This window comes from Strigops habroptila, chromosome 4, assembly GCF_004027225.2.
Source record: "Strigops habroptila isolate Jane chromosome 4, bStrHab1.2.pri, whole genome shotgun sequence".
NCBI lineage: Eukaryota > Metazoa > Chordata > Aves > Psittaciformes > Psittacidae > Strigops > Strigops habroptila.
Genome location: NC_046358.1, coordinates 24,955,620 through 25,087,336, shown reverse-complemented (window position 1 = coordinate 25,087,336; position 131,717 = coordinate 24,955,620). Strand labels below are relative to the sequence as shown.

General features: G+C 42.3%; 1 protein-coding gene across 4 annotated transcripts; it reads right to left on the bottom strand.

Annotated features, from left to right (window-relative positions):
• Window positions 1-33,973: 33,973 nt before the first annotated feature.
• Window positions 33,974-131,496, bottom strand: BCL11B (BAF chromatin remodeling complex subunit BCL11B). Of its 4 annotated transcripts, none has more exons than XM_030481890.1 (4): window positions 129,849-131,496; window positions 115,954-116,322; window positions 87,832-88,047; window positions 33,974-41,098 (listed from the first exon to the last, which is right to left on the bottom strand). In XM_030481890.1, the coding sequence occupies exons 1-4, from the start codon at window positions 129,904-129,906 to the stop codon at window positions 39,087-39,089; spliced, it is 2,655 nt and encodes an 884-aa protein (XP_030337750.1). In that variant the 5' UTR covers window positions 129,907-131,496; the 3' UTR covers window positions 33,974-39,086. The 4 variants fall into 4 exon arrangements, with proteins under 4 accessions (XP_030337750.1, XP_030337751.1, XP_030337752.1 ...); XM_030481891.1 differs by having other exon boundaries at window positions 115,954-116,319; window positions 129,849-131,495; XM_030481892.1 differs by lacking the exon at window positions 87,832-88,047 and having other exon boundaries at window positions 129,849-131,494.
• Between the last annotated feature and the right edge of the window lie 221 nt (window positions 131,497-131,717).

Sequence of the window (131,717 nt, the reverse complement as noted above, 5' to 3'; positions counted from 1 at the left end):
TTGTGAAGATTCCTACCATGATTATGACACATCCAGACTGATTCTGACAAGCACATTCAGAATCACTAAAAATTTGAGCTAAGTAGGACTGGAAAGGTCAGATAGAGAGACTCCCTTGCTAGGCACAATCAGAGAGCATAGATCAGATTCCTAATTAAGACTCTACTAACTATTTTGAAAAGATGGATATGCTTAACGACAAACTTCTCCTGAGTGTCCTTTTACACTCCACATTTCCTGCACCATCAGTGTTTTTGGACCCACACTTAGAGGTTAAGAACAGAGGGCTTTGGCTAGAACTCAGGAAAAAAAGAAGAGTTTATGACCTTTGGAAGAAAGGGCAGCAGACTCAGAAAAACTACAAGGATGTTGTGGGGTTATGCAGGCAGAAAATTAGAAAGGCGAAAGCCCAAATAGAACTTAATCTGGCTACTGCCATAGAAGACAATAAAAAGTGTTTCTACAAATACATTGGCACAAAAGGAGGGCTAAGGAGAATCTCCATCCTTTAATGGATGCAGGGGAAACATAATGACAAAGGATGAGGAAAAGGCCAAGGTACTTAATAGCTTCTTTGACTCAGTCTTTCATAGTAAGATGAGTTGTTCTCAGGGTACCCAGCCCCCTGAGCTGGAAGACAAGGATGGGGAGCAGAACAAAGCCCCATAATTCAAGAGAAACTGTCAGTGATCTGCTACACCACTTGGACACACACATATCTATGGAGTGGATGGGATCTACTCAAGGGTACTGAGAGAGCTAGCAGAAGCGCTCATAGAGCTGCTTTCCATCATTTATCAGCAGTCCTGTCTAACTGGGGAGGTCCCAGTTGACTGAAGGTTAGCAAATGTGTCACCCTTCTACAAGTAGGGCCAGGAGGAGGATTTGGAGAACTACAGGCCTGTCAGTCTGACCTCAGTGCTGGGGAAGGTTGTAGAGCAGATCATCTTGAGTGCCATCATGTGGCACGTACAGGACAACCAGGCAATCAGGCCCAGTCAGCATGGGTTTATGAAAGGCAGGTCCTGCTTGACTAACCCGATCTCCTTTTGTGACACAGTGACCCACTTAGTGGATGAGGGAAAGGCTGTGGTTATTGTCCACCTGCACTTTAGAGAAGCCTTTGACACTATTTCTCATAGAATTCTCCTGGAGAAACTGACTGCTCACGGCTTGGATGAGCAAGTAAGAAAGCTTCCTAAGTAAGAAGCAATAGTACAAGAGGAAATGGCCTCAAGTTGCACCAGGCGAGGTTTAGATTGGATATTAGAAAAAAAAAATTCTTCACTGAAAGGGTTGTTGAGCATTGAAATGGGCTGCCCAGGGAAGTGGTTGAGTCACCATCTATGGAGGTATTTAAAAACATGCAGATGTGGCACTTAGGGACATGGTTTAGCGATGCACTTGGCAGTGCTATGTTAATGGTTGGACTAAATGATCTTTTCCAAACTAAACAGTTCTACAATTCTATGATTTTCAAGGAAAACTCAGAATAGATTCATTTTAATAGAAGCCGTTTAATAATTTCCCAAATTTGCTTTCAGAATTTCAAAAACAGTGTCAAGGAATCCATCTAGTCATTCTGTACACTCCCAAGAGAAAGGATGATAGCTTTACTTACAGTTCAGACAACCCCGAGCAACTCTTCGTACTTAGCAAATAAAAACTGGTCTCGTATTCACAAATGTGCATATGCACCCAACAGGCAGACAGTTCTGCTCAGGAACAGAACTGAAATTATTATAACTCACCGCGTGATTTTCTTAAAGCTTTTTTTTGTGCTCGTTGCACCTTTTCACTGAGTAGATTTACTCTAGTCTTTAAACTGCGTTTTCCGCATTGAATATCCTCCTTGCATGCTCCTTTGCATGTTCCGTTGCTCAGCATTATCATTCATTAATGTTTCAGTTGCTTTCTTTTGTCTGCTGCCCTTCTCCTGTTAACATCAAGTTCCTTTGCTACTCAAATAAGTTATCCCACTCTTTTTATAATGCCCTGGTTTCAGCTTAAAAAAAAATAAAAGCAGGAGAATAAAAAATCTTCAAATGGCTTATTAGAATTCAGTATGACTGGCAAGTGTCATTGAAAGAAGAGATACTGCACCTCTAATAAATTTAATCCACGTCTGATTACAGAGGAAGAAAGCTCTTTTTTAATCTTACAGGGCTGGAATATTGCAATAACTGTTCCATCTGATTTTAAAAATAAGATTTGCGAAAGGTCAACATATCTCCTGGCCACATATGCAGCAACATTGAAATTTCCTTGGCCAGGGAATAAAAAGATTCTATCATTAAAAATAAAAGTGCAAGGACATCTTGCAAGCCCATAGGGTTTTTAGAAAGAGAAGGAGACATTTCGTTATCAACTAGCAATCATAAGATTTTTAAGCAATATCTCTAATCTGCTCCTCTTCCCCCACCCCCGCTCCCCACAACCCCCCTTTCCTTTTCACATCAAGGTCTTTTTATCTTCCAATTTTGCATCTAAAGATGAGGTGAATGCCATTAGCTCAATTCAACCTCAAGTGTAGTCAGATGTGCCTGTGATTTCTGAAAAGCACTGTCTAAGGTCACATTAAAATGTATAAGAGCTTTTCTATTCCTGAGAAGGGGGCTTATTATCCATCCATGGTGTAAGGAAGTAATGTCAGTGGCCATAGACTAGGGTGAAAACAAAAGAGATACCAGGGTTTCAGGCTTTTGTCAGGGAACCTCTCTGCCTCCCTTTTATTGCTGTCTGAAGCCCTACGGATAGAGTCACAGACTGTAAACTTGGGCAGTTCTGGGGGAGAGAAAAACAAGTTCAACAGGCTCAGACTCTCCTTCCCTGAACCCTCATCTTTAAACACTTAACTCTTTCCACAAAATGAAAACCCAAAAGCACCACTCTGCACCCACAGAGGGGTTTTGCTACACGTGCTTCCCACCTGGGAATGCCACCGTGGCGGTGGCCGCCGGAGCCCTGAGCCTGCTGGAAACAGCAGCACCCACTTTGATTTGAGAACAACAGTGTCCTCAGAAACAAAACCTGAGAAATGCTCTTGGGCTTAGAGTCAGGACAAGATCAGAGCTGCCAAATCTGGCAGCAACTTTGAGTGCCCTTTTTTTTTTTTTCAATCTTTAATTTAAAAAAGGCTGTCAAGAAAAGTTAATGAATGTTTACCTGGGCATGATGTCCGTGTTTTCCTGCAACTGAATTAAGGAGCTGTCACTCAGAGGTAATGCGAGTCATCAGTAAAAAATATTACAGTATCGACAGTTTCTGTTTTCCTTCTTTAAAAGAAAAATAAAATAAAATAACAGTCAAAAGGAAATTTCAGTCACAGGGGCTTTTAAAAAGTAGATATTCATGGCCTGTTTTAAAACACGTTTCAAATGTAGTTTTATATTTTAGACTCGATTCCCATCTCAGACCTTTGTGTGTGATGTTATAGCTTTAAGTACCTTGTAGTTATCCCTTCAGGGCCATGTGCATGGCTGACTTACAGCAGTCTGATGTCTTTAAGAGACTGCAGGCATGCTCTTTCTACTGTACAACTCTGCACTGAACTCCCATGACCTGGTACAGAAGATACACTCTCTTGGTGATCTACTGCTGAAGGTCCAGGTAGGCCTTTCCTGGAAAAACAAGGGATTATTTCCACAACTTCAACAGCAGTTTGCCCCAAGGAATGGGCAAACTAAAAGCATAAGACAGGTTTTTTTTCTTTTTTTCTTTTTTCAAACACCAGGTCTGATTCATCTCCTCTCCAAAGCACATTAAACGCAATCTAATTTATAAAGGGTGGGCCAAATGTATCCAGGGCATAATACTTCTGAATGTTACACTAGGAGTTAATCTGACCCATAATTTTCCAGCTTGGTAAATTTTCCCATTTTACAACAGTGATGCCATTTAAGTGACTCACTGTGATGAGATAATGTAGTGACTTAATTACCATTGTGAACAATGAAGTTACCGTGCTGTTCGTGTACCTCGAAATGGCATGCAAGCCAGTAAAGGTAATTCCTGGATTTAGTGTGTAGCAATGAGCTTACAAGAAGGAATAATAGATTGATATTTCTCTTTCTTTGTGAGTAGGATTGATAGCTTCTGCAATATTTTTTCATGGTACTGCTTATTTTCAATCTTTGCCTCTGAACTCATTAGCTTTTCCTATGCAAGCGACTGCCTGTGAAAATGAAGCTAAGGCATGTTTGCAAACTCCAGGCAGCAACACAGATCTGTAATGCAGTCTGCACAATCGCTGTGGCATGCAAAGACAATTGCTCGTGCAAAGGAAGCTTTGACATCTCTAAGACATTTTTTTGCCTAGTAGATAACATGAACTTGAGTAGAAATCATTCTGTTTCTAGATGCTGACAGTGCAGTTGACATATGCAGGTGATCCTAGTATAGGTTTCGTCTACCTATTCCAAGTACAAACAGCAACAAATATTCCCATCCTGGGCTTCTAGCCCACGCAAGGCAAAAACCCTCCTCAAGTTGCCCTGCTCAAGATGATATCCAAAGGCATGCCAGCTCTAAGAACAGCAGAGGCAAAGCATGCTCTTTGAATCCTTGTGGAAAGACAACAATGTCTTCTTGAGAAAAAAATTGCCATCAGTTGGACAACACTCATTCCTGGCCTCAGGTGTCAATAGATATAAAAAATTAAGCTCTTGGTTACATCACTCTATTTACCCTTTTGTCATTTATTTACACCAGTGTTGCCACTTTCTATCACCCCCATGGAGCAGCAGATGGCCCAGCTCTTCAGCCCTTACCCTGGCCTCACCATGTCCTGGCCATCACTTGACCTCAGTACAAAGCATACCTGGTGCCTCTCACAGGACTGAAAATGCTTTCTCTACAGACTCCCGCCAGCCTGGGATCAGGATGAGTTAAATACATAACTTCAAATACAGTCAAAGTTGCAGTAGGCTACTTGGTTTGTTTCCACACCCCACATGCCAAATACATCCTCTAAATTACTTCCTTATTTGTCATTTATGTACTTTTGAATTTTAATGAATAGTTCTCTCGTTCTTTGCCAAACTCTTATATTCATAGAAAGGTGGCATTTCACAAATATCAAAGAGTGCTGCTAAGTGAACCAACCTCAGAGAAACTCAGGAATCATCATTCAAATTCCCTGTTAAAACAGGAAAACAGCTAACTGACATTTGTCTGTTAAAATACAAATAATATTTCTACTTATTCCTTCAGTGATCTGCACAGCCACGGAACATCTCCTGGAGTGCTGGGGCTGCAATTTTGTTATGATGCCTTGAGCTCCATCTTCAAAATCTGCAACAGTATGAATCAGATTGGACTTTCAGTTTTCTACTGTTCTTTTTAATAGGAAGGCTCATCAAGAAATTGACCCCTCTTTTTTTGGCAGCCATTTGACAGTAGATCATCCTCCTTTTAGTAACCCACATCACCGTTTCCACAGTAATACCGCAGTATTTCCACAGTAATACTGCAGAGCACGGACATTAGCATACTGATAACTGCAGCAATGTGAAACATTTGTTTCATATTCATCTAGTTTTGTTCTATTCATTTATTTCTTTAGAAGGAAGGGTTTTTTCTGATAAGCAATCTCTGACTTAAGGAACAGCTATAATTTTGTTTAAGGAAGATGAAAGACCTCCTCAGAGATCAAGGGAGAGAAACAGGGAAGAAACAAAGCTGAAATCAACCCAGGTGATAATTTTTTTTTTTTTTTTTTTTTTTACAAAGCCTTCCAATACAATGCAGTGGTGAAAAAAAAGCTAAGACAGATATGAGATACCAATCACTATGTTCTCCCACAGTACAAAGAAAAAGATTTTAGAGTCAAAGAACATTTGGCTATCTTCTGTGATGAGAGATGGCTGCTTTGCTTAGATGGTCTCCACTAAAACAGAGAGAGTGACAACTTCTCAGGTATAAAATTGGCTTGTTATGTGGGCTTTAAAACAAGCTGAAAGAAGAAACTTTTATTTAATCCAAAGACTCAAATGTGTGCTTTTAAAACACAAAACAAGACAGAAGTTGAGGGTCTGAAATAGGAGATGAATAATAAAAGTACTAAAGTCATAAAGTGGCTTTATGTGAATGGAAATTCTGTACGGGAAACAAGCAAGAAGAACTAGAAATATCACTAAATAATGGAAAGTATGAGTGCAAGAGAAACCTTGTAAAATGATTCTCATAACCAGAATATCAGTACAGACAGGTTCAATTTATATAGAAGAGATACAACGGGAAGAGACAGAGGAGGGATGGTTTTGTATGTGAAAAACATCTCCAATGCCAGCAGACGACAATATGAAAATGGAGAATAGGGTAGTGAAATTCTTGGATAAAGACAAAAGGAATGAAAATCAAAGGGGAATCTACAGGAGGTAAACGCTATAGATCACCAAGACTGGAGGAAAGCAAGAATAATAATTCTTGGACCAAGTCTCAAGATACATGTAACCACAGGATACCCTCCCCATTGGAGAGTTTAATTTCCCAGATATTTACTGTGCAGCTAAAGTAAGATACAGGCTACATCAAAGAGACTTTTAAATTGTGTGGGAGACAGCTTCATAATCCTGACAGGAGAGATTCCAACCAGTGGAAAAGTCAACCTGGAAGTAATTCTTCCTCAGAGGCTTGAATTAATCATGTAGAAGCAACCCATAAAGAAACTTAGAATGAGTTAACTACTATCTTCTCGCCTGAGAGGAATGGATTCATGGCAAAGTATGCATTTTGAGAAGCCATATTTTGGGTAGGAATGTTAATTTAAACCTAATCCTCTTGCCTTCAAATCAGTGACAAAGCAACCATTGATTTTGTTCTTTGATGCTGGCTTTGTCTTCACCTTGAAGTCAATTCACATTGAGGTGGGAAGTCACAGCACACCTGCAATCCTGAACAAAGGGGAGGGATTCACCTATGAGATGTTAGAGAGACACTGTCTGGGACATCAAACCCAAGTGCCAAATCACACTGCCTAGTCAAGAGAGGGACATCTCCCCAGGGTGTTCCAACCCACCTAAAATCTGATTGCCCTCTGGATACGACTAGGCTTCTACGTGAAACACCTTAGGCACCTACAGTTAGGGAGAATTAATCTCCTGTTCGATCGTCACACAGATGCTGTTATGCTCCCACTAAGAATATCTTTATGTGAAGCAGTTTACTCTGACTGTATCCATATGGAGAGTGGATAGGAAATAGTTTCAGTGTGGCATACTGTATGCTACTTTTCCTAGCTAAAGCAGACTGACGGATGTATTAAAATTCATTTGTGAGAAAGCAAGCTGTGAAATCTCAAAGGACATAAGAAACAATTGTTTCTGGGGTCTACACATAGCTATCAACCATTGTTTGATCACAGGATGGTGGTCTGGATTATTTTTATACCATTTTTGCTTCTGAAGCTAGAAATTATGCTCTCAGGTACAAGGGCTGAGGCAGGACACTAGCATCTCTTGTGGAGCTCTTTCCATCTCTTTTCCTGAGACAGGTTGCTTCCCTGCCTTCTCCCCAGTAAATTCACATATACATTTTTGCTGCATTTAAATTAATCTTTAATCAATAAGAGTGAGCAGAATATGCATTGTACACTGCATTCCAGAGGAGATCCTTCTCAGGCCCCATGTAGTATCATTAATATTTTTCTATTTCTGCTAGGTATGTCTTACCTGGTACTTCATTTCCTTTTTAACAGCCACATCATTGCCAGTGGCTTAGGTACATATCTGTATTAGTCTGCAATGTCTGAGGTGCAGTCATTTGTTCTGTCTAACTGAGTCTTCTTTTTCCAGCAGAAATTCTTGTTATTGTTTTCTAAGTGAAGTACTTTGCACTTTGTACTACTAAATTTAAACCAATTTCTAGTACTAATATTCTCCAGACCATTTGTATTTCTTGTTCTCCTAGCTTTTGGAACTGGCTTTCTCCTAGCTGGTCACACAGTGATGATGGAAACTCTCATGGTTTCTTGCAGCATGAAATGTGGGGCTAGTGGCAAAGCCCAGAACACAGAGAAAAATCTTCAGACTGTGTAAATCAACAAAGCTCCTTTGATTCAGTTTTCACAAGGATGTGGCTCCAAATCTCTAGCATGTGTTCAAAAAATGTAGTCCAGTTAATGTGGAAGAAAATCCAAGTGCTATTGTTATTTTGAAGGCTTAAGACTATTATTCATGAAATGCACTGGGACAAGAGAAATCTCATAAAGAAAAAGCAAACCAAGAAAAAAACAAATATGTAACATTTAAAATTAACTTGAAGATTTTTATCTTAATATGGAAAATAATTTTTCTACTGTAGATTTGAGATGTTAATAAGTTTCCCCTTATGCAGACTAACTTGAAAAGAATACAAATGTCATAATCTGGATTAAAATCATTCCTACTCTATTTGAGATATACATCTCGTAATCAAGAATATCCAGGTCCCCCTTTCACAGGCACTGCTATATTCCCCAGGGGTTTTCCATGCTGAAGTTAACTTATAAAGGTAGAAAATTTAGATAGAGTAAGACTTGGAGCACCAACATGCAGGGCAGGAATCTATATATCTGAAAAAATGCATGAACTCATTTTAAAACTGATTTTGCTGGGTACACGCTGTCTTTTATGTGCTGTCTGTTGTCTATCCTGGGTTCTCAGAGCTCTCTGTGAGTTCAGAGTTGCAGCTCCTTACTGGATAATCACCAAGGCAGCTTGTGATAAGTATCATGCACAGTGATGGAAGCAGTTCAGAGTTTCTGAAGGTGAGGTAAATAGGTTTCCATTAATTGGAAAGAGCAGTCTTTAATTACTTTTCTAGCCTGGACTAGCCTATTCTAATATATATCATAATTCAGAATACAGTATACTAACTAACATCTACACAATTTTCATTACAAAGTGTGAAGAGCTAACTCTTTTGGAGCCAAAAGTAGTTATGCCATTGATTTTAACAAGGTCAAGAACTCACCACAGATAGATAAAGTTATTCCTAACTAGCATTCAGTGCTGTGTGAGCAAGAGCAAGTCACTTCTCCAGGCTCCTGTGGTCTCTCTCCCACAGGTTGTTTTTATACTCAAATCCATTAGCACAGCGACTGCCTCCCAGCTTTGTTTGGCTGGACCTAGGAGTGTGGGAAGAGCAGCACACAAAAGGTCTCAAGATGGTAAAAAGAAAAGCTAATAGAAATAACAAAATAAATCTAAAACAGTATGTCTTAAGCATTGGACACATAAGAACATAACACTCATCCTGGATCAGACAGCAATCTGCCGAACCTATGCACAGTGATGGATGCTTGGGGAAGCAGCAGAGGTAGAGCTCCAGGTTGGGCTTTGGCTTCAGTTTACCTGCCAATATTCCCTCAGTCAGTTTTAAAGACCCTGAAACATATGGTTTAACAAACATTTCTGCACTTCAATTAATATGTCTAATTATGTTTTTAACTCATTTTTACTTTTGAAGTCCATTATATCCTATTCCCAATTTTGATTATGCACTGCACAAAAAAAGGTGGTTTTGGTTTAACTCTAATAATTTCACTGGATTGTGAAAAACAAAGCCTAATCCTTCCCCAACCACATTCTCTGCAATATTAGTTATGTTACAGACTTCTGTCTTATCCCTTCAGAAGCTCTTTCCAAGCTAAAAGTTCTAGCTCTTTCCAATCCACAGTGTATGGAAGACATTGCCGCAGCTGGCAAAACACATCACATTTCTCTGTACCACTTTCAGGTTACCTTTGTCTCTTTTGAGATAGGATAACCATAATCGTATTCAGTGTTTAAGATACAGATATGTCATGAACATCCATAATAACATAATCATACTTTTGATTTTCCATCTATTCTTTACCTAATAGTTCCTAATGTTCCTTTTGACTTTCTTGGGCTGATCCTCTCAAACAACGCTCCAAAATTATTTGAACATCTTTGGGTACCTATACCATCATGTCCATAAGTATATAAACATGAACAGACAAGAATTTTAGGGAGGATTCCTCCCTCTATATAACTATTTTGCAGTTATTATCATTGGATTTTGTTTGCCATCTTAAAATAAATAAAAAAATAACAGTCACTCTGGATCATGTGGTACTTCAGTCTAAGCTACTAAATGAATATTAGTCAAAAGTTAATTTTGGCAGATGAAACCTTTAATAATTTTCCTTTATAATAATTGATCCTATTGTAACTGACTCAACTCCAAACTATTCAGTGGTCTGACAAGGTTTCCAAGTCTCACTGAAGTTCCTATTGAATATGAGAAGTAATATTGATGGCACAATAGATCATACTGATGCAATCTTATAGAAGCAGACAGCATACAAGAAGATACAGTTAATGCTCCATGTGGCAATTACAGAATTTAGCTGTAGCACTTCGGTCGAATACTTGTACCATCTCCTAATTAAATGATTCCACTTCACAGGACAGCCATATAGTCCTCTGATTGAGTAAATAAAGGATTGTATAAATTTCCATCACCTTAGCAAAGGTTTTTTTCCTTTTCTTCTTTTCCTTTTGGTCTTAGATGATTCCTCTGCTTCTACACCTATCATAAGGTAGGTAATATAAGAATGGAAAACAATTCTGAAGAAAAAGTAACATAAGATGGAATGCAACTCAGCATGCCTGTAGCACATATGTTTTCAAAAAAAAGGACCCAAAATAATCTTACTTAATTATATGCTAAATTTCTCCTGTTTCTGATTAAAGAAAGCTTCCATTATTTTCCAGAAAAGAAAATTATATATAATATATGTATATATATAATATCTAGGATAACTGAAGGAGAATATTCCTCCAGCGCTAAGCCAAGGAGGGAATCACTTGGTAAGTAACAGCAGGAGCCTGATGCCATCCCTCCACACTGCACAGGCTATCAGTCAAAGAGCACCACACAGCTGCAGTTTTACAGAAGGACTTTTGGAGTTCTGTGACAACACAAAAAAAGCCCTGTTTTCAGCTTGTACTCTCAAGACAGCAAGAGCTTTTCTGACATTTTCTGATACAAATAAATATTCTAAACCAACATATGAACACTTTTTTTTTTTTTTTTAAATACAGGTATGATAATATACACATAAAATATGTGGTTATGCTTTCATAGATATGAATAAGTACATAGGTATTCTATAGGTCCTATATAAGAACATAGGGAAATTATCTACTGTAATGTCAGGGACTAAAGAAGTTCTGCCCATGATGTTCTGTTGTTTAATAATTTTATATGGAACACATCAGATATATAGCTCATGGAAAAACATGAAGAGATCATAGTTCTTAGCTTATTTAGAAAATAGCAACATATATGTCATCCTAGTACTCTTAGACTGTTACTTTTGCACGAGAAAAGTGAGCCAAATTCAAGTCTTCTGGAACATCACTGAACTGGATGATGTCTGAACTGCCATAGCTTTTCCTATGCTTATGCATCACACAATATCACTGCTTACTGGCAATCTTACTGTAAAATATGCCTCATGTTCTATTTAGGATGCATCAGTAATTGCAACTTTTAGTGCATAGCCTGGGACTGGCTTTTGCAAATTTGTAAATTTACCTTGTAAATCTGGAGAACCCCAAAATTAGGTTGTCCTGCTCTGTTTACAGAGGAGAAATTACACATGTGGTTTACAAAGTATTTCCCCAGAAGGAGAGCACTGAACATCTGAGTAATGCATGAGATTTACAAACTAAAGCCTGCAAAAGTGGTTTTCCAAGAGTAGCAATGATTAACACAACCTGTCAGAGCTTTATTTATTAGTTGGGCTCTCTGTGCCAAATCCAACCACAGAGTTGGAGGCATGAGCGTGCGTGCACTCTTACACAGGTGTGCACACGCACCCACAACACACTTGTTGTTACAACATGCTGTTAAGATGTTTCCTTCCTTTTGTACAGAAAACATTATAGAAGATTAACCAGCTCCCCTTTTTCCTCCCAGCACACTGTGATTCTCCAAAGTCAGAATTCAGGTCATTCTGAAATTCAAACTGGAGGAGGTTTTCCTCATTCTGTGTAGATCAAAGGCAAACAAGAAAAAAAATTACGCCTCATATACAATGCAAGGGCCTCTTCATTTCTAAGTTATGCAGATGACCACTCCGCAAAAATAACAATCTCTAGGAACTTGGAAAAAGAAACTGTAGTCTCAGTTGCTTTGACCTAAATAAAGTGTCTGTGTAATTATCTTCAACGGGGCTTGCCAAAACATCATTTTATACTGTTCAAATGCATATTCTAAGAGGGGATGGAAATTTGAGGGACAGGATGGCAGGCAAAGTACATTTTATTTCTCGGAACAATTAGAAAGATTATAATAATACAGCAAATACTGTGCATCCTGCCACTATGTGCCATCTTCCATCCCAAAGGATCTCAAAGGGACTTGTCACTGATTCCATTTTTCTCGTTCCAAAAAATAACATGTCAACCTTTGACTATTTTGTTCCATACTGTACAATACATCCTTAAATTTCCTACTTCCATTTTCATTCTCATGACACTGCCAGTATGCATTTGTTTGTTGGTTTTTTTTTTTCTAGTGACTTGGGATTCCATACAGTCTTGATAAACAGGCTTCTTTGCTCAAATACAAGCCATTTTTTGCTCATAAATCATACCTTCCTTCTTCATTGCAGACATTTTGCAAACCTTTTGCTTGAATACTGGAGATGATTGGGCAATTTTAGTTATACAATAAGAAAACTAATAAAATTTTCTTTTGAAAGGATTTGCATGGAAACAAAATCTCTATTCAGTCAGTGAAAACTGAGGAAATAAGAAGGGAGAAATTTTTTTTTATGAATACATTTTTTAAAAAGATTGAACTTTTTATCTAAATGTCTATTAAACAAAAAACGCTATTTTAAATTGATCGTTCATTACACTGGAAAACATGATTTACAGGATGATGTAAGAGTTCAATAGCATAACATCTTTTTTCATGGTCAAAGTACAGACTAATTTGTGAGATACACACCCCAACAGCTGCCTGAAACAGAGGATATATTAAAAAATAGGAGAAAAACATTCAGCATTCCAAAACACTTTGCAGATTTTTAATAAAAACTTAAGTTCTATTTCCTCAAAATCTGGAAAAAATAAAAAAAAGAAATAAAAATCTCAGTCTTTCTCCTCATTATCTTAAGCTGACATTTCCTCATCCTGACAAATTAAATTCAAGAGTCTTTAGAACTCAACTGTTTGTAACTTCGAGAGGGATTTTTATAGACAGAAAATTATTCCCTGACTTGGAGGCTGGCCAGGGCACTGCAGAGAACAGCATCTTGAGAAAAAATGATCTGGTCAAAACAAGGGATATGCTCATGCTATACTGTTTAATATAAAACCGTCCTCCTGGAAACAGCCAAACTGTCAGACACTACCACAGTGACCATCCCAAACAAAGCAGTAAAGCATTTCATCACGAATGTTATCCCACACTGTGTAATTTCAGACAATAGACACTAGTTTGTTAGCAATGTTTGAACAATTTACTAGGACATGTGAAAGCTGGTCAAGTAGAGAAAGGAAAAAATTTCCAGCCTATTACAGGAAACCTCAATGAGAAAGAAAAATACAGAGATGATTGCTCCCACACAAGACCTTACCAGGTTGATATCTAGATGAATGCAGATAGTCCGTGTTTTGTCAGGGCTTTATTAGAGGCAACAATGAAAGGATAAGTAAGACAAAAATTGAGACTCAAAGTTCAAAACATAAAACAGGTGGTGAACTAGCGACATCTCAAAACTACCATCAGGAAACCCTGTTGGGATCAAATGTAATTTCAGGAGAAATAATGTATGTGTGAGGAAAATATGTGTCTTGATAAGATAAAGCTTCAGTCATCTCACAGAGCAGTGGTTGGGCATATTATACACAAATATCACAGATACACACTGTTACAAACTCAGGACATTAACATGAAGGTGGTACTGAGAGTCAGCAGGATGTGGAAAGGAACATAGCAGACAAGAAACCAGTAAACATCAGAACAGACTTTCAAAACACTCTGCTCACAGAAGAACCAAGTACAAGCCAGTCTTTTATCATCACAAGAATAAATTGCATTGGCACCAACATCAAGATGCCTGCAAGGTAAACACAAGACTTTGTACAATACTGTCATTAAAAAAGTAACTCTGAAACACAGAACAAAACACCTTAATTCTCTAAGCAAGTTGGAAGCTCTTAAAAACTACAAAAAAAAAGAACTTGGTGTGAAATATGTTAAGTTATACAATTGATGAGAAATTTAAGCATATAAAAAAGTTCTGCTAACCACATTTAATGTTGTTATTGTAAGTATAGTAAAAAGCACATTAGGAAAGGTGGCTTCCCAAGAAGGGATATTGGGTTTTGATAGGCTGCTTATGTGATACATTTACATATGATATCTTAAAAAACTCTGCTTTCAAGAAGTGCCTCATGAGACAGGACACTGTATGTGTAGGAAGGACCAAAACCTGAGCTATGCACTGCTTTGGCTCTCTCTCTTTTTGTGTTTGAACAAACACCAAGGACATCACTTTTAGTTCACTTTTCTAGCTTACCCAATAACCCTTAACACTCCCTGTCAGGGAAGTATAACTTCTAGGTGCTGCCTCTTCTCCTTTCTTCCCATGAGTGCAGTAAAGATGAAGCTACTAATGTCCTTCAAATGAAATGACAACAGCTGTAAAAGAGAAGGCATTGTCTGGGATTCTGAAGAGACATGTTACTTGTCACCTTTTGCATTACCTGTTAGTGCTGTGTTGACTTATTGCTTTTTTTCTCTTTTAAGTGGATTTCACATTTTCTCTAGCAGCTCCTTTGGCTTCTGCATGCTTTTGTTTTGTTGTTTATTTTGGTTTTATCTGCAGGAACAATGCATGCTGTTTTTCCCATCATGTTTTTGTACACTGTGACCCAAAATCTAACACTTCCATTTCTTATTATCTACAACAGAAAATTACATTATTTTGAATTAACTTTTCTGTTGAGACCAACCTCTGCCCAGCATAGGAATAATGACATAGCACGTCTATATGCTGTAATGTGGGTAGACATTAACACTGCTGGTGTGTTAAGCCGACCACACTCCACTCAGCCACAGTTAGCAAAGCGTTAAACCTGACGTAATAAACCCAGCTGATAATGAACCCAAATATGCTGACTGCAAGAAGGCAGACGCCTGTCCCACTGCTTATGGTGTCCCATTTTTTTGCAGCTAAGCAGAGTTATGTCCTCCTACATGTCAATTGAATGTGCAGCTCACACACCGTATCAAGGCATCCACCTCTGAGAGGAAGCCAAGCCAATGGATTCATTTCATGTATCTGCAGCCACTAAATATTTGCAATGTGCTAAAGCACACATTCAGATTGCAGCTTTCCCCTGCTAAGACTCATGTTTAAATAATTTTCAACTTCCTTTTTAATTATGTGCCTTAGAGCCTGCTTTCCAGATTGAATCTTTACATTACGCAGACTGGATCTATGCTAGAAGAACATGTCTCATTTCAGCAGGTATCTGGTTGGAGATGTCACCCAGAAAGCCAGCTGTCTTCTGCAGGGGAGGATGAAACATAAGCAAAAAAAAGTGAGGAGCTGAGGACCCCAGTACAAGCAAACACGGTGAACAGATTTGGATATGCACAGCATGTCTGCCCAGCAGCACATTGCCATGGGTGAGCAAAGCATCTGATTCTCAGCCCCAGGCAGCAAGGACAGCTTGCAACAGGGGGCAACTAGGGCCAGGCTTAGGCTTCTAAGGCCAGAATTTGTCGTGTCTCAACTCAGAGAGACAAGCAAGAAAGCTGCTGAAAATGTCCTGAACCGTTGGCCTTTCCCTTTAGAACAATGTAAATCATGTGAGAGGGATCAGCTGAGGAAGTAAAGGAGACAGGCAACTCCTACGCTAACCAATAATCCTGTCGGGCCTTCCCATTACGCATCTTCCCAAACCCCACCAACTGAGGCAACACTCAGAGGGACAAATCCATTAATTGTTTTCCTGTGAATATATCATAAACATCTCTTGCCCAGCGAACCACTCTCTCCTGTACACCCTGAAAAATCACAAACCCAGATTATCAGAACTTGTAAAAAGCATCACATTCAACAATCTCTACAATACTATAACGGCTGAAGATTGGATCTGATATGTCTGATGGTTACGGGCAGCAAATTCCCAAAACTCTTTATCATTTCAGCTCTCCCTGTGAGATTTAAGTGAGACTGTATTAAGTGGTGGCTGATGGTTGTCTGAAGTTTCATTTTCAAAAGGATTCTCTTTAAAGGTCCACTTCCAAAAAACAAGTAAGAAATTTGTTTTCCCCACTGAAAACTGCTCCTCATTTTGGGAAGTATTGGAATTGGTTATTATTAATCTTCCTGTGTGAAAATTATCTCCCACAGGCAAGTAGTCACAGCAGGTACCAGCAATATGCACCTACAGATTTCCAGTTGCTCAATGTGGGAGCAGAACTGAAGAATTTCTTCCTTCAGTCATAATTATTTTTTCCTTTTTGCCTATCTATAGTTTTCTCTGTAAGGAAAGTGATATTTGCTGTCATAGCTTCACCCTCACTATGCAAGTTAAAAACATGCCCTTTCTCCGTTACATGATTACAGGCAGACTTTCAACACTGATAGTCTATGAGCTACAGTCAAGGAACGTGCGCCAGCTGTTACAAAACAGTTTTCCTGGAAAATAGCCACCGGACCAGCAGTCAAACTAGGACATTCTACATACAAGGAAGAATAAAATAAAAAAAAAAATAAAATAAAAAAAAAAAGCACAGCAGTACAACACATGATTTTAATAAAGTCAGGAATGCCATGAAATGTCCAGAAGAAAACATGTCTATACTAACCACTAAATTTGATGATCCATGAACATTCACTGCAAGAAGAGTGCTATGGCACTGAAACACTCATCCCAGCATCTTCACTTTCCATCAAAATCTGTCGCAGAAGTTCAGGTGTCTTTCTGTCCTGTCAAAACTTGGATACTTGTTCATCTGAGTATCTGAGGACATCACACTATGTGATGTGTCTCACATCCATCACATGTTCTTTGTTCTCTCATCATCTCCCCATGGAGGAGGAGTACGTGGCGCCAGGCCTCTTGTTTTCCTAGTTGTGTTTTTTTTTTTTTCTGTTTTTGTCTGCACATGTTGCTGCATACTGGATAAAGCAAGGTCACAAAGCACGTCTCACACTTGGAGTGGAAAGCTGTGAGGCTTGTTATGGCCCTTAGCTTCTTAGGCTTTTGTTCTAATAGATGAAGAGCTTCCCTAAGGCTGTGTTTTGTTCACAGACAAGCTTTACCCAAGAGTGCTCTCTTGAGCCAGAAGAACAAAACTATCAGTGTCCACCACCAGAACACCATTTATGTAGCCTTCTACAAACTTCAGTGGATAAATATCAGGTGTCCCCCAGAGATTTCAAGTGAGGGGTTCTGGCCTGGGCCCATTTCAGATCAGAAATGACAAAGCCTAATGATCTACTATGAACCATGAAAACAAAAGAAAATATAGGTACTGTAGCTCTATTTAGCACCCCAAACAACCTCTGAAACAAATTTTCATACCATTTAACTTCAGGAGGAAGCTTTGGTGACTAAGACTGAACGCGCATGTGTTCAGAGGCTGGGGTTTCAGAGCTAGGAGCCTACTTGTCCTCCCAGATGCCCAGTCTCTTATGCCAGTTTCCTCTTGCCAGCATGAACACAAATTGCACCAACACTAACCACAGACCTACTCACAAATAAGAATGAACTGAAGGACTCAGCTCCCTCCAGACCATAACGTAATGTAAAATCCAGGAGGAGCTGTCGCAAGATGTGACAACACTGCATGGCCATGATTGCTGGCATGTATCATGAGAGGAAGGAGGATGTTTAGTCAGCTTGTCCAGGATGTATTGAGAGCTGTTGGCAGCCAGGAGGGCAGTTTTGGGCAGTCATCAGGGAAATTGCAGATGGATTAAACATTTTGGAGGGTCCGGGTATCTCAGTTGCAGGAGAACGAACAGCTGGGAGAGGAGGCGAACTTGTGAGCACTCTCATCATGTTTGGGAGGTGCTTCTCTGGGACAGTCTCCAGTTGACCATGTGCATTTTGATGGCAAAGCAAAGCCATCCTGGCATACAGAACTGATAGTGCAGAAGCCAAGGCGCACAAGAGAGCACTGCTACTTGTTTGGATTTAGCATTTTGGTTATAGAGACAGGGCGTGTTTTTAACTTATATGTTCAAAACACGTTAGTGAGGGTGAAGTTATGACAGCAAATTACCCAGAGGAACTGCTGTTCCTGATGAGGTTCACAGTGTGGGGCTGAAAACCTAAGTCAAAGAAGGAGGACAGTGTGTGTGTAAACACACATATTAGCTATCCTGGAGATTCAAAACAAAATTAATTGTACTAGAGGCAAGAAAGCTTACATGTAAGATAATGAATAAAATGTCAGGCCACCAAGAAAAAACAGAATCACAAGTTTAGCATATGCATATCAAGGTTTTTAATGTTATCAGAAGGGAATTTCTTTCAAGAAATGTAAAGTATTCTGATTTGGCTTGAACACAAGTATTCCCTTAGAAATGCTAATCAGTTAGGTGAAAATCTACAGAAGAATATTTCGAACAGATCTTTTGTCCTAGATAGGGGTGAAACAGGAACAATTTCATGATGAGGTATCTACTATGTTCATGATGAGGTATCTACTATGTTCCCCAAACAGAGCTCAGTATAGCATCAGTTCTAGCTCTACCCTCACCCATCAAAGGATCCCTCTCGTAATTTTTTTCACTAATATATTTTACTGTACATTGTAAGCATCATTTCAAGGCATCATATTCATATTGTGCTTCTACACATGCACAAATGAGTTTGTACAGGTATATACGAGTTAATTGCAACTTCACCAGTTATACATTGAAAACAAAACACTAACAATAAAACAAGAGACAGAAAATCAATATGGTGTCAGACAAATTAATTATCAATGGTATATGGAGTTAAAAATAATGGAATGAGATCATCCACTTAGTTATTTTCAATGGTCTGACTCTCTTCTGAGTTCAGAAAATCCTCCATAGGTCTGCAAAAGCAGAATAATTATCTGTTCAACCAAGCTCCTTTCCCCACCTGCTTCTGCAATGAAAAGTCAAACACACTTCACCAGCCTCATTCATAGATAGCCCTTTGCCTCAGATTATACCAGTTACCACCTTGCTGGGACCTCCTGGTGCTCTAATATCTTATTATCCCAATTGGGAAATGAGCACTTCCAACTTCCAAATCTTTCCTCCTTCTCTCACTTCCTGCTCAGGTGCCCAGCGCTGAAACCCACCTAACCACTCTGATCCTCACCTCCCACAAAGCCCTGCTCTTTCTCACTGCTTTCCTATTTCCCTGGCCTGGATTTCGTTCCCATGCATTCCTCATTCTCTCCTTGCTTCTTTTGTCTATCCCCTATTTTGCATCTTCCACATCACCCAGGCTTTCTGAACCTATTCTTCAAACTTGTTTGAAGGGCTTCCATAGCTCCATCCCACCTGCAGCTCCTATGATCTTCATGCCTTTAGGCCAGGTTTCCAACTCAAACGATACAGTTACAGAATGTCCCTTTCCCAAGACAAAAGCAAATGTCTTCAGGCCAAATCCTGAGCTGATATGCATCAGCTTGGCTCCCCTGATTTCAGAGGAAGGGTGCAGGCTCAGGGCAGCTGGTACACAGCTTCGCCCTAAGGGATGACTGCAACACATCACACTAAGAATTGAGAAGTTCTCATTACTCCAGTAATGGCTACAGTTAGTCCTGCCTAAAAGCCAAAGACGGAAGCTGGCATATTGTGTTTTTGTAGTTGTGGGTCATTCACAGTTCTGTCAGATACATAATAATCACAACAGACTTTGTTCGGCTGCTTTCAAAAACTTGGAATTGCTGTGGGGGAAAGGGGTGAAAAGCAACAAAAGGACTTAATTAAAGCGTATTCATTGAGGTCACCAAGTTATGACACATACATTTGGTTAAAAATATTACATTTTTGTTCATTGACACAAAAACTGGCACTTCAGATTTACAAGGCCAGTTTCTGTCTGCTAACTCTGCTGGTCTGTCTGGAGTCTCCCCTACTGTTAGCATGTGAAAACAGTGGCCTCCAATAACCTGTGTTTACATAGGACAAAATGTAATTTTTCGGGTCCCCCTCCCTCCTAGATTACCAGCCTTTAATTAATAGAGCTCAGGAATCAATAACTCAGACTTTCTGCATTATGAGATCCTTTCATCAACAAATTATGGCTTAGATCACAGCTCCAGGCACAGCCCCGAGACAGCAGTAGGTGATGGCAGTGAGTCAACCCAGGAGCAGCCCTGGGAGGCTGAGCAGCTCAGAGAGAGCTCTGGTAGCAGGCAGTCCCCCTCCTGCCCCTTCCTCTGAGCGGGAAGTACTATCTGCCACAAGCCTCTTCCAGCAGCAGCCTATAGCCCTCCCCATGACAGCTCAGCCATCCCTGGGAGCTACTGCCTACCTGCCCCTGGGAGAGGGAAGCAGATGCGGAGCTCCACCCGCACACCTGGGCACAGGCAGGTTCACAATAACCTTACTCCTCTGCACGGACACATAAATCTGCCCCAACAGGTTTCTCTCCCCAGCTGCAAAATGACTGAAATATTCTGCAGATGATAGGTCTCTGAGCAAGATAAATGAATTAACAGCCAAGGCCAAACCCTTAGCTGGGGAGACTTAGAGCCACACTGATTTGATACAATATGGAGATTTGCTCTCACACACACACCTCCCTATATTTCCCTGCAAACCAAAGCTGCTGTCCAGCAGAGTCTTCTTGCAGTAAACTCTGACTAGAGATTATTCTATTGCTTTGGCCGTCCTTCTTTTTCGCCCCCTTCTTTTTTTACACTTTTTAACCTTGTAGCTTTTAAATAAAAAATTCCAGTGCTTACATAACTTGTAGTGTGCTATCCTGAGTGATTCAAGCCAGCAAATCACAGAGTAGAACCCACCTGAATAATGGTGCTACAAAGGAAGAAATAGAAGACACTTAGCAGAAAGTTGCCAAGAGAGGCTGTGAGATGCTAGATAAAAGCCAGGGATGTATCTGAGGAAACAAGGCAACTGCAAGAGATAAGACGGCAGATATAGAGATTTAAGCTCAAGAAATAAAGCAGATTTTTTTAAATCAGGACAACAATAGAGACAAAGATGAGAGAGGAAAGCAGGAAGGACAATATTGAATTTATCAAGACAACACTGAACAAACAAAAAAACTTGAAAGTACAGTAGTAGGAAGAAAGCACAAGAGAGGGAAATATCATTTTATTGCAACGCTGGGAAAAAGACAGGACTCTGAAAGTGACATGGCACAAATCATTAAAAGGAGTGGAGTATTCTACAGAGACTTAGAGTCCTGCGTTTAGAGCAACTAGCCGAGAAAAGAGGTTTTGCCTTCAAAAAACACGCTCTGAAATCACAAAAGAATGAAATACGTGGCCTGACCAAAGCATACATTAGGTCAAGGCACTGGCAGGCAGTTGCCTTTGATAATCCATGGAACAGCCTGTCAGCTGTGTGCCCTTTCTGATGTCTGTTTGGTGTCCTGCATTAAAAGAACTGTTGGTTCCCCTTGCAGGAGATGTTTGTCTCTCTCACAACAAAACACCAGGACACTTGGCACAAATGATTCTCTGAGCAGAGGCACGGAGAGCTGACTGGTCATAGAAGAAAAATTTTTTTTTTGTATGTTATAGGCATACAAAAGCAGAAACAGAGATATTATGAATGAACAAATACGACAGCACCGTTGCAATCATATGACATGGCCCCAGCTGGAAAGGCCTTTGAAGATTGTTTCAAAAGTGAAGCGCATACACCATCCTATAATACCAGACATACAGATTTGACTGTCAGCCCCTGAATATGACTACAGCAGCAATGTGTGGGATCAGAAAAAACTTCTTTCTCCAACAGTGCCCAAATACAAGTGCATATGAAGTGTCTAAGACCAAGGCAACATGTACAATATTTCTCTAAATAGTCTTCCAGTCCCCAGCCTTTTGTGGCTCAGCAACTTTCTCGGCTAGAGATGTTTCTGTGTATTCAGGAATCCTCAGGTTTGTCTTCTGCAACCTTGCAGAGCCTCCCCTTTAAAGCATGCAAACCTTTAGAAACATACTGCAAGGAGTCCTGCAGCTTCCCTGCGCATGGGGTGAAAAACCATTTCTGATCTTCCCCAGCCAGCATCATTTCATTCATCCCTATCAACAATCACAATTTTACAGACCTCAGGTATCTCTTTCACAGTATGAAGAGGCATTTTCTTAATTGTCCTCTTCCCATATCTTGGATCTTCCCGGTGGACCTTTTCATCAGCACTGCCGATGGTCTTTGTAGTTCATCTGTGGACCAATGGAAGGCAGTTTCATACCAGGATTGATGGTGGGTTCTTCCCAGGGCAGAAGGGAGCACAGTGGAAAACATTGTTTCTTTAAGAAAAAGACAGCAGGGGAGAGCTGAGAGTACATTGAAATTAACTTACTTGGGTTCCACATGTGCAGATACGCAATGCAGGTGTAATATAGCATTTCTGTAATAGAAGTGGCCTGTACAACCAGAAGGTCAGAAAAGCCCTCCTCAACCCTTTTGATGCCAGATGGCTCCTAAGCAGCCCAGAAGAATTGGCAGAAGGTGCCAGATCTCCAACCAGCTCCTCTTCCCTACTTTTTTACCCCACTGATCCAGATTGCCCCTGCACCAGAAGCCAAAGACCATTAAGCATAGCAGTAGAACATTCCTTCCTCCTAGGATGAGCAAGAGGCCATTTCTGAGTACGTGGGCACCTTCATTCTACCCCTTACTCTAACACTGAGTTGTTCTCAGAGGAGGTGATACTGTACTGCCCTTATTTCAACCTCCATTAAACCATCCTTACAGCACCCCTTAATTTCAGTGAAATCAACCACAGATTAAGACGCTATTCAGTGCAGGAGTGACCGTACCCTCCATTTTTGCCTGTAAGAATCAAAACCTGGGAAACTATTTCACAGCTGATACCTGTTACCTCCCCCTCCCAGATATTTAAGAGGCCTTTCTGTTTATTTGTAGTATTCATTTATCCTAGCCTGAGGAATCAAGTGCTATCCCGCCCGGGAAGCGCAGCCAGTGAAGTAATGGACAAACACAGAGAAAAACAAGAGAAATCTAAGACAAAGCGATTGCAAATCCTTACATCTTCTTTAACATCACCTACCACCCTCTCCCACAAATGCCACGGTAATTGCTAATACTGCGGGTGTGGGCTCCAATTAGGCAATCTGCAGAGGGTAAATACTTTGGCCAGATCTTGGAGCTTCTGCTGATTTTTAGTAGCTACAGATGTGGCCTGGGATCTGCTGTTTACCCCCTACAAATGCGAGAAAGAGTATGTCTTATATGTCCTGTTAGCATTCAAGCAAACATCGTGTTTAGTATTAGAAGCCAGTATGCATGTGGTTGCTTAGGAATGAGAAACATGCCTTCGATATGCCCTCCGATATGCACCAGGTTGCTGAGGGATGTTTTTGTGCATTCTACTTGAGCAGTTACCAAGGTCTGGAGTCCATGGGAACATGACATTGTAATCTTGGTCATGTTTTATTTATGGGGAGTAGTGCAGCAGATAGGGTGTGTTAACAAACAAAGATGATTGCTTCAGGGGCACTCTCTTGTCCTGAGGTAATTAAGACAAAGTAGTTTCACTGGTTGGGGGATTCATGCTGCAGAAAACCTTTCCCTTGCTAAAATGATGTGCAGCAACTGGGCCAAAAAGGCTAACTCAGAAGCAACATAGGTAGTGTTTTATCTTTCGTTAAAGGTGCATCATTAAATGGCATTGGCATAAATTATACTTCTTAAAAATCCATATAACATTAACAACTACAGAGAAGAAAATGTCAGGTTCAGAGATGTGCAGATTTTCAGTTGGCGAAATATCTAAATAATTGCTGCTGTGGCCCAGCATCTCTTTCACAGCCTGAACTGAAGACAGTGACTGTCACTAAGGCCACCCTAACCACAAACCCTGAGAGATGCTGGCCTGACAAAACATGTAAACTTGGAGTCAGCCTCAGCTGTCAAAGAATCTCAGCATCGCAAGGGAAATCTATTCCACTGTCAAAGGTCTCAACTCAGACACTTACGGCTGCTCACCTTTGTTAGTTATTTGCAGACTGCATGGCTGTGATCACAGCCCAGCAGTACTTGCTCCAGAAGAACTCACAGAAATACACACAAGACACAGTGCAGGTTTTGCCAGGAAATACACAAAGGCCCATCGCCTCTTCTCACTTCTTTTGTCTCTCATCCCATCCCTTCCACTGCAGCAAGTCCAGTAGGAAAACACCCCCAGCTCCTTCTCACTCTCCATGGCAGGTCAGGCTCTGACCTCACAGGTGCATTGGTTGGCTGAGGTCATCCCCTTCCTCATCCCTTGTGGTACAGCACAATTGTGTTGTGCTCCCCATGAGAGCAGAGGATGGCCTTGCCCCTTGCAGTTTTTAGCTGGCCTATTGAAAACAATGGGAAATTTTTCACAGACATGAGCAAGCTCTGGGTGAAGCTTGTATGGAAAAACATATTTTCTTACACCTTCAGATGTTGCTTGCCATTACAACACATCTGCCAAAGGATGGATGTTCCTTTAGGACTGAAGAACAAGATCAAAACCAACCACAATTGGACTCAGGAGATCTGCACGAAACTTCTGGTTACTTGACAAAATTTTTTGCATGACCTTGAACAAATAATTTAACCTTTCTGTGTTTCAGGTCCCTATTCGTAAAGGTACTATAGTAACTTTTTCTCTTACCGTTTATATGTACTGCCCAAAGATATTCACTTTCTCAGAAAGCCAGAGGTAGCAAACTTCACCATTGCTGCTCTGAGACAGTTATAGGCATATGGGGTATTTCAGAGGCATCAACAATAAAGTACTTCATTTTCAGGATTGCACATCTTTCTCTAATAGGCTACATTTGCTGTGTAGGATGCTTACAGCAGTGCTGCTGTCTTCTGTCACCATTAACCCAGAAGAGTGGTCTGCTCAAATGAGACACAATTTGAAAGGAAAGAATAAATACACTTAATGAAACCTGACAGGTACCTTTCACACCTTTCCAGGGAAAGACATTAATTGCCCCCTTTGCTTTTAGCTGTCCTACGTTGATATTTTAAAATAGATCAATATAGTATAAAACCAGTATCTTGATTGCTTGAACTGTATGTTTAATTAGGCTAATTTGCATTTTTCTCTGAGTTAAATTACGGGCTAAATTCAGGTCTGGTGGAAGAAGGAGGAATTCTTTCAAAGGTTATGTTGCACTAGTTTACGCCAGGTCTGAATCTGGTCCACGGGTCTTTACTTATGCTTGATAAATCCTGGCTGAAGGCAAGTGTTGCCATTGAACTCCCTTGTTTAATAAACATTTTAAAAAATCTCTGCTCTTTTAAGATGCCAATCAATGGAACCATGACCACTGGTTTGTGAGGAAAGCTTTGCCAAAGAAAGGATTTGAGAGTTGTATAAGGTAAAATTCCTTGTGAAGGTGCAGTGGATATGTTTCTTCTTTCAGGTACCATGGAGGCATATGATGAAACCATGGAAGGGGAGAACATCTTTATAATGTGGTTTTCCCTACTTGGGAAGAGTTATCTCCCTGCTTCATTTTGATTCCTTCTTCTGCTCTTTATTGGATAAACAATTTGAATTATTTCAGTATTTCCTCATCAAACATACACTGTAGACTTCTGATCACTTCCTTTGCTCCTTTCAGGAAAATCCTCCAACTGGCTTACATTTTTCTTGAATAGTAAGAACTGAACCCACAACTGGATGTCCAAAGTCCTCACCAATGACGGCCAGAGTGGACAGAATGCATCATATAATTTGCAGGCTACTCTTTTGTTGATACATTCCATGGTATCTGCTTTACTTTGTAACAGCATTGTTGTCTCCCTGTCACTTGTGATCCTTCATGCCCTTTTCTTATGACCAACAGCTGTTTAGTGAACTTAGTGAGATATTAAAATCACTTTAAACACCACCAACAACCTTCAACACACTTCTGATCTCTTCCAACTTAGAATCACAGAATCATAGAATCACAGAATTATATAACAAATTTGGCTTGGTATATAATATAATAAGTGGTATCTCCAGCCCAGCATCTAAGGTTTTAATCATAGAATCACAGAATCATAGAATCGTAAGGGTTGGAAAGGACCTTAAGATCATCTAGTTCCAACCCCCCTGCCATGGGCAGGGACACCTTGCCCTAAACCACGTGGTCCAAGGCTCTGTCCAACCTGGCCTTGAACACCGCCAGGGATGGAGCATCCACAACGTCCCTGGGCAACCCATTCCAGTGCTTCACCACCCTCACTGTAAAGAACTTCTTCCTTACATCTAATCTAAACTTCCCCTGTTTAAGTTTGAACCCATTACCCCTTGTCCTACCACTACAATCCCTAAGGAAGAGTCCTTCCCCAGCATCCTTGTAGACCCCCTTCAGATACTGGAAGGCTGCTATGAGGTCTCCACTCAGCCTTCTCTTCTCCAGGCTGAACAGCCCCAACTCTCAGCCTGTCTTTATATGGGAGGTGCTCCAGCCCTCTTATCATCCTCGTGGCCCTCCTCTGGACTCGCTCCAACAGCTCCATGTCCTTTTTATGTTGAGGACACCAGAACTGTACGCAGTACTCCAAGTGAGGTCTCACGAGAGCAGAGTAGAGGGGCAGGATCACCTCCTTCGACCTGCTGGTCACGCTTCTTTTGATGCAGCCCAGGATACGGTTGGCTTTCTGGGCTGCAAGCGCACACTGCCGGCTCGTGTTAAGCTTCTCGTCAACCAACATCCCCAAGTCCTTCTCCGCAGGGCTGCTCTGAATCTCTTCTCCACTCAACCTGTAGCAGTGCCTGGGATTGCCCCGACCCAGGTGTAGGACCTTACACTTGGCTTGGTTAAACTTCATAAGGTTGACACTGGCCCAACTTACAAGCGTGTCAAGGTCCCTCTGGATGGCATCCCTTCCCTCCAGCGTATCAACCGAACCACACAGCTTGGTGTCGTCAGCAAACTTGCTGAGGGCGCACTCAATCCCACTGTCCATGTTGCCAACAAAGATGTTGAACAGGACCGGTCCCAACACCGGTCCCTGAGGGACACCACTCGTTACAGGTTTCCAACTGGACATCGGGCCATTGACCACAACTCTTTGCGTGCGGCCATCGAGCCAGTTTTTTATCCAACAAGTGGTCCATCTATCAAATTGATGTCTCTCCAATTTAGAGACAAGGATGTCGTGCGGGACAGTGTCGAACGCTTTGCACAAGTCCAGGTAGATGACGTCAACTGCTCTGCCCCTGTCCATCAGTTCTGTGGCTCCACCATAGAAGGCCACCAAATTGGTCAGGCAGGATTTCCCCTTAGTGAAGCCATGTTGGCTGTCACCAACCACCTCTTTGAAATGAAGTTTCACCTAATGAAACATTGCACAGAATTTCTCCTAGTACTGTTAGCTTAAAACCTGCTCCAACTTGAGAGTGGCTCCTCCAGGATAGCTTTGTTCCCCTCAGGCTATATGTCTCTCTCTTCCTGAACAGAAAAGGTACCCTGAAGAGAAAATCAGGAGCATGTAGGAATTCAAACAAATTGAAATATTGTGTGTGCCTGGTAGACACAGAGGCAAGCCAAACAACACTTTTCTTGTAGGTGTGTGGGTTGTCCTACTGCCCTTTGCACTCAAAGGATCTAAATTCATTTTTGCTTAAGCTTCCGTTTTTCTTAAGCAGCTATTGTGTGGGAGAACTGCAGAAGCAGATCACCAGTCGTCTGGGCCAAGAGTGTTTTGTAGGAACTAAGAAACTTCCCTTGAGGCACGATTACCTGCACAAATTAGTTCACATAACAATTTAGGGAGAATTCAGCGTCCAGTCTTGCCTGGCCAGGGGAAGATTGACCAAAACCTCATCTATGGGAAAACAGCATGGTGAAGAGAAACATACTGGTTTTACATTGAGGAATCACTCATCACCAGGATTAAAGTGGTAACATGAAATCATGTCTGAATAAGAGCTAACAAAAGAAACAGTCTCTGAGTATGGAAAATCATGTGAACTCTGTGGCCAGAGTTTCTGCATATCAAGACAAGTACATGCTTCTGGGAAAAATAACTTGAGAGATTACGTCAGACTGAAATGACAAAAAAGCTACTTAATTCTGCTGGCTGATCATTCACATACATCACAGAAGTTCCTACTGACATGCACAGTCTACTTAATTTACCAAGAGATAATGCTTCCTGCTACTCTTTTCGAGAACTGACTTACTGGGAAAGTCTCACTTAGTATCACAAAGCAATCAAGGTAACTTGGTTTAAAACACTTCTTGCTTTAAAAAAATATGAAAAACATATTAGTATTTTTGAAAAATAGATATTAAAACCATCTATCAAGCTGGGGTAGACAGCACAAATGTGAAAGTAACTCTCAGGTGATACGTAAATAAGCCTAGCTGCCTTGGCACAATGGAGCAAAGCTGATTCACACCAGGCAATGTCCCATTTTGGTTTGCTCCCCCACAAAGTAGAATTAGAAAATGCATTTCTTTAACTTGGTACTAAAAAAAAATAAAAAAAATAAAAAAATAAAATCTGCTTTCAGATCCACATCTGGGAAGAGAATCCATCTTCATAAACATATCTCCATCTCTATTGGTCAATTCCACTGTTCTGCATCTCTGCATCTGCTGTGCAGTATTGTGGGGTCATGGATGGACAAGACATTCTACAGCCATGGTCGAACATCCATTGAAGAACAAAATGTGCCAATTTAAATTGTACTGCTGAAGTCCTTTCTGCTGAGGGCTTTTCTTCTTTTCAGACTAGCTTGATCTGTCGGGGAGAACTGGTGAATCTACCTGACTTTGCACTAAAGTGGATGAGGAGCACCCATGCAATCTATCCCACAACTCTTTTATAGAAAAGATAAAACTATGGCAGAGGAGTAAACTGCAAATATTTCACATATCAAACTTCTAAACTAGCGCATACATAGAAACACTTTCATCAGTGAACATCTTTCATACAGAGACGTGAGTTTTGAATAAAAATGTGTTTTCCTCAACAAGCAAGTTCATGGCGTTAGTCACTGGTAGTTTGGGCATTTTAACTAGGTACAATTTCATACTACTACTTCAACAGCCTTTGCAATGAGCCACATCATTACAGATCTAAATTTGAACTTCCTGCAGGTAGGGAGGTTTCCACCAGGGTGTTCTCCAGAGACTTTCTCCATAGGACTACTGGAACACTTATGAGCTGTACTGATCTGGAAATTATTCTGCAGTCTTTCATATCTGGTAAAATGGTTAGATCACTGTCCTGGCCATGTGCAGTTTACCCTGAATTCGTGCTCTCTGTTGGGTACAGTGATGGGTTTCTAGACCTGAAATATGAGGAGTTAGGTCTCTCTTTTGTAAAGATAAGGTTAAGCCATAAACTGAGACAGGATGAGCCTGGCATTCCGGTTTCTCTATGTTAAAAAATGTTCAGACATTAAAAGTAATAATTTAAGCCATTGGAATATGAGCAGAATAATATCTATGACAGGAGACTTTTTTCTAAAATATTTTTAGCCTACTGCCTTATTTTCAAAAGTCATTTGGAAGTGTAAGGTTTTTTGTTAAAAATCAGTGCGTCTTAGAACTGAAGTTACCTCTAAACTGGGATTTAAACTACCATTTCACTTAGGTATTCTGAAATGTCTAACAGGCTTGATTCATCAGTGATCCTGCAACACATTCCTTTCATCTGAACATTATTACCATGTGAAACATGATTTTCTCCCTTGTTTATATCTCTTAACATCTCCTTCCCTCTCCTCTTCTAATTCTGAAATTGTATCATTTTGTTCTGTCAGTCATTTGGGGGTATTTTGCAGGAATGGTGCGTTTCTCAGTGAAGCTGCGTTATGTTACATCACTGCTAAGAATTCAAAGTATTCTGTGATAATTGCCCGGTTTCTGATTAGATTGCTGCAGTCACATCCTGAATAGAAATTACTATTGTTATCAATATCAATTTTCCCTATTTTTGCTGATGGTTCACATTGGGAATATATCATATGAAGACTTTACTCCTTTGGCTTCCTTCTTCACTGCAAAAATTCTTCTCACCAGCTCATCACAGGGCGTTAAATTACAAGAGTTCATTCTGGAGTGCTTCCATGTGCCCTTGGCTTTTGTCATTTATCTTAGTTTCACTCATCTTTCCTCATCTCACACCAGTGGGAAGACCCATGCACCATGACAAGTGAAGACTCACATCCCCCAAGCAGATAGTTATGTCCATCTTTTCATATGAGTTAATAAATACAGTGAGAAAAATAATTATAAACATACCTCCTAGTGGTAATTTGGCACTGTGGAAACTTCACATGCCCCACATTAGTCTGGCTAGTCACTGAACTTTGCTTTACGATCTACCGGTTTCTAGTAAAATCCAGCATCTTAGGGACTTTAATAGTGTCTACTAGAATGTTATATAGACATTGGCCACATGCAATGGCTACTCCAGTTGTGATTTCTAGAGGGGAAGCAAAGGGTCTTCATTTATCACTGTAATACCCATTTTAAATCAGCTTTGCTGAAGTAACTGGCAATCTGAAGGATATAGTGTAATTAGGGGAAATTCAAATGAAATCAATATTGTACTCTAGCTTTCTACAGGTACACTTGAAATTTGAGTCTAAGTACACAGAAATGCATACGTAGTTTTTGCACACTCGTGACTATAACTTGCTAGTCATTGAACATCCATTCTTTATGCTTAAAGTATTTCTAAAAAGCAACATGTATTTTTTGCATTGCTGTAAATTCTAACCAGTTTATAGGAATCATTAAAATGTGATTGTTTTCCTTCACATTTTCCATAGCTTTGATGTTCTCTGATGATACCTTTGACTTCTACCATAATCAGCACTGGCATTTGCCAACTCTACATGAAAATATGTAAGTGGTCTTCACTTGCACAGGAGGTATTTCACAGGTTGGCAGAATAAGAAATAAATAAAAAGATACACATCAAAGGAACCCTACATCTAATTTTTGTGCAGAAAAAGTAATCTGTAAATCAGTAAATTGTCTGTAGAATGCAATAGGCTCCTGGTTATTATGGGAAATAGAAGAATTAGAACATCTTTTGGAACTAGCCGCACACTCGAACTACAGTCCAACCAAGCCCCAAAGCATATGTCTGCTCTCAATAAACGTAGTACCATGTCATTATATCCTGTTATTAAACTCATGGGGAAATGGACAGTGACTAAACTGGATGAAGAATCTTTTCTTAACAACCAGATTTTTTTTCAATGGGGGGGGTAGGTATAAAATGAAATTTTATTCTGTTCTGCATAACGTCCTGTTGAGGAAAACTACTGGAAGAAATAATCTTGCATTGGTCGTGGATGGGCAAAAGGAGTGAATAGGTCTTTTCTATCTCTAAGACGTGATCCCAGAGAACAGTCTGTCATCTGTCAGACAGTGAAATGCATGTTGTCAATGAGTAGCTAAAGGTCAGTGTTTAACTGAGCAAGGAGAATAATTCAAAGCAAATCAACTATTAGGCAAATGTGGCCTCTTTTTTGCTTACAAGCTGTCTGCAAATAGATCACAATTTTCCCAAATATATTCATTATTCAGAATTATTTCCTGAATGATTTTGGTGTATAATTATTGGTCTGTTCACAAGCTTTTCATTTTGATTGCTCAGTTTTCAAGCTGTTTTAATTGGATGTACAGATCACATGGCATCTTTCTGTCCTTTGATAGGGTAAATGTAACTTTCTAATTCCACTTTCTGGTGGAAATATCCCATTTATGGAGTTAAAGTTCAATGGCCACTGCTATTCTGTTATGTTTTTATAATTTATTTAAATTTTTTGTATGTAAAACCATTAAGCCAGATTCAGTCCATTGAATACTTCTGTAAATCCAGAGAAAATCTGTTGAATTCAAAGAAGAACTATGGTGTAGAACCAGTGTGAGGAATAAGGCCCTTGAAAAATTAAATCACCTTTATAACACATTTCTTCATTATAATAATTACAATACTGACTTAAATACCTCTTCGTTCATACCAAAGTTTGAACTTCATTGGTTTCATTTGGATTTAGCAAAGATTTTTCTAAACCTTTTTCCTTTACTGATTATAATAGAGTTCTTGTTTTACAGAAGCGTGTGCAAAACAGGAGTATCCAACCAGAGGATGCTGCTAAGAAACTCATTTGTATTTAGTTGCTTGCAGCCTTGGTTATGTGATTTTCACATTTACTCTGTCAAAAGAGCCTAATGCTGCTTTTTCCCTCATGCCAACTTGTGTGAGTAATCAGGGCCCTGACAGACAAGCACTAGCAGATCCAATAGTGATGGGTTAAGGCATTACTACTTCCAGGAGGTCCATGATTCTCCTTGATGGGCAGATACCATCTACCCTAGCAAAGCAGTGGATGGAAAGGGCCCTTGTGTTTCCAAACCCTCCCGGCCACAGGCCAGGATGCACAGCAACAGCTACTGCTGCTAAATCTTCCAACACTGCATCAACATCTGGAAGGCCTGCAACGCCTTTAAAGCTGACAAAATGACACAGCAGTGTAAAGATCCACTAGAGAGAAGTCATGTTTATAGGGTGTCAAAAGCACCCCATTCAAAGGCAAACTGTACAAAATTTAGAAGTAAAATGTAACAGCCTTTATAGCTCACTGCAGAAGGCATTCAAAACAAACATAGCATTTTGGGAATTACAGCATGAACTATTGACCAATATAATTGTCAGCGTCAGGTTCTGATTTCATTTTCACCAGTTTTTCATGAGTGCAACTTTTCAAAGCCTGTAACTTTTATATCACTCTGAAGCCTTGATCCAGCAAAGCACTTACACATAGCTAAATTTAGATTGTAGATTCAGGGAGCCTGAGATCAGGAAGGGACCATCTGTAAGAGCTCTTCTGTAGCACAAACCACTTAGCTTCCCCTCCTGACTTCTGAGTTGAGCCAAATACTTTAAAGTCCAGCAGCAGTTCCTTTGAAACGAATTTCAATTACCCACCTGCTTTGAATCACAAGCCTGTTACATGGTTTGTTGGACCAGGGCCTCCAGGAAATCAGAATCTGGTCTCCAACACTCCAAATCTTTCCTGGTCTTCCCAATAATGGCTTCAATAACAATTCTCTCATTTAAGATTTCCATGCATTTGCTAACAGGTTGGCTTGATAAACAGCATCAGGACAGTGAACTGCCTGTAGCTGTCAGCTTTTATCCTCAAACTGCAAATTGTGCAAAATTCTGCCTTTAACTGTGCATGCCTTTGTCCCAGCTGAGGAGGAGGAGCAGATGTTTAGTTGCAGTAACCTTTTGGTGCTCCTCACATAATAATACACAGCCTGTGGCCCAAATTCAGCTCCCCATTAAATAGGTAAGTGTTCTTCCTATTTATGCTGGCATCCAAGAAGCAAAACACATTAACAAACTTAGGTGCACACAGCACAGAGTTAAGTTTATGGAGATGGAAAGAAACACAAGAGCAAAGCTCTTCTCACTGTCTTCAGAAAATTGCGCTAGTTGTCCCAAACGTAACATAATTTCATATGAGAAGTTTGACTGTCTCAAGCATTATTCTACTATTTTCTCTCAAGAGCCCTACTCAGGAAAGACTTTACACTATATGTAAGTCCAAGGGATGTAAGCAGGACTTGAGCATCTGCTTAGGATCACACAGGTGTTCATGTGTCCTCCCCAAACGAGAATTCTCTCCTGACTGACTCCCATGAGAACTGACAGAAAACACAGCATGATGTCTATCATCTGTACTGAAGCTTCAACTCCTCACTCCCCTATTCTCTCCCCTTCCCACCCCTCAATTTCAAAAAAACAGGAAAGACAAGATTTGGAGATCAAGTCAAATGTCCAATTTATTTTTATAACTTGAAACTGGAACAAACGTTGTTTTGAACGAGCGTACAAATGAAATGGTAGACACATGCTGAACTCAACATTGTGACAATAAGGGAAAAAAAGAGGCCAAAAATCTTGTACAGAGAATAAAAGGAACAATAAATATTTCACTAAGCCATATTGAAATGACCTCCAGCCATCTCAACATTTTATCCATAATAAAAAAAAAAGTGCTCTCGTTTTTTAAACAGAGCACAAATACCAAGCAATAATAAATAGTTCCAAACTTGTAGTAAAAGACAAAACCTCCAAGTAAACAACAAAAGCTCATACAATAAGTAATAGAAAAAGGTAATAAAAATATTTTGCCTTGCCGGTACAAATGCAAACAACTTAAATCAATGTTACTTTGCTTTGCAGTTCTAAAATACAAAGAGCACCATAAAAATGAGTTTGCCTGTGATAAACAAAACCTTGGACTGTCTTTTACATAGGATTGGGATGAAATGCTGATTTTTTGACTCTTTCCTTAAAAACTGGGTTTTTTCTTTCTAAAACCAGGTTCTTGGACCTGTCCTGTTGCCAATACAGTTGACTGGAGTTTTGCTCTGGACTTCAAAGGCAACAGGACTAGACACAACGGAAGTAAGAAATTCAACCTTAAAATACTAATAAAAACCCATTTAAATTATGAAAAGAACTATGGCAGCATTCTAGCTATTTATGTCTATGTTATATTGTGCTTATGGCCCAGTAAACTATAGTTCTTCTAAGCAAGAAGAAAAGGAGGGCCATTTTATTATCACTACAGTCTGCAGAAACACAACCCTTGTGCTTTTGGGTGACTTATTGTTAGTTTCAGTGATCTAAGTCACAAAAGTAGACAACTGCTGGTGTTAGCCATCCTGGATAATGAAAAACAACAGGGAGACTGGAGCTCCTAAGCAACTTACACTAAAATGAAAGATTAAATTCTTTCTTAAATCAACTAATTGTGGCCTGAAAATATGCAGTTAACTTTTGATCTTCATTACACTGATGCATGTCCAAGGGATTCTGCTGAGTTCTGTGACATGACTGGATTTATATGAATGTCAGAGATCTGAATTTTCACCAAAAAGTGAAAATGTTCCTTTAAGGGACCAAATTCCAGCCTCAGCTAAGCTGCAGTAATCCAGGACTAAGAGTGACAAATAATTCCTGATTTGTATCAGTTTAAGTGAGATCCAGAATTTGTCCAGAAGTCTTAAGGGTATGTTGTTCAAGCCAGGAAGACATATAACTATCTGTTAGGTAGCTGGACCAAATTCTCCCTGCTGTTACACCCATGCTTCTCCAATTGCTTTTACAGTTCTGCAAAGATCAAAGCAGCAGAAGAATTTCTAATGGCATGGCAATATTTTTTGTCATTGTTTTTGCTTTGTTTTACCATCACTTCCTGCAAGAGCAATGAGCATTTTCTCCTTCTCCCCTTCACTAGAGCGTCACTGCCTCTTCTGCCACCTGTCTTCCCCTCCACCCAAAAGGGAAGAGAGTGTGAGCGAGAGAGAGAAAGAACTGCAAAGGGAGAAATCAAAAGGCACAGGATTTCATCCCAGTCCCTCAAACATTCAGAAATTTATGGAATGTACAATAAGGAGTGAACAGCAGCAAAGCAGCTAATAACATGGACTGGCAAGACCTGTACATGGAGTAGGTCCTGTTCTGACAGGGAAGAGGAGGGCTGTGCCTGGACTAATTTTACTTCAACCCGGTTACAGCTGTACCAACAGTAGAGCATTTTACAATTTTCTGTCAAAGTGGATGCAACAGCTCTCACTTTTTGCTATAAAACGACTTTCTTCCAGAGGGCAGTGGCAGGGTGCAGGGAGCAGTGAGTGTGGGGTGGCCAGGAGAGGGAAGATGTGTTGGACACCTTCTTGTTTGGAAGGCAGGAAAAAATCTCCTCTCTCTCTCTCAAATCGGTGGGGAAGCTGTGGGATGTCACCCCAGACACCTGTACGGGAATGGAATTTCATTTCACACAAATAGGCAATAACCATCCAGCCTGATTCAACCATACCTGTAAAACCTTGATGCAAGGGGTCCAGGCAACTTTGAAGTTATTTAGAGCCCTGTGGGAACAGCACTTTTTTGTAGGCCATTTCTGACAAAAAAAATATATACAACTAAAATTACTCGTGAACAACAACAACAAAAAATTAAAAATAAAAAAGCACTTAATTATTTTGTTTTGTTTCTTTTACTCAAAGGTCGTCAAACAACCCCCTTTTTTTCCTGTACAATAAGGACTTCACATACAAATTTTTTTTTTTATTTTTGCAATATTTTATCCTGCCAAATTAAAAAAATATATTATGGCAGCCTGTTTGTTTGTTTTTATTTTTATTTCCAAATTCACTAACAAAAAGGTACATTAAATCCCTTTAAAAGGACAAGCGTACAGTTAAAAAATTACAAGCTTCAGTAAAAATACAGCAAGTGCCTACATCATATGAATCAACCAATATCAATATCCATTCCAGAAGGGGAAGAAAAGGGGGGAAGGGGAGAAAAAAAGAGAAAAATAGGTACAGGTCAGAAACGTGATTTTTTTTTCTGCAAAGCAATAACAATATTGAGCACTTTTTTCTACATACTTTTTCTACAGGGTGTAGCAATCACCTTTTAATCCCCAAATACAAGATTCTATACATTTTTTGAAATAAAAATTCAACACCCAAGGCAGAAAAAAATTTACTAAAACTCAAGACTTTACAGTTACAGTGACAAGAACAAATTTATAGACCCACCATTTAAATTTTACTGCAACATTTTCAAGGAAAAAAGAAATTTTTTTTTTCTTTCTGGTTTTGTAAAATGCCCAGGCATTCTCCATTATTACAAATACTGGTCCACTTTTACAGTAATCAAGAAATTTTAATATATATAATATATACTAAAACCCCGTCACCAAAAGAAAACAATATACACATGGCCATTATGGCATTTTTTTTTTTAATAACCTATTAAGCAAACTTTGAAAAAAAAAAAAGATTGCTCAAACACACATACACACAATTTCTTTTTTACCCTTGTATGTATTCAATACTGTAAACGTATTTTAAGACAGAGTGCACTAAATTTAACTTTAAAAAAAAATTAGCCGTTGTTCCTGAATTGTTTTTTCTCATTCAATGATAACTTGTAATTTGTGTCATTTGAGTTTTAATTCAGCAGTAACTCTTTTCCATTCCATTTCCTAAGCAGCGTTGTCCTGAAAAAAAAAAAAGGCTGAGAATAATTCAGCTAATGGATGTCCGAAGTTGTGCTGGGTATACATCTTCATTTGATTGGGTCTTATGGCATTTTCGTGTCCACTATCTTCAACCAGTAATTTTTTTTTTTTAAGTAAATGTGGCTCTTTTTTTCTAAAGAATGTACTTTTCTTGTTTTACCTTTTTTTTTTTTTTTAAAGTCTTTCCATTTCACGAAAACATTTTGCATTTGTCTCAAGAGACTCAAATAGGAAGATCAGTTTTCAAGGCACTCACGTCAAATTGAATGGCAGTAGAAAAACTGTCCAATAAATTATTTTTATTTATTTTTCTTTATAGTGCCAGTATTGTGAATGCCATGCTTAGCAACACTGACACTTAATCTCAGTTGTTCCCTTACAGTTTAACCCACCTTTGGGCCAAGTAGAAGAATATGATGTAATTTCTTGTTGAGAAGCCATTTTTCTCTTAACCACAAACAAAAGCTTTAAAGTGCGGGTCAACATAATTAAAATATCTAACCATAACTGTCCACTGTTGGCTAATATTAGTCATAAAAGGCTTTAAAAAATTTGGAATTTGAAAGTAGAGCAGGTGCATTTTTCTTTACTTTTTTCAGTTGCAATGCTTTTATCTGAATGCAATTCTATTCTGTTCCTAATTAAGTCAAGGGGAAAACTCTTATCAACTTCAGTAGGAGCTGAATCTTGCCAAGACAGGCAAATCAACTAGAATTTATTTTTCCCTTCCTTATAGTAACATCATTGCACATCATATAAGATAGCTCTAATATTTCTATACATAAACCAAATGCCTGTGAGTTGAGGCTTTTCATTGCAAAATTCACACTTTCCCATCCTTTAGTAATTAACTACAGCAAATCTGGTCTGAAGTAGATGTCCTGAACACAAATTTATGATTTTGTCATTTAAAAAGAAAAACAATGGCATTTGGCTCCTCTGAGGTTTGAAAATATTATGATACTCGGGATGTACTTTTACTGTCTCTAGGAAGAGTAGCAGGAAGGGAAGACGGAGGGAAAGAAACCCAAAAAGTGGCAAAATGGCACCATTATGTTGCCACAGCTTTTAAGAAACCATCTGATAGTAATGCACAATTAAGAATGTTTCTGGATTTTGTATCTAGCTGCCTTCTGCACCTATGTCTTATTCACTGCCACAACTTTAGTGATTAAATACATCTAGAAAAGGCCTCTATCACCAGCGACATTGTCAGTGCTGCATATTTGATCCAATTCCAAAAGAAAGTGCTAGTTTTAAGATTGTTATCCGCTGTACAATTTTGTATTCCCTAATCTTTAAGGTTATTTAAGAAGAGGAAAGAAAGAAAAAAAGTATTCTGTTCAAATGCTGGCTTCTTCACAAGAAATTACACATGCTTAGCTTAAATTTCAACAAAGCAGCGGCCCAAAAATTAGAATTTTAAAAGATATGTTTCTCCTCTACAATGCAAGTAATCTCAGGCTACGACTGGGTAAAATTAAAAAGGGATACCCAACAAAATTTTTAAAGAAATTTAAACAGAAAGAATAAAAAAAAGTACCTGCACATGCCAAAAAATTACAAAAACCCAATAAATACAGAAATTATTGCACAGTTAAAAGGCTCCACAATTTTTACTGCCTTAATCAACCCTCGGGTTTAATAGAACTTTGTAGACACAGGTTATATTTAAGTGCCAAAGTCTGGCACCTACCATAGTTATGCTAAGTTATGTTTATGGAGGCAAGTTAGGTCATCTTTTCTCAGTTGGCAATAGTTAAACTGTACAAATAAAATGTTACCTAGACCCCTGAAATTCAACCTAGCGGGGGGTGGGGGGGGCCCTTAGCTTCTTTCTGCCTGCTCAATTTTGACGTCATTTGTCAGCAAATGTTCTCCATGCCACTTTTTCATGTGTTTCTCCAGGGTGCTGTAAACACTGAAGGGCATCTGGCAAATGTCGCAGCGGTAGACCTCCTTCCCTATCTGGCCATGCGTTTTCATATGGCGCGTCAGCTTACTGCTCTGGGCACATGCATAGTTGCAGAGCTCGCATTTGTAAGGCCGCTCTCCAGTGTGGCTCCGACGGTGCACCGTCAAATTGCTGCAGTTCTTAAAGACCTTGCCACAGTACTCACATGTATCGCTCCTGCGCCCTTCCTTCGAACTGGGTCGCCCAGGGCCGGGACCACTGATGTGGGGGGTGCTGCCTCCGCTTGCCGTTCCGCTGCGCCCTGAGAGCCCCCCATCCAGCATGTCCCCTGGCGGGGTGGAGAAACGCAGGCTCCCATTCTCCGATGAGTGTTCGGAAGAGGTTGCGAAGGGGGATTGTCGGGAGTCTGTGAATCCAAGGAATGGATCCTTCATGAAGTGCCGCGATGCTGCATACCCTACCAGCCACTGGGAGTAAACGTTTTCGGAAGGTATTATTGTTGCTGGTGGCAAGTCCAAATCTTTCTCTACCTTTATTCTTTTAGAGGAATTGTTTAAACTAGGGCTCGTGATAGGCGTTGGCTTGCGGGGGAACAAGTTTGGGAAGGGTTCACCTGGGCCAAAGTTTCTTCCATTGACCGTCCCTTCCTCAGTGCGGTCTAGCTCTCCTACCACTGAGTCTTCGTCGGCTGGATCTCTCTGACAGAGGTCTCGAGGACACAAGTCTCGCTGGTCAGAAGACCTTTTCATGAAGCTACTCCTCTTCTGTTTTTCAGCTAGCATGTCGTTATATTGCTGGATGGCACCTAGACTTACATTCTCAATGACTTTTCCCAACACAAGGGATTTCTCGTCTGGCAGCGACTTGGAGCCATTTTCTCGGTTACGACTCAGCTCCGAGTCCATACTGAAGCTTGATTCTGGCCGGCTCTCATTTTCAAGCTCCTCTTCCTCTTCCTCCTCCTCTTCCTCTTCTTCATTGTCATGCCCCAGGGAAGGATCGCTCTCATTCCTGAAATCTGCCTCACTGGATTTCAGTCCCTCTCCAGTGAGCTCGCTTGTGCCTGGCTCAGGGGAACTAGTGGTGGACAGTCCATCGTCTGACCTGCCTGTCATGGAGCCAGCTTTATGCATATGCGTTTTCATGTGGCGTTTTAGCTTGCTGGCCTGGGAGCAAGCATGGTCACAGAGCTGACATTTGTAGGGCTTTTCTCCTGTGTGACTGCGCCGGTGCACAATAAGGTTACTCTGGAACTTGAATGTTTTCCCACAAAATTCACAAGACTTGCTCTTGGCCTGAGGCTGGGGAGGCGTAGTGCTGCTGGGGGGCATGGGGGGCAGTGGCGGGGTGCTCAAAAAAGGTGATTTAGGACTTGGTTGAAAAGGATTCAACAGGCGATGCATAGGGTTGGTGCGACTGGGTGAGACTGGCGGAGGGGTGGAACTGTTTCCTGCCAGTTCTCGAAGCCTTCTGGAGAAATCCATCGCTGGGGACTCAATTGCCATGGGGTTTAAACGCATAACTCTGTCAAAGGCACTGGGATGCTGGGCAACTAACCCCATTTCTTCGGCACTAAGGCGATGTGGATCCAGATGATGACGAGGTGGTGGGCTGAACAGCGGAGGCGTGTTTGGGAGCCGACCCTCACCAAAGCCAGGGTGTTCACGCAAGATGGGTCCTGTCATCCGCAAAAGATTGAAAGGGTTGTTGTCTCCAAGGAAATTCATCAGCGGGGACTGTGCAACAGTCTCCGGTCCCAGAGGAGGAGGGATGGTGATGCGTGGAGTAAGGGAACTGTTTGAAGGGCTTGTTTCCAGGTAGATGCGGAATCCATGTGTGTTCTGGGCATGCTGAAGCAAGAACCAAGCGCTATTAAAAGGCTGCTTGCATGTTGTGCAAATATAGCTTGAAGGCTCATCTTTACCTATAAAAGAAAAACAGAAAGAACACTCAAAAAATAATACAGCAGAGAACATTTAGATACAGTTGGCATGCACTTTATTTTGCTAACACATTTCCTCCTTGGCATTTCTGAAAGAAGGACTTAATTGCAATGTATTGACTGATATAAATTGTTGAACAGCACATTTACTCACCACACTTATTCACTTAACATGTATGACAAATATCACACGTACGCATTGGTGCTATATATGTTTATATCCTCTAACTTGCAAATAAAACCTTCCTTTATGACGCATAAGGATCCACATCCTTTCACATGTTTATTCCACAAAAAGGAATTTGTTTCAAGGGATTTATTACTACAGACAAAAACCAAGGAAAATGCAGTGTGGTACGTTTTACGAGGCACCTGCAAGGAGCTTCAGTGTCATTCTCACTCTGTCATTTTATATTTTTATATACCTCATGCAGCAGTCCCCTGAGATCTTGCTAAAATTGATTTATACATGCTTCAGTCATGCCAGCACTCCCATTTTTAAAATACTATGCAGGTATTTAGCTGCACAAGTTCTATTCAAGTCAACAGGAGGTTGGAAAACATACCCTTGCATAAACCACTTTGACATTCTTTTTGCCAAAACACCAAGAAGCCACTCAAATGAAATATCCGGTAATCAAAGCCAACAGCACAGTTGCAATTAACAGTAACAAACGTTGGGCCGTGCTTGAACTGGGTCCCAAGAATTTCTGAGCCTGAGCCTGCCCTCCAATGCAGAAACACTCATGGGAGCCAAAAACATTGTTCTGTTTGCCTTTCTAGCCTCTTTGAACGACTGCATAAAGGTGGAAAGCATTCCTTTAACCTTGATTCAGCTTCACATAAAGGACAGGTGTGGACAAGTCCACACTACAGTCGTAATTTTGCTAGCTAGAAAATTCCAGTCCTGAGCACAATATAAACTATGTGCTATCTTGAAAAAGCACTTTCCCCCCTCTCCTCCTTTTTTTTCAATGCCTCTGCTAGACTCTGATAAACTCATAAATATGTGTCAACTTGAAAAACATGATCAGGATTTGTTTTGTTGTTGTTTTTTAAATGAGGGGGAGGTTTCCTGAAAAACAACTACCCATTTTAGAATATCTAAAATTAATTTCTTGCTTGTTTGTTTGTTTATGAAAGCACCTATTTTGGCTAGCAATGGCCCCACTGCACCTAAAGGCACTAAACTTCCTGAAAGTTCAAAGCCTGAAACAAGCTTCCTGCCTGACCCATATATGCACAACAACCCAGATGAAGCCCTATCCCAGCCCCTTCACAGATCCAAAGCTGAACTGCATGACCCTTTTCTAGATGGGGGGGACTGCAATTCACAAAAGCCCGATGCTTGAGCTTGAGGATGAGTTTATAAGGTGAACAGAACCATATTATCAAAACTACCTTTGTAAAGAGGAATGACTCATAGCAGTCAAAAAAAGAAGAGAAAAAAAATTAAACTCAGGCACACCAGGCAAAGCAGGATTGCTGCTGACTGAATTACCCTCTTCTGGCAGTTGCAGGAACGGCTACTGCTAACAAAACCTACAAAACCTTAGACAAGGAGGCTAGAGGATTATCTGCCTACCTATCAGCCTGTCAGTCTATTTAATCTTATCACCCAATGTACATCCATAAAAGCGTAAAGAAAAAAGCATCTATCAGATTGAGACTTATTTACAAAGGTAGGTGATAAATGTGGTGCAGCTCCTCACACTCCTATTGATTTAGTAGGGCTATTGCTGCGGATAGCAGCTTCAGACCCTGATTTCAGAGAAGCTGCCTCTCTACATCCAAGACGTACACAACACACCGGGCGTTTCTGCCTCTCTGACATGGCCCCTGTGCCCCGACCCTGCACACTGCGTCGTACGGGACAGACCCAGTTGCTTTGATTAATCTCTAACAACTGCTATTGGAAAAAAACATAAGTTTGGGAACTGTACTCAGCTTGGAAAATGTGCCAGTAACTGCTATTGACATTAATGAAAGCCACATACAAACACGGAAAGGAACTGATACATTATCCCTTAAAAATCTACTCAGCACTGAGGCAGTTAGGGAGTTTTATGTCAGCTCTGCAGCCAAAGCAACAGTAAATGCTCCCATTATTACTTCAAATATTTAAATTTCTGTTTCTTACAGAAATATGATGAAAATGTCTAGACCTTTAACTTTTCTTGCACAGCAACATATGTAGTATAAAAAGTGACAGAAATCACTGAAGCAGACTAAAGTATATAACATACTCTGTCAAAAGCTTTTTTTAACAATATGTTTTACCTCAGCTCACCCTGGAATAGATTTTAATAAAGCCCCTTCCGAAGTGTGATATAATAGCAAATGAAGTGCAGCATCTTACAAGGTCATATATCTTCAAATTAAAGAGTGCTCTGCACCCTTCACCTTCATTTTATCCACTCTAATTAATCAATTTATTACCCACAGCTGTTCGATTCTTTCATTTTTAAAGTCACAGCATTCATTCTTTCTTCATTCTTTTTTGTTGTGGGTTTTTTTCTTTTAAAAAATTAAGTGTGTAAGTGTGTATGTGTGCGCATTCCCCTCGCTTAGCTCAAGAGCTGACAAGACGAAGAAAGCAGCTGTGTATTAGACAACGATGACAACAGCAACACGTCTACTTCAGCACATACGTAAGGAGAAAAATTCCTGAGCAGGCTGAGGATCAAGGCCAATCTAAAACTGAAATGGCTGATTAAAAAAATTACCCTCAAAATGGCAGCTGGCTGGATGCTTGCTACTACGTGTTACATGGAACTGAGATGTTTTGTTTTCTCCTCCAAAACTTCATCTCTGTGATATTCAAGTGAGGAAAGTAAATCCCCCTCCTTTTTAGTTTTCTTTTGAACAGAGCAAATTAGTGCTATTAGTGATCTAAGATTTACAAGCTGGCAGTCATAAAACAGTCGTCTTTTCCTTTTTGTTTTGTTTAGTTTTTATGCTCCTTAACACTCCTCTTCGAGAGACCCTGACCTGATGGCAAAATTGACTGCAGGCTACCTAGCTACCAATCTCTGATTGCTTCACGAGTGTTAGTGTGTGCATGCCTGTGTGTATCTACACTTTAACTTTCATAACCCTCAAAGACTCTCCCCAGACTCCCCATTAAAAAAAAAAAAAAAAAAAAAATAATTAAACAAGAAAAAATATAAAATCAAATGTTCATTTCCATATTATCACTTCATGGTATCTTGCCTAGAAGTTGCCCTGAGCAGTGTAGATGCTCACTTTTAAGAACAGAACAATGTCAAAAAGTCTTTGAAGATCCACTCCGAACATTTTTATATTCAAAAACTTGCTAAATATTTCAAACATGCCCAGAAACAGCCACGTATTGCTCAAGAATGATCCTTATATTTAATAATGCAGTGCACCTACACTATAAAACTCTTTGTTATAAGGCTACTTTTGATATATGGCTATCTTAATCCCTTGCCACCTGCACTGAAGTCTGGCTAAATACCCGCTTTATGACAACTAGCTATATAGGCTTTGCCATATGCAGTCTTTATCACTTCTGCATGTGCTTGACTTTGAGCATGTGAGTAATCAACATCAGTGAAACTTAAGCAGAAGCTGAAGTGCTGTGTTGGATAGTGATGAAATTATTAATGTGCTTAGAGTTAAGCACAAGCCAAGACTTCATTAATACTGTTCAATGAATTGCACATGGATTCAACCCTACACTCTGTAACTAGGCATGATTTTCAGGGCTGATGGCTCGAGTATAATTTTTATCTTTACATTAGTTGATAGATATGGTATATGTACTGAGATGAGACATCCAGGCCATGAGCCTTGAGCAGTCAATAGTAGCTTCAAGGTTGCTCTAAAGCCAAACAAATACTATCACTGGAGTTCAGGCATGAGACAGGTTCGCAGGCCTGGATCCTACTGAGATACAGGTGTATAGGTTCAGAAATATTGATTTGGAGGCTAGGAAGGAAGGTGAGATTAAAGAGTGAGAGGACTGGGATAAACCTTAAGGGTTGCCCTTGTCTGATTCCTGATCCAAAGGATGTCCGTATTTATGCATCTATTGATGATACTTCAAAGGCCCCCCTGATGGAGAGCCTACAACCTTCCTGAAGTCTACCTCATTCCTTTTCTCCTTTACCATCAGGAAGGTTTCCCAAATACCTAATCTAAATCTTTCTTCCTGCAATTTAAGATTATAATATTTTGTCCTACCTACACGTACATGAAAAACATAGGAAACTATTTAGTCTGCACCTCATGTACAGATATCATCCCAGCCCAGTGATTTGCAATTGAACCACCTCATGTCTTTTAGAACCCCCATTCTCCCAACTTGAATTGGAAATGCCAAGTGAGAGAGAATTCACTATGTGTCAGAGCAGTCTGTTGCTCAGAGCAGGTAATGGTTGACTATTTTCAGCATTAAAAAAACTTTTTGCTTTCCAACTTGAATTGCTGAATTCAACTGCTGACCATTAGATCTTTTTATGTTTTTACTTGGTAGATTAAAAATCTCTCTGGTATCATCTCCCTAAGCAGGTAATTATAAACTATGAACTTGTTGAACACTCTTGCCTTTTCTGAGTATTATGAAAAAAGATGGTCTTTTCCAGAAATATTAAAATGTGTTCCCTCCATTACTGCATGACAGATTATGATCTGTTCAAAATGTCAAGCCATAATGAGCTTTTTTCTCTTTCTCTCATGAACAGCACACAACAAAGCTAAATTCAGATCCTGCCTCCAAATTCTGCCCTTACAGAGGGCAGTGAGAAAAGAGAGGTCAGTTTGCCCAGCCCAGAACAAGAGTAGCCTGGGTCTGTGGGCATTCATCCCACTGCACCAGGCAGCCTGAATCCCCTGACTTATCTGTTGTCTGCAGTCTGACTTGTATCATTTAGCGATACACAAATCTTCCTTGCCCAGTGGGTACATGACTTTCTATATATCCTGAACACTGAGCGCCTTCGCCCTGGAGATAAATCTCCCTCAAAATATCCTCAGTTATTCTGGATACTATCAAACAATAATCAGTGTGAGATAAGAACTGTTTAGAATTCATTATTTTCTGCTGGGCTACAGTGACATCCAGTGCCTTATGAATCCTCCCCTCAGCATGCTTGAATAATTCCATTAGATGTAACAGAGAAAAAACTCCCCCTCTTTTTAATCACCCACCCATAACCCCTTGCCAGGACTGCAGTGAGGACCTGCAGTCAGGTTCACATAACCACTGCCATACCTCTAGCAGTACTTTCCAGATAACATTTCTGGTTCCCTTTACAAAGTTACAACAGCAGCAATAAAAATGTTAAAGAATTTTAATGCTGCTTTACTGCACCTTTAGAAGTTCAGGAAAAGTAGAAACTTGCAAGCTCTAAAGAAAGGACACCTTTTATTGTAGCACTCAGGAATGGACATGTATCAAGTTCCTACAATCTTTCCACCACCGCTACTCTCTTCTCCACCACTTCATTTTTAATGAACATTTAAATAATTACTCCTTGTTATTATGATGGTTACTCTAACAATACCAATAAAGGTAGTGTGGATGCTCCATAAAAAACACACCTTTAATTGAATTATTATTAAATTAAAATGCCATAATTGAGAACACTAGTTTAACAAGTCTCCTTATAAGACCAGCTAACATTAAAGAGAAGGGCATTAAATGCTGGAAAGATTTAGTGTTTCATAATGAAGAAAATATATGGTTATATGTGGTTTGACAGGTCACCTAGACAAGGGCCAAATACTTTCCAGGTGTCTGCAGCATGGATCTGCAGCGTGAACTATAATTGGTTCATACCCAATGCTTGATTGGGTACACAAAAATATCTCTAACATAGGTATTTCTGCTGAAAAGGTTTTATAAGCCATATTACCACTCTAAATTGTCCAAGTTAGCAAGAACATTTACTTACACATGTTTGTGACTGAATAAACATATGCTGAGCATACCCAATATCAAGAGTTTTACCCTCCCTGCACTCCCTGGGTTGTTTGGAAGTGCTCCTACCTCCATTTCAGAGGGACTGACAGTCTCAGTAAAAAAGACAAGCGTCAAGTACGGTTCAAGCCTGGGTGAGGATCACCGCTGCCAGTCCAATGCCAGTCACTAGCTTTAAACACCAGACTCAAGGGAACCATTTCTTTTTATACCTCTCTTCATTTTAATTTTGTTTTGATGGCAACATGAACTGAAGATGTAAAACAAGGCAGCTCCTCTCCCATCCCCACAACTAACACAGTGCATCCATCCCTAAACTGCCTTGTTTAAAGAAAGAGCTTAAGAGAGTCTTGCAGCACATCCTGCTGAGGGTGACGGGGACTATCACCAACAGTTTGTAAAGTTAGCATCAACTGGCAACTAAAGTTGGTGTTTTATGACTTAGCAGGACGCCTGCAGTCTCACAACCTAAGCACCTCCAATTCTCTGCTCAGATAAACAGCCACTCTCTCTTGTAAAGCTCAGCTAACCTGAAGTGCATCTCAGCGAAGGAGATGAAGGTTTAGGTGCAGGAGTCGAAGCATGAGAGGCCACTGAGCTTGTCATCATCTGGAAATAGGGAATCTCAGGATGAGGTCAGTGAAACGAAAGAATGGGACAAGGAAACAAAAATGAAATGTTTTTAAGAGGTGGATGGAAAAATAAGGGTGTCTGAAGAAAGGAAAAGTAACCAAGAAGTATTATTTCTCAGTAACAGACTCCTGTTTGTTTCCTCCCGTCCTAGGCCCTGTACTCTTTTTCTACCTTGCCTTGAATAGCCTATCTACTCCAGTGCCATCTTCAAACAGAAGAAAAATCACGACTTCATGCAATATTCTTCTCCCACACACTGCCTGCGTGTTTTACAGCTTTCCCCATCCTGTTTCTACCTTGACTAGTGAGAATGCAAGTTCTCTACAGAGATTATGCAAGCAGCTTTATGCCAAGAGAACCTACAAACCCCGCAAGACCCCCTCACTCCCAGAACTGATTTTAATTAGCAATGTGAATTTTCCTGAGAGCATTTTCTACCTGTTGAAAAAGATCTACAATAACACTGCTTAACACCAATATTAAAATATGTTTATATTACACTACTATTAGTCATGTACTATTAATTCTTTCTGTGCTAAAGCCAACTGCCAAACTCTGTCTTTGGTGGATTAAATGCTGCCCCACTCTTGGGAGCCTATTTTTTTTTTCTGAAGCCATTTGGGCTTTTCAGCAATGTTCCTTTTCTATTAGGCAGGACTGAAAATTATCTGTTTATCATTCCTGTAATAATTTTTTTTTTTTGTCAAATTAACTATTTTATCATGAGTCAAAAAACAGATTAATTGCCAATCACATAGTTGAGAAGTCAGACTACCATGCTGTGTGTCTAAAGTCAATCCTTTCACAATTCCAAGAACAAAGAACATGAATCTTTGAAAGACCTAGAGATATCAACCCGATACCTTAAAATCATACTCTTAGCCAAACTCTGATTTGAATTACTGTACTATGATTTCAAAGTAGCTCTGACGACCACCATTCCAGGCTTTGAATTTTTCTAGATAAGCTATACCAGGTTATCACAAACAGGGATCTTAACTAGGCTTATATGAATATACCAAGTAGTGGGTTTGGTTTTTTTTTCCAATTAAACTTTCCCCAGAAGCATTTTATATGTCCTCTCTGGCATTTATACTCAGAAAAAAAGGAGACTGCAGGCAGACTACAGCCATGCATAACACAAACAGATGCTTCCAGCTTCTTAATGGACACAGGCGACCTTTGGCTGAAGATGCAGCTTGTGTTCAATAGTCCCATTTTCTGTGAGACTTAATCATACCTCAGATCTGTACTGCCAGATTCACATAAATGAGCCAAATGCACAGCTCAGTTTAATTTCTAGTGCATTACAAAATGGCAATATTATATTTTTAGGTATAAAATGTCAATAGTCATTTTGGGCAACTTCCTTCTGGATGTCAAATTTCTCATTCCTTAAAAGAGCTTGTGGCTTACTGGAAGTTAATGTTCAGCCTACAGAAGTGTAAGAAGTGCTTTTATTTAGTGCAGAAAAAGCAAGAAAATTGCATACCGAAAATGGAACTCACGACACAAGGATTTTGACCCAGAAGTGCTATTGAAAAGGAAGATAAAAACCATGTTTGTCATCTCTGAACACCTTCTACTAATTGGTGTTAAATTCTAAAATACAAAGGCAATTTATAAAGCAGAGAAAGGGAGAAGTGCGAAAAGTAAGGAGCAAACAGGAAAATCAATATTAAAAGATCAATAGTGAATGAGTTAACTTTTAAATTAGCCCTTTGTGATACAACAGTTTCAATTGACTCCACCTTTAGCATCTAAACAGTTTTGTGTCTTTTAGTCAGTTTCTCTGAACCTAAGACACCAACTAGCAGATTGCAAGGATGCTTTACAAATGTGCTGTATAAAACAGTGAAAACATCAGTGAAAATGGGGAATGTAATATGGGGGGCTGAGGAGGAAAGGAGGAAGTACCCACTCATGAGATGAAAAGACCATAGGACTACCCATTGGTGGTGGTTTAATATATAGGATCCCATTTACAGCATTCATGAAAAATGCTTGTACTGCTCAAGGACACTTTTAGGCCTTTTCTTTGCATAAGGTATTCTAATGCATTTGAAATAATGTCAGTCTTTTCTACAACATATGAAATATGCCAGCAGCTTCCCTTTAAATCGCTTTCCTGTAAGTAGTTTTGTTTGAAAACTGGCAAGTGCTGGGATTTTTTTTTTCCCCACAGACTTTTCTAAGGTGACATTTTCTCATCTTACAAGCAAGAATTCTCAGTAATCTGAATAAGAACTTAAAGGAGGATACATAAAGGAAATTGTCCATGTCATATAATGGAAAAATAAAGAATAAATTAGGAAACAATAAAAAGAGCCAAAGGGTGAAAACAAATTTTCCTTCTTCTTTCCCCAGCAGTACTTCAGTCTGTTTTACTACAACTATTTCTTAAGGGTATTAGGTGCCTATTCATAGTTAGTAAATGAAATAGCATTTTTGTTTTAATTCATTGCTTCTTTAACAAATGCTAACTCCCATCTCTGCTTCTTTAAATCCACAAAATCTCCACGTTCAATCCTAAGAAGTATTATAAAGGCTGTAAATCTTGTTTTAATGGAATGTACATTTAGCTATGAGGAGATAATTGACGTTATGGAGGGCCTAGATGCTGAATTATATAGGTTATCTAATACAAAGGGGACTCATTACTGAAGCACTACAAACAAGTAGTAATATATGTATATTGTTCTGAGTGGCGTTATAGCAAAAGTGTTCGGGTCTGCAGGGATTTATAAAACACAAGAAAACAGCAGACATGCACTTGTAAATTTGTCTCATTTGTCTCTGAAGTTAAAGGTTATTCCCTTGATCTGAATTTGTAATAAAAACATGCTAGACTAAGGTTTGTAGAGAATGTTTGAATATGTAAATTGTGTATAATGATAGGCAATTATAGGGTAAAAACTGGACCTTATGAATGTTACAGAATTGCATGGAGCATCAAAGTATTTTCCTTCAGATGAAATATTTATCTTTTATGCATGTTATAAGCACTTTTTCAAAGGTATTCAGCAACCTATTTGAGTGGAGAGTTGACAAAAATCAAACCATTACAACTGACTAAGACTCTGGGCTTACGCACAGGAGAAGCCACAGCTTTTTACAGAATATACATAATAAATCTCTTGAACTAATGGTTCTGGAGATGGATCCTCAAGGACAAGTTCCACTGATTTTCACTCCCTTAGATGAAAGCTGGTCAGATGTTTCTGGATTTTATTTTTTTTTTTAAGAATATGTGAGGGTGGAAATATGGGGAGGAAGATTGTGGAGAGTAACTAGGTAAGAATGTGAATTTTCTTGGACTGATTCAATGAAGCCCTATTTCCTCTTCAGTTCGTTGGCTGCTGGTTTAGGGGAATAATATATATTATAAAAAAAAAAAAAAAAAAAGAACAGAAAAAGATGCTGCATCGAGATAGAAAGGAGTAAAGCCGGGAGATGATACTGTAGTTTATGCTACCGAAGATAAGGTTTTCTCCTTCTCTGAGCACGACAGTCTGTTCAGGTTAACCAACTGCAGTGTTAGAATAACTCCAGCCGACTTGTCACAGAGTACAAAAGTCATCAGCAACTGAATGTTCTTTTCTGCACCGCAATTAAGACGAATCAATACGACGTGCCACAAATGGTATTTTACTCTCAATAAGAACTTGGGCTGAGTTTATTCAGAATATTTTAGCGCTTCCCCAGGGGATTTTGGTCCGACGCAGATGGCAAATAAAGTACTCAGCCTAGGGCTAGAGCACATTATGCTAATTCTAATGTCAGATGTACTTTAATATACAGCTCTATTTAATCACCCCATTATTTCACATTTCCATATGAAAAACCTGCGGCACTTCTGCAGAGCTTTCACTCTGCGACAATGCCAGCTTCCTTCAACTAGCTCACTGCGAAACAGAAAAGAAGACTGGTCATTCTCGCCAGTCAAAATGTTACAGTTTCAAAGTTTCAGTATTCCTGAATTTAAAGTGGGTCTTCCAGTGCAATTAGCAAATCGCTCAGCTAGAATGCTGATATATACAAAATGCTAAGGAGGTGTGACTGAAAAAAACCAGAAATAACAGTCCTCCTTCTCTACCTCATCTGCTCACGCACACAGACATAAGCAGACAGATATCTCAACTCTGCTTGCAGAACGCGAATAATAAAAATAATGAAAATATTTTCATAGTGCAATTCAACCAATATTCTCAACACTTGTCACCAAAACACTGCTATTCCCACTGCACGGCTTCCGTTACTTAGAAGAACAGACATGGCTGGCACAGCTGCCAACCTACAGATGTCTCTAAATAAAACCTTCCTTGTGTATCAATAATTTTTGCCTGCAACAAACTACACCTCTAATTAGGTTTAGAAGCCACGCACCTTCAGCATGGGCCACTGTCCAAATTAACTGCAAATTTACCTCAATGCCTTATCTCTCGTGACCACAGAATTTGAACCTACGGTCTTGAAGATAAAATGATTCAAAACTGGACATACATTGAAATGAACGAAGGAAAAAACTTTGCTGTGGAGCTGTTTTTCAAGCCTTGTAGGCTCTTGACGTGCAGACATGGAGAGCAGAAGCAGTCCTTGGAGCACCTCTTCAGCATCCAAGCTTTCCCTGCAGAGTAATTCTGTGATGGACACTTAATTCAGCATTTGTGTACAGTCACCAGTGAAATGAGTTTCATGGTCTCAACAAAATCTTCCCCCTGCTTGGCGTAACTGAGGCTCCATGACAACTAGTACTGCACATCAGGGGGAGCCAGGTCAGGACCGGACTATACCGAGCTGTTATCAGAGGAAAGTACAAACCTTAAGTTGATCATTTTTTTAATCATTGCATTAAACCTACAACATACTTCACAAAAAAAAAGGTCTGTTTAGGAAAAGACCTACTTTTTCCTCCTCCAACTGCCCAATCTGCATCTTTTAAAAATTGTTCAGCAATGCATGCAGAGCCAGCACCTGGGGTCAGATCTCACCTGGTTTCACTGTGATGCATCAACATTTAAAGATACAGAACTGCACTGCTGTGTCTGGACAGGGCATATGCCACAACTTCCATGACCTAATTGAACACAGCAGATGATATCTCTCACATTCAAGGCAGAAATGCTTACATTATCAAGCTTTCTTTTATTTTTCTTTGCATACATATAGACATGTGTGTGTGTGTAGATATATGTATATATACATAATTTGCTCTAACAGTGGCTATGAATATAGCACTATGCACAAAGGAGGAAGGGGGCCGAGCACAGGGCAGAGGTCTGTCCTTCCCCAGGTGTTCCAACCAGACCTTCAAAAACACAATCTTATCTTGGGAGAAGCCTATACAACAGTTCCATCCCACTGGAAGTTTTGCTTGAATGGTAAATACAGCACAAGTGAATTTAGTAAATTAGGGCAACTTTAAGATTTGTTGAAAGTACAGAGTATCTCACCCTGAAAATGAGCAGTTAAAATGAAAAAAGAAGAGGAAATGAATGTTTAAATCCCAATACAAAGCCCACCAAAGTCAATATGAATCTTTCCACTGGTTTCAATGGGCTCTGGATGAGGATCTTCTTCCACATTGGGATTTGTTAGTCTCAAGACACTGCCTTCAATGTAGGCATAAATCTGGTTTGTGGTGGTGTAATTAAAAGAAGAAAACTCAGTTCACAGCAGCTACAAGCCTAAAGATGTAAACATTTTTGAAGAATAAATGGAGACATATCTAGTAAAGTATCGTTTCTATCTTTAGTTAAAAGAAAAACAGTTGAAATTGGAGAAATACATAAATTAATACATAAATTAAAATTAATCCTTTACAATCCAGATGCTTTCTCTAATGCTGATATTATGTTGCATTTTGGAAGTAAAAAAGGGTAATAATAATAATTCTCTGTAGATATATCCTATTTCTTTCTTTAGCTCACTTTAGATAAACTGACTGCATTCTTAAACTCCATTATTAATAATTCTTTAAAAAATTGTAGATGCGACTAGCAAAACCATTTTTTAAATAACATATTTATTCTTGGTAATAAACAAATTTGTGGAATTCCATTCAATTTCCATCATTATGGACATTTTTTGAATGCCAGAATATCTGCAGACACATCTTATACTAACGGGTTCCTACAGAACTCAAAAGTCTTGTAAAGGAAAATCCCAGACTGGGTGAACAAAGAAGAAAATGAGCAGACACTTTAAAAAGCTAAATATGGGGCGTGAGAGGAGAGGACAAGGGAAGGAGGAATGTATAAAATACTTCAGATGAAAAATAAAACCCATCAGTTACAGAAGTAGGGATCTTGGGGGTTGCTCTAGATTAAGCAGTTAAATTGCAATCTATGACTATGAAGTTGCAAAAGATGAATCTCCAATCATACTTCCTGAAGTGCAAAGATAAAAATACAATTTTTGCTCCTTAAATAGGTGGTGTTTTATGCCGCTATAACACTACAGAAAATAATGCCAGTGTTGGCTTAAAAGAAGATCCTAAAAACTTCCTATTTTATTTCTATACAATCCAGACTGATCACCTAAGAGAAGTGTAATTAAACAATGCTAAGCATCCCTTTGAGAATGTGCTGCTGAAAAATATTTTTAGAACAATCACTGTAGTAATTCTTCTTAGTTGTAGAAACACTCCAAATCAGAAAGTCAATTTTTCCTCTATTTGCAGAAGTGTGCTGGTTTTCACTGGAAAGGCGCCTGTGTTTTGTTTGGCTGCTGTTCATATACTGCCTTGGCAGGATTTCCTTGGATTGCTTACAGTGAACATTGCTCTTGCATACAGTAGCACTCCCATTTTAACCGTCCCAGCCACACGTTTTCTAATAACACACGGAGAGCTGCAAAATCCCTATAAGCACAGCTCTTTAAAGCAGCAACAGAAGGGGGTGGAGGCGGAGGACTGGAGCGGGGGGAGGTGGAAGGGAGGCTCTGCCCGTTCAAAATCCAGCGCTGCAAACAGAGGATAGTCCTTTTAAAAACAACCAATGTGAATTGTGTTTAAGGAACAGCTTTCCAGGGAAAGAAAAAAACATCTCGGAGAAAAGGGCCTGATTCAGCTGAATCACTGAATCTGATCTGCGCTGGCTGGGCTCTGAGCATCACTGAATTGGGTCCTAAGTACTGTTTATTTGCCTTTTTTTTCCTTGCCCTTCTGAGGGGCATGCAGATAACTTAATAATTCCTGGTATTACCTATTACCTTGCATGTTTGAGACCCAGCACCTGAACCTGTGTTCCTCATTCATCCGAATTCTGCCCATCAGAGGAGGTTGGGGTGCATGGGGAACACAGGGCTCCACTGTGGGAATCAAACGGGCAGGCGAGATGAAAGAGGATATCTATCTCGCTGAAATAGTCTCAGGAAACAAATGCAGCATTTCTACCTACGGCTGAGAGAAAGACAATAACAAAACCGTTATTCAGCTCCATGCCCTTTACAAATAGGACTGACTTGTTAGTGGACAGCTGCGGCTCAACCCCCCTCCACACCATTCCAACTTGCTGCCTTTGCCACCCTGCTTTTGGAGATCAACAGCAATTTGCATCTCCATGCATCTCATTTCTCGTTAAGTAAGTTGATTAATTTGGGTGAGGGAAGTTGACATTCAAAAAAACCCAGAAATTTCTACTGGCATTATTTCTGTCTTTCAAAATTTGCCAAACTCCCCCCAACTGGTCCAGCCCCCACTTCACACCTTTCTTTCTCCCTGTCCTTTTCTCCCCCCTTCCTGCTCCCTCTCCCCCTCTCCCTCTTTCTGCCTGTTGTTTACAAAGGTTTCATTATGTTTTCAACTAATCAGAAAGGCCTACTAATACACAATTAACATGTGACTATAAAAAAAATAGCTTCCAGAAGAAGGAAAAGTAATTAAGTAGAGAATGCTTTTCAGTAAGTGCTCACTTTAACCCATCATCAGAGAACAGAGTCTAGGTTAGTCCACAATGGATGGAACAGATGCCAAGGGCGAAATGTTAAAAGCAAATAAAAAAGGACATTATTTTCTTTGGGAATAAAAACTATCAATGCTACAAAAACGAACATCACACTGCAGTTGTTTTTATCTGACCTCCTCCTTTTTCCTCCACTTTTCTAAAGTGCCTTTTCTGTGTGTTTCATTAAAATAAATACAAAAATAAAGGTATTGTTTATTACATCTTTGCTTCCAAGACGACAGAAAAACAAGTGTCCTGCTTTTGGCTGGGGTAGAGTAAATTTTTTTCCTAGTAGCTGGTACAGTGCTGCATTTTGGATTTAGGATGAGAACAATGTTGCTAACACACTGATGTTTTAGTTGTTGCTGAGCAGTGCCTACACTAAGACACTAAGACAAGGACTTTTCATCTCTCATGCTGCCGCATCAGTGAGCAGGCTGGAGGTGCACAAGGAGTTGAGAGGAGACAGCCAGGACAGCTGACCCCAACTGACCCAAGGGATATTCCATACTGTATGACATCATGTTCAGCATATAAACTAGGGGGAAAGCTGGCCAAGGGGCTGTGGCTTGGGAACAGGCTGGGCATCAGTCATTTGGTGGTGAGCAATTGTTTTTCATTTGCATCATTTTTTTTCTTGGGGTTTTTCTTTCTCTCTCTTTTTGTTATTTTCATTTCCATTACAATTTTATTGCTATTCATTATTATTATATTTTATGTCCGTTATTAAACCGTTCTTACCTCACGAGTTTTCTTACTTTTACCCTTCAGATTCTCCCTCCCACCTCACTGGAGGGGGAGCAAGCTAGTGGCTGTGTGGTGCTTAGTTAAATCACGGCACCAAGTAATCAGCATCACCATTGAAATGGCACAACACTGTAGGTTATTAAAAAGATTTTAATATAAAATATACAAATACTAAGCTCGGAGAAAAGTCAGTAGAAATCCTGCCCAAGCAATGACAAGGGGTGTTGAACCCTCTGCAAGTTGTGCTGTGTTATCACAACATACAGGAACTACAGGAGATGATAGTTTTTAAGGTTGTAGTGTTTGCAGAACTTCAGTTATTAACTCTGGATCTATCTGCCGACACTGTCTTCAGCCTGAGAGTTGCCACACAGGTTGACAGCCTAAGGACACTATCATATATATAAGATATACCATATATATGTGAGTGTATTGGGGAGGATTAAATTAAAGTGTTATCTAAATAGATTCAGGATTGTTGGGGTTTTTTAATCCAGGGATTGTCAAAATATGTCCAAATGCTCCCTGTGTTCTTGATGCATTCAGACAACTCTCACAGCAAAAATGGTTCCCTTTGGAAAAATGTGTATTCCTCTAGATGTCTGTCCTTGGAGTAGAGCATTTGGGATATTCTTCATTTCTGTTCCCCTCCCTCAAATGAATTGTAAACCAAACAGACACTTAGTTGTGCGTTTTGAACCAAATCCTGCAAGGAGCTCAGTGTTTTCAGCAAGAAGCTAAACACCACTTCGGTCCCAGTGAGATCAAGGGGGAGCTGAGGGGTGTTGGGAGGATCAGGTCCTCCAGCGGACCACATGAAGTAACAGCTCCTTTTCCTTATACTCCACCCCCACCCTACCCCCCTATGAATTTATATTCCAAACTATGTATCACATACAGGGTATTTTTTACTATTCAAAATCCCATTAGTTTCATTGGCACTTTAGGTAATAAGATTTGCATGGTAAAAATTCCATTTCTATTAGATTGGGTCCATAGGACTCACCAGCCTGATATGATTGTCAGAGGAAAGGGAGTATGTGTGGGTTTGTTACAATATGAGGATTTGTCCACACAGAATTTGGCACAAGTTTAGTCAAAAGGACTCACTTTAACCAGTGCAAACCCCAGTGTGGCCTCTATTTCTGCCAGCTTAAAACTGGCTGTATCAGGAATTTTCTCACTGTAAATGTTTATAGGTATGCTAAAACATGTCAGCTAAACTGGGGTGGCAATCAGTTAAAATAATCTATACCCTGAAGTATTCTGGAATATCTGTCTGAAAGACCACTTTAGTTAAACTAATGGAAGAAGGTGTTCAGGCTAGACCCAAATGCTGCATTGGCTTCACACAGGAAGTCTGTAAGAGAAATGACAGCATCCTGGCCTGGAACCTTGAGGTGTCTTTCAGGATAGAGTGAAATCAGTGAGATTCTATCAGCCAGATACTACCGCTCCTGCTCATATAAGGACATAAAACCCTTGGGTCATGCCCACAGGCAGGATACCATTTTCAACCACGACCACCAGCAGAAGCTTAGGGAAAGATCATGTGAATCAAGGTAGAAAAAAGTTCACAGCTAGACCCTATCCAGATGTCCCAGCTCCTAACAATCAATGATTTAGAGTCTTTCAGTGCCAGAGGTTGATCCAGACTAGATTAGTGCTTTTATTAACTACCCACCAAATCTTTCTGACTTTGCCTAGTCCTTTTCTGAACCCATTTGTTACTTTGAGGCCCTGTGACATCCTGCAGCAATGAGTTTCACACCTCTGTTCAGTGTGAGAGAAAAATTGCATCAGCTTTATGACTGGTGCCTGACTCACATGGCATTTAACAGGGACACTTGCACTACCAAGCACAACCTGAGTGTGTCATGGCCGCAGACCCTTGCAAAATACTCCCTAGCAATACCGATGGCAAAATTACACTCTCTGCTTTTACACAATTCTTACTTTAGCAAATCCTTACCAATTCCACAGGAGACTGACTTCTAACTAACAGCAGATAGAAAATTTCAGGATTGGACACAAGACAGATATGGCAGCTTCTTCCCAAACCATCCTTCCTTTAGTTTGTTTGCTCTTTATTTCTGATTGACTGAAGAGTTTCTTGCTCTGTTTCTAGGTTTAACATCTAATCTAGGCTTAAATGCCTCAAACAAAGGAGATGTGTTCACCAAATGCCAGGAGATGGTTTTATAAGTACTATGCTGAAACCTGGCATTTTTCCATTTCTGAAGAACACTCTACAACCTGAAAACCAGTCATGGCCTGGAAGTTATTCCTAATGGTCATTTCACATGTAGTTTACCTATTTTTCATGATTATAGTTCTCATTCTGAATATGCACCTGGTGCAGAGCACCAAACCGATACTGAAGCCCCTTTGGCTTAATGGACTTTGTAACCTCATTCCTAATTTTATGGAAATAGGGCCTGGAGGAGGTGTCAGACTACAGAATCACCCCCAATGTTCTCTGTTACTTGAATCATACTCCCTCTACCTGCTCCTTATTTAACTTGCTCATATATTTTTAGTTCTTTCCATCTTTCTGTATGAAATGATCGTGCCAACATTTTAATCACTTCTATTTTTCTTCTCTGAATTACCTCCAATCTGACAACATCCTCCAATTAGCAGGGTGCACAGAATTATATGCAGTCTTGGGTCACTGTTCTGTGGAAAAAGAGTTTCCCATACAGCCTTGCTGTGGATCAGATTCTGACTTCAAGAACGCCCTGGGATGGTGAAGCTGAGGTATGAATTTGGCCCATGTGCATAACGAAGGCTGACCGAAGTGCACAAATTGAGAGGTAACAGTATTTTCCACAGCTCAGTGTCATTGTCCCTGGACCAGGCAGTGATCAAGAGCCTCCCTCCTCTATGACCCCTGAGACCAGAAGAAAGAGCTGGGTGACAGAGGGATTAATTGACAACCCTCAGTCTGGAATGCTTTGCCTTTATCAATCTCAGGCAGATGCTTAACTCTACAGAGAAGTAATTTTCTAACCAAAACATCATGGCACACCAAATTTACCAAAAAAAAAAAAAAAAATGCAACTGAGGGCTATGGGAAGGGCCCTGGACATGCACAGAGCAGACAGCAATCAAGCTGACTTATAGCCAGAGTTTGGCGGGAGGCTCCAGATGAGCATCCAGGAGTGTCTGACAGGAGACAGATAGTGAGGATGCCAAGGAATTGTTTGAGGGATTCCACTGGGTATAACAAGAAGTAATGGGATTTAATTGGGCCAGTGACAGTGTAGGCCGATTATCAGGAAAACATTTCCTAACTAGGAGGCTGGCAAATCCTTAAGAGAAGCCCCGAGCCGGAGGCGTCTCAGACAAGGAGGAGCACTTGAGAGTACACAACAAAAATAATGTCGCATTGCCAGAGTCAGGGCAGCATTATGAAACAGGCATTTTCTGCTTTCTAAATTTACAGTCATGATTCACAAAAATGGAATTGGGTTGCTCCAAGTACCCCATTTAGAAACACCGGACTCAGCGTGAGCTGCACACACCCCCTCCAACCTCAGGAAAGGCTGCGCTGTATGGGAGCCTCAGTGCTCTCTAGAAATGAGCATTATCAATATCAGTCACCAAGAGATCAGGTCAAAACTGTTAATATCTCATCAGTCACACAAACTGCATCTCTTTCCCAACAAACACCTACAGATTTATTATTAGAGTACTTCAGCTCTTTGCTTCAGCTCTTTTAAATCAAGCTGATTCACATACTTTAACATGCATTATACAATTAAAAATATAAGATGGTAAAAGTTTTTTCCTAACTCATTAGGAAATACATATGATACATATTTATAAATTACATATTATCATCTTTTTAGACCTAATGATGTCTCAGGAAAGATGACCTGTTAATCAGACTAATTGATTCCATTTCATATCTACGAGCACAAAGTATTTTTATGTAAGCTTGGTCATTTGGCTCTATCCGTAAAACATGTTCTTTGGGTTTTACTGGGAGAAGGGATGGGAGGGAAACAGGATTGAGCACTTGAGTCAATATTTATCCCTTTGTCAAGATGGATGAGGAATGGATAAATCTGGTGTATATGCTTTGTCTACTGAACTTGGCAACATGGACTCTGCTCAGCAGACCCATCAAAGTCAGCAAATATTCTCCCAATTAAATAACAGTGAATGCTAGGTACCAGAAAAACAGAAGAGTCCTAACTCCTTCAGTGAATAACATGAACTTTCACAATGACAAAATGAGCAGCCCCTCACACCCCCAAGAGGTGAGATATACACTCAAGGTCATCGAAGTGTTGGGAGAAATAATAAAATAATTTTTGAGGTATCGATTCAAAAATGCCTCCTTCTGAAGCCACTTTCTCCACGTAGGAAGATCCTCTACATTTAGTGGCCTTCAATTCTTTCAAGCCCCAATGTATGCACAATTGTTCTCAACTACATTCTCGTGTTTGAAAAAAGAAATTGGAGTAATGCATAAACCTTGCCTTCCTTAAGACTAAAATGGGACAGAGGCATGAAAGCTCCCCTAATTCTCTAGTCCTCAAAGCATGAAAAGGGACTTGCATCTTTTTATTCTTCAAATCAAAGAGGACTTAAATCAAAGTGGTCACTCCTGCGTCAGCCTACAGGCCTGACCTTCCTCAGAGATTCGGAGCGGTTTGGCACATCCCCTGCACAGTGTGGGGTGCTCTGGAAACATAAAGCACCAATTGGTGAAGGCTGGAGCTGCGTTTCGTAGATGTCACTGCCAGTTCTCTCTCCCTTGGGTACAGCAATGTGTTTGTGTCAGGTTTTGGAGCAGGAGGCTGACTGACCACAGACCAAGTTCCTCTGCACCTTGGCCATACACTGCCCCCCCCACCCCCAGCCGTCACCAGCTTTGCAAGGAGGAAAGGCTGTGGCACAATTTCAGCAGGACGGGACAGGGCTGAGAAGCAGCATAGGGACCATGAAAGGTAGCCAGAGGTACTGCCTGAGACAAAGGCACTGGGCTCTGATGAGGGAATCCAAGGGGCAGCAAGGGTAATATCTGAAAGCTGACCACAGAAAAGGACCGTGAAGCACCACTGAACATACAAGGAACTAGGGTCTGAATTCCTCCCTTCAATGTCACTCTGTGATACACTCACTCCATTCCTATCTTTTCTTTACTAACTATCCTTCCCACCTTTGCCAACTTCCCCTTTGTTTTACCTCCTGTCATCAAGCACTCTTCTGGTGGCTCCTGTTTAATTTTCCACTGCTGAAGTACCAGTCAGAAACTAAGCAGACCAAATTTTGCCCTACTGTAAATCTACCAGAGGTTTTACCAGAGATAAATGTAGCCCTGCAGACACAATAGGGTGCAACTATGTGGCATACAGAGACATCTGATTTTCATTACTATAAAGATACAGACAATGCAGTTATGTGGTGATTATTATATAACGCACACCTCTATAATAGACAAACAGGAGTCAGACTTGTGCACTTCAGTAATAAAAGGTTTATAAATGAGCCTCTTCTATTAATGTAAATACTCTTCTCTCTTTTATTAAGATCCATCTACTGTATGGTGCACTGAGCTAACAAGCAATCTTCAGTTGCCACCTCGCGTGTCTATATTGCGTAGTACAATTCCTCCCAGATAAATATCTCAAGAGAAGCGGGGAAACAATTAAAACTAGAAGGTAATAAATGATGAAGAAGCCTAGGAACAGCATGCTGGCCCTCTTCCCAGTCTTCATTCATGCATCAAAAAATCCCATAGCTCTGAGTCTTTGAGAGGGCAGCTGGGCAGTAAGGATGTCCACAGTAATATAGATGGGAATTAGATATGATCAAATGTGCTCACTGCATTTTCAACAGCACATGTAATCTTCTCCCCCCTTCCCTCCAGTTCCCCCACCTCTCACCCTGCTACCAGAATAGATGACAAATGATCCTGTAACCAAGCAACTGGGCAATTGAAGAGTTTCAAAGTTCCAGTACATGATAGTTAGCTATGATCATTTGGGTGATCAGGCTCTGACTGGAGACACCATCCCTGAGTTAAATACCTCTGCTCTCTTCAAACAGTTTTACCCTGGCAAGGGTTTGCAAGGGTTAGCGGAAGCAGAATTTTGTCCTCAGAGTTTAGCAGCTCTGTCCATTACTTCTGCTGCTCCCTGACACACACAAGAGGATGGCAACCACAGAGAAAATGAAGATGCATCTATCTGACAGTCACCTGCCTGGCAGCAACGGAGGCAGCCCAGTTACTACAGCCTTGGTGATACTCCATCAGCGATACCGCAATGAGATTTCATCCCCAGCTAGTGAGTGCTCATACAGAGTCCATCTGCAGGTACACTTAGCACAGTTTAATCCACCATCATTACTCTATTTCTTTGCATAATGCAATAATATTATCTCTAAGAATTAAGTCATTGAAAACATTTTATAATACCTAAATCTTTTTCATGGGTCTATTCTAACAGCAGTAGCCCTTTTCACTGGGGGATGGATTGTAAGATAATTGATTTTGATGCCACCAGGTGTGCCCTTGCTTTAGACTAAGGACACATAACTCACATGAAGGTCAATTATCCCATAGCACAGTCCCCAGTGGCAGAGTCTTATGGCTTAAAAAGATCCTATGTTAGAAAATGTATACCATTATCACAGGCTGGCATTTGTTTCCAAACACAAATGTAAGGGTAAAATTGCTTATTACCTACCCACATATACATACGGATGGATACATGTGTGTGTATAAAATATAAATTGAATATAAAAGGACTATCTTGAATGTATATCTATTTGTACGGGAATGTCTGTAACTCTCACCACTACAGTATCTTTGATGTAGATGTAGAAAAATGTACAGCAAGGACGTTCAGTTCTACCCATTTAACTAAACAAGGCAAATAACTGTCTTTAGAAGAAATGCAGCCCAGAATCTGCTAATTGTTTTTAAACTCTGAGCTGCATTAAGCCTTCTCAAATCCTCGAGTATCTTGGCAATACTGAGTCAGCGTTCACATATCATCCATAATTGTTAACTAGGCACCGCAGATGAAAACTATTACTAATAAACCTCAACTTGATTAGGTTGTCCCAAGAGTAAGTTTTCTGGCTGGTAACTGAATGGAGATGGTCACACATGCATTTGTACATCTGCATTTAGCAACAGGGGCCCAGAAGAATGTGGCAGTATTCTAAAGAAAACTAGTCATAGGTAACTAAACCCTCCACAAAAGACTTGGCAAGCCACCTTGAGATCACACTGCCAAACTCCAAAGTGGGGGTGAGTGGTTTCCAATCCCCAGCAAGCATTCAGGTTAGACTCTTTGGTGAGGTTGAGGTTACATCAGTATCAGGTAGAGAAAATTGGTGCAAACAGTGGTATCTTTACTCAGCTGTGATTCTAGGCTACACAGTAAAAGGTAGCTTGCAGGTAAGGGGATATGGCAGGAAAATCAGTCTACTGGAAAATACCACATTCCCTTTCTTCAGCCCAGCTCCTTAGGGCCTCTCCATCAGCACACTCTTCCAATCTCAGTTTTTAAGTTACGCTCAATTTCTGACCCCAGGTGAATGTTGAAAGTATTCACACCTTACCACTTACAACTCCATTTGTTTTTTTGTCACCTTAAACACACAGAATATAGCCTCAGCCATTTGAATACCAAGCCTCAAGTCAATGTCAGTTCTAGCAAGAGATTTGCCAGAAGACAGTGAAAGAAATTAGGAAAACTATCTTGGGAATGTGGATCACTGGGACACTTTAAAGCTAAATGAGACCTACGTTCCTTTTCAAAGTCAGGCTTAAAATCAGAGTTTCAAGTAAGAAAACAGACACTTCCATCACTGCAGCTTAGTGTAGGTTATTGGCTACTTTTAAGTAGAGAAAAGAATGACTAGCAAAGATCATCTCCAGTATGCAGAACTTCAAACATAGAACTATTAGCATCCTCTTCAACATGAATAATTACAATCAATAAATTCACCCTCTTCATCCATCTAGAATTACTGTGGCCATGAAAAGTGAAGACATGCTGGAGGGATCTGGGGAATAACCCTCCTCACTGCACCGCTCTCACTGAACTTACATCTCATTGTATTGGGCAGTAATTAACAAAACCAAAAAGACTAAAAAAGAAAATGTTTAAAACAAAAAAAAAAAAAAAGACAAGAAAAGACAAGAAAAGAAAGAAAAGACAAGAAAGAAAGAAAAGAAAAGAAAAGAAAAGAAAAAGAAAAGAAAAGAAAAGAAAAGAAAAGAAAGAAAGAAAAGAAAAGAAAAGAAAAGAAAAGAAAAGAAAAGAAAAGAAAAGAAAAGAAAAGAAAAGAAAAGAAAAGAAAAGAAAAGAAAAGAAAAACCCCTCCAGATCTTGCGAACTACGGGAGTGCAAGAGGCCAGGTCCCTGTAGAGTCTGGCTGGTTTAATAACACTAGTAAGAAAACAAGAGTGGTAAAAAGAACGATCAGAGTGTTCAAGAGCAGTGAACAGAATATCAATCACAGCACAACTGCCAAAACGCTGCCCGTTCTACCTCCTCGCTGAGACACTAACTCCCAACAATTTGCTGCAGCAAAGGAGCAGATTTAATGAAACAACATGGCTGGAAGGGTTGTGGTGGCAGGACGCCCAGCCACCGTGCTTCACAGCACCAGTGCAGCGCAGCACGTGGACTCCCACCTCCTCACAGGGTGCTGATCCTCTCCCTGTTCCCCAGCAAGATGGCAGTCCCAGAGCAGCTATGCAAGAGGCAGAGCCACAAATCCACCCACTCTCTCTCGCTCTCCACCCTTTCTCCTCTGGAGCAGACCCTGGGGAGGCAGCCCATGTGCTCCAGGGTTAGGCTGGCAGTGGAATGGAGGATGCTCTACTGCTCACACAGTGGTGTTGAGAGAGACCTCACTCTTGCCTTACAAAAACCATTCAGAAGCCTCCACGGATGCTGACTTTGCTCCCCAGAACAGCTTGCTGACGGTCGGGAAGACCTATTCCCAATCAAACTGCCCCTTGGCAGGAGCCAGGGTGAATGGACTCAAGCCCAGAGCGCCCAGCACAAGTCATGAAAATTTTAATACCTCAGCTTTTGTCCCAAAATATGCCCTCCTAAGTTTTAACACTAATGACCAGTATGTCTTACCTCTACTACTATGATTCCTGCTTGATTTACAAACTGCTGAGTCTCCCTCAGCATTCCCTACAGCCCCACACACTGCATGCAGAACACTGTGGGCCCATCAATTCAGCATGACACAAATTCTCACAGTGGAGTGATGCTTTGCACCGGGCTATTGTCCACAAGCCATTATTTGTCGAAAAACAAACAAAAGGAGAACACTGGAGATAGTTTTACATGATACTTTTCTGATTCCTGAAAATGTGAGATAATGAATAAAAATGTTCATTACAGAATTATTCACTTTTCTCCATGATTCACGTCCCAGTAATTACCGTGACCAGCCTAATAAAAACTGCTACAAAACGAAGGTCAACTAGCAGTTAGAAGTGTTCATTTTCATTTCAATGTATTCATCTCTGGCTCCTAATGGCCTCATTTTCTCCTATGCTCTTTAATAAATACCACTGAATTACAGGTTAAATAGCTAAATTAAATTATTGCAATTACAGCGTGTGGAGCACTGAAACTGGTTTACCTTTCCCAGTTCAATTAGAGGGGAAGTTTCAACAGCCTGAGACTCCTGATTGCTGTCAATATTCTGAATCACTAGGAATCTGCGCTAAAGGCCAGGTTATTTGGTTACAGACTGGGTAATTTCTACACCCCTCTTCCCTCCTGTATAGAGAGGAATGACTTGAGTGCTCTCAGCTAAAACAAAATGAGGTAATCAAAGTATTTTGGGGAAAAGCATCCACAACGCATAATTGATTCTTTTTGACTGAAGAGAAGGAAGCCTTGAAGTGGCTCAGGCTGAGGGAGAGTATAGGAAACGACAACCTTCTTCCTCTAAAGGAGAGGCAAGTACATTTTAATAAATATGAATGCTTAACCTGCCATCGGCCCACAATTATTTTACATGTACAAATTAAAGATGTTCTTCATTATTTAAAAATATTCCAGCATTTGTTGATGTTGCCCCTTCCACAGGCTTAATTATTTAACATCCCTTTATAAGGATGAATATCTTAATAATAAGGACTGTTGGAAGATAAATATTTAAAAAAAAAAAAAAAAAAAAAGAAAAGAAAAAAGGTTTGTTTCCAAAAGATCCCAGAGCATGCAGCGATATTTGTTGTGGAAGAGCTCCCCCTTACTTCTTCACTCTTATGTTTGCAAAAAGCACCAAAAAAAGCTATCAAGGATGGGGGATTCTTTCCTGCAATGATAACAGGACATGAAACACAGGCACACTCAGAGATACTCAGAATACAGTTAGAACGAGAGACTGAAATATTTTGACTGCTTATTGCTATTTCTAGCGCCCAGGGGAGAGGGAATCTGTGTCTTCCACCAAAATCCACATGTTCAGAGCCACTTGTTCTGTACTGTATTTAAACAGAGAAATTATACTGTCACTGTGAGAAAAGTGAGGTGGACCATGCAGCTAAATCACTCACAGGCTTGGATTATTCTTTCTTAGAACACCTATGGGAAGCAGGAAGAAAGGGATTTACTTTGTGCCAAATTGAGGAGCCACATTAAAACATCTCTACAGCCAAAGTAAAAACATATATACTCATTAAGTTAATTGGGAGCATACACAAAATCCTGTTCTTTTATTATCTCATCTTTAATATGTTTTGCCACTACAAGTATTTAATTCATGGTAATCAACTGGGTGTAAGCAAGAACAGAATACGGCCAACACACTGAAACAGAGTTGGGATTAATACGAATGTTCAAGAAGGGGACACTGATAGGAACACAATTGTGAATTAAAAAAAGTCCTTGCACGTGCCACATCAAGGCTGTGGAACATAAATATGATTTTGCCTACTAGATATGGGGTTGGGCTTTATTTGGATGTAGATCCTGCTGCAAATAGCCTGAACAAGCCACAATATTGCACTGGTGTTTGTTATAAGTAGCTTGAGTAGAACTGTAGCCCTATCATATTTTCTACGAATTATAAACCACACTTCTCATGAACTTGGTTAGAGAGACAGATTCTGCATATGAATTAGCAAGAGAAGATCAAATCTGCAACGAGGTAACCTTCAGTGTGGAGCAGATCCTGAATGTACTTTATAACAATGCAAAAATTAATTAGTGGCAGCACCTAGATCCCTGAAGGAAAGTGCTGTATAGCACTTTGAGTGACTCAGCAGAGAAAGACAGAAATGCAAACAGAGAGAAAGTATTACCAGGATCACTGTGAAGTCCTGAGTAAAGAGTACTAAAGGGCTCAGTGCATGTGTGAGTAGAGGAAGACGATGAGGAGATCGAAGGTGTGAATTTCTCAGACTCATCCTCTAAGCAAACTTGAAAGGTTTGATCCTCCACCCACCTTTCCTCAACCTGAGAGCAAGGTTCAGTTTACATGCAACCTTGTGAACTGAACCCAGTAGGGCTTGAACAGTTCTAGCCAAAACTGTACCAATGGAAATGAGTGTTTTGTGATAGCTGACAAATTAGGTTACATCTCTTCAACTGTGAAGTGCATCCATTCTACAATGTATGTTTCCACTCCTTTCCTCCCAGGTCTAAGAGGGCATCCATAACACCCCAAAGCTGAGTGACCTATGTCTGGACTTTCAGATCCTATTTGGATTCTAGCTGGGATAGGCGGTGCATGGAAGAGACAATTGGAAGGCTTTTCTTATGTCTATCACATTAAAACAGTTCTTGGAGGGTAACTGTACCAGCCAAGCAACATAGTTGATGTAGAAAGCCCATTCCTTTTCACAGGACACCCCAGATCTTATCTTACAGATTTGATGTACTTAAAACAAGTTTGAAGACCACGGACTAGAGCTGTTCAGAACAGTTGCCAAGATTCTTGACAGCCAAGATGACCTGTGTTAAGATCTGAGTTTCAGTGAAGTTTCATCAGAAAAAATATGCAAGAGAGTTGCCTAATGGTCAGGGACCTGCCCTGGTACTCATGAGACCCATATTCAACTGTTTTTGTCAGATTGCAAATGATCTGGGAGAAATATGCTGAAACAATATTGATACTGAACCAGAAGCCATAGGATTTGAACCAAAATATCATGCTTTTGCCTAAAAAAATAAAAACAAAATTACATTTCTTAGAAATCTTTAAGTTTAGGTTTCATTCCAGTAGGAAGAAAAACACAATTTGAAACTTTAATAATTGATGCAAAGTGAACATTTGTTATTCTTCTCAATTCTTAGGATGCAAACGCTCGTGAGAAACCTGACAGAAGCCACCATGAAGTTTCGGGGGGGTTGAACAGACCACGGTTTCATACCTAGATCATGTAGGGGGCGCGTTTCAGAACACCAGTGCTAGCACCTGAAAAAGTGGAGGATGTCGAATTTTTCTGGGCAATTTCAAGCTTTTATATGACTATGAAGTTCAAGTTTCCTCAGCTAGATGCCAAGTAGGAAGGAATAGTGAATTAGTAACAGACAATAAAAGGAAACATAAAATGTAGTTCTACAATTCCTTGAATTACAGAAACCAATCAAAGCTCAGACAACTTGGAAACACGAGGCAACACCAGCTTCTTTTTTACTCTTTTTGTTTGACTCTGTGAAACATACTTTGTACCCTCTAGGGTGAAACCTTTATTATACTCCCTAGGGAAGAAACACCAGCTTGCTGAAGTCACTTGTTCTCTCACGGCTGAATTGCCACTCCCTTCTCCGAGGTGAAGAGAGAGGGCAATATCACCATAATGCACTGTCAAGATCTCAACAATTTCAAAAGACTCCAAACCAGCCTCTCAGGGCTGGTGGCAAACTGCATTGCCTACTGCCTGAGGGAGGGTAGCGATAAAGTCTAGAAACCTCTCCAGGGCTGACAACTGTATCACCACAGTCAGATGCAATTATGGGCTAGAGCAGCTAGCAGAAAAGGGGATTGACAGTGACCAAGAGAGTGGAAAGGACTGGGAGAAAGCAGACCAAACATTAGTAATGCGAAGTCAATGCCTAGATTGCTAAATCTATGCATTACACAAAGGACCTCCTCTGGCAACCGCTACCCAAGATGACTAACGTTTGCTCATGCTGACTTCAATGAAAATTAAGTGCTTGAGAAACTGCTACCTAGGGTGAGGAAGGGTATGTCTACATGGTATGCGGCAGGCTGACAAAGGCTCACCCTGCCTGCACTCCAACCTGGCCAGGCGCAAGCCGGCACCAATGCAGAGGACATGTAGCTGTGGTTAGTACAACCCCAAACCCGAGCTAACAAGGCCTGCAGAGAGACAGTGCTGGAGCTCAACATTCTCACTCACGCAGCTGTACAGCTTCCGGTGCAGGGCTGGCTTGCATCCAGTTGGCTTGAAGCTTGGGCAGAACAAGCTCATGTCTGCTTGCAAAATACTGCGCACACCTACCTTCTTACAGCTCTGACTTCCGCCCAAGAGGTTGCAGAAATGAAGAAATCCCACATAAAGCAGCCATTCTGGATTCTTGGCTTCTTCAAAACCCAGAGACTCACATTGTAAAGCCAACCCTGTTTTGCTTTCCTAGGAGGATCCAGGAATCAAGTACTGAATCTCAACAAAATAAAATTAGTTTTATTTAAATCTTTTTTAAATTCCCTGATACCCATGATTTGATCAGAAATACTCCGTGCATAAGTTTTAGCCCTCCTAAGTAAGAATTTTAAGCGTACTTTTGTCATGTATTTCAATTCTGACTACCTTGGGCCAAAATACCCTTATCTTCTGCAAGATAATTCGATAACTGCTGACCTGGATTATGGGCCTAATCCAAACCCAGAGCAAATCACTTTCGACCATACATTCATTTTATTTCTGCTGTTCATGTAGCGACGTGACCAGACAAAGATTTCTAGAGGCTGGGAACTTACTAACCAAGTCTGTGCCCAAGCCCTGTGGGGTTTTTTCTGCCTGTAAAATGGTCATACTCACCTGTGAGGGCTGATTGGGAGAAACCACAAAGATGAACTATGCTGCACAATCTCAGGCAAGTTGCAGCATTTTTAAGGATTATCACTCCATTTGTAAACCACCAAAAGACTACACTTCAGAGATCAGAGGAGTCAAGAAACACTACACTCTCTGACCCCTACACAGATTAAATTCTTAGGAATCTACACATCAACACGATGGCCACTATTCATAAGTAACAAACCTGGACACTGTACCCTGGTGCTTTCAATCAAACCAGATCGCTACACCCATTACCAAAAATAATGACTAATAAAATGACTAAGAGGGATGGGTAACTGAAAAGCAGAGGCTGCAGGAATGACACAATACTGTGAAGCATTAATTCTGTCAGGGAGCCTGTTTGAGTCTTTTATATCCTTTTCTCTTTGGGAACACAGTGCCAACCCAGTCTGGTCACTTTATTACATAGGAAAGGGGAATTCCTCCTTGCAGCAGAACCTCATTGCTGCAAAGGAAAAAGTAAAGTCATCCAGGCGAGCAACAAAATGTTAAAGCAAGCCTGTGTATTAGAGCTTAAAGTGTAACTCAGAAAGGCAGCAAATGACAACCAAACCAGAATCTTCTCTTGTTACTTACATTACACACATGTAAGCAGACAGAGAAGCATGGCAGTGGCAAAAATGAGTGGACTGTGCCAAACTACCTCTTACTGCCCTTGCCAAAATGCCCTGTTGTCTCTTGAAATACAACTTAATGGCAGCCAGAGAGCAAGAAGCCTGATCTAATGCTCACTGAATCAATAGCAATTGATTTTTCAGATAACTCCCATGGACTTCATCTACGTCCTGCCCTGTAAGAGTTCATTTATTCCCTTGCTATTTCATCGTATTTCTTCCTAGAATGAATCTCCATGGGTTGAATTTCTCTGAACATACAAGTCTATTAGTCTATTCACAATAATTCTGTTTAGAGTCTTTCACTGCTTGCTTTATCCGCATACCTGCTTGCCTGAGATTAAGCCTCACAAGGCCTTACTACAGAGACACACTGGGTGGAAAGGGAGCTAGCCAAGTTCACGGGGGGACTGGGGGGAAGGGGTGTGGAAAGGAGGAGGCAGCAGCAAGGATCCCCAATTTACAATGGCTTCCCAGTTCAGCATTTGAGCTGCAAACCTATCCTTGCTCTAATGCCTCGAATTTTTTTCTTTATTGTTTGCTCACTCTTCAAATTAGAAGTGCTCAGGGCTCCTTGGGATGAAAGGTTCTAACTAAGTACTTATGGTTGTTGTTATTATCATTGAGATTATTCACAAATAGATGTGTCAAGGTAGATTCAGAACAAGTTCTGCTGAGGCTCATATATCTTCCAGGCATCTATCTGTACTGTTATACAGTATTAAGGTATGAACAGCGAAAACCACGTACCCAGTCAGCGCTGTGTTTAAGTGGCCTGCCAATTCCAGCTAATCACCAAGTTATTTACTTCCAGTTTATTAGGCCGAAACTGCCACTAGCTGTTGGCAGCCTCTAATATTTACACCTTACTTTCCTGGGGTCTCTTCAAGCACTGCTGTAATAAAAAAGCCATTTCTTCCAGGTTTAGATGCAAGAATTAACACACAGAGCACCACACAAGGCCAAGCCAAATTCTGATCTCAGTTACAAATGTGCAACCCCGTTGATTTCCAGTGGCTTAATTTGCAATGGTCTTGAGCTGCTGTACCTGAGAGCACAATTTAATCCACCGTTCACAGAGAGGAGTAACAGCAGTACCTCTTATACACTTGTGACTATTTTAAACACAGTAACAGCTGGACAAACATCACTCACCATCAGTGGCCTCAGCCTCCTTTCCATCACATCCAATAAATCCCAGGTTGAGCAATTCCTCAAAAAAAAGGCCTAAACAATTCTCATTTTATATGTTACTGGAGCTTTTTGTTATTTTACTATCTGAGCACCTCAGAAACTTTCAAGTTTATTCTGATAACACTCTCATCAGAGAATGAAGAGTTGGAATTCCTTACTGAATTGGCGGAAGGCTTTCCATGGAGAAATTATGGGACTTTTCCAAGATAATTTCAGGGTAATTTCAATGGAGGCTTGCATTTAGAGTTTCCAAACTGTAGGAAACAGGACATCCAATACAAGAACCTCCTTCTCTTATCAATACTTTTCACTATATAGCAATAAAAGCATAGAGCAAGTTTTCAAATCCACTGACTATTTTTCAACATGGATTTTCCTTTTTTAGCCATATACAGGGTCCTTACATTGATATCACTGGGGACTCCTGGACAGGAATGCTTTCATTTCTTCCACCTGTAAAGACAGCCTGTTGTTGGTTTCCTAAGGCTGCCTTTTGCAAGGAACGCTCCTTGTGCGGTGTTCTGCTTTGATTTTAGACACAATTAAAACTGACAGCCATGCCCTCAGTTGTGTAAGGCAAACAAAGTATCTGCTCGTGCAGAGCAAAGATGCTGAGCCCCTGATGTGCACTGGGTTATGTACCCCACATGAAGTTCCCAACCACTTTACACCTTCCCACTGCCAACACAAGGGAGTTCCACAATTTGCTCAGGGCCAGGCACACCTTTAGTCATAGGAAAACCTGCTAAGAAGCGGCCAGAGCAAACCAATATTGACTCATAGCACATATGTATTTGCTCTAGTGACCACTTCCAAAAACAATAAAAATACTGCAGACAAGCCCTGTCCTGCAAAAATTACACATTTGCAGCTCATTCAGCAGGCTGAGTTCATTGCAATGAGGAAAGCCATCATGTTTCAAAGGATAGCTTTCTTTACAGATTTGCTCAAGGATGTCTTCTCCTATCTAATGTAAGGATGCAGGAACAAGCAGTTGGGAGACTGCACCAAAAGCAACTCCAACACGTTTTGCTGACTGCACTGTAAGCTGTGCCCCATCTCTTGACTTCAGTCCTGGCTATCCTCCACAGAAATTAAGTTTACCATGTGCTACAGACTGACCAGTAATGATATCAGCCACATGAGTATCTCACCAGCTTAATTTAGGATAGTCCTACTTGCATTAATTACATTTCTTCTCTCTAAGAAAAGAAAGCAAGTAAAGGCAACTTCTCTAAGAAAAGAAGTAAAGGAAAACAAAAAGCAGGCTTCATTTTTTAATAACTTGAAAGTGTGACCTGCTAGGGAGTGAGCTACCATTTATTTTACTTTAGGCCCCTTTGAGATTTCCAGTCACTTTGTGAGGTATCAGTTGGGAACTATTGACATTATAGCAGAGTCAGGTAGATACAGGTCAGGAAAAGTCATCAGAAACAATCTAAAAGGCCAAGGTTTACCCCAGTAAAGAATAGTTAATTTAATTGAAAAAGTTTCACTGTTCAGTTCAGTACTGTGAAACAAAATCCAACAATTTTAAGAAATAATTATATCCAAATTAATGTTGTTATAGTTACATCCCAAATGGAAAAGCTAAATGTAAAACCAGTCTCTCCTCTGTCTCACCTGCCTGCTGTATGTAGAGTCCTATTCAGGTGCCAGAGGATGGAAGGTCCCACTGGAAGTATTCCTCTTTGCTGTAATTTTGACATGACTACAGTACAGAAGCTGACGCAGCCAGAGCTCTGGGATGCCAGTATCTATCCTTCTCCATGACTCCAAGTTCTTTCTCTGTCCCTTTTATCCTCCTCTGCTCTCTCTCTTTCCTTCTCCTCCTGCCATAAACACATCCCAAGTCAGCCTGATTTAAGGACAGCAAGAAAGATTTGTCCTGGCCTTTACATCTCCATCTGTCCATCTGTGAAATAGCGTTCTAGTCATAGACATTACCTGAATAGTGATTTAACAAAAAATAAAAATACAAAGACTATTTCACAGGAAAAAAAAAAAAAAAAAATCAAAGTGATTAAATCTGTTAAGCTAACTATTTTTTCTCTTTCATTCACAGTAATCCTGGTGAACATTTTAAAAGTACAGGGAAGATTTTTGAAGAGGCTTTAAAAAGCAAGCGCTCTCAGTTTTTTGGAAACACTGACAATCCTACTGCCATTATCAGAAATGCATGCCCTTGGCCAAAATTTCTCCTCTTCCACTCTGGCACGCACTGGCTGCTAACCTGCTGTTACACACTGTCCAGGGAGATGAACCACAAAGGCCAAGAGAGCACCACTTGTGAAAGGACTGTAAAGCATCATGCATTACCAAACTGGAGAGCCCATGCAGAAAGATACTGTTTGTACCTGCTGTTACCTAAAAATCTGTTGCACTTATTGTGTGCAGGTACATGTCAAAGTTGGCTGGATGCTACAAAATCTGATCTCGTGCCCAGGCAATTCAGCCTTTCACTTCTTTTACTGTCTGCTCTCCACAGACCTGCATGAACTCAGTCTAGCGAACTCTGAAAAGCAATTGGCCTGACTTGCCAGAAATGCTTGAGCACCTAGCCAGTCCACAGATAGAAAACAGAACAGTTATCAGCTGCTTCTTTTTTTTTCCTATGGGTTGAATTAACTGCAGAATCAGCACTGCACACGCAATAGCACTGGAAACTGAACTTACCTGCCTGTGGACAACATACCAATGCTACCCCCTGACTAAAAACTGAGAGACAATGTCCTGGTTGTAATCAATTCACAGTGCATCCTCCTGAACTGAAGTTTGTCAAGTACTTCTGACAACTTGAGGATAACACTGTCTTGAGTATAGATATTTCACAAGCAAAGAAAAAAACTATCTGGGATACATTATTTGTTAACTGTTCACTCAGCTCGTGATGGGTGTGTGACTCTGAACTGTATTTGGCATCTAACATCTCTCTTTTGATAGATAGCAATACCTCGGCAGCCTGCTCTCGGAGCCAGTGCAGACAAGGAATGGGCAGCACACGTTCATCAAACTAACATCTGCTTTCAGTTCTCATTTATAGATGTGGAATCCTTTCAACTGGACATTAATCATTCTCTACAGCAGCAATTAGATACTTGAGACAGATCAGAACAAATCATATTAGCCTTATTTATTAAACAAAAAAATCCTAAGGAGTAAATAAAAAAGACACCAGACCATCCTATGTGCAGCAACATAAAAAGAAAATTAAGATACTGACACACAGGAGTCTAAAAGCTTTCAGGTGCTATTTTCAAAGCCTCAACTGTAACCAAATAGCAGAGGGCTCTACTGCAGAATGTCTCATGGATTATTTTAGCAATAAGGTATAATTGAAAGGATTATCGTGAATGTAATGTTTCCCTTTCAAAAATTCCAGGAATGCAAAAATGACTCTCATCTGCACTGCGTGACTCATGTTTTTAATGTTGGAACTTCATTTTCACTCATGAGGAATTCAAGCTCAGGAAAATGTTACCACAGAAATCCTCATTCAATCAACAAAGGAAAATATCTGTCTCTTTTGTTGCAGTTAAACAAAGCTTAAGAATTGTATCTTTGGAGAGTCTGGCTTGGTTCAGCTTCAGGCAATGGACATCCTGCACACCAAGGAGAGACACTGCTCTCCTGGAGCGACCAAACAGATCCCCCTGAGGAGCTCACGTTCTCCAGACTAGCTTAAACCAAGCAGCTTCCTCTTGCTGGGTTTCTTCAACTTAAAATGGCAGACAGCTTTCAGCAAGCAAGGTGGGGCACTCTGCCACATTTGCCTGGAAATTAGTAGCAAAACATCTGTAGATGACCACAAGACAAATCTGGACTGGTCTAGGGGAAGGTGAGCAGCTACCCACCAAACACCTGATACTCTTTCATCAATTGCTTTTTCCAAAATTTGCTTTTATATTTTAATGATGAAACAATGTAATATGTTTGTTATAGAAAACTGGCAATGCCTGAGTGAAGAAGAGCTCTCATCATTTAGATTACATGTATCTGCAGCATTTCAGGGTGGTTTTGTAAGGAGAGCTAAATGTTAAGCAGATGAAAAGTTTCATGAAAGAATGCCATCTGAGAATGGCAAACAAAATGATCCTCGTCTGCCTGTGCCATAGATCACGAAGCCATCATCTGCTCCCATCCAGAAAGCCCCATCCCGCACTGGGCTGCCTTTGCTGCTGGAAAGTACCCAGGTGGGATGAGCAAGTCCAGAGGAAATGTGGTTCTGCTGCACGCCCTGCAAACTTGTGCAGCTTTATCACGTCTCCTTCTCAGCACCTATTTAGGGTGTCCATAGGTGGGATGGAGGCTTGCGTGGAAAGAGGGTAGACACTTTTTCCAGTGACTCCATCAGACCTCTCCTCCTCCTTCAATATCCACAGCCTCCCATGCTGATCCTTCCCTCTCACTTCTCCAGCTCTGCATACACCTGACTGTAATAACAGCAAAGATACCATCTGGGGTTAGCTCATTACATGTTTATTACTCCTTTGTTGATTTCTTCATAAATATAAACTGTTGTTACCTGTGCAAGCCTGTGCATCTAACCCAGTTCTGGTGAGCCTTAAAAGCCCCAAATTGAAAATAGCCTAAAGATGTGAAGAATCACAGCCGGCATTGCAGCCCAAAAGGCAGGCAGTTAGCCGAGGTGTAGAGAGAGAACCATTGCAACATGCAGCATGTAGGGATTGTTTTATATTTAAGATTTCCTGGCTTGGAGGTACTGTGTTAGCTAGTTAGATGTGGCTATAAATAGAAGCGCCTGCTGACATTAATCACTATAATTTGGCAATGTGGCTACCGATGTGAAATTACAAAAGGGACAGGTACCTTGCAAACCTAAGCTCAGTTTATCGTTAGCCAGATCGTTTATCAGCCAGGGAAAATAACCTTTCCTGCATGTTCTGTGATCTCATGCAAACAGGAATCTAAGCAAGAGAGGGAGGAAGGGGCCTTCGGTTATTTGATTTGATTTTTCATTTGGTTCAATGTAACTTTAAGAAATATTAATCTGCTCCTTCGTTTAATTTCATCTGTACCACTGGCCAAGAGAAATGTACTAATTTATAAGTTGAAGCAAGCCTTGAGATAATGTCACCCACCATTCATCCAAATTTGTCACTAGCATCCCATTAAAGCCGTAATTATTTTTTAATTAAAACTAAGGAAGCTGGCATGCGTGTGCCTACTTTATACATCTGTTATGGGTTAAAATAGCTTTTAAAAAATGTTTTTTTAGACCACAGTCTTTTGTGGCCATGGCCTATGCCAAAGAAAACGCAAACTTGCTTATTTTCTCCATGGGGCGCAACACTGCCTATGTGTGCCTGAACAGATTCGACTGGCCGTGAAAAGAATTCTAAATAAAACACAAACATGGAATTTGGCAACGCCACAGAAGCGAGCTTAAGACTAATTCCAGCATGCGGACGGCTCTCACACAGCAAGTCTGGCTCCACTATAAATGAAACCAGGCTCTGTAAAATCGCCAGTAAAGTTTGAGTTAGGATTTAAAGAGACAGCACTCTTATTGCAAGTTTAAGGGGGGAAAAACACACGCGCGCGCACACACATACCTCAGCTTATTAAGGAAATTCATGCTGGCCCAATAAGTTTGTCCGTTGCAAGCTGTGTTTACTTTCAGCAGTCATTTCCACTTAAAAAAATGTGAAGTTAAAGAAAAAAACAAAACAAAACACGCAAAACCCAGCAAATTCACTTTGGACTTGATTTTCAGGAAAAAATGCTGCAATTATTACTGCAGGGACCACTGGCAGTGACAGCAATGAATGAAGGACCTACTTGATGGCAAAATTTAAACGATATATTAAAAAAAGAAAGAAGTATGAATGTTTGGGGCAGAGCAAGGGAAGGGAAAGGTGCAGATGGGGAGAAGCTCCGTGGCTGGGGCTGCCACAGGCAGAGCAGCCTCTTCCCATCAGACAGCCTAACAAGCAGGATGGTGACTCACTGGGACTTGCTGAGAAGGAGCTATATGCAATCCAGTCCTGTGCTGCCATGCAGAGGGGCAAATCTAAGCCTGGGGCAAAGAAATCCCATGGGTAATACCTCCCCAGTAGTCCCAGCTGGCCCCAGAAAGCAAAGACATCTGTGAAGAAAGAGTGAGGAGAAAGTGAGAAACAGCATTCACTCATCTTTACCTATTAAGAAGAAAACAAATTTAAGAAATCTCAGCTTATAACCACAAAACATGGCCTGGCAAACTTAACAGGAAAGGACAAGGAGAAAATTATTTAAGGCACTGATGGTGCTGTCTCCCACACACTCTTCCTTACAGCTCTGGATGATACCAGGACACAGAATTAAAATTGTACCTCAAGCGCCCACCTCAAACCCTGACCACTGGGTTTTTAGTCAAAAAGGGAAGATTTGCTGGCTAGAGATCTCTAAATATGGGAACAGCTCAGACGTTTATGAGTGTGCTCAACTGCACTAATGAACATTGACAGTAGTGGTGGAGGCAGGAGCTAGCACCACTGCAGCTTTCACACCGCTCCTCGTGGAGAATGTGCAGAGAAAGTACGAAGGAAATTGGCAGGGAGTTTACAGGAATTTCACAGGATTATTTTATAAATATTCTATGTATCTATTGATAATGATTATGAAGTATTTGGCTTCAATAGTCTACAGAGCTTTTAAGGTGCTACCTAAAATTTACATTGGAGGTATGGTCAGTTTAAGGAGAAAACAGATAAGAATAGAGAAAGAATCTCTTTTATTATTATATTTTATAAGGTTTTGCAAAAAGGCAAAGTTGCTCACTAGTCTTGTCCTCACTGCAGGCAAAACCACAATGATCCTATTCCCAGTTTAATCAACAGTTCGCGCATTTTTGTAAAGGATTTGGATTAATCAATCCTTAAACACTCAGACCTAATTTTTGGACAGAGTTTGCATTATAAGCCTGTCTGTGCCATAATAAATGAACTTGCTCTCTCCCTGTTCAAACAGAGAGAAGGAAAAAATAACCCAAATATCTGTTAGAAGATGCAAACTAAAAAAAAGTTCCCCCGCAGGCAAAGGGTGCTGGTGCTATGCTGAGGTCTTGCAAGGTTCCATAAATTTTTGTTTTCCATCCTCATCACAATGGACCGTTTTAAATGGTATGTATGTATCTGATTCTTACTTAAATCTCTGTACATTCCTGAATTCCACAGATGATGTTCACAGCTGGCATAACAGTACAACACCACTGAAGCCGCAAAACACCTCGTAGAAAGATGCTCAGCTAAGCATCCCTAGGTGGTCCCTAACCCATCCCTCAGTGGACTGCTGGCATGGTACAGCACACTCTGGAAGCATCATGCTTGTCACGCAGCCATGGAGGAGATGTAAAGATCAGGTTTAGATCTGGGTCTCACATGAAGTAATCTAGGTCAATACAGGACATGCAAGGAGACAGTCTGACACACGGAAAGGACAGGCTGCTCCCCTCACATTGCCAGGGGACATACTGAAAATAATACATTTACAATTGGCTCCAAATAGCCAAGTGACATTTAAACAAGCATAAAAGCTGCAGGTATGTTGTGCAAACTGGCCTCTCTCTAACCAGAGATTCTTTATGTTAATAGCAAAGACAATAATTTAGAAAGCACTGTTTCATGGCGTTTCCAGCACCTGTGTCTCCCCACTGCCTTGCTTAGTGCCTGCATTAACCTCATTCCAGGAGTCCCAGGACCTCTGACACTTACAGCTGAATTCACAAAAAATGTAAGCCTTCACTACGTGGGATTTTTTCCTGCTTCCTTCCAAGTGCATTTTTACTGACTCATTGAACCCGGCTTCCCCAGCTTGTGCTATGGTAGGTTGTGTTAGCTGGAACAGGGACACATAGCAGTGGTTTGATTAAGACAAAACCAGGAGGGAAATAAAGATAGCAAAAGCACATACCATACTCTAGCCTACCAGATTTCTGTACACACTGTAAAAATGCTTGAGAAAAGCCTGTCCAAAAGAAAGCAAACAGCATAAAAGCGTATGTTGCTAACACTTGCTCAGCTGTTTGCTGCTCAGCAGAAAGAAGGACCAACATGCAGCACACAGGAGCCCAGTGGGGCACACGCAAGGTGCATCAGCATGGCTTCTTTGACTCAAATCCCTTTCTGAACATAAAGCATCCCATCTGAGCACAGAACTCTTCCTTTTATCTATTTTTATGAAGGACTCAGCAAAGAAAAAAGAACCCCAGTCCTCTGAATTAGGCAGCTCTGGAGGGACACGGTATTTTTTTGCAGCTCTCTGGCCTAAACCTGAGCCACCTCAGGAATATGTGATCCAATTCCTCTAGATAAAATAAAATAAAGCTATTTCATTACAAAATGTACAATGCCTCACTGTTGCCTCCACTTTTCCCGCTCTGGCTTGTGAACTAAGAGTGGTTCTCATCACAACTACCTACACCATACACCATGGCTTGCTCTACTTCCTTTGACGCTGAGCATTATATTTGTACGCAAGAGATTTATCTCTGTTCTCACAAGCTGAACAGCCCAATCCACTTCCTGGCTCAGACACAAACACATCCGCACATATCTGTTAGAAAGCAAGAAGAAAAGTGATGACAAAAAGCTACCGCTGAAGGGGCAGAAGAAAACATCCTGAATACGCCAGGTGAGGCTGTACAAGTGAACTGTTTAGCATATGCTATGTACAAATGAATGGCAATTTACTGAGAGAAAGAAAGAATAATTGCAAACATTTATGCCTCGTGCATGTGTATTAAAAAAAAAAATCGGCTCTTAGCTGGTGCGTTGCCCAACCAAAAGGCAAGGCACCTGACAAACACTACCCCTAATTTTGTCGCTTTGTAGGTGATTGCTTCCTTCCTTCTCTTCCTGCATTTGATTTCTTCTCTTTTTAGGAAGTGTTCACCAAGAGGCATTCAACTCCCTGAAAAGGGTGGGAAGGAGGTGTCAGCAGAGAGAGGCTGGTCCTATCCTACAAACCATCCCTGCTGGTTACTCTGCTGCACAAACATGAAAGGCATTCCTGCCTCTTTGCTGATTATGAACACGCACCATGCTACAACTTTAAGAACGGGTCTGCTCCTCCTTCGGACAACCAAGGTGTTTCTGGACAAAATGGCTGCCCAAAGCTACAGTAGTGCCTGTTGCACCCCATTAAGGCAGACTTTATTTATGCTGGTGTCTGCTGGAAAATACTGCACAAACACCAAAAGAAGACCCTGTGATTTGTTTGGGTCTTCTGTCAAAGCAGCAGGCACCTTAGTATCAGTGGTGCATTTTTGTAACCAAGCTACTCTCTCCTTTCCAAACTACTGATACTCCCAAATATCTAATAAATCAAGGGGGTAAAAAGAGAGGTTTTAGTAATGGCAAAAAGGCACAAGAAAGGAGTTCTGTAAAAAACAAAACCAAAACCAAAACCAAAAAAAAAAAAAAAAGAAAAACCTCAATGAGATAGAACAGAAATGTCCTTCCCTTGCTTTCCCATGACCTCCCCTTTTGCCTCATCTCCCACCTGATACCACCAAAGTCTATTTGTGCTTTAACAAAGATGGATCAGTTGCTGTATAGTCCCTATGTGCTTACCTATACTCTGAAGTCACCTATTCCTATCCCAGCCATCGCTCAGCAAACTCTAAAAGGAAATAAATTTGTTCATTCCAATAAGCAAATTATAAAATCACCTTCATCCATCTTGTTCCTATATTTTTAAATTTGATTGTGGTCAGAGAATTGCTGGCTGGGAATTACCCTTCCCCCACTCGCACATACACCCTTTAAAAATGCAAAATCTAGCCCTCTATTTCAATATTTCTGATGTCAGTGACCGGTGTCGGCTCTCCCCATACAGTAACTGCTTTAAAGCGCTGCATACAGCACTGCATTAAAAATTAATTACACATGCTATTTTATTGATAGTGCATAATGTAATGAGCACCAGCTGTGCTAAACATCCTAACTCCTTTTTAAGACAGCTATAAAAAAAGAAAGAAACTGCACTTCCAAATGCTTCTCCTGTCAGAGGAGAAAAACAGCAACATCTTGGATGGATTTGAAACAGGATTCTTTGATTTAGCTCTCCATTTGGAGCGTTTGAAGAGTTCAGGCTCTTGGGCTCAGCGTAGTGGTATGCGATTGAGTTAACTCTCTCAATGTTGAAGCCATTGTCTGTACTGCAGTCAACGTTGCCTTAAATCCTTTTGTCCCACGACTACCAGATTCAGTTCTACCCATTAATATTGCAATTAAGGACTTTTTTCCTGGGATGTCTGGAAATGGCAGGCATCCACTTTAAAGCACCTTTAAATACCACTATTGCTCCTGCTGGTTCTTAACTTGACATGATTAGGACTTACAAAATTATACTGATCGGGCATCTGTCTAGAACAAAGCCTCAGCCATGCTCAAATTGCCAATGCCACTGCCCCATGCAGCACCCTAATTTTAGTTGTCTCTTTGCTGTCTTAAGGTCTCTTCGCCGCCTCTTAACAAACACACCATTCAGTCAAAAAATCAGTTTGTGATTAGATCCATCTATTTTGAGTTTGGATATTATTTTAATATCTGGTGAGACAGAGAGCTGCATAGATAGACAGGTCACATATGATTTTAATACTTGGATAGATGGATGAACACATAGATTGATAGACAGATGAAAAGATGGATGCATATACTCAGACTGATGCATTACCATTTGTAGCATATACATCTCTCACACATCCCTGCACTCTGTAAGTACTGTCTACAAAGTCAATTCTACTGTAGCATGCATTAACTATTTCACTAAAATAAATAAATACATGTAACCATGACTAATAGGGCCATGTCTCCTGAATGTTAGCCAGTACTTTATGCAAACCTCTTCTTTATGCAGCAAGATGAAACGATACATTTACAAAGGGTCTCAGGGAAACTATAGGTCTCTGTCTGCCCTCAGACACATATACCCAGTTCCTCTCTATCCTCCCAAAAAAGCACCTAGTGCTGATCAGAAATCAAGTATTAGTGGACTCTTCTATTTTATTTTTTTTTTTGAGATTCCACTCAACAAAATATGAAAAGTAGAGTATCAGCCATCATCCTGGGACTTGATGAGTTGAAGGTTTTTGCTGGATGAGTTTGCATTCTCCACTCTGATTACTGTTTTGTTTTCCATTGATCCTCCTGTGTTAATAAAACCCAGTCTGGAGTGAACAAAGCTTGCTTCTTGTTCTAGCAAGAAATGTGCTGAGTGCATACCATACCATTAACATAAAAGTTTTTTAAATAATACTGCTTTCTAGACAGACTGTATTAATTGCATCAAGCTTTTTACAGCAGGGTGGTCTAACCTAGCTCTTCTTATTGCCTGACTCCAGTTTAAAACCAACACAAAATGAATACGGTGATATAACTGAAGGAGGGAAAAGTATTCTTTTTAAACCTATTATTTACTTACAGGTACTTCTTTTATCTTTGCTGTCACTTTAACATTTGTTGAGAAAACACCAGACTTGTTAAATGATGCTGTAAGTAGAGTTTCAGTAGCCAAGTAAATTGATATTAACTTTACAAGATGACTGTGTGATTTTCAAAATGTCCTTATGACTAATACAGTTGATTCCTTGAAATAACAGGAGCTTGTTCCTCTCTTCTGGGCTATGGCCCGATGCCTTCCTGTATTTTAGACCTTAAACTTCACAGCCCTGTCCATTAATCACTGCATTAATCAATGCCCACTTGCTGTTTTTATATATGCAACTAAGTATCGTAATTGCTTTCCACCTCTTTCCATCAACCTACATGTGGGAAGGAAGCAGTTTCACTGGTTAGCTGAATATATGTGTATTGGACAGATTTAATTATCTTCACAGAGGTATATAAAATCCTCACTCATGGGCCCAGGTCCAAAGATTTTGGATCAGGTATACATCTGAACGCAGGCATAGGTGATAAATTATTACCTGTGCCATTACAATCTCCTTTGTCCTATGCTGATTAGAATTCCATTTGGGGGACTTTTGCACTGTAGTATCTTCAGAGCAGGGACTTCTTTCTTTGGAGAGCATACTGTAAAGTGCCATGCACTTCTGCGTTGAGATTTTCAAAGCTCATTTCTCGTTAACTTTAATGGGAAATGGGCATCCAAATCTCTTAGGCAGCTTTGACAATTTAAGCCTTAATGTACAATATTAATAAATCAGCATCATAAAAAGAGCCTTATGAAGATGTATTGTGAAAAAATAGCCCCACAAAAAGCATTGCGATGTATGTGTGCATGCATAGGGGCATATACTTTTCTTTACATAATTACATCTCTCAACAATCATTTGCATGCGTCTGTTATGCAAAAAAACCTGTGTGTGTTTTACAGTTACTCTGAGCAGTTGCAATTCATTGAAACGAAATAAAAAGCAGGCTCAAAAAAGCACCCTAATCTGGCAAGGGGTAAAGCAGAATGAATGCTCTGCCCATTTATATTTTAGATCCAAGCTACACAACCCTGTGAATTTCATGAGTCTATTCCAACTTCTAATTAAATAGGCACTAAAAACATTTAAACAGGAGAACCCTATTCAACAGACAGAAGCCTATGAGACAAAAAAAAAATAAATAAATTAAGAGACTAAGAGAGATTGTTCCAGTGGTAGATTATTTTTTTTTTTAATCACATGGAAAAACATACACCTTTACTCGCAAATTCTCATCCTGTGGTGCCCTGAACAAAAAAGACTGAACAAAAATAGAGGGGACTAGGACCAGCACCAGCCAAGCAACACACTGGACACCCAAGTGGACTTCCCAGCATCATTTACTGTGATTGATAGAAACTACCACCAGCACGCTTTCTAAAAATCACAAACAGCTCTGGATGAAGCAGCACAACTTCCCCTGTGCATGACTGAATGCTACTCAGCATCCCAGACAATTGTTCTTATCTTGGTTGGAGATTTCCAAATGCAGTTTTCATACATGTGTACCTCAAATCCCACTGGCAGCCAGAAGTTTAGATTCTCCATGACAAAACTGCTGGGACTCTTGAGGGTCTGATTTGTGAGTGCCTAGCATTGATTTGGGAGTACCTGCAACTTCAAGCCTTCAGAGTCACAGCCTGCTTGAGAACTGCACGGAAAAACTCCAAGTCCTGACTTAAATGAATGCTGAAAAACAGGAAAGGTAAGAAATGATGAAGGAGGAGGAGAGGCAGGAACTGATGATGGCTTTTGTTCAAAGAAGGAAACAATTCCTCAGAAGCAAGAACAGGGCTGACAGAATAAAAGGCTAATCGAGTCACAGAGACAAGCAGATCTCTAAAGCTGGAGCAAGTGACTGTTGTAAATGTCTATATTAAAAAAGAGGGCACAATGCAGGGATCGTCACTAGATTATTAGTCAACACAAAGAACTCACTTTTCTTTCATTTCCACAAAACCTTCTGGGGACTAGAAAGATCCCATAACCCTTGCCACAGAGTTTAAACTATGTGCAGGCTCATATACAGTGAATACTACAGAAGCTAAGAAAGGGTTAAGTAGATATAATCTCCTTTTTCAAGGGAAGAAAATGTTTCTTTCAAGCAGACCTTGACCAACTACTGTCATAAACATGTAGGATGCTCTTTGATATAACCTATTCTCTAAGTGCCGCAGACTGCAGCAGTAATTACAGGAAGCCATGATAACAGGTCTCTCTCTCCACAGAGCTGGCATCACTCTCCCAGCAAACAGGCAATTCTGAAAACTCGCAGTGCACAAATCCACAGTGAGAACTCAAAGTACGCAAAGTACAAAAGCCTCGCCTTCCCACGTTCTTTAATAAGTTATTCCTTCCTTCCTTTTCTATTTTTAGTTGTACTTGCTTCCCTCCCCACAAGCTGCTGGCATCAGAAGCAACAGGGAACCAGGGCATCCAGTTCACTGTTACAACTACCTGCCTACTAAAAGCACCTGTGTGCATACTGCGCCAGTGAAGACAGAGAACAGCAAAATATGAGATCAGCTCCAGTTTGGATTACTGGTGACACAGAGGAAGGAATTGGGGAGGCAGAGGAACTATCTTTCTGATCCAGCACTCAGTTTTGGAAGAGCCCATCTCTACACTTGTCTCAGGTCAGTTGGTCAATCTGCTGAGGCTGATGAAGCAGAGCCTGATTAAAACACCATCCCCCTGCACTCGATATGGCAGCTTGGATTAGGAAATCTAACCAAATCTCATGGATGCACTGACTGCACCACACCACATAGCGCATTGTCGCAAGCCCACTCCTGCGCCCTGGCGCAAGTGGCTGGGTACAGGCTGAGCCTCTCCCAGGCGGCACAGGAGCCTTCCTCATACGCCTTGAGCTTCATCTGGGGTCGAAACAGGATCCTGCAGAGTGCTCTCAGCCTCCTCCTGCGAACATTTATCTTTCAGGACCAAGGGTTTCCAAGATGCAAATTTAAATTTCTTGCAAAACTTTTGTCTTGCTCTATTACAACGGGAGATGCACAAGGACATTATCATGAAATACAGCATACTGCAGCCATGTGGTACCACTGGCTGTGGAAGGAACAGCTGAGTGCAGCAAAGTTTTGCCAGCTTCAAGGGGACATGAGGAGCAATTTCCCAAAGGCTTAACTCCTGACAGTTGTTGCTGTCTCTCTAAATCCTCTGGTCCTCATGCATTATTTATCCAGCACCGTTCTGGGAACTCCCTATTAAAACTCCATGCATATTAGCATGAATGAGGGCTGCAGGGTTTGGCCCACCACAGTGAGACTCCATAAACACTTGTGGATTTTGCCACAGATATATTTTCCTTTAAGCCCTCCCCATTTTCACCTCTCCAGCCCGCAGTTCAGCACAGACACAATCTTGCAACTGAGCCATGCTCAGAAACACCCACTGATTTCAAAGAGATTGCTGGGTCTGAAATGATGGGGTCTGGCGACAATATGTCCGTGTCCTCTTTGGCTAGCTTGGTACACCCTCATTTCCACATCACTTTCCCCTCCTTGCGGTGACAAAAGTCAGGCATCCAAAAGGAATAAAGGAAAAGAAAAGCTGACAGGGGAGAGGCAAGGGATGCGTGGCAAGTTACCAAGAAGCATTTTCTCAAAGCAAGGGAGAAAATGGCATGGAGCACATGCATCCTGCGTGCACATGGATGCGGAGGAGAGCTTTTAATACAAATGGTTGGGGAGGGAGGAAGGAAAAAAAAAGGAGGAAAAAAAAAAACCCCAACCTCAGATGTTAAATGTTATCCAATTAAGCTTAAAATAAACAGCCCAGAGAGATGAAATCTTGATCCTGGGATATCACGTTCTGTGAGGAGTCTCAAACATTTGTTCACAATGTGACACAAACAGCCCGGCAGTGGCCACTGGTGACAGCTGAAGGTGGGCAGGCAGGAAGGGAGGGATGGGGAAATGGAAGGAGTCACACGCCCTTTCCCGCTCCCCATCCTCCACCAGGATAGAGGAGGAAGAAGGAAGGGAAGGGGGGTGGTTTAGGGCATTTTCTCTGCCTTCCCCACACGACCCAGCAAAGGCAGCTCTCCCACAGCAAAGATGACATCACTTGGCAGCACTACTGACCTTCAGATAGCAACAAAAAAAAATGTTTCTATTACCTGACAACTGACAATGACATCCAAATGTGCCTGACGTCTCAGTCTGAATCTCAGTCTGAGTCCCGCCAACTGAGACTGCACGTGCACCACAGCAGGGCAGGCTAAGGCAGGGCGGGAGGGAGGCCAGTGCGCGGAGAGGTGACGTGATCACGGATGTGTGAGGGTGGGAGGAGGCAGCTATGGGAGCCCCCGGCAGGTTTGCAGGCCTGGACGGCCCTGGAGAAAAAACAATAGAAAAAACTGTCAGTCGGATCTAAGTTTGAAGGGACAGAGGAGGCATCATCAGGGGAAACAGGCGAGGCGGGTGCTGGCTGCCTAACACATGACACACTTGGTCTGAACCCCTCTCTGGGTCCGGCTGAGGCTGACAGGCTCACACCAGGTGGAGGAAGAGCAAGAAGAGACCCAGGGCACCTGCAAACCACTGCTGGGGGCTGTGGGGAGCACAGAATGGGGCAAAGTGGTGGGGAAGGGGTGTGGCCGGCCATGGCATGGAGCAGAGCCAGAGACAGCGGACATCACTGTCGGCACTTGCTCAGGAACTGAATCAAAAGGGGGATTATTGTTTTATGGCTGTGTTAATGCATTGAGCCGACACAAAACCGGGCAGGCTTTCTGCCAAGCCGTTGTTGAAGCGGGCTCCACGCACCAGCCTGGACAAAATGTGGTGACTTCGAGCTCAAATGGCTTCAGCGAGGTGCCAGGAGCTGAGCTCCCAGAATGAAGCATTGGCAGCCACTGCGCGGCCTTCCCACTTGAGCCGCGGCCAGTTGTGCATTTTGCATGCCCTAACTACGCAGGCTGCTTCCCTACTGAGCCTGTGAAGAAGGGAGCAACCTCGTCCCTGGTAGCTAAAAGATGATATTGTAACCTCCAACCATATTATTTCTTTTTAACCCCTCTAGGAATCACCTGCCATTTACAAGCTGTACTTAAGAGTTTTCTCCCGCTCCTGGCATTAGTCCAGACTGAGCTCCACAGCTTTGAAAAACTAAGACATGAGTCTTAAATATCGATATATACCTGCACAAATACAGATACACATAAACAAATACACATACACACAGAACCAGGTAGGAGTCACAGTTTTGGCTGGCGCAACATAGCAGAGTTTAAAGGGAAGTCGAGCAAACAGCATCACTTTACATTCACCAAGAATCCCACCCCCTTCATTTAAAACTATGTCTGGCACTTAATTATTAAATAAAGGGTAGCTACTCATCAAGGGCAGTTTCTAAATGAAGATATGTGGTGGAGTGGTCACCATTAAAAAGCTGGCATTTGCCAACAGTTACCGCACAGTGGTAGATCAGAAACCACAGTTTCCCCCTGTACTTAGATCAGGAAATATGTGTGTTACTTGGGGGGTATCTTCTGACAAATGCTCTTTTTTTTTTTAATGGTGGCAATTCTGCCTGTGCATGCATGTGTGCCATGCACATACATGCAAACACCATAGCAGAAAGAAGAAATATCTATCTGCATTCCCTCCAACACTAAAAAATTTTTCTAAAGGAGCTTACACTGTGGCTGCAAGGAGAAATATTTATCCGTGTTCCCTCCAACCCTAAAAAAGCAACATTTTCCAAGGGAGCCTCTCCACCTCGAGAGTCCTGATTCAGAAACTAGGCCTGCATGTTGATCTGACAGCTACACGAGGCAAACGGGGATACTTCATCCTTGGCACAGCATCCAGTGCTCCAGTCTGCAAGGACTGCATTTGATTTCGTCGTTTATCTTAAATGGCTAAGAGACCACCAGTGCAAAACATTTGTGTGAAGCTTTTGCCAAAACCACAAGTGAAGAGTCTAAATTCCCTGTGTAAATACTTGAGCTTCAAGCATCAAGGATAAAATTTGTGCTCTTTTGTGAGGACTGGTTCTAAATAGAAGCCATCTATGTGGCTCATGGGATGAGGAAGGATTTTTTTTTATTTTGGGGGCTCAGTTGCTTGGCTTTCATAACTGTTTGATCTCCCTGGAAGTATTACACAAGAAGGTAATGATAACTGCTATTCAGATTGTACCGGCGTTGCATTTGGGGCAGGACTGTGCACTAGGCATCTCAAAACTGGTGTCAGACATAGATTTCTATGTGTCTATGAACCACTCTACTGCCACTGTAACATATCTGAATAACAAGGCAGGTTTTTTCATGGAACAAGCAAAAGGTAGCAATGATTCCCTCTAATGACTTAACACTTGTATCTTATATTCCTAATATTACAAAAACAACTAGGCTAGCACTGGCTTTGTTGGGCTACCTGGGTACTCACCCCTGCTGGGAAAGTTGTGAGCCTGAAATCAGGATTTAGAGTAGGACCACAGGGCAGATACATCTCAGGTTACACTCAGACATGCCTGTGGCCCCACGTCCTGCAGTTGTTTGGCCCCCTGCACATCATGGTGCCAGACTACAGGTTTTGAAGGAGATCATCACACAGAGGTACTATATGAAGCTCACCAAGTGCACCATCAACCACAACTGCATGGGGTTTTAACATGGAGGTGCATTGGTCCTAGCATACAACATTACCCTGAGAACAGCCTCTCTCTTCTCCAGTCCTGGTGGGTCCCACCTATCCACTGGCAATGAATTTGACACAACTGGCACAGCCCTGAGGCATCCAAGAAGATGCTAAGAGCTCACGAAATCGGTATAGGGAGCCCCTCCCTGCTCTTGTCCAATACATCTCCTCTAGTGTGTAATGGGAGCTAAACTTTCAAATAGGAGGGTTCTAACCATCTGGGCAAAGGAATCCTGTAAGAGCCTTCCAACAGAGGTATTGGGGGAAAGCCAGCAATCTGCTTTAACAAGGTACCTAACAAATTTATGGGAAGGAATATGTGAACCAGTTGCCGGTGAATGGATGGAACTGAACATGTTACTCAGAAGGTCTTTTTCTGTCCTTTGACGTATATATCAGGAAATCTAAAAGGTGCTAACCTAGTGTCAGAAAGGAAAGGGTTTGTAAGGAAGAAGAAGAATAGGCAAAGACTCTGGCAGATGCTCAGGGAGTCCCACCACCACTCCTGAGTCCAGCACTGAGAGACAAAGACCATGGAGCTGCCAGACCAGGAGGCTGAGTCTGCCCCTGCAAGTCAAATCAAGTGATTCCTCTTCATCTTTGCTGCCGCTTTAGGGTTTGCTTCTTTGTCACAAATCAGGACAGTCCTATAGAATGAGATCTAGTGGCAAATCATGAAGAGGGAAACTGTAACAACTGGCCTAAAGGAAAGGAACTCTGCGATTAGGTCCACGACATCTCTTCATAGCTATGGAAAGCATAACAGTGGTGCTCAGAAATGTTCAGCTTGTGTTCACTAGGAACATGCCCATGTTTTACCTCTCCAGCTCTTCTTCTGTGGGATTTTTCCCCATAAAGGCTCTATTTCAAGCTGAAAACAAAGACAGGGGCTCTACTGTTGATGGACAAACACAAAATGAACAAAGATTAAAAGATAAGCAGACATAAGCAGATAGACAGACGGCACCCTAAGGTGATGCTGAGTTTTCTGCTCATCCCATGCAGCAGCAGCTGAGGGAGAGGAGCCAATCTCTGGAATTCTACGGCCGATCAACCACATCATGTTGCACATAGGTTTCAAAAGGAAAACACTCCTGCGAGCCCCTGACTGCCACAAACAGCAAAGCCACAACTGGCACTAAGGGAAAGCAGACCACAAGAACCGCAGTGCAATCTTAGAGCAAATATCCAATCTGGATGGGCTGAGCAGGCATGAACAGGCACACACGTACAATTCTGTGTCACTTGGACATCGCCAACAAAGATGCGCGAGGCTCAATTTTCTTCTTGGGTCCGCACTGGGAAATCACTCACCTGCACTGCAGATCTGAATTACGTATTCTGCATTCATTCTGCAGGAATGCAAAGGGGAGTTTTGCACACAGCATGAGTGTGAAACATGCACAGGGACTGTCACCGTGCAAATGAAAGATCTGCATTGCTGATGGTAAAGGAGGATTTTCTCCTCATGATGTAAGCAGGCTCGGCATATACCCGGTGCCTGTACGTGGCAGTAGCTCACAGGTTATGATGTTGACTCCCAGGCACTACTAAGAGTAATTTTTTTGCTCTCTTCTATTTTTAAACTTGCAAAGAAGAAAATAAGGTAAATTGGACATGACCCCAGAAGATGGAAATGAACATAAGAGCCTAGATAATCATGACAAAAGCCACAATCAAGGCATAAAATGAATTCTTTTGTGTGTCTCTCCCTGAGCCTAGGCACGACTGGCCATATGATATGGTATATGTAAAACACCACGCTACTCTGGTACATCTGCAGAAAAGTCCCTGAGCAAAGCACAAAGATGAAGCTGCAAGCAGCATTCACAATGTCCCACCTCAGCATGGTTCAGACCAGGGGACCCAATCTTCATTTAAGAGATCTTGCTTTGTGTCTCATGTCACATGTAAATGCAGCCACACGTAGCTGTGTAGCTGGTGTGTCCCCTGGGGTGTTGTGTGCTTGCCTGGGTGGGTGCCTGGGTGTGTATCTGTGTACAGGAAGACAGGCAAGTGCACAGGCAGACGTGTAAGCCACTTAACAGGGCACGAACCAAGTTTTTCCGTGTGTCTCTCTGTGCCTGTCTGGTAATGGAAAATCAATCAATAGCTGGTTAGAGACTAAAGCTCAGCTCCATTATTAAAAAACTCTCTCAATAAAAAGAAAAACATCTGTTGAAACAGTGTACAGCTACAAATGCAGAGTGCACGCTGCAGCCTCATCCCTGCCCTGTGCCCGACATGTTCAGGGAGAGTACTGCAGATGTTTAGAGATGGGTTTTTATATATACCATTGCAGCAGCTTTGAACAGGCACATCCAAAACTGAAAGACAGATCTATTCACTAATCTTTCCAACAGATTTTTCTTTCAAGCTTTTCCTAAAACAAGATGTCTCATCTGTATTACACCCTCTCATATGGACTGCCCCTACCTGATATTATCATTTTACCATGCCTTTCTATACAGACACCAACAGGGTTGATGAAGCAGACGTGCACAAGCACACATGTGTACACACACACACAGAGAATAAAGAGACACAGATGCACAAACATTTCCAACAGCAACTAGCAGACTAATGCATGCATACCCTGCAAGTGGCAGACACACACAGCATCTCCCAGGAAAGGCAGAATAACTCAATGGTATAGGAAGACACGCTATTATACACACTCAGGCACAGAGTCCGGCACTCAGCCAGACACACCTGCCCACCAGCCTTTACCTCTTCCCCCAGCACACACAGAGCAGTTTTGGAGCAGTTCCCCTGCACCAACTTTGATGCCAACGCAAAACTTTGCTAGAGCTGGAAATGGAAAGGCCACACTGGGGAGGGAAGAAGGAGGGCAGGGAAAGGATTTCTTGTTATATTTTGCTCAGGGTTTTTACTTTTTCTTTTTTTTTTTTGGCAGACAAGGATTCCCTTTGAATTGATACATTTCTTTCTCCCAAGAATTTCGAATGATAATGCATAAATGAGTCATAGATCAAAACCAGCGACGTGGTGAGCAAGAAGGAGAAAGAGTGTGAGTGAGGGGCACTGGCACAGAAATTTGACAGTACCCCAACTCCCCCCCTTCCTCCCCCCATGCCAAGACATTAATTCTCACAAGTCGGAGAAAATTACTATGCATGAATGCAAAAAGCATGATCAGGAGTAATTAACATGGCTTCATATGCAAATTTTATTAATGCAGAAGTACAAAGTCATTATGCAAATGAAACTTACGTCAACTCTCTTGACAAATATTCATCTCTAAAGCTCAAGTTTCTCCCTTCTAATTTTTTTTTTATTATTTTTTTGGTGTAAAACCAAAAAAAAAAATTTAAAAAGTGACAAGGACTGTTTGACAAGTTTGCAAAGTTGTTTTTCAACCGGAGAAATTTATTCTTGCATTGTTGATATATTTTTTTTTTGTTGTTGTTGGCAGGTACACGACAGCTCATGGAGGAGAGCGGGAGGATGGGGGACGCGGGCTACCAGCAGCAGGCAGCCAATCAAAACGCCAGCGGCTGTAATGAGCGCGATTGATGACTGTTTGGCTTTACTGCAGGGTAATGAACTAGAATCCAGTCTGAGGAGGAAAAAAATATGAATATTCATGAAGCTGTGCTCCTGCCTTTGATGATTAAAGAAATTTTTAATATTCAAATAAGCGCTTGCCAAGTGATTAACAAAGAACAAGCACGCAGGAATATGGAAATGGAGCTGTGGAAGATTTGGGAGTCACAGTCTGTGCAGAAAAGACAGCACAAAATTTCATAAACAAGATAGGCAGATAACCCAATTCAAATCTGAGCAAATAAAGAGGGGGAAAAATCCCCTTCTTTTTCATCAGTTTGGATATTGTATCAGTCACTTTGTTTTAGAGTACGAAGGAGAATAAAAGCAACTGATGCAATGAGACAGGGAGGAAAATCCAAACCCTGAGAAATGCAACCCAGCAATTACAAAGTAAGAATTCTGGGTGAGAAACCGATAGGAAAATGATGGCTAACTGCACCGTCTGCTGTGGGCTATTGCTTTTCAAAAGCGAGAGCTTGCCTGATGCTGAGAGCCCACCAGCTACTGAGAGCTGCCAACTTGTTGTATACAACAGGCAGGAGTCAAAAGTCTCCTGAAATAACCGAGACCGGTCCTTGCTGTTAAATCCCCATCCTCAGCTAAAAGGTGCACTCTGGGGCTGGACTACTGCCCAGGAGAGGAGGAAGGGAGTGCAACAGCAAGAGGAAATCTTACTGCCAGAGGGGGGAAAAAATTAAACAAAACAAAAAAAAAAAAAAGGTGCAAAAGGGAGGTGCAAGCAGGTCTCAGCTGCCCACCCTGGTAATCGGTCGGTAAGCAATGTGTTTTCCATGTCTGAGCCAGAAAGGTCCTCCACTCCCCACAGATTTCTGAACAAGGATACAAAAATCCAGCCACGTTACAAAATGTCTGGTAAGTTCACACTCTCACAGTTTAATACCTTCACTAAGGATTCACACTGAAGCACATAATAACAATATTAGCTGCTAAAATGACTTTGCAGTTAAAATACATCCAATTAGCAGCCAGCAACATCCCTGGGTTTTGGGGGTTTTTTTCATCTTTTTGGGAAAAACAGTTAAATTCAGGGCTGCATTGTACCAGAATGAAATGTGGTTGAGCTCCTGTAACTCAAAAGCCAGAGTAAGGGTATCTTCAAACTCTTAGGGCACTGGAAAACCAACTCACCTTAGTTATTAGATCCTGGGGTTTCACAGGCCTGTTTGGCTGCTCTGCAGATCTTTAAAACCTCTGGTTAATTATTTCCTATTTTAAAATCTAAAGAAAGCATAGGCTAGGTACCATTTAATAATTAGCTAGTGTCTTCAGAATGTAACATTTCAACTTAAAAAAGGGGGGGGGGAGGGGGAAGAAAGAAGAATAACAGATGAGGGACAATGCTACAAAATGCACAAAATGGCCATGACCGGAACCTTCAGAGCTGCCGTGAAAACACATCATGGTGCTAATGAGATTTTTCTCCCTATATCTGCTCCATTTTTGGAGACAAAAATATCACTATTGATGCACCACAAGACAGAAAAGGTGGGGGGGGAGGGAGGAAGAAAGGAAGTAAGGAGGGAAGGAGGGAGGGAAGGAAGGAAGGAGGGGAGGAAAGAAAAAAGAAAGGAACTCCTAAAGGTAAGTAGAGATTAAGGTTAAACACCGCGCAGGGGTATTGCTGGGAGCCTTCCCTCTGAATAATGCCGAGACCTTTTGGAGGTGCCTGTTGTCTCTAGGTGTGGGTGGGTGAAGTGTGAGATTACATAACCCACACGTGGCTGCGCACAACCGTGCTGGTGAAGCCGCTTGACTGTGAAACTCAGGTCTCCATTTCCTGGGCTGCCCGTTGCTCGTGTCAGACCCCGGAACACCGTAAATGTTATCCTTTGTCTACGAGATTCCTTGGTTTTATTTTAATCAATGTATTTTCTCTTTTAATGACAGAAGAGCAACTACCAGCTCATACAGTTGGCTGCTTTGAAGCCTTTCTTAAATGGCAGTTGAGTTCTACCATATAAATGTGAACACTTAATATTTATGCCACATTTTCTTCCTTTCTTTGAAAGCACCCCATTTACATATTTCTGGAGAATAATGATACTTCAGCAGGGCAGGTGAACACACATTTCTGCATATAAAGTCAATGGGAAAAAGTATTAAGAGTCAATAGTGTAAAAATCAGCCCCTAAATTTAAGTGGCTTGAATTGAGCATGCAGCTGTGGTTGCCTGTCAGTAGTTAGATGCTGTAATAATAATAACAACAACAATAATAACAATAATAATAATAACAAGCCTTTCATTTTTCTAGTGCCTTCCACGCAAAGATCTGGAAGCACTTTACAAAGATAAATAAACTGAGCTTGGAACACCCCGTGTGGTTAATAAATATCCTAATATATCTAAATATCCTGTTTTGAGCATGCAAGTCTTTTACTGCATAAAAATCCACATTTTAGGTCATCCACGTATTTGCACATGGCATTTTGGAGGCTCAGACGTCAAGGGCTGGCTGTGGAGATTTTTACTTACCTAAGAGACCATGTGGATTCCCAGAAGTAGCTCACAGTATGCCTGCAAAATTGCATATGCAGTGCGAAAACCCATCTTTTAGGAAATGGAAGTTGATGCTGAACACGCTTGGGGGCCAGGGTGGGAGGCCTGCAGGGGTGTTGGTGTCCAGGTACCACACAGCAGCATCAACAGCATCCCTATGAGCCAGGTCCCCATGGGGGCTCGTGCAGGACCACCTGGCCCCCCTCCCACCTGACGCTCATCTCAACCTGCTCCTTGTCTATGCGTTGAACATGAAGCTAAGTGAAAACTGAAACATCTTGGTTCACCCTGATTAAGCACATGAGAATAAAGACTCTTGCCTACCCCAGGGCTGCATTCATCATTTCCTCCTGCTGTCCCCTCTGCCCACCCCACGAACACAAAGGTTTGCCCCAAGAGTACCATATCCCTCTGCTATGACAACAACCAGCTGGGAAAGCAGCAGAAAAAAGGGCAGGATTGGGCCTAAAAACATCATAAGGGATAAGCAAATACAGCATATAAACAGATGTGATAGGAAACCAGAGCATTTTCTCATCTCACAGACAGGTCTCTGGGCTGGGAAGGAGGTCGGGGTGCAAACCCCAGAGCATGGGCCACCCGGACTACAGTACAGGTTCTCCCAAGAGCAAAGCTTTCTCCTTCCCACTCTCTGCCCATCTGGTCTGTTCAGCCCCAAAATGCTTCCAAGCAGAGCCCAGCTCTTGCTGCAGGGGTGCACAGTGCCTAACACAATGGTGCCCTGATCTGAGCTGCAATGTCCAGAAGCTACCACAATAAACTAACAAGTAACAATAATCACCCTGATTTGTGGAGTTTGTTTTCCAAAAGGCATAAAGGGTTGACAATAAACAGTTCATCAATTTCCCCAAGTTTGTTCCCCAACTCTTGTGATTAAGTCCTGGGGAGTTTCAATGGCTGTAAAAATCCTTGCGGGGATTAAAATTTTTTGTCCTGATTATACAATGAATATTTCTATACACCAGTAAATATTCCTGATGTAATTGAAACATATAACCACCCCAATAGATGATCGCAGCAATTTAACAGGCCCTGGAATTAATAAAGGAACTCTGTGGATGGAAAGAGCTGTTTCCAAAGGGCACGATAATATGTACAGGCAGCTAGAGAGAGGAATACCACTACAAATAATCAGAGGGCTTGGCCACAAGAGCATGGTCAAGAGGCTAAACTAAAGGAAGTGAAGTGGCCAGAGAAGAGCCCCAGATGGGCAGGAGTCAGCAACACTGGTGGACTTCTCCTCTCCCTTGGCCATTCAGGACTGCACTGCACACAAGTATCCTCAGGCAGAATATGACCTCTGGAAAAGAGAACAGCAGGATTTTCTGCCAGGGTAAGTATCTCTGCCTTACTCTGCCTTCTCCTAGTGTTTTTGAATTTTGTCCCTATCTCACACACAAAAAAAAAAAAAAAAAAAAAAGAAAAAGAAAAAAATCTATCACTGGTGGAATTAGGCAGGATGAGGCTTTAGCAGCTCTTCAGCTGTTTGGTAGCAAAAGCAATTCCTGGAAGGGGAGGGAACTTAGGGAAATAGAGGCAGATGAAATCACTCTGCCCCTCTGTGCCTCAGTCTCCCCATCTGTGAAAATCAGCTAATGACATCCACCTGATTTAGTTAAATGTCCTGGAAACTATAAAGACTCTGTAACAGCAATATATTAAGCAGCAGCACTGTTAACTGCTTCACTGCTGAAAATGCAAAGGAGAGCCATCAGGTGATGCAGATATCCCTGCAAAGCACAGATGGACAAACTTATTATACAGACACAAGTAGCTCTGGGAGAGAACCACAGCTCCTGGGTTTTTTGGCTCACCCCTTGACAAAAGCAATGTAAGTCTAGCCATTTTTTAAGTTCTGAATTTCAATGTGAAAAATAGTCTACCTGTATATGCATATATTACACTTCAAGTTTGGAGGGGTCCCATTAATGTGCATGTATATAATTTGCAAATTTTCGCCTGTGCATGGAGCACATTCACACTCAGCAGAGCATTTCACTGACACCAAGCAAACTTAAGCAAGCAAAGCAGGGCAAGTGATTGGGGAGGGGGGAAGCAACAGAGATTTTTTAAAATGAGGTTTTTTCCCCTTTGAGTTTTGGATCTCTCAAGGGAAAACCAATCCAGCTGCATGTGTACAAGGGGGACCAAGTCTGATAACTGAATCTGTCAAATTAAATGAGTGGAGCCATCAGCTTGAGATGGTAAAACAATCCACCAAAAGAGGGGAACCCTGAGGATCTAAAGCTTCAGTCCTCAATTTACTGGACACCAGCACAACTGAGTAAATAATGCTCTCTGAATGGAAAAGAGGCTAGAAAATTAAATAGCTTTTAAATAATGAAAGCAAGCAGAAAAATAAAACAGCCACCAGGAATCCAGTTCAGACTATAATGTAAGTTAAAACAGGGAAATAATAAACCGACACCTCATTTGCATGAGGAAGCATGTTGCAAACCTGTGCCCAATCCTGCTGCTAAATAGCAAAATGAAAAGTTTCACCTGAAGACTTGAATCCAAGCAGAATTTTGCCACTCACATGTGCTAATTAGACAGGATAACTGAACCCTGCACCAGGAGAGGTAAAACACAAGTACAGTATAAAAAGAAGCTCTTACTCTTTTCAGTATGACAGAAAAACTAAGAGCAAAGACAACTAAAAGAAAACAAGAATCATTCTGCACACAGTACATTTTTTTCTGAGGAGCAGTTTTTCTGGATCAGATTTCCCCATAACTCTCAATTCAGCCATTTATTTGTACAGAATAGCATCTTTCTCTGTAAGATAAAAGTATAAGACACAAAAAGACTTTTACTATCAGGTCTGCTTGAAATGGAAACTGAAGTTGATCACCTAGGAAAGTGTATTCAAACAAAATAAATTAAAACAGAGATACTGTACAAACTGAGGTGAAGCAAAACAGGATCCTTCAAACATCCACAGTCAGTGTGAGAAAGTGACATCAAATTCATACCTATCATCCCGGTAACATAAAGGCTAGTGGGTTTTTGTTTTGTTTCTGATGAAAATGTCAATATACTCAAACGGCAGCTTATTACTGTATATCACAGTCTAACCAAATCTTTCTATAACCTCTTACGCTACAAGTAAAATCTCTAAAATGTCATCAACTAAAAAACTGAACTAGCCTGTAATTAGTTTCAACAAAGTAGTCCTTTTAACCCTAATTTTCTAGATGTAGATGGCATTTCTGAAGTAAGCATTATGAATCTTCCTTAAGGACAAGTGGAATCAAATTGTAAAATCATAAGCAGCGATCTAGTAGTTCTTCCTCTAAGCAAGCCTTTTATTTCCCTGTAATAAATTCAAATCCAGTCCTCGGTCTCTTTAATAGGTGATCAGAGAAAATATGCATGCACACCTAACCTGCTACAACAAACCTTATTTTTTAAATAACGCTTCAATCACTAATATAATAAAGACTGTTGTAACACGTTAGCACTGGTATCATTATTCCTTATGATTTAATATTCTAATGACTGGCTGTAACAGAGGTTTATGTTCTGCCGAGGTTTATACCACTATTTAATGTAATTAAGCAAACTGGCAGCCAATGCCTCTGTGGAAATATCATTTCTATCACAGAGTATTCCCACCAGAAATTCAGAGGAATCGTAACATACAAACTTTGATTCTGTTTATTTTTTCCCCTGTTCTGAAACTGATCTGGTATTTCTTGGACTTAGTAAAGTGGAAAAAGGAATTAATTTGGCTTCTGTAGACATGTTATTATTGACAATACTAATAATCTATGACAAATAGGCCATCCCCGCTCCTCTCTTTCAGCAGGCACTGCAGCCTGCAACATCGCTTTACAAAACCCCAGAGCTGGACTCTCCCCCTGTGGGGAGCCCTGTGAGTGCTCCAGCAATGGGGTTTTAAGGAAGCCATTAAAATGCTAATACTCAGCACGGGCCAGATCCCTGTTACCACTGAAAGCAGAACTAAAGCTCCTCTGGAGACAGGATAAGGCCCTTCCAATGTGATCAAAGAGTAAATACATGCAAAGCTCTGATGGGAAAAAGAATCTTTTTTCTAATTTTAAAACCAAACAGAGTCCACCAGGCTCATAATCCATGTCACAGTCACATCTGGGATCACTGACATCTGGGATAAAAGAAGCAAGGAGGATGGGTTCAGGCTAAAAAGTTGCCACCTGAGGTCAAAGAAGAGTGCTTAATACTCAGGATTGCATCAAAATGGAGTTTGTTACCTTTTGGGCTCTGCTACCCTCCAGTCAATGCAGCTCTGCTGATGACAGCAGATGTGCAAAATATGTATTTATATAAATACATGCACATATAGCTGTGCATGGCTTCATCACATCTGCATTCACCCCACCTTGCAAAGGGACCTCACTCAAGCAAGAGGTTTACGGGGCAGCCCAGGAGAGCAGGGTCAGGAGCAGAATTCAGCCCCAAAATCAGAGCTCATCCACTGCCTGCAACAGCAGAACCCACAAGCCGACTTGGTTAAAATAAACGTTTAGTTATCTCTCCCTCCCAGCTGTAAAGCTCTCTGTAGAGGGAAAAGAAAAAAAAATCCACCAAAAACCCCCCAACACTGAAACAAAACCCACACCCATTTGGGAGGGAATGGGACAAGGAATGATAACAAGAAAGGGAAAACGGCTGGTTCCTATTACTGATATCTCCAGTGCTTTCACCTCCACAAACAGCTTAAAGGAGGGCTTCTGGAACAGAAGTTCAACTTTCCTTCATCTGGGCTCTTAAACTGCCAGGATCTGGTTACATTTTTGCCCTCTCCAGACTTTAATACTTTTATACTCTAATACGGGGGGAGGGAGAAAGGGGGAGAATCTCGGTGTCACTATAAGAAAGAAGTCACCAGGGTTTGTGATCCAGCAGCTTCCTTGGCAGAGGGAACTGCTGGTTGGCATAATCCACTCGTTTGACAAAACTACTATTTCTGGGCATGGGCTCAAAAACAGGTAGGAAGCAAATGCTGAGAAATAAGGAAGTAAAAACAGCCAACAGATTTTTCACTACCAAGAACGCCAAGAGTAAACATGATTTATTTAGCTGTGTTTAACATGTCTCTTCTGCACTAGACTGCAGAAATCTGCTTGCATTTAGAGCAGGAGGTGGCGGGGGGGAGGGGATGAAAAGGGAATCCATTACGGCACTCTGCTGGTACTTTCTGAATTGTTCAGTCACACAGTTTTATTGAGTACAAGTATTTTCTAGCCCAAAATATATTCATGTGTCAGAAGAAAGCAGCACTAATCTGCTGTTAATTAACAAGCTGCTGCTAACAAAAGATGAAGAAGCCAATTCATACAAACAATATTTACGTGGGTGTCGCATGATTTTGTCACAGATCTTTTCTCTTCCTCCCCCCCACCTCCCTTTCCCCCCTGCCTCTTCCTCAGCACCCAGTTGTGGGGACTTAGTGTGGAGGACTCCCTGCTCCTCTAGGGACTGACACCACACTGGAGGTGAGGGCACCCAGCCTCGGATGGATCCAGCCAAACTCAGACAGCATCTCACCCAAGGCACCCAGCTCCAGGGCTCCCATCTTCCTGCACAAGAAAGGCCTCATCTCATGCTCACAAGTGAAATGTCCTTAGATCCTTATTCAATTACGAGTCAGAAGCCATCTTCTGGCCCCATGCCTGCAGTGGCAATGCTGCTGAGGCTCTGGGAAGTGGCCTCCTATCCTCCATCCATCCTCACTGGCACTGTGTGGGCTGCGAGAGGGGACAGATCGCCACCCTCCCCAGTGCCCTGCCTGTGATTTCACATTTGTTTAATCCAACCTTTTTGCTGAGGAGTTTGGGAATGGGGGAACATGCTAACAACACAGAGACCCAGGGGGACTTGGGCTTGTTCAAAAAAATCAGTGCACGCACAAAAGGGCAGGGCTGCGAGCAGTGAACCAGAGGGCAGCTCTCCCGGCCACAGCCCCGCCATCACCCCTGCTCCCTGCTGTCATTTTGGATGATAGTGCTTGAGGCCTTATCCAGAGGGGTGCTGAGCATGACAGGCTGCCCCAAGTCCCTGCCAGACACAGCTGGTACTTTGGAAAATAAAGCCATTCGCATCTTTTCTGCCTCATCTGAGAAATGAGCGCACGTATCTCCTGTGGGCAGTTGAAAGTTGGCAAGGGCAAAGAGATGGGAGGGTTAATATCGACAGCAACTAGCACTAAAAATTCCTGGACTTGCCTCACTCCCCAGAACAAAGGTGGGATTGCAGGGCTGGAGAAAGGGCTGACCGTCTCCTTTGCTTTACCCATCAAACCATGCAGACATGCTCTAGGAAAGAGTTATGGGGGACATATGGGGGTTTAGGCTCTGCTCAGCACTGCCATCACACAGGCAGGGCTCAGAGAAGTGTAGGAGCAGGAGAATGGGAAACAAGTATTTAAGCATGATTTTGGAAGCCCCATGGTTTTCTTGTGATGGCACGCTGGAGTGGTATTTCTACTAGCACAGTGCTCTGCACACTCCAGTTAGTGCCTTGCCCCAAAGGCCACGGTTTCCTCTATAAGAAACTCCGCTGGAGCATACACATATCTGGCCTTCCAGGTTTTCTCTCTGTACCTTTACCCTGTTCCCCAAAACATGGGCTGCAGAAGTCACAGCCACGGCTCAGCATATCCCCTGGACACCCTCCCTAGCACCCATCCCCGCCTGCTAGCCGCAGCTCTAACCCACTGCTGGCTGCTGCCGCAGGACCTGCTCTGGGCTCTGCCCTGGCAGGAGAGGGACCTGCCCTAAATGTAAACTAGCACCGACTCTTCCCCACATCCTCCCCTGTTTGTCCATGTCCAGAGTCACCTTTGCCGTTTCTAGACCAGCATTTTAACAAAGTCCTGGCGAGGGCTTTTTCAAAGACTTTTTTTTTCCTGTTAGCAGTGATATTTGAAACACTGACATTTACCATTTGAGAAGCAAAGTGAACACATTTAAACAAGCGTCTTAGAAGAGCTAATGAAAGAGAAACAGATCCATCTGTATTGTATTCTCCACTCACTACCGCTGAAAACAAATAAACCTTTCCAGACAGCAGGGAAGTCTCCCAGCAGTGAAGACAATAAGAGTTCTCAGGCTTCCTATGGAATGAGTGAGGACAACTGGGGCATCAACCCACCTAGGTAATGCCTGCTGCAAGCTGCCGGTCGCCCAGCACAAACCTTAGCCTGAGCAGCCCCAAGGCTCCAGCACTAACAGAGACCTCATCAATCCACCTCATCATTCCTTCCGAAACAAGCACATGCCTTTGCTAGGTGCCTCTGACAGACAGCGCTGCATGCCCCTGCTTAAATATTTCTAAGGAACATTATTTGTCAGACAGGGAGCATTGAGGATTGGGGGTGTTTTTCCTCATTCACAGAGTAAGACATGGTAAGGATGAGGCCAGTCCAAGACAATGCACTACCAAAAGCCCCCTGACCTGAGGGATGGGTGCTTCTCATGGCCAGCAAAGATGTCCATTGCTCTTGTGTACTAGCACTGCTGACAGAAAACTACCTTCTGCATCCCTTTCAATAGCTCAAATCAGCTATCCTTGATCAGCTTCAAAATCAAAAATAAAATGTATCATCTTAAATGATGCACTTTGCACAATAAGGATAGCATCCTTCAGTGGAGGCTGAGGGGGCTGGAGTGGGGGCTCAGGGGTTGTTTTTAGGGGGGTTTAGTGGTTTAGTGGGGGCTACTGTTTTAAATTCTTTCTGCAAAAAGGCCCTGTACCATAAACATTAATCAAACACTATCTTCTGCCTTTTAGTCTTCAACAATTATGAGTACAGTTTTGTGATCTTTAGCCATATTTACTGATACTCAAAGGCAGATTCTATCTTGTTAGATTGTTATAAATGGGACCCCAGGGAATCAGCACACAGGCGGAGGCAGATGTGAGAGAGCCTTCTCAGAGCTCGGGTGTACTTCAGTTTTCTACTGCTGAAATTATGAATGTTTTGGAGAGAAAAAAAAACAACACACTTTAGATTCCTCTGCCAGATCATTACAAAGAGCTGTCCATAGACTAGAAAAAAAAAAGTTCCATTCTGCTGAACTTAAGATTTTTTAAGGTTAGCTGTTAAATTTCAAAGTGTGGTTTACATGTGCTGGCCACTTGTATGCACAAAAGTTTCAGAGAGAGACACGGAAAAGGTTTCTGGTTATAAACCATTAAAGAAAGAAACCCACAAATTCTATCTCATTCTCTCTTAGTTAAATATATTGTTTCTGCTCCAGACCTGTTTCATAATACCCTAAAATTGAGGCATGTTTCCGACACTAGATTGGAGAAGCTGTCACATTAAAGGTAAACTTTCAATCTGCTATAGACAAACAGCACACATTTTTATTTCCTGAGTAACAGCTCTGGAGAAATGTTTAAACAAGATTTTAAGAGCTTTGTGGAAAAGCCACATCTAGGAGCCTCAGACAGCTGCTGGGTTTGAGCTTCATTTCTTTGTTGTTCTTTTTTAATTCTTTAAACAACTACTCAAAAGTAGAATTCTAGGAGCAGAGTAGCCAGTATGCATGGTAAAGCAAACCTCAAGGCTTGTTTTTATTTCTAGTTAATAAAAAAGAAATGTTTAAACTGAAACACAGGCCTGAATTTCTAGCTATTCATCCCCATCTTTTTATTTTCTTGGGACTCAATCAAATACTTTTAAGAAGTTAATTGTGTCACAATTAGCAACACATTAGTCCTCCGATATTTTTAATATCAAGCCAGGTTTTTCCCCAAGGCACTTAAAAATGGCAGGCTCGGCTATATTCTCCTTTTTCTTAAACTCCCATGCACTTTCTTCTCTAAAAACCTCCCACATGCATTTCACTTGGTCTGAAAATACCAGCACAGATCTAAATCCTGCCAACACCTACAGACATGCTCAACTTTCTACATATCAGTAATCCTGGTGACTGCAAGAGGACCATTGGCATACCTACAGCTCAGTGCAGGCTATGGGTGAAATCCTGCCTTTTCTAAAGCCAATGGCAAAACCCCTATTGATGTCAATAAGGTTATGCTTTGACATCCAGTTTGTTGGAGGATTGGGACCATCCTCATTTCAAGGTACTTTCTTAAACTCTTTTTTTGCTGTTTTAATTTTTTTCTCCTTTTTTCTTCCTGCTCTTTCTCCCCCTCACCTCCCACACTCACTCTTGTGGGGCCCCATATTGAGACCACTTGAAAACTTCTGCCTTTCAAATCCCTCTGCAAGGGAAACTCCCTCGCTGAGACAGGAAACATCCTTTGCAGGTATAGCTGAAAGAAACTATTTTGCCCTGCTGCTTGCGTTTGAGTAAACTAATTAAAACCTGGGAACTTGGGTTCCAAGTGATGCCAAGAAGCAATCGTTAATATGAGCTGAAGTGAAGTGGGAAGCTCCAGACGTTTAAAATTAGCTGTAGGGAAAAGGAAAAAAAAAAAAGGGGGGGGGGGGGGGAAAGGAGGGAAAAAAAAGGAGGGAGAGAATTTTTTGTCATTTTACCATAAAGTCAAATTGGCACAGCTTGGACTGCATGGGGTTAACACTAATCTGGAGGGATGCTGTACAGTGAAGGGTGAAAGCCCTGACGAAAAGCAGGGGGGAAAGCAGGGACAGCCAGCTTGGAAGCGCTGCGGTGCTGTGAAGAGCGGGCAGAAGTGAGCAAACCAGCTGAACCGCTTGCAGAATTAATCAGTAACAAAGAGGCTGGAGCTGTTGGCGGGCTTCAGCCCTTGAACCTGGACTCTCTTCTATAAATTTCAACTTGGAATGGCTCTCTACTTGTTGAAAGACAGGTTGGCTCCTGGCCAAGCCATAGGGGAAAGAAAAAAAAAAAAAGCCCAAAAAAGAAAATTCCTCCTTGCTCAGGAAACTTCCCTTCAGTTTCTAACTCTTTTTACGAGCTAGTAATAGGGCACTCTAGAAAACGGGAAACGAAAAGCGGGTATTGAAAGGAAAAAATGAGCCAGGAGTTGGTTTAATAAAGAAAATAAAACAAGTAAGTGCTAAATTCAAATTTGGATTTTGCCTGCACACAAGTACATCAGCTATAACAGCAGACTTCAGAGCGCCTCGCCAATAATTCAAAGGAGACTTTTACAGTTACATTAGCTGGCTACAGGTTTGACTCCGAAAATAATAAATGTCTTAAAAGAAGAGGAGGGTTGTTTAATCCCTGTCTGCAGTCTCATCTTGTTCTCTCCTCCGCCACTACTCCACCTTGTTTAAATGACCATTATGAAAGCAGCATGGTATAAAAAACATGTAGAACCATCATTTATTCAGCAGCATCTCTTTCCTTTCTTATTTTTCCCCACTTCAAATAGGGGCATGCGGGAGAACCAACTCTCTCCGCTCACTGCCAAGGCAGTTTCAGCCACAAATACCTTGCCGCCGCAATGCTTTCCCAGCATGAGCAGACAAGGAGTGGGCTGGGGCAGAGTGAGGGGCTAGAGTACGGAGGGGGGGAGCTGTCAAAGTGGGAAGAAAGAAGGCAAACATCTATTCAGAGGCCAGACACGCTGAGCAAGGTCAGCTGCAGAGGCAGAGCCCCTTGCAGCATCTATACAATTACGGCCAAAGTCTGCACGGCACCGAAAGTCCCAAAACCTGCATGCAAAGGCTGGACGAGAGGATCTAGGACAGCTGGAAGAAGGTGTGTAACGACTTTAATTGCTCTTCCAAGATGCTAAAGGGTAGATGAGATGCTTTTTAGCTAGAGCAGGGGGCTGATACTCTGTACTGCTTGCAAGAATATGTGCAGATAAAATACCCTAATGAGAGAGTGGAGAGAGAAATATGGTAAGCGCCAGCCGTGATCAAAAGGTGAAATAAAATATCAACATAAAATGCAGCCTAATCAGAGCATGGAGGACAGGGATACACAATCTCTTCACCAAAAGTGGCTGTTAAAGTAAATTAGATTAAACACTCCTGCCTCCCTTCCTCCCCAAACTCCCTTGTTTTTAATGAAGGGGCTTACTCCTGCAAGGCTGAATGCCATCCAAGGCTCCTGGACATTTAAAGCTATATACATAACAAGCGTGTGACAGAACGCATCCTGTACTTCCACTTTCCAAGAAAACTGGGATCTGCTACTTTGTAGGTCTTTTCCATCTGCAGTTTTTATGACTCTGCCAAGGGACTGGCCAGCAGTGTCCCCCTTTTCTCGCTCAAGAAATACGCTACCAAATGCCAGAAGAAAGAGTGAGTTTAAAAGCTGTTGGGCTTAACGGTGGTTTGTGCTGATCGCACTTGAATCTTTTTGCAAAGGCATAAATGCAAAGAGGAAAAAACAACAACCGCTAAGTAACCACTTCACACCTGCCATTAACGTTATTAAACTCCTTACAAGCGGTATCTACCCCACCTTCCCCACTACACACAAACAAACACACACCCCAAAGCACTGCTACATGGCAACTAGGAGCCAAGACAGCTCTCCTCTCCCCGCTGCAGCAACCACATTCATTCCTGTTAAGGGGTTAACGATTCGTTTCCACTACTTCTCTCGAGAAAACCTACAATGAAAACATTGGCTCACGAAAGCATTCTCACTGCCAGAATGCCACAGCGCGAGTGAAAAGTCCGTTTTGTTTTCATTACATCTCTGGGATTTCCGGCTTAACTCCTGAGCTTAGACACCAAATCCCTAGATACCCCACCCACCCACTTTTCCTTCTTTTTTTTTCTTTTTTTTTTTTAATAACATTTCTACTGCACGGCCCACCAATTACCATTTGGAAGGTGGGAGGGAACGGGGAGAAGGAACCATACTGAAAAGGATGCTCTCGTCGCAGTGAGCACGCACATCTCCCAAGCCGAGAGCTTCCAGGGTTGTCCGCTGAGAAACATGGGTTTATTTCTATACCTGGCATCTCTCTTCTATTTCTCACCCTCTGAGCTCCCGTCTTCCCACTCGGCCACCGAAGCCAGTGCTAAAAAAGTCAGCCTGAAATCTATGCCCTTTGAAGTTATGTGACATGACATAGAAATCCAAGCCTTTCTTGTACAAAAAGTATGATTACTTCACAGAGGTTTTTTCTGCAGTTATGATATAAAAATGTTCCAATCTCCAAAATCCCTGGAAAGGTTCAACCTTTATGTCACAGCTGATTTGGTCACTGTGTGTATAGGCAGCACAGTTCAAACACGGGCTGAGAAAGAAAAACCACGTGTGGAAAAGACACTAGCGGAGGCAACCTCATGCTATAGCAGCACTTGTGCCCTGCTGAAGCAAAGTCACCATTTCTGTGCCTTTATGTATTTACTCACCATCAGAAAGGAACAGCAATGTTTTCTATCTATATGGTTTTATAGTACTTCCACAAAACAGACTTTTCTTCAGCTACATCCCAGTGCAAAATTCCCCTGCGAATGCACACAAACTCCTTTCTTGCAGTCAATTCTCCACTGTGCACAAGCCTATTGCTATTAGTCACATCCCCACAAGTGTCAAAGCAGAATGGTTGGTTGAACTCTACTTTTACTTTTCTCCTAACAGTTGTTCACAAAGTTGTCAAGAAAAGTAAGTAATGACTGGCTGACCAGTGCCTTTTCATCATTTACCATTAGTGTTGTCTAAAAAAACTACCAATCTTTCCATGCTAATAATAATCAGAGATATACACACTGTTTCTGGTCTTCCACACACGGCCCAAGTAATTTCGCAAGGTGGCTCAAATAAAGGCAAAAAATCATCTTATTGGATGACATTTTGACTGGGCTTTACCTCTGAGAAGGTCCAGAGTCCTTCCACTGAATTAAGAGGGTAACGGCACACTGGTGCAAGCAAGTTTTTCTCTTAAAGAGTGACTCCTGATATGCATCCACCCCAGAGCAAGAAAGCTCTGGCCACGTGTACTGAATGACCTTCTTAAATCCCCTCTCATCAGCCTGAAAATGGCACTTCTGTCGAAAAGGTTTTACCTATCATTGTCACACATAAAAATGAAGATGACTATAACTAAGAGAGAGTATAGAGAAAAAACAGCAGCGAGCTCCTGTTTCGCAGTTCAGCACCCCATGTGTTCATGGGCAGAGCCCCGCTTGCGCCACCCGATCAATCTGGCATGGCACCACCAGTTTCAGGGGAGTTACCCCAAGTGAAACCAGGGCAGAGCTGGACAAACCAGACCCCCTCACCACTCCTCCAGCACCTGCTGTCCCGGCCCTGTGGGAATCCAGCTAACCACACACAGGGCATGGAAAATAACTCTGAAAAACAGGATGATGAGAGGAACAAAACAAAAAGCTAAAACCGGTAGGGAGGATCAAGTTCATAATATTCCTCAGTAGTTTTTTTAGCCTGCTTTTAAAACTCCGTGTGATTAATCTCACACTTGACTCTGGTGGATGCCAGGAAAGCCTCGGAGCCTGGCGGAGCTGCACCCCAGCAGGAAATGGCCAGGGCAAGCTGAGATGGAGATGGTGGCAGGGAGAAGGCGGCCAGTGGCCCCAGGGCCGGGGCTGAGCAGCGGGGGGCTGAAGCAGCGCCACACGGGTGTGGTGGAGTTCAAGCAAGGGGAAGAAAGGGTTTTGTGATCGGCAGGTTTCTCACCTTTAACTCTTCCCAGGATTAGCAGGGTGCTTACCGCTGCCTTGGCGGGAGACACTGCGGCTGCAGCCCTGCCATGCCTCCCTGTCAGCCTCGAGGGACATGCTCATGACAGGGGCTGCCAAACCACCCCCTGGCACCCTCCACACCACCCCTCTTAGGAGCCTCCAAAGTGGAGATTACATCTCCTGGAGAGCCCCATGCTGCTCTCCAATTGGGTCACTGTCAGCCTTAAAACTTGAAGCTATCGATATTTCAGCAACCCCTCACCATGCTTCAGCCACAGAGAGCCAGGGGAGGGCAGCTGCCACCACAGGCTCCCCTGACGTGCCCCCCGCCCTGCTCAAGGCACAAGAAGGGCTCTGGGTGAGATCACCCAGCTTGTTTTTCTCCCTGCAACCCAAGTCAGGACCTCAGCCGAGGTCTCCTGTGGCAGGAGGCTTGCTCATTAACCCCACTCTCATGGGAGCAGAGGCTGACATCCTCAGTGTATCATCCCCCCCCTACTGCTCAGCAAAGCCAATTAGCAAAACACGTTGCTAAATACTTGGTGAAGCAGCAGAGGAGGAGGAGGAGGCCACGTAACTCCTCTGAGCTCAGGGAAAGCCTGGCTAATGCGAGGAAAGAAACAAGCCTGGAAAAGCCTCTCAAAAAGGATTGCAGCTACAGCCCAAATTTCTCAGGCACTGTTACCACACGCTTCTGGGAGCCTCTTCTTCACATAGTGCTCTTCCTGGCCTGGCTTTGACAAGTCACTCCTGCAAGACCCATCACCCTGGGGAGGTGCTGGCAGGAGGACTGGGTGCCATGTCAGCATCGGGAAGGGGATGGCCCCTAAGACCTGTGCCAGCTCGGCACTGCTCAGGACACCTCTTGCTAGTTTGCCTGACATTGCCACCACAGGTCTCGGGTTGTTTCAGCTCACATTTTCCCCTCCTAACGTGTGAAGTCATCACATCACGATGGCTGGCTGAGTCCTACAGTTAATATGGGTGCGCGAGTCCATAATGGTACATTGTAAGTGAATGTCTCAGGGTAGACAGCAACAATAATTAGCTGTCATGATTTGAAAAAAGGATAATCCATGCCATTGAGTTAACAATCACTCACACAACACACATGGATTTAACTAATCTTAATTTGGAGAAAAATAACAATTCTAAATATATCAAATAGCCTATTTCATGGCAACCTGCAGCGGTGTTTATCTCTGGCTTCCAGCACATGCGAGTTATTTAGTTTCTCTCACTGGCAGTTTTACCATTCAAAAGCCTGAAATGAACATTCATGGAGCAGGGGTTGCAGTTAAATCCTGCCTCTGACAGGGAGCCTTTTTTCATGATGCACATCTAGTTCAAGTACATAATGTATGGAGCCCAGCACTGGCAGCCAGGACAGGATGAATGAGGAATTCCAATCAACCCTCTCCCCTTCCCTAGCACCATCTTTGCAGAAATTAGCTACGCTGTCTTCAAGAACCTCAGCTGCTCATGTGGCTATCTGTCCATGAGGGTACATTGCCCTGACCTTGTGGACCAGCCAGTGAAGCTGATGAAGGTCTGGTCCAAGTGGTGCCTGAGCCACGGAGGCACCGGGGTTCTCTTAAACCATACAGCATTAAAAACAAGCTGACTGATACTTCTTTTTTAATCTGCATCGTTTCAGAGAGCCCTGCTAACAAACAGCCTGGTGGCTCGGGAGCCCAGCGGCGCCATGAGGAGGACAAGAAATACTATCGGTCAAAGGACAGCAGGAGCCACCTCCCTGAGGCCTTCTTCAGGCAGGACAGGTCAGCTAGTTAGGCCCTGGATCTGATAAATATGAAAGATAAAAAGACGTATAAAATACAATAGTGGTGTAATTTTTTTCCAAAATACCTGCCAGTGGTGAAGTGAAAGAAGCAGTGACTGATAACTCCTAGCCAACTCATTGGCCCGGCTGTGTTTTGCTGTGCGACAATCTGGTACATCTGTTTGATACTATCACACCCTCTGTACAAGAGACAGAAATTATTTTCAAACAGGTCAGCCAATTTGAAAAAAAGATAAAAACTTTACAGGACAGACTGCTCCTAAGCAAGTCATGTCCAACCAGTGCCAGCTACCATGCTACCACACACTTTACAAACAGTGGTAACTAAATGAAAGTGCCTTGAAAAGCTTGGATTTTCAAGTTACCAGTCAGGAAAAGATGTCAGATTTCATTATCTGAAAGTCTTTAAAAGCTGACTGCAGTGATAAAGTTGCCTTTGTCTCTACTGATACCTAGAAATGTCAGTTGGAGATTTGCGCTGCATGCATGCATGCAAATTCTTGTAGACTCCCGAGCTGTACCTGCCTTCCTCAGAGTGGCACAAGGTCTACTGTGTGGTCAAGAGGCATTCAGTGACCAGAGCAAGTGGAGTTACCAAGAAGGAAGGAAAGGCAAGAAGAAAGAGAGGAAGGAAGACCTCAGGACTCCAGAGGACCATGCACCAGGGTGAACACTCGGCATGGTGCTGCATCCCAACATCCTCACGCCCAGAGGGAAGAGTGGTGCAATGGCAGAACCAAGCTTAGCACTTGACATACCCTTACTGCACTCAGCCATGAGAAGCTGTAAGGTTTGGCGGCTTAGTCACACTGCAGAAGGCTACACAAACCCTTTTGACCAAATAAGAAGGTCTACAAAAATAACACAAGATCAAGCAGAGGAGCTGAAACCTATTTGAGGGCAGCAGGGGTGGCAGCGTATTTCAGGGAGCTGGAGTGGCGAGTGGGTGATTTCTGGTTTCCCTCTTCAAATATAAAGACTCAATTATCTTTGAACAGCTTGCTTTACACATGAATTGACACATTTATTTTACAATAAATAACTGAAAGTTATCTATGTTTCCTTTACTGTTAATCTACACAAAGAAATAATAAACAGAGCTTGTCTACAAAAATGCAACTACTGCAGTCCTCAGAATTCAATTAAGCTAAAATAATTAATGCTTCCACCATATTAAATTACTTTATACATTTGAGCCACTGAAGTTTTTTTTTTATTCTTTAATCTTTTTCTCCTTTTTATTTAATAAAAAAAAAAAAGTTAGTTTTAAAGTGGGGGGGCTGGCTAGGAGCGGGGGAAAAGAGCACGATTTGCTGTTAAAATGTAATGGTCTTCTTTAGCTGACACAGCATGTAGAGTGTTTTGTGCCTTTGATTAAAATAACATTTTAAATGCTTTGAACAAACATATCTCCCCATACTTCTAAGGGATTATTTTACATATTTCTTGGTGGAATAAAGAAATTCATTCTTCCTGTCACAGTACAGAAACGCTAAGAATATCTTTCGTCACATATAAAGTAAAAATACTGTAGGCTGTTGCATTATTACAAAAAAAAAAAAATAAAGGGAGGAGGTGGCGGGGTGGGAGAAAGCTGCCTTAGAGATTAAGTTTCCCTTTTATGAAATCGTATTTAGTCTCTTTTTTTAACAAATCTAACAACAATGCTCTACAGCCGCTCACTGGGAAATACCTTTAATGTTAAATGCAGATTCTGATTTTCTTGGCTAATGCAGAAAGCCTTTCTATTGAAATATAAATAAGGGGTTTGGTATATCCCACTAAAGCCTTTCCAGTGAATGACTTCTGTGGGTTTTTCATGGCTACCCTCCATGGCTGTAATGTGAGGCTTTTATCCTACTATTGAAAACTATCCGCTGCTATTAAAAAAAATATGGAAGGACACTGCACCTTTTTATCTTGGAGCTGGGTTCCTAATTGAGAAAGCATTATTACTGCACTGTTTAGTGGATGTCCCTATCTCCATGCACTGCTGAGGAAATGCCAATCAAATGATAAACCCTTTTATTTTTCTCAATTCAAAATCTCTCCTACATATTTTCATTTGATACTGAGTTTAGTCTGAAAGAGATTAGGTGCTCCAAATTGCCTTTTAAATATTTTTTTTTTTTATGCCTTTTCCACACGTGAACATCCCTTCACCCCTCCCCCAGCAGATTTTCTGCATGGCAAAAGAGTTAGCTATATTGATGCTGACTCCCAGTAGCTGGGATGGGACAGCACCCTCTGCACTGGGTATAACATTGACATATTTCACTACGGACTAAACTTGGGCGCAGATTAGGAAAAGATGAGATCTGGACTGATCGACAACATAGGTCTCTTGGACCAACCTTAGTAATCACTGGGCACCTTCTGCAAGGGGCTGAGCAGCATCAGCTTGCACAACAGCTACTGAGAGTGCTCAGCACCATTCAGGAGGCCTTCAGCAGACTGGAGGAGAAGGTCCTGAGTACTTCTTTTCTGTTCCCACCAAATGGGAAGGAAATCTAGCCTTCAAAGCTGCTACGCCATGAGGTAGTCATCTCTGCCAAGAAATGCATTCACAACTGCAAAAGGATGAGGAAAGCTGAAAAAGGATAGGGAAAGCTGAAAAGGGATGGGGAAAGCTGAAAAAGGATGAGGAAAGGATGGGGTCAAGAATGTAAGCAACAGTAGGGTTGCTTACAACACTACAGCACAGGCCGACACAGCTAATGCCCCCAAAGCTACCAGCTACCCCAAGCCAAGATGGTAACTGCACCCAAAAAAGATTCCTAGAAGACAACAAGGTAGTAAATGGGTGGCATATGCCTTCTCATAAGAGGCAAATCATGTGGAGATCTGAAGACTGCAGCAGTTCCTTACTTATACGATGGCCAAGCCCATTAGAGATGCTGCGGACTGACTCAGAGACCTCTAATGCTAAAAGCGGGAATCTCTTAAGCTTCAATTGTAAAGATTGGAACCTCCTACAAGTCTTCTGGGGATCCCCTCATGGGAGCATCTCTACTACAGGCAGAATCCTGGACTGTCAGATCTAATCCCGTAGGACAATTCCTAGAAAATTTGGGACAGCAGTAGCAAAGACAAATGGCCACAGGTCTTCTGTATGGGATAATGGCCACAGGTCTTCTGTATGGGATACAGTCAATTTGAACAGAAAAGGCACATCTGAGGGGAGATCCTCCTGTGTAATACAAAATCCCCACTCGCTAGCAGGGAGCAGAGCCTTCCTTTCACTGCTGCAGAGGAGCGCACCACTGAGGAGGGGAGAAACGCCCTGCACAACGGAAGCAGCCCCATGCTGGGTGCTCTGCAGGAACCACTGCGCAGCAGCTCATGCAGGTGGGTACCACCACCCACCTGCCCACCTCTGATCCAGGGAGGTCCGCTGCGTAAGTCTTAACTGCACCACGTATAAGAGTTTTAGAAAGAGAAATGTCTGCAATTTGCTCACCTTGGCCAGCCCGCGCTCTTGTCTCCTCATTCAAAAGCCTCATTTGGGGTGTGCATGTAAATGGAAGTGCTGCCCAGCCAACCCCAGCTGTCTGCAGAGACCCAGGACAGGTAACACAGGCAGCAATGCAGACCAGAAAGCTGACATCTACCCCAGTGAAAGTAACAAGCAAGGACTTAATGAACCCCTGCTTTAGCCTTTGCAACCAAATCTTCCCACTGCACTTAGTGGGAAAAGGATTTTTCCACTGACTTCAGTAGGGCCAGCATTTAGTCCTTCCCCATGGGTCTGCATGTGACAAAGGGTATCTGATCTGGACTGAACTGAGCATCTCACCAAAGTCCCCAATCCCTCCACCACTGCTAACTGCTTAAGTACGCTCCTGAAATGGTTTCTGACTCCAGCTTTCTGCTTTTTCCTACATGTTCAGGATGCCCCTTGGTTGTCCCCGGGGATGGAGAGGACCCTCTCTCTGGGAGCTGGCAGATAGCTATGCTGAATTAAATGTGAACAGCCCTGCTGAGTCCTGCATAGTCATGAGGATCCTCCAGAACAATGGCTCCTACAAAGACCTGTTACTGAAGCCTCTGTTTCATGGCACTTTCTAGAGGGCTCTCGTTAAAAGATTACCTAGGCAGTTGATTGAGTGTAAAACATGCTGTACCTGCAATGTTCTCCTGCTTGGGGCAAATTCCTTTTGTAGGCGTGAGAAGACGGTCTTCTTCATCGGGTGTGACTTGGATCCCGATTTCCACTGGCTCTGACACTTTCCTGAGCTCGGCACGTGAGGAGGGGGGAGGGCTGCTCTTATCCATGCTCTTTTCATAGCAGGCACCACCAGTGCCATTGCACTGTTTTCTCTTGTGCTCTATAAAAACCAAGATGTCTCCCAGCGGGAAGTTCATCTGACACTGTCCACAGGTTAACAAGTCGGGGTCTGTCCCGCCTGCGGCGATGCTGATGCCACCCGGCTCTGCTATTGCCAGGCTCTCATCCTCGTCGGCGAGTGCCGGTTCCACATGGTCAGCCTCTGCTTTACATGGACAAGGAGAAAGAGGGAGGAAAGGGGTGAGGGGAGAAGAGAAAGAGATTGCTTTGAATGTGCACAGCCTCTGAAGGATGCATCACAAGAGGCCCAGCCTCCCCCCCCCAGCCCCAAAAAGTCAAGCTTGATTAGATCTTTCTTTTATTTTTCAGCTTTTCTGCTCTCCCAGAATGATTTCAATATATTTTGCAACCAAGCCTGCCTGAAACAAAATGGAAAGGCTGACCTGGCATAGCTTTCCTGACAGCTCCTTCCCACTGCTGCCAGCGCTGCAAGGATATCAGCAAAGAGCCATTTTGCAAACGTTCGAGCCCCAAGTCACTTTCTGAAATAGTTCCTCTCTTTTTATCCCACCTTCTCATTCCCACCATGTCTCCCAGCCACCTGGCCAAGGCCCCATCCAGCAAAGTTTATGCACCCAAACCTTTCCTCTTATTTCAGAGAGGAGGAAAGCTCATGAGCAGGATCAGGCTCCCTGTGGCATGCAAAATTAGTACCACTATGCCCCATTACAAAGATACAAGCACGGTTAAATGACCACCAATTACCAAGAATTACAGCAAACTATTTGCAAGAGTCAGGTAAGCAGGATATGGTCTCATGAGAAGTTAAGGGGTTTCAGAAGCATCTACAGTGGGAAAGAGAATGAGGCACTTATTTAATATACTGGAATATTGGCTGAGCCTGAAATCTTCCACTCTATTTTCCTGATGTCAAATAACCCCACAGTTGCTATATAGATTAATAAATTTTTTGTTTAAATCTTGCCCATGGACTGGATGGATTTCATACCATTTACCCCCAAAGACTGGAAAAGCACTTCTGAGTGACCTACATCAGTTTTTAAGAAATAAGCAACTTCTCATTTCACAATTAATAAAACACAGTGTGTTTTTAATGGGTATTTAGAAGATAATTGTTACATTATAAAATAATTATGGATCAGAACCTATTTCTGGGGCAAAATGTGTTTTTTGGTTTGTTTTTTCTTGTTCTACTGTGTAACTGCCAAATCATACAAACCTTGGTCTTTACTCAGGCAAAATTTCCACTGACTTTTGCCTAAGGCTGTTTTGCCTCTGCAAGGACTATAGGATTTGGGCTGAACGAAACAGGAACTAACAGTATGTAAATCAGTGAGTGAGACCTCTAATCGAATCAGGATTAAAGGAATAGACGGAAAAATGTTCTCTATTAGCCCGAGCGGTTTGCTTATGGATTTCCTCAGGAAAATAAGTCACACAAATATCTCAAAGAAGTAAGACTGAGAGAAATAGATGCTATAATCCAGATCTGGAATCCTGGCTGAAAACAGTAGGAGTTTTGTCCTACTCTTGGGGGGGGGGGGGGGGGGGGCCGGGACAAAAATAAAAAAACCCAAAATAAAACCCACCAAAAAAAAAAAAAAAAAAAAACCAAAACCATAGGAAAGGAAAACAAGAGGTAAAAGGCAAAATGTATTACCTGGCAACAAAAATGGTGGAGCCTTGAAAAAGGCAATTTAGAAAAAGAATTGCCCCCATTTTCACCTTCCAGAATAAATAATTGATCAGTATATCTACCAGCTGTACTACAAGTTGCATCACAGTTCACCAACAGCAAAGCAGAGAGCAGCAGCAGCACCAGTGACAGCAGAAAAGGACGGGGAACCCAGAGAAGCGCCCGAGCACGGACCATCCTGCTGGAGCAGATGATGGACACGAGAAGGCTTTGGTTTCCTAACTCACACCAAGCTTACCAAATACACAGCACAATACACATTCTGAAAACCATTAATTACCTTTTTCCCCTTAATCTAAGTTTAAAAGGAGTTTGAAGACAATACTACATAATTAATTCACCAATTTATGTCATGAAAAGATGCCTCCTTGCCTTAGTGAAAATGTAACCATAACCCTGCGCTGAACAGGGACTGCAGGGAAAGGAGCGGATGCCTGTGAACAGTGTGTCACGATGCAAAAGGTAATTATTTAGTGCTGCAGTTCCCTTTAATGATCTAACATTGAGCAATATTGTTTATATTGAAGAGAGCTTGCACCTTTAATTACCAATTACATATACATCATTTTAGAGCCAAAAGAAAAGGACTATGAAAAGGGTCCTTTAGAAATGTGCGTGCTATTTGTAGGAAGAATTCCTATTAAGGGGGAGCAGTGTGTCAAAATATTAAAAAAAAAAACAGACAGAGAGGCACGCACAGGCATGCGGATACACACGCAGGAGATGGGACAAAGAGCTGGAAAAGACAACATGAAAACAGGAACTAAACCAAGGGTCGTAAGGAAATAGGGTGTCAGAGGGGGAAAATGCTTGTTACCAGTTTTACCTAACATTCTCATAGAGCCTTCAGATTAAAGTGCATCTCTTAAATTACAAAGGCTGAATTTTGACATATATATATGTGTAACAAACAAAAAGAAAAGCACAGATATCTTTTTTATGTGAGGTTTATTACACTTTTTTGCCTGCTATTTAAATTGTGCTCTTCCAAAAATGTAGCAAAAGTGCTGCACTTGGTAAGGGTCTTGACCAGGCTCCTGTGGAAACATGAAGGAGGTTTGACCAGCTAAAGTGTTATGAATTCTTTCTTTTCAGTTCTACACTTCATCTGAATATTAGTTAAATCCACAGATGCCTATTCACTTGCACTCGCTCACTCACTTTCCAAGGACTCTGCAATGGCTCTTTTTTAAAATAACATCTGGTATTCCTTCATATTTTGTCAGTCGTTACACTACCAAAAATCAGCTTTTTGTTTTCTTGATACACCGGGCCCACATGATCAGTAGCAATTTGGTTTCAAAATATCAAAACATTTTTTGCTACCAACTCTATTTCTGATTTGAGGTTAATAAATCATCAAGCATGAGACCAGCCATACACCCAAGAATGCAGAAGCTGTATTACATCCCCTTATTCAGGACATAGAAAACAGACATAAAAGAATGAAAAACAAAAAAACAAAATACTGAATAGATCTTCAAATGCATTTTATCCATGTCAATTTGCATGTTTTTTTTTAACTCAGAATAAAAAAAAAAAAAAAAAAAAAGGCTTCCTATTGACAACTCAATTAAGCCATTAAAAACCTACATTCAAGTAACATTACAGGAGAGATTTAAAACCCACAAAGGAAAAGAGAAAAAAGCCTGCAAGTCCAGCCCATAACGCATTGGGTCATGCCTGGTTAATACAACAGCCAAGATCTTAGGCTGTTTAAGGAGTCCTTTAATACCATTGGGGCAATTTAGGCCAGTCTCAGTCTAAAGTTCTGACTCCACTTGTGTCTGTGGGTTTCAAATGAGTTGCTTCACATTATTTGAATTTAACTCTGTGGTTTTATTGCTGTTTGTTGGTAGCTGGGTTTGGGGGGAGGAGGGTGTTTCCTCATGAGTATTTATTTAAAATTAATTTATATTATTTTTAAGAAGGAGAAATCAAGCCACACAAAAAAGGAGGATGGAAAACATCTCATCTCTCTTACATGGGAAAAGGGAAAAAAATGCAAAGAAGCTATTTCCAGCCAGGACTCATGCTCTGGTTCCTCCAGGTGTGTTAAGGTGTGCCCGGCATTTTGCCTGCACCCAGAGATTCCTTCAAGGACTGCTTTGGCATTGCCTGCCTAGGGAGCACAGCATGTCAGGGATGGGCGATCTATGCAGACATGAGTGACACTGTTGTTACCCGATGGTTTCATGAAATTAATGCAGCTGGACAATCTGAATCACTTGCTTTTAAAAGTGAAAACATTACATTTGTTGGCTGGACTCTAAGCAGCATCTCCAGGCTCTCTGGCTGCCTACCATGCCAAAATACAGTGGACAAACTCCTTACTTCCATAAAGGCACTGTCACAAAACCACCAGCACTCCTACTTCAGGATGGTGACATCATTAGAACATATGTGCTCCATGCAAACAATACTCTCATGCCCAGTATTAAAGCAAATGCACATGCTAACTACTTTCTGCCTGTCAGATGTCCCAAAGTCCTACCCACTAATAGTGAAAAAGACTGTGTTACTAAAAATCATTTACAAGTCCTCAGAGGATAGGACCATGGATGCTTGTTCACTGGATTTGGGTGAGGCTGGATCCAGGCAGCAGTAATTTATTTCGTTGACTTTTTATTGCACTGCAGAATCAAAGTGAGAAGGGATCAAAAAGTTGCCAACCTATTTTCTTCCTTACTTTTCCCATCCCGCGGTATCAAAAGGAGGCAGAAAAACGGGGTAGAGGGAATGGTTTGGTGCTAGGCCAAAGCATTGCATGTGAAACATCCTCTCTGCAGGCGGTTTCTGCACAAATCGATAACGAGGTGGTTAAGGCAAGTGCTGCCAGTGCCTTCACCGCAGAGGTGCTGCTGCGTGCCCTGCCTGCCCCAGCACCCCAGCACAGCAACTGCCTGCCCTCATGCCCACCTGATGGGGGAAGTGTGGGATACCCGAGGGGCCACCCATCTCTGGGACAAGCTGGGGCAGCCCAGAGTCCACCACGGGGACATGGCTCCCACCATCTAGGCATGGGAAGCCGCCTGCAAGTGTGCCACAGTGTGCCAAGCATGCCCTTCTCCACATGCAGTCACTGTTGCCTTGAAGGCACATCCAGAAAGAGCTCAGCCTAGTTGGAAAGTGAGCACAAAGAACTGACTAGCTCTTCAGGGTGCTGTTGGGCCAAAGCAGGCCTGAAAATGATGTCCCTTCAATCAACACCCACATGTCACATTTACTGTAACATCAACATGCTTAACGGAAATAGCTCAGATCACACGCTCTCTAGCTGGGTTATCGCTTCGATCGGTGTCAGGATCCTCGCTGCACAAAGAGTAACACTGCTCAAAGCAGGCAATGCGGCTCCTCGCCGTCAAAGTTTATCAATAACCTGTTTCCAGAGCCTTCTGCAGCTCCGTGCAGCTGCAAGGTGCAGAGTTGAGCTTATGCCTACATATTGCATCAGCATCACACTCAGCAGTTCTAGGCACTGCTTATCTGCCATCAATTTTTAATTTTTCTGAGGACTGAAAAACAATTGTTTGTGGTATTATTTTTTTTTTCCTTAATAGAAGTCTGAGGCTGAGTTGGCCAAAAGAAGCAACTTGATGGGGAAGCCCCAGAAACAGGGGTTATGAGCTGCAGCTCTGCCTCACTTTCCGAGTGACTCTCGGGCATGTGCGAAGTGCACAAAGGCGGCAGGAGCAGCAGCAAACCTCCACCGCGCCGCGCGTGGCCCCACTGCAGCTGCCGAGCCGACGCCGTCCGGTCACATCCGCCACCGCCGCACGCATGCCAGCCCGCCAGACCCGCACGCCAGGCAGAGGCTCAGCATGGCTGGTGGTGGTGGCCTGCAGCGGGAGGGACGGAGCCCAGCGCACGGCACAGCCCCCGCTGGGTATCAGCAGAGAGGGGACCAGGAGGGAGGGGACGGGGACCCAGCAGTGCAGGGAGGGTGGGGGAAATAACCCGTTTCCCTCCAATGCCTTCGCACCCTGCACAGCTTTAAGTTAGAGGGCTCTGCTGCAATGCCCTTAATCAGACACCTTTTGCAGAAGTAGCCTGAATCTCTCAGAAAGCAGTTTAACCCTCTGTACACACCTGAGATGGAACAAGCCCAAGCACCTCCACAAAGAGCCAGGCAACACATCAGGGTTTAGGGAAAAGAGAAAGGAAAATGACACAATGACCATGCTGGACCCAAACAGAACAAAACCCAAGAATATCCAAGGATCTGTGTGAATCTCCAGCACTTGTCATGTTATTTCATCAGAAACTATGTACAGGGGAGTGGCGTGTCTCCCCTTAAGTAAACTATACGTTCATAAAAAAATATTTACTGTTTTTGAGAGCGCAAAATGCATAGGCTTTTCTATAGACTGAAAAAGCTGTAAATCTCTGCAGATAAAATGGGATGTGATGATGTGATATAAAAGCGTTCTTTGTTCCCCAGCGAATAGATTTGTTTTATTTAAAACTAAACGACAACCAAGGAGAGAAAGGAGCGCTTGGTGCCACAAAAGGAGAAGGAGCAGTATTTGGGTACAGGCTTTTCACTGGCATAGAAAATTATACTGGAAGCACAGATTCTAACCCACGGATTTAAAAGACATGATCAAAATTAAGTAATTAGTTTTGAACATGTATTAAATACACAACAACTCTGTTCCTTTCTTAAATATCCTGCTCAAAAGAGGCTGTATTTCTCAACTGTGTATGGCACACTGCTGCTTATATACAATTTTCTTAAGCCTTTTTTTTTACTTTCATTGAAGCATATTCATTATAACATTCACCGAATTTATGGCTTCTTCCAGTGGCTTAGTAAAAGGGGTCATAAAAAAGTTAAGTAAACCAGTGTGTTTTTTTGCTCTCCCTTAACTTTGGATTCCTTTTTTATGCTATGCTGTCTAGTGTCTAGTCTTTGGAAAGTACCTTGGGCATATTCAGCACACATACAAATTATCAGCTGCTCCAGAAAAAAAAAAAAAAAAGGAATTTCTTGCACTGAGGCAACTACACAAAAGACTTGCATATGTCAAAAACACAGAACTAAGTCCCTGTGAATGCTACACCATTAATCAAATCCCCGATCTGGTGTCACTTTTGCCAGTAAAATGATGATATTCTCCTAACCCCCTTCTACTGGCGTGTGCCTGCAACGCATGAAGTGTGCCCTCTGCTTTAATTTGTTTTCAAATAGCCTGCTTTAGGAATTTTTTATATATCCTTTGGAAAAAAAAGGGAAGGAAAAAAAAAAAGCAGCTGCTACTTAAAGCTCCAGTAAGGGTATACAGTACAGAGCACGCACCAGCTTTTCAGGAGGGAGGGCAGACAGTGAGCAAATTTAACTGATGTTCAGGAGCTGAACACTCAACTGTCACTGAGGCTGTAACCGTGGGTGCCGAGGAATGGTGTGCAGCCTGCCCAGATATGCATTTTAAGAAAGTAAATAAACACGAAAGAGGAAGGTACCATAGTAAGAGAAGCTGAATGAATCATGCACTTATCAATGCATGCAGTTATTGATGCCTTTTCCCTCCCTCGTTAAAAAGATACATATATATAAATCTGTCTACAGCCAATGCTGATGCTTCACCAAGTGCTGTTACAGCATCACTAACTTTAAAGCAGGCGGTAACCCCCAGCCCCCATTTATTTCTCCGCGTGCTTTCTCTGGAGGCTGCCGAGGGGAGCCAAAATTCAACTGACAACTGCAGTGCAACCCTGGAGAAACCAAACTGGAACCAAAAAGGCGGCAATGCTCCAGCAAGGAGGCAGAGAGCCATTTTGCGGTAGCAGGTCTCCACAGGTAGACTTTTCCACCGGGCCTCAACCTGGGGGAGTGGAATGGGTGGGAGGCAGAGCGTGAGCTGGATGGGCAGAGACAACGGGGAGGAGGAGAGGGGGATCGTTGTTTCTCTTGGTAAAAGTTAACAGTCGTGGAATGGAAGGAAAGCCACAGTCGGCAACGTCTGAGGTTTCGGGAGGGGAGAAGGAAAGGTTTTCCCCATGCCTGGGGAACACTAGCATCAGCAGCGTCCCAGAGAACTGTGCTTTTCAGCTTACCCGTCTGCCAAACGAGCTGGTTGCAGTCTATATGCTTCCAACTAGCTCAATTCAAACATTATGTGAAATAGAGAAATCATCAGATAGATCGCTGGCCCTCTCTACCTAAGAGTGAAGGGGTTTTGTACAGCTCATGGCAGCCTTGATCTTTTATCTGACTTAATTTACTTCTCTTTCAGGTTACAGTAAAATTTGCTTTCCTGTTAAGGGGTAACCTCCATCCACATATTGCACCCTAAAAATAAGAAGGTGCTTGTGCTATGTTAACAATACCATAACTTGAATTTGTCAGGGTGGGTGAAATAAACACCCACTGTTCAAAGCTTCCCGTGTGTACGCCACGGAATTTTATGTTTAGGCAAGAAAGCGTCCCACTAAAGTCCGTCCATGAGGCACAAGCCGACTGCAGCAGCGAACAGCACAAACCCCACAGAGCAGCCCGGGAGCTGCTCAGCAGCAACTTCTACATGACAGATGCAATTTTCTGTTTAATTCTCTAGAAAAAATAAATAAATAAATAATGCTTATTTTCATTTGCGGGAGCTGCAGTTTTTTTGCTATAAGGACCTGAGGCTCAAAGTACAGTAAACTATCTGATATCAGATCCCTTCGGCAGAGGTACATGTGTCTTTCTGACAATGCCAAATTATGTCCATGTATGTCTGCTCTATTGCTGTACACACCTTCTCCTAGAACTCCAGCTTCCTTGCTCTGTGTTTTTTCATTCACTGGAACAAACAAACGGATCTCCATGGGTTTTCCCCCACACACAAGAGCACAGAGACTCGCTCATGTACAGGTTTCACTACCCCGATCGCTATCTGACAACAACAAATGGAGAATTTAAAAACCGTGTGTCGACAATAAAAGACGCTGTTAAAAACTAATTTTAATTAAAAACTCCTGTCCGCCCGAGTCAATTAATCAGCGGCGATTTAGCTAAAAATAGATTTGTCTGGCTGGCAGCCCCTCTCAGCGAGCGCTCTATAGATCTTCGCATGAAAATCAATACTACAACTTTAGAGGGAAGCGTTCTGCAGCAGCGTCGGCAGCCCGAGCCGCGGCGGCCGGTTCCCGGGCAGAGCATCCCGGCGCCGGAGGCCGTCGGCGGGCCGGGAGCTCCCCCTAGTCGCCAGCACCCGCCACTGGCAGCCGGGCACCATGCAGGCTCTGAGAGGCAACTGAAAAAGCCAGCAAAGTTTATTTTGGAAAGTATTTTCCACCAACAAACAACACAGAGAGCAAAGCAATCCAGGTAGGAAATGTGGGAGAGAAGCGAACATCTCATGCGAGGCGTTCTTTAAGCGAAAGGATTTGGCAGCAGCAAGCTCAGCCCTGGGAAGAGCTGCGGAAGAGGTGTCAACTCGGTAACTGGTATCAGTAATTTGTACTACTTGTACAAGCACACACTCCTCTAAGTCATAGTTATTATCAAATATGCCAAACACAACTCTTCGTTCTGCAGAGAAATGCATTTTGTGCAAGACAAGGGCTCCAACCATTCCTATTAAAGGCAGCCAGGTTGTAAAATCCTAAAGACTCTTATTTCTCAGTATTTAAATAAGGCTGACAAAATATGCTCTGCATCTGCCGACCAGCAAAAAAATGCAAATTATTTCTCACCCGCTGTACACCTATTGAAGCCACAGAGCACATCAACCAAAAAGGACAGAACAACCCAGATCCACAGTCCAGTTACCCTGCACAAGCTTTTAAAAAATATTTTAAAAGACCAAGAACTATGAAAATGTGCCAGTTTTTATTTTTTCATCTTGTAAACCCGATACAAATATAGTCAAATGAAACATAACCTAGAAGTCAACAGCACACAACCCTTTTTTTCTTTCCTGTCCTATTTAAAGCCAACACATGTAATGACTTCAAAAAGCACGCTAAGCTTTTCTGTGCACAACTATGCGGATATTATGAAAAAGTCAACCATCTCCAAAATAATACTAATTTTCCTCTCCAGTTCTTCAGTCACCACTCACATTTTCTTTGCATTAGAGTTGATTACATTGGTGTGAGGTTTTCCTGTAGGAAAAGTGCATTAATTGCACTAGATCTAAATGCATTTTAAAGAAGCTCCTTGAAGCAATTTGCAAAACTCTGACATGCAAAAAATCATAGGGGGGTTTTATTACTGTTTTTAATGACTACATACAAATACAAAGCAATAAACTATTACTCTTCCTAGGGAACCTGTTGACCAGGTACTGAAGAGCCTCCGTGGAAAACCTGGTGCTTTACCTGGAATTGTATGATTTTACTGTGCCTTTCCCTCCCAATCTTTGCTGCTGCTCCACAGAATTTTCTTGTTTTGCCGCCCTCTGCAAAACTGCTACCAGTGAGCTTTTCACATGCTCTCGCCTTTCACATTTCCTTCAAATGCAAAATGCAGGGCTAGTTTGAAAACAGATTTCTCAAGTTAAAAAAAGATCTTAAGCTGGAAAATCAGCAATTTGAATCAAACCAAAATAACATTTCTTTGCACAGAGCAGCTCAACAGCTCAGCCTCCTCCTCTCTACATCATCACCTCTTTTGCTTTGTCCACCCATCTAAGTGAGCTTGGCTACCAAGTTTGTTCTGCCCAACACCACTGAGGACAGGTTCAGAGCTACTCTTTCATCTCCATGTGTCTCCCCACGTTTGGTCCTGCATATGCACCCACTGCAAGGCTGCCTGAGTGAGCCTGGTGAAGACGAACAGGCCACTCCGTTTGGCAGTTTTAAAGACTACTGTGCTAATGAGACACTGCAACTCTGGAGCACAGCTACACTGCAGCCTCCCTGCTTTTTGTGTTTGTTTGTTTCTCTTACGCTCAGGATCTAAACGTTTCTCTGAACACCAAGAGCATGAAACCCAATAAACTCCAGCTGAGCAGTGTCAGAAAACCCTTCTCCCTCTCTCCCCATCTCTCTCCCAATCTCTTTCCTTGCCTGGCACAGACCTCCAATCCATCCTGAAATGTAACTCTCCTGACAGATGCCAAAAAGGGAGCGGGGGGGGGGAAGCCCAAGATAAGCATGGCATAAACGCAAGATTTCTTAAAACAGTATCAATTCATTCCAATTTTGGGGGCTTGGCTTGGAGTTGGCTTTATTTTGTTGTAGTGTTTTAGTTTCCCATTCTGTTGCCCTCTGCTTTCCAAACTCCCCTTTAGTCAGGACAGTCTCCCTGGCTGCTTTTCCCCCAGAAATGACAGACACCTTCCCGAGGAGCACGGAGATTGCGACCCCCCCACCCTTGCAGCCCAGGCTCAGTGCCTGTGCGCTGCAAGGCTGCGCGTCCCGCTGCCCCCGGCCCGGCCCCCGCCGCCCCTGGATACCTTCATTTTTTTCTGCCACTGTTCAGTATGCAGCCTGATTGCTCCGCCAGCTTCCTCAGGATGGAGAGATAGATAAATGCAAGAGGGGAGGGAGGAAAGCTGCGTACCGCTCTGCTCTCCATTCCTCCCCAGCCTCCCCACTAAACCCATTGTACACGCAGCTCCTCGGCACCTTTTCATGCTCTCCTGCCTCATTATTTACTTTCAAGTAAAGCGATCAGAAAAGGAGATCAAATTGGAAGAACAAACCTACCTGGCTCTCTTCTCCACCCCCCCACCCCCCAGCAGCAAAAGCGGCGAGAAAATAAATGTTTCACCCATTTAAACAAATTCGGACGTGCGCAACAAAACAGATTTTCCATGCTCCCGCTTTCAACACTCCACATCTCCTCACAAGTGAGACAGAAAAGTAAGGGGAATTGCACAGGGGGATTTAGAGGGTTGTTGATGCTTTTTCTTAAAAATAATTTTAAAAAATTTAAAAGGGGGGAAATTAAGAAGCCATCAACAAAAAAGGAAACACGTTTTCCAAACCGGATGGTTAAAAACAAAAATGCAATTAACGAAGGGGAGGGAGTTGAGGAGGGGGGAAATCCACCTTTTATGGTGATGCAAATCTGGCTCCAAAATAACAATGAATTAAAAACAACCCCCCAGAAAGACGTGAATACCAGATGCATCTTCATTTGTGTTCCACCAGCTGATGGGCTGCGGGGGGGGGGGGAGGAGGAGGAATGGGTTAAAAAATAAAGGCGCACAACAAAAAAAAAAAAAAAAAAAAAAAGGAAAGACAGAAAGAGCAAAAGAAATTGAGATTTCGGGACCCAAACTGTCGCCCCACAACCCTCCGCTCCGGAAAGGAAAAAATCTCAGAGGAGGTGGAAAAATTATATATACGTATATATCTCGATTCCCAAGGAAATCTTACAAACAGAAATTTATCATCGGTAACAAAGAAAGAGAGGAGCTCGCAAGCACCAAATGCTCCTGGCAGATGGCTCCTATTCTTGGCTTTCAGGGGAGGGGAGAGAAGCCGGGGGAATATTTTATTTATTTATTTAAATTCTTTAAAATCTCAACATAAATATTCGGATCCGCCGCGGCTCAGGCTCAGCCCCGGGCTGGCTCCGTGCGCGCCGCCGCCCCCCGCAGCAACTTGCGGACTCGGCTGGGGGGGTGGGGGGTGTGTGTCCGGCCGGCCTTCCCGGCGGGGTACGGGACCCCATCCTGGCCTCCGCCCCCCAAGTCCTCTCCACGGAACCCCGGCATTTTCTACACACCCCACCTCCCCACACCCCCCCAAACGGGTCCGATGCTACAGGAGGGAAATGGGGACCTCCTGACCTTCCCCCCCACACACCCCGTGCCTCGGCGGCGGCGGAGCAGCGCGGAGCGCTGAGGGCCCCGAGCCCCGGGAGTGGACCCCCTCCTCTTCCTCCGCTGCACAAGCCCTGCGGGGTCGGGAGCAGCGCAGCGGGGTACCCAGCGCGGGGACCTGCCCCCGACTGTGCCTGCAGGCGCTCGCCCCTCTCCCGGAGCTTTAGGGGTGGGAACGGGGAGGAGGGGGGATGCTGAGCTGGAGGGGGGGAGGAGGGAGCCTCCTTCCCTCCCCCCGCTCTATCTTTTCCTTCCCTTGATTTTTTTCACGGGGGGGGGGGAGGTAGGTGTGTGTTTTCATTTCACAATGGGAGCTTAGGCAAAGTGCAGCCCCCGCTCCTGCCCCGGCACTCGAGCCGGTGCCGCTGTCCGGCCCGCATTTCGCGCCCCCAGCGCCGTCCACCGCCTCGGCTCTCCCCGCGCCCCCCGCCACCAACAGACGCTGCCGCCCGCCCCCGGCCCCTTTGCAGCCCCTGTCCTGCCCCTAGCCCCAACCGAGCTGATCCTGCTTCTCCCCCTCTTCGGCAGAGAGTTATCTCCCCCGCCGGCGATGCACCTGGGGCGGGCAGGGCGCAGCCTGCCCAGCTACCTGCCCCGCGGCCCCGCGGCGGGAGCTCGGCGCCCGCCGCTGCCGGCCCGCGCTGCCCCGGCCGGCCACCGCCTCCATGTGCTTCCCGTTATGTCCCCCCTCCGGCCGCTCCGCTTCTCGCCCCCTTGCTACCCACCCTGATCCGCCTCCCCCCCACCCCAGCCCGGCTGTCACGCCGAGGCAAGGCGCTCGGCCAACTTTTCCCACCGCTCCGCGCTACCCCTGGAGCAGAGAAGGAGGAGCGGGGCCGGGGGCGAGCGGTAGAGCCCGGGGGGGTGGCCCGGCCCGGCCCGGCCCGGCGCACCTCGCCCCGCCGCCGCCCCCGTGCCCGCTCCCCGGGGGAACCCCGCGCCGCGCTCGCGCCGCCGGCAGCGCCGTCCCCGCTCCACGCCGCCTGCCTGCCCGCCTGCCCGCCTCACCTCCGCACCGCTGCAAAAACGCACAGCAAACTTCGGGCTTCTCCCCCCCTCCACCCCCAGCCCATCCCCCCTAGCCACACACCCCCCTCCCCTCTTTAATTCCCTTCTCCTCTCCCTCTCTCTTAAGTCATTTACCAGCTTTGGTTGCTCCTGGAGTTCCCCCCCCCCCCCCCCCCCGCTTCCTCCCCTTCCCTAATTTTGCTTCTCGATTTCGGCTCGGTCTGGTTCCAAGTTCAAACTTACGTGTGATAATCTCTCTTTGTGACAAGTGCTGCGGGTTTCCCTGCTTGCGACGGGACATTGCCCTGGCATTTACACTGGCATCGCCTGGAGAGCTGCACTGGTTTGGGGGGATGTGGTGGGGGGCGATCCTCCTCTGGTTTTTTTCCTCTTTATTCTTCTTCTTCTTTATGGAGTTCTTCTTCTTAAAAAAAAAAAAAAATTAAAAAGAAAAAAAAGCGCCTCCTTTTTGTCGCTGCTGTGGTGCACTGGATGGGATCCCCCCTCAATTAAAAATCATTATCATCAGGAAAAGCTCTTTCTCGCTCTTTTTTTTTTTTCCCTCTCTTTCACACACACTGTCTTTTCTCCACTGCTTCTGCCACTTGGACTTCCAGATCTCTTCTCGAACTTAGGAGGATATGCACCGCCAGTGACACTTTTCTTTTTCCCTCTTTCCAGAGTGCTTGGCAAATTGGCAAGTGCGCTTTTCCACCAGGAGGGTAAAAAGAAAAAAAAAAAAAATTTTTTTTTTAAAAGCAAAAAACTGAAAAGCAAGAATATTAAAAAAAAGAAAAAAAGTACTAAAATTGGGATTGCCCACACACAAAAAAAAAAATTTGCCAAAAACAAAAATGTTTTTCAGAAATTGACCCTTGCTGGGTAGATATAGAGAGAGAATTTTTTTGAAAAGGGGTAGCCAAAACTGTGTTTCCTCTTTCCCAGTTCAAGTGGCACTGCTCTGCCCGGGTGCTTTTGGCTTGCCAGTGCTCCTGCACCACTTTGCACTCTTCCCCCCTCGCCTGGCACTGGGACTGGAAGGAAGGAAGCCCCCAGTGCAGCTGGGCTGGTGCTGGCTATTACTATTATATATTGCAATGTGAAGATGGCGGAGTCCTGGTTCTCTGGGAGCGCTCTGTCTCTCTATGGCTGGGGCTGCCTCTGTACAATGGGATAAAATTCAAGTTCAAGTGCGGACGTGACGTTTAATCTGCACTAGAGACAAAAAGACCCAGAGAGTAGGAGCACTGGGGGCGACTAGCGGTGGCTTTTTAACACTGTACCCTGCGAGAGAACAAGAAACGCCACTCGCACACACCGCGCACACCCGCGCGCACACACACACACACCCGCACACACACACCACACACCGCACACACACCAAGTCGAGCCCATGCAGGGCTCGGAGCCGCTCCGGGCTTTGTGCAGCTCCGCTTTCGCGGTGCGCGGAGTGCAGGCAGCAGAGGAAAGCGGGGGGGCAAGGAGCAGATCCGCATCCTCACGCACGGCCAAACTTCCCCGGGCGCGGAGGGGGCTCGGCAGGGCGGGGGGCGGCGGTCGGGGCCGGGGGAGGCAGGTGCGGGCGGGAGGCTGCGGCGCGCTGCCCACCGGTGCCGGTGTCGCCGCCGCCGCCGCGCCTGTGCTCATTGCGGCGGCCGCTCTGCGCCGTCCGGGCTCGGCGCTGGGTCACGCTCCCCGCCGTCCGTGCCCGGGAGCGGCAGCTCCCAGGGGGATCTCGGGCCGCTCTTCCCTCCAGGCGCCGCCGAAGCTCCTCAGCAGCGAGCACGTCCCCCCTGCATTTCTTTCGAACAGTTTTCCAACAACACAAATATCTGTGTGGGTTGGGGAGACAGGTTTTTTTTTTTTTCTCCCTCCTCTCTCCCTACCCGAAGTGTGATGGTAGCGGGACACGCGCGCACACCCGATCCGCACACGCACACACGCTCCGACCCTCTTTTCCCACCCCCCCACCCCCCTTCCCTTAAAATCCTGGCAGAGAGAATTTTCCCGTGGAGAAATTAAGTCTCAGCCACGAATCGAGAGACGCCGAGTTCCCAGGGACCGAATCTCGGTGCACTTGTCCTCCCATTTCACACGCAGGTAAATGCCCAC

Excerpts from the sequence above, each read along its gene's own strand:
- BCL11B (XM_030481890.1), bottom strand. The coding sequence starts at position 129,906 with ATGTCCCGTCGCAAGCAGGGAAACCCGCAGCACTTGTCACAAAGAGAG. Across the intron at positions 116,323-129,848 it reads ACAAAGAGAGATTATCACAC|CAGAGGCTGACCATGTGGAA; the intron begins GTAAGTTTGAAC and ends GTCCATGTAAAG. Across the intron at positions 41,099-87,831 it reads ATGTCATTGTCAGTTGTCAG|GTAAAGATGAGCCTTCAAGC; the intron begins GTAATAGAAACA and ends TTTCTTTTATAG.